General features: G+C 33.0%; 10 protein-coding genes and 1 long non-coding RNA gene across 24 annotated transcripts; 4 read left to right on the top strand and 7 right to left on the bottom strand.

Annotated features, from left to right (window-relative positions):
• Positions 1-12243: 12243 nt before the first annotated feature.
• Positions 12244-14838, bottom strand: LOC138936609 (cytochrome P450 9e2-like). 2 transcript variants are annotated; one of them, XM_070302156.1, is made up of 2 exons: positions 14542-14621; positions 12244-14368 (listed from the first exon to the last, which is right to left on the bottom strand). In XM_070302156.1, exon 2 carries the CDS (start codon positions 14330-14332, stop codon positions 13148-13150), a length of 1185 nt encoding a protein of 394 aa, XP_070158257.1. In that variant the 5' UTR covers positions 14333-14368; positions 14542-14621; the 3' UTR covers positions 12244-13147. The 2 variants fall into 2 exon arrangements, with proteins under 2 accessions (XP_070158257.1, XP_070158256.1); XM_070302155.1 differs by having other exon boundaries at positions 12244-14838.
• A 3299-nt stretch (positions 14839-18137) lies between these two features.
• Positions 18138-30048, bottom strand: LOC138936454 (uncharacterized). Its single transcript, XM_070301874.1, has 3 exons — positions 30008-30048; positions 19589-19740; positions 18138-18486 (listed from the first exon to the last, which is right to left on the bottom strand). Exons 1-3 carry the CDS (start codon positions 30046-30048, stop codon positions 18365-18367), a joined length of 315 nt encoding a protein of 104 aa, XP_070157975.1. The 3' UTR covers positions 18138-18364.
• Positions 28141-42689, bottom strand: Rfx (regulatory transcription factor Rfx). Of its 4 annotated transcripts, none has more exons than XM_070302146.1 (17): positions 42233-42689; positions 37282-37601; positions 36578-36770; positions 36160-36204; positions 35643-35748; positions 35463-35562; positions 35220-35375; positions 34612-34743; positions 34114-34295; positions 32644-33117; positions 32302-32423; positions 32125-32222; positions 31815-31970; positions 30944-31146; positions 30719-30872; positions 30456-30507; positions 28141-30339 (listed from the first exon to the last, which is right to left on the bottom strand). In XM_070302146.1, the coding sequence occupies exons 2-17, from the start codon at positions 37519-37521 to the stop codon at positions 30299-30301; spliced, it is 2454 nt and encodes an 817-aa protein (XP_070158247.1). In that variant the 5' UTR covers positions 37522-37601; positions 42233-42689; the 3' UTR covers positions 28141-30298. The 4 variants fall into 4 exon arrangements, with proteins under 4 accessions (XP_070158247.1, XP_070158246.1, XP_070158244.1 ...); XM_070302145.1 differs by lacking the exon at positions 42233-42689 and adding an exon at positions 42038-42221 and having other exon boundaries at positions 30715-30872; XM_070302143.1 differs by lacking the exon at positions 42233-42689 and adding an exon at positions 42038-42220.
• Positions 42690-48972: 6283 nt separating this feature from the next.
• On the top strand, positions 48973-53065 carry LOC138936611 (sorting nexin-30). 3 transcript variants are annotated; one of them, XM_070302157.1, is made up of 7 exons: positions 48973-49233; positions 49841-49996; positions 50086-50196; positions 50358-50522; positions 50591-50786; positions 50894-51168; positions 51257-53065. In XM_070302157.1, exons 1-7 carry the CDS (start codon positions 49063-49065, stop codon positions 51614-51616), a joined length of 1434 nt encoding a protein of 477 aa, XP_070158258.1. In that variant the 5' UTR covers positions 48973-49062; the 3' UTR covers positions 51617-53065. The 3 variants fall into 3 exon arrangements, with proteins under 3 accessions (XP_070158258.1, XP_070158259.1, XP_070158260.1); XM_070302158.1 differs by having other exon boundaries at positions 49010-49105; XM_070302159.1 differs by having other exon boundaries at positions 49146-49226.
• Positions 51740-58967, bottom strand: LOC138936601 (uncharacterized). 2 transcript variants are annotated; one of them, XM_070302142.1, is made up of 10 exons: positions 58643-58967; positions 58144-58262; positions 57432-57677; positions 57205-57326; positions 55561-57042; positions 55262-55474; positions 55038-55147; positions 54322-54536; positions 53268-53490; positions 51740-53193 (listed from the first exon to the last, which is right to left on the bottom strand). In XM_070302142.1, the coding sequence occupies exons 1-10, from the start codon at positions 58802-58804 to the stop codon at positions 53140-53142; spliced, it is 2946 nt and encodes a 981-aa protein (XP_070158243.1). In that variant the 5' UTR covers positions 58805-58967; the 3' UTR covers positions 51740-53139. The 2 variants fall into 2 exon arrangements, with proteins under 2 accessions (XP_070158243.1, XP_070158242.1); XM_070302141.1 differs by having other exon boundaries at positions 51743-53164; positions 53234-53490; positions 58643-58964.
• On the top strand, positions 58653-62515 carry Vps33b (vacuolar protein sorting 33B). Of its 2 annotated transcripts, XM_070302154.1 has the most exons (8): positions 58653-59034; positions 59123-59355; positions 59446-59669; positions 59751-60257; positions 60342-60572; positions 61254-61579; positions 61650-61878; positions 61982-62515. In XM_070302154.1, the coding sequence occupies exons 2-8, from the start codon at positions 59195-59197 to the stop codon at positions 61993-61995; spliced, it is 1692 nt and encodes a 563-aa protein (XP_070158255.1). In that variant the 5' UTR covers positions 58653-59034; positions 59123-59194; the 3' UTR covers positions 61996-62515. The 2 variants fall into 2 exon arrangements, with proteins under 2 accessions (XP_070158255.1, XP_070158254.1); XM_070302153.1 differs by having other exon boundaries at positions 61650-62515.
• Eif3c (eukaryotic translation initiation factor 3 subunit C) lies at positions 61085-66889 on the bottom strand. Its single transcript, XM_070302148.1, has 15 exons — positions 66818-66889; positions 66318-66423; positions 66062-66194; positions 65595-65879; positions 65406-65503; positions 65194-65321; positions 64684-65097; positions 64340-64549; positions 64105-64258; positions 63814-64029; positions 63455-63734; positions 63132-63325; positions 62793-62996; positions 62556-62694; positions 61085-62385 (listed from the first exon to the last, which is right to left on the bottom strand). The coding sequence occupies exons 2-15, from the start codon at positions 66408-66410 to the stop codon at positions 62255-62257; spliced, it is 2679 nt and encodes an 892-aa protein (XP_070158249.1). The 5' UTR covers positions 66411-66423; positions 66818-66889; the 3' UTR covers positions 61085-62254.
• Positions 66890-68934: 2045 nt separating this feature from the next.
• LOC138936607 (leukotriene A-4 hydrolase-like) lies at positions 68935-72368 on the top strand. Its single transcript, XM_070302152.1, has 10 exons — positions 68935-69272; positions 69604-69719; positions 69797-69942; positions 70014-70125; positions 70201-70269; positions 70463-70736; positions 70851-71146; positions 71328-71582; positions 71671-71966; positions 72043-72368. Exons 1-10 carry the CDS (start codon positions 69230-69232, stop codon positions 72272-72274), a joined length of 1839 nt encoding a protein of 612 aa, XP_070158253.1. The 5' UTR covers positions 68935-69229; the 3' UTR covers positions 72275-72368.
• LOC138936616 (uncharacterized) lies at positions 69828-72683 on the bottom strand. Of its 3 annotated transcripts, XR_011447403.1 has the most exons (5): positions 72543-72683; positions 72030-72262; positions 71659-71956; positions 70486-71496; positions 69828-70403 (listed from the first exon to the last, which is right to left on the bottom strand). It is a non-coding gene; the product is annotated as an uncharacterized lncRNA (long non-coding RNA). The 3 variants fall into 3 exon arrangements; XR_011447401.1 differs by having other exon boundaries at positions 69829-70403; positions 70486-71956; XR_011447402.1 differs by lacking the exon at positions 72543-72683 and adding an exon at positions 72412-72527 and having other exon boundaries at positions 69829-70403; positions 70486-71956.
• A 372-nt stretch (positions 72684-73055) lies between these two features.
• LOC138936615 (terpene synthase-like) lies at positions 73056-106707 on the top strand. Its single transcript, XM_070302167.1, has 4 exons — positions 73056-73091; positions 75960-76055; positions 76263-76417; positions 106141-106707. Exons 2-4 carry the CDS (start codon positions 75990-75992, stop codon positions 106235-106237), a joined length of 318 nt encoding a protein of 105 aa, XP_070158268.1. The 5' UTR covers positions 73056-73091; positions 75960-75989; the 3' UTR covers positions 106238-106707.
• Positions 80174-103603, bottom strand: LOC138936612 (terpene synthase-like). 4 transcript variants are annotated; one of them, XM_070302162.1, is made up of 9 exons: positions 103523-103601; positions 91024-91123; positions 84073-84168; positions 83781-83935; positions 83236-83377; positions 82636-82756; positions 82409-82548; positions 82228-82330; positions 80174-82032 (listed from the first exon to the last, which is right to left on the bottom strand). In XM_070302162.1, exons 3-9 carry the CDS (start codon positions 84136-84138, stop codon positions 81830-81832), a joined length of 930 nt encoding a protein of 309 aa, XP_070158263.1. In that variant the 5' UTR covers positions 84139-84168; positions 91024-91123; positions 103523-103601; the 3' UTR covers positions 80174-81829. The 4 variants fall into 4 exon arrangements, with proteins under 4 accessions (XP_070158263.1, XP_070158264.1, XP_070158265.1 ...); XM_070302163.1 differs by lacking the exons at positions 91024-91123; positions 103523-103601 and adding exons at positions 101342-101412; positions 101491-102834; XM_070302164.1 differs by lacking the exons at positions 91024-91123; positions 103523-103601 and adding an exon at positions 101342-102834.
• Positions 106708-107190: the final 483 nt, after the last annotated feature.

Genomic DNA, 107190 nt, shown 5'->3' with positions numbered 1-107190 from the left:
CTTTAGATCAACGCTAATTTACAACAGTTACGAAGATATGTCAGTAATAAAGGTGATATTATTATAGATTATGAATAAATTTTAGCTACATTTAAATTGAAAATTGTTATTTATTATAGTGACTAGTACAATTTACCTATGAGATGCTAATATGATCCTTACATATAAAAATAATATCCCAGACAGCACAAGGATGTCCTTAGGACGTCCAAAGGGCATCCAGGACATACATGTAGGATATCCTCAGGATATCCCATTGTAATCCTCAGATCTCCTCTGGATGTCCTGAGGAAGAGTAAGTGATAGCCGTATATTAACCTCTGGAGAATCCAGGGAGATCCTGTGGAACATCCTAAGGATTTTTATAGGATATGTTAGGGATATTTTTCGTATGTTTCAAGGAGCAAATTTTAAAATTTAAATATAAATTAAAATTATGTTTTGTTATTTACTGCCAATATTAAAAATCTAATATTAAAAATAGTTCACCGTTCTTTAATATTTGAGGCTTTCGTGCTGTATATGAATATTTTAGGTTTGGCTCCCGGGTTTGAGTTGTGTAATATTGTCTAAACAATCCAATATCTGAATTCCCTATGTTGAGATTGCATCAGAAATTGAACTGATAGAAAATAATTACATTTGTAATTTCCTGTCAATTGCTCTTTGCAAGCTTTATATAATTCTCATGACCAAATCTCAAATACGAGTTCGCGTGTCGCATAGCGGTAAACAAACGAACTAGCGGTTGAATACTATTGTTTGTAAAGTTTTTGGAATGTTGCGAACAATAACATTTCTCATGAAATATTAAATAAATAATAATTTTGGATATATGAAAATGTGCGCATCAAATTCAATTATTAATATTAAACGAAATTAACGTTAACAATTAATTGCACATGTATATGTCCTCTGGAAATCCAAAAGACATCCAATATAATAGACAAGGCAGATATAACCTACAGACATCCAGGGGTTATCCAGTGGACATTTATAGGACATTAATACTTATTATAATACTTAAGATTTCTAAATTATATTAAATAGCCGACACAACTAAAAATAATTATGTATGCATATTAAATTTTTATAAATACATTTATAATAATATCTTAAAACATCCTACAAATGTCCTGAACCGCCCTGGACATATTCAGGATGATCCTGAGGATGTTTTGTGCTGTCTGGGATATAATAAAAGTAATATTAAAATTTGATTTTTAATACTTTTCTTATATTTATTTTTCTTATTTTATATTATATTTACTCAGGTAATTGCCATATTGCACACAAGTAAAAAATATTTTTTCTAAATGTTTCATTTCTTCTTTTCATGTCGCTTTGAATGTTAATTTATTCGATCTCCAGCATGCTATAGCTAACTTTTTATTACAGTTTGGATCGAATGAAAAGAAACATTTTTCCCGCTTATACTGGTGATCACTTCTGAAAAAAATTTTAATAATTAATTTGGTAATAAAAAATTAAAATTATAAAGTTATTCTAAAATTATTAAAAATGTAAATTCTTTAACATATATTTACTATTTTCTAAAATAATATCAGGATATGTTATATTTAGAAATTATTAATTAAAAAGTGTAAAAATATAAATATTTCCAAAAGAAATTAATTCTTGGAAGCAAGTCTTGAACGTAAAAAATATGGAATGAACAATTAATGAAAAAAATTTAACTAAAAGTAATAATCTCCATAATAACACATTAATTAAAATATTATGGAAAAAATGCAACAAAAATGTTATAACTATTTTTTTTACATTTTGTAAGATTACAGACAACATTTTATTAGATTACATAATATTTATATATAATTATAATATTTTTATTTATTTAATAATAGTATATATATATAATTTTTATTGATTTAATAATATTTAAACATCTTTTTCAACAACATTTAAACATAACGATAATATAATATAACAATATTTAAACAACATTTTTCTTTTTTTAGTTATATTTTATTATTATTTTATCATTTTGTTTTTTGTCAATATATTTTTATAATAATGAAAATTGCACTGAGCACAAATAGCAAGAACCCAGTAAACACTAGCGAACAGTAATAACTTCATGCAATATAATATGCTTTTGTACGTATTAAAAATTGTTTTGTACGTTTTAAAAATTGGATAGAAAATTATCTATTCAAAGTAAAAATAAAATTAATTTATTAAATTATGTTATTAATTAATTAAATTATTTTATTTTAATTATTTAAATATTAGTTATATATTTTCAATCTTAGAATATTAATGAAAAAATGCATAAGATTCCAAAAATGACGCAATCGGCGTATAAATATTAAGTACAATGTAATCAATCTGCACCATTCTTTAAGCAAACGTTTTACGTCCATGAGCCATGCATTGTAATGTGCCTAATCCTTTGCTTATGTATATATATATATATTTTAATTAATTTACGTGAGTGTCGGTTGTGTCACGCGGATTCGAGTTATATCAATTTCGATCCGCGGACGCAACAATATATATATATATATATATATATATATATATATATATATATATATACATATAATTAGCATTTTCAACAGAAACACGATCAGTGCAGAACCGGTAGCATTAGCGTAAAATTTACATATATTGTGACGCTATATGCGTTACACCAATGCAAAACATCAACAGTTAGAATAAATAGTAATTATTTTATGAATAACAATGATTAGAGTCTATCAGGAACGATTAATGTACATAATTACACTATTAGTTGATTTACGAAATAGACGAATTCCACGCCAATGCTCCACACTGGTTCTATATTGAGTGTTTCTGTCGAAAATGTTAAATATATGGCGAATTTATCTTACTAGATATCATCAGTAACTTCTAGGGCGTTACTGAAAAATCAAATGTCAGTCACTATATCAGTGATGTCGTTCTATGTATGTATATATATTTATACGTATATATATATAATTCTAACATATTTAAAAATAATAAATAAAATATAAGAAAACAAACATACCGATAATGACGTCGACAAATTTCATACATCTCGTTTCAATAATTTCTTTCTGTCCTGTCCATGAAAGTACGCCAAATGATCAGTTAAAGCAAGTTTCAGTGCGTTTCTTACATGTTGTTTTGCATCTTTTCCTCCTGCAGTTTCAATTAATTTTTTCTGTAAAAAAATGTAATTTTATTATTATATATATTTAAAAATACTTTTTCTTTAGAAATGTACATTGATAAAAACTTTTTTAATATCTTTTTAGATTTACATACACATTTCATGTATTGTTTTTTCTCTGCTAATAATAAATCAACTTCTTTATTATTTTCAGTATATTATATACTGTACAAAAAATTAATAGAAAATTACAATCATATAATATAGCACCCATATAGCAAATAATTATAGGATTATAGCTATAAATATAAATTTTTACAAATATGTAATTACAATTGTAGCTTGAACTTTTCTAAAGCTGAGTACTCACTATGACCTGCAACATGCAATGCAACAGTAGTTGTAGCCTAATGAGTACGTCTTGATCTGGATATTTAAACGTACTCATTAGATAGCTATACTGTTGCGTTGCATGTTGCATGCCATAGTGAGTACCCAGCTTAAGAGTAACTTACTTTGAAATTTAAGCGCTTATACTTTTGTGATACATATCGCAAATGTATAAAACACTCATAATGTACTTACCAAGGATGAAGTGGTACAATGTGTATTTCAATAAGAAAAGTAAAATAATTTTGGCATTTTATTATATTTATTATATGTTGCAGTTTCTATATTGCTCTGCTTACCAGAGAAGTTGGGTTATATCTGCAAGAAACACATATTGCAATCAAAAAAATTCTTTTTTATTGTAGACTATACCCAGATAGCACAAAACATCCTCAGGATCATCCTGAATATGTCCAGGACGGTTCAGGACATTTGTAGGATGTTTTAAGATATTATTATAAATATATTTATAAAAATTTAATATGCATACATAATTATTTTTAGTTGTGTCGGCTATTTAATATAATTTAGAAATCTTAAGTATTATAATAAGTATTAATGTCCTATAAATGTCCACTGGATAACCCCTGGATGTCTGTAGGATATATCTGCCCTGTCTATTATATTGGATATCTTTTGGATTTCCAGAGGACATATATATGTGCAATTAATTGTTAACATTAATTTCGTTTAATATTAATAATTGAATTTGATGCGCACATTTTCATATATCCAAAATTATTATTTATTTAATATTTCATGAGAAATGTTACTGTTCGCAACATTCCAAAAACTTTACAAACAATAGTATTCAACCGCTAGTTCGTTGGTTTACCGCTATGCGACACGCGAATTCGTATTTAGATTTGGTCATGAGAATTATATAAAGCTTGCAAAGAGCAACTGACAGGAAATTACAAATGTAATTATTTTCTATCAGTTCAATTTCTGATGCAATCCCAACATAGGGAATTCAGATATTGGATTGTTTAGAAAATATTACACTACTCAAATCCGGGAGCTAAACCTAAAATATTCATGTATAGCACGAAAGCCTCAAATATTAAAGAACGGTGAACTATTTTTAATATTAGATTTTTAATATTGGCAGTAAATAACAAAACATAATTTTAATTCATATTTAAATTTTAAAATTTGCTCCTTGAAATATACGAAAAATATTCCTAACATATCCTATAAAAATCCTTAGGATGTTCCACAGGATCTCCCTGGATTATCCGGAGGTTAATTTAGGTCATTTACTCTTCCTCAGGACATTCAGAGGAGATCTGAGGATTACAATGAGATATCCTCAGGGAGTGGCCTTCACTTGGACACAGTACAATTGGACACGGTGCAAATGGACACGTTACAAATGGACACGAGATTGTGCACACGGTTCAATTGGACACAGTGCATTTGGACACAGTAATTTTGGATACAGTAGCTTTTGGACACATAAGAAAATACGCATCGTTTACTTGGACACCGCTCAATTGGACACTGTTCATTTGGACACCGTTCGTTTGGACACAGAAAGATGCGCACCGTTCATTTGGACACCGTTCGTTTGGACACCGTTATTTGCCCACCGTTCGTTTGGACACCGTTCATTTGCCCACCGTTCGTTTGGACACCGTTCATTTGGCCACTGTTCGTTTGGACACCGTTCATTTGCCCACCGTTCGTTTGGAGACCGTTCATTTGCCCACCGTTCGTTTGGACACCGTTCATTTGTACACAGAAACATGCGCACTGTTTGTTTGAGTATGTAACAGATGGAGAGAAATAAAAATCATTTTGGGAAAATATAATCAGTATTCTTATAACACTTTATACTGGTAAATCTATGTAAAATATGAAATCGTGAAAAGGAGATACATTTGAAGATTATAATATCTGTCAAAATAAAATATATTCATACTTATATATCTCTGATACTGATGTCATTAATTTTACATTGCTTTTAGCACTTTGTTTAGCCTTTCGCATATTTGGATGTCATGCATGGATACAGTGGGTTCCGCCCCCCCTGCGGGGGGGCTCCACTTCCGGAAGATATAACCTAACCCAAACCTATTTCTTATTTAAAACAAAAATTTGGTGTGGATTACGTCGTATAACTTAAATCAAATTTTGGTGTCCAAACGAACGGTGTCCAAACGAACGGTGTCCAAACGAACGGTGGGCAAATGAACGGTGTCCAAACGAACGGTGGGCAAATGAACGGTGTCCAAACGAACAGTGGGCAAATGAACGGTGTCCAAACGAACGGTGGGCAAATAACGGTGTCCAAACGAACGGTGTCCAAATGAACGGTGCGCATCTTTCTGTGTCCAAACGAACGGTGTCCAATTGAGCGGTGTCCAAGTAAACGATGCGTATTTTCTTATGTGTCCAAAAGCTACTGTATCCAAAATTACTGTGTCCAAATGCACTGTGTCCAATTGAACCGTGTGCAAAATCTCGTGTCCATTTGTAACGTGTCCATTTGCACCGTGTCCAATTATACTGTATCCAAGTGCACCACTCCCATCCTCAGGATATCCTACATGTATATCCTGGATGCCCTTTGGACGTCCTAAGGACATCCTTGTGCTGTCTGGGTATATATATATATTAGACATTCTAAATCCTATTCGATTCTGAGGTTAAAACAGGCTTTAAGATGCCCAGACTATGAATAAAAAAAAATTTATAATTTTGCAACATGTGCTGTTTGAAGATATAACCCAACTTCTTAGGTTGGATATAGAAATAACAAAAATATATATGAAAATATTAATCTATTTTATGCTCAAATACATATTTAATAATATTTATAATTTAAGAAAGAAAGATTACCTTAAAAACGTTAATATTAAAGAAATGCTATCTTTTTGAAATCCAGAGCACGCAGTGGCACACAGTTCACACTAGAACACGGGGTCTCTAATTCACACGTACGTTGCTTGCGCAAGTGTGCGGCGTTTGTAAAATATCTTAAATGGCACGCTTGCTAGAGACTTTAGAGATATCTATGAAGAGATATCATAAAGAGCTCTTCTGAAAGATATCTTACAAAAAGATAACTTACTAATATCATTTCTAAGAAAACTTAATTAAGTCTTTAAAAAGTTCTCTTAAAGAGCTCATCCTCTCAATAATGCTCACTGCATGGGTAGAGACTAATTTAGAATTTTTAATTGTAACTTAGATTATTACATTTAATATCGATTATTAAATAATTTTATAATCTAATAGCTTATTTTAGCATTACAAAAAAAAAACATAACGAAAAAGTAACGAATCGTTACTTTCTGTGTAACGGTAACGGTAACGCATTATACTTTCTAAAATCAGTAACGATGAGTTACTTTTTACAAAAAATAACGGTAACGATAACGCGTTACTTTTATAGAGTAACGTTCCCAACCCTGGAAATCATCTAGATAAAGATAAGATAAGATATATAGAATTTTATCTTAGATAAAGATGATTTATTTCAAGTTTATCTAGATAACATCCCGTACAGCACCGCAAGATTGCAACAACATTGCAACAACATTTTTCTGCAAGATTGCAACATTGCAGAAACATTGCGAAATGTTGCTACAACATTGTTATGATATTGCAGCAACAACAAAATGTCCGTCTACAGAAATATTGCAATATAATATTGCTGCAACATAGCAATATAATATATATGCAATTAATAATGTTTTATGTATATTTATCGACATAATATTCTTAACATATGAAAAAAATAATAAGAAATTAGGCATATAAGAGTCAGGATCTAGTGTGTATATAGATTTTCTAATAACGAAATTATAAAATGTAAATTTTTTGGTACACATTCAACTTCCTTCAATGACAGAGAATATCCACAAAAAAAGAATATCTAAAAAAACTCAATTTGCAATTGTGTAAATTCACAATCTCTTTATATCCGAAATATGCGAGATATCCGGATGCAGAAAGATTGTGGGGGATTTACGCATACAACGAGTTTTTTCACATTTCTCTTGTCTTTATATAATCTCAAAATTTATTTATTAAAATCTGAAGCATCTTGCAAATTAGAAAATTATTATCAAATTTTTGATTTTATATAAGAATGGAAACTATTAAAAGAATTCTTAGTCCGATGTCTGAGTCCCTTGTGTTGGGATTATATCATACAACTTAAACTAATAAAAGTAGTTATTATATCTTTTATCTTATTAGCCGCTCTTTGTAAACTTTATATAATCATCGTGACTAAAAATTAAATGCGGAATAGGTAGCGCAACATGCGCCGCAGAGCGGTAAAGAAATGAACTAGCGATTATCAAATACTTTTTTTGGAATATTTTCGGAATATTGCTGTAACATTGCTGAAGTTATATTGTAAAATAATGTCTTTGCAATATTTCTACAACATTAAACTGCAATATGCAATATTGCAATGTTGCAGCAATGTTGTTGCAAGCTTTAGTGCTGTATGGGAAATGAAATTATAAAGCATCTAGATAATATTAAGATAACATTGCTCTAAAAAAATAATTAAGATAAAAATGTAATCACTAAAATAATATACATATTTACCTATAGATTTTTTCATTAAATACTTTTTCATATATTCTGTTATGATATTTTACTCTAATAGAGAAATTGCACGAAACTGGAAAAATCACGTTTGGCAGTGAAAATAATAAAAAATATCACAATTGCCGCAAGGCAATATAACGCAACATACACACACACGCGCGTGCGCGCACGCACGCACGCACATTCTTTAAGTCTATTCTTTATATAGTTTCACATCATGCGAATACAGTGCTTAGTAATTCTTTAATATAATTGAATCTTTGGTTCTAAAAAAGTATTACAGTAAGATTATCGAAAGTAAATATTTTACGAGATATTTTATATTTTATATCAAAATATGTCACAATAAGATATAAAATAACTTAAAAAATATTTAATGAAAAAATACTTGATTATACTGTTTTAAAAAAATCTCAAGAAGAACTATAAGAATATACAATAAAAAATAGGGGGTTCCATTAAAAAAAATAAATTTGACTTTAAAATGCTCAACGCCTCTATTCATAAAATAATCATTTCCACTATATAATATCCCCTTTTGTACTGAACATATCGGCATAAATTTTTTTCATATCTCGTTCAGTTTCAGCAATATTAGCCTGTAACACCTTTAGTGGTCCACCCTGTATATACAAATAAGTGTCTCAAATCAAGTCAATGAAACTTCAGGGTCTTATAGGAAATTGAATTTGGAACCAAAAAGTTCCGATAAACATAAGTCCGGAAATGCTTCGTTAAAAAGTTATATACAGCTAATAAAAATTTGAAAAATCACGTTTTTTTGATGATTTTTAAAAATTATTTCAAAACCCTTCATTCATTCGAAAAAAGTAACAAAATAAATCTGAAGGGTAATTAAATAACAAATTAAATTACATCAATTTCATTTAATTCTGATAAAGCGTTTAAAAGAAAATAAGCTCAAATTAAAACAGCAGAAACTTGAAAAAACCATTTTCCGATCGTCTTTGTGTAAACACTACATTTATAATATATATTGCAAACATAAAAATGTTTTTATTAAATTTTAATCATAACTAATTACTTACAGAGAGTTTATTAGCTATAACATTTTTACCAAGCGTTTCCGCACCATGTTTATGAACATTTTTGCTCCAAATTCAATTTCCTATAAGACCCTAAAGTTTCATTGACTTGATCTAGAATATCCAGTATATTAAAGCTCATTTTAGACAATTGATTGATTGACAATCTGCTGATGTTTTGACGCATTTTAAGGATGCGTCACATCCTATACAACACAGAACATTGCAGCAACATTTGCAACATTGCCGCAATGTTGCTACGATGTTGCAATGTTGCTACAATGTTGTTACAACGTTCTATGGGATATGTCAAAATATTGACAAAAACATGAAAACTTTGTAGACTGTTCTACTATTTCTTCTGAGTATCTGTGCAAAATCTGAGCACAATTCTCTTAATAGTTTGGAAATTATTTAAGTTTACAGTTTGTATTCATTCTTATGGAAAATCGTATGATAACATTTATCGACAAATTTGACAAAAAAAGAAAACATTGCCAGCGAAATAAAATTTTTTATATGTATTAACAACTCTAAACGTATAACTTTAAAAATATACATTAATAAACATTCGTGCGAAACTTGATTTAGATCCACTTACTCGTAAATTATTAGTTTCTTTTTTGTTTCTTGCAGTTTATTTTAGGAAGTATTCATCAAAAGTTTTTGTCATAAATTAGAAAAAATATTAATTACTATATTTTCTTTTATGAAGACATCAAAAACTATATTATTTTGATACTTTTTTAAATTCCTTTTATAATTCAAATTTAACTTTTTAATTGCTATTATTGTACAACTAAAACATCCTTAAATTACTTAATATTTTTTTTCATTATTTGCTGCTCTTCCTCTCTCTCTTTTCCCTCCCTCCCTCCCTTTTCCCCCTCTTATCAATTCACGCAGGTGAATAGTGTATAAAATAATGCAAAAAAATTCTACGATGATGTGCAAGAAAAAAACGCATTTCATTTCCATTGCTTATATAATTCAATATATGCTGCAATGAAAAAATGCGCAAGAATCTTATAAATCTTTCATCAGTTTTTTATATGCAAAATGTTAATTTCCTTTTTATATTTCCTTATAATTTTCCTTACCTGCCTCTCCTTTTTCTAACAACCTGAATATTTAGCTGTTTTAATTTATAATAAATGTAAATTGCAAGGGAAAGGACAAATAGAAATAGATAAGTTTTTTTGCTTTTTCACGCAAGTTAAAAATACACAAAAATATGCAAGTATTTAACTTTTGAACAACAACAGGATGAGAGACAGCGATATGAGGAAATTTATACACTTGTTTATAGAATAATACAATAAATTATCTAAAATAAATTAAAATACAAAATCATTATATAGCATTCTCTTTCGATAAGAAGCTTCATAAAAAAAAAGCAAATTATGCTAACAATGAGTGTATGCAAAACATAAAAAACGCTAAGATGGTTAAATTATAATGTGATTTTGCTTATACAGTGACTGACAAAAAGAAGAAACCATGCATCTTCTTGTACGTTTTTGTCTGTAAAAACTATAAAAAAATAAGAAAATTTTGAATGTTTTTGGCTCAAATAATTCTTTATTAACTTGATTCTAATATTCATAGAACAAAAGAACAACATTTTTTCAGATAATTTTTTTCGTTTTTTTTTTCAAAAAATGTTCCGTTTAACATTAGTATAAGAATAAGAAAATGAAATCGCATTTAATTTTCAAAAAGTTAAGTTTGTCAAGTTCTTCTAAATGCCGCAAAATAATTTTTCTTGTTGGTTACCCAAGTTTTCTCGATCTTCTCATTTAAAATCGACCATAGATTTTCTATGGGATATAAGTCGGGTGGAGGCCAATCAAGAAGTTTTATTCCATTCGATTTGAAGAATGTCTGAGTACTTTTTGCCGTATGTTTCGAATCGTTGTCTTGCTGGAAAAGCAATGATGTCTCCAGATTTTCGCAGATGTCAATATACGTATTTGCCATCACTATATCATTGAGTTTGATTAAATTCCCTACTCCTGACCAAGCAAAGTAATATCATAATGCTGCCTCCTCTGTACTTTACAGTCTGCTGCAAGTGACGCTCTTGATATTCTTTCCCGCCTTTTTTCCACATTCTGAGCCTTGTTTTCCGGTTAAATAGTTCAAATTTACTCTCGTCAGACCATAGAATCTTTTTTCAAAAGTCAATCGGCATTTCTGCATATTTTTTTGCAAACTCCAGACGCTTAATTTTATTTCGCTTGTTGATATTAAAGAGCCGGTTTCTTGCAAATCGGTTGTGCAAGTTTGCTTCCCGGAGTCTGCGCCAAATTGTTTTATGCGATACCTTTGGACGTTCTCTTGAATGGCCTGTACCGTTATAAAAATATGAATTTTTTAATTTTTTGTATAATACGCGAGTCGTTCCGATTGATAATTAATAGTCGCTCAATTTCTTCCTCTTACTACTCTGTCCACAACAGAACTAGATTCTCGATCTTGATCTCGACCTCGATCCCGGTCTCGGGAGTGCAGCGAAGAAGAAAAAATACGCGCGGCTCTGCGCGTGATAAAAAAGGAAAGGCGACTCGGCGGCACCGATGGACACGTGCTACATGCATGGATCTGAATTATATTCTAATGAGGTTACACAATTTTAAGATTAATTGACAATTGTGTTTGAAATAATTACGGCTTACGAAATCTCCTTCTAAAAAAAATATTTGTATAAAAAGGAATATATAATTTTATATCTTTCGAAAATAATGAAAAAATAGGGTAGAAATATATATTTTTATTTCTCTATAACACAGCTTCGCGAGAATTAAATCATGCTTTGTGTAAAAAAAGAACACATGATATCTTAACCAGTTCACTGAATCCGAAATCAACGTTTTGTGCCAAAACTGGTAAGAGTAAATAATTTCGTATTAGTCAACGATCTAAAAAACATAGGTGTATCAAGTTTAATGCAAATCCGTTGAAAATTGACAGAGTTATTCATGTTGTCCATATATGAGTCATTACCAGTGAACTGGTTAAAGAATTGATTTACCGAATAAGTTCTTATGAGTCTAAAACACCAAAAAACCATATAAAAAATTATATATATAATATGTACTATAACATTACCGAAAATAAATATATAATTACCGATTAAATAATTACCGAAAATAAATATATTGTATTCTAGAAAAAAACAAGCATGTATTTGATAAATATAAAAATCTAATATAAATGTATAAATAATGTAATACGTGTTGTTTCAGTTTTCATCTTTTTGCATAGAGTTCTCAGATTCTAGATTTCCATTTCTTGTCACCTTTGAGAGCTCATTATACGATACGCATTATTTCTTTTTTGTATTTAACTATTGTACTTCTGATTTAAATTTTTATTGATTTTTCAAAGGAACTTGATTGAAATCTTATTCAATTCCAGAATTCTTTTCTATATGGATGTAGGATATGTATATAATAATAAGTCTTTATTTAACTTCAGCTTAACGCCAAGAAGTGGACTTGGTTTACACAATACCTATAACTCACATCTACTCACAACTACTTATAACTACCTTATATTCCTATTTTTCTTATAACCTTCTCCTTCTCCTTCCAAATTTTCCTTAATAACCTTCCTTTCGCATCATCTAACACATCGTTCCACAATTTTTCCTCTACTTCATTCTCTTCCTTACCTATTTCTATAAACTATCTTTTAGTTACATCACAATCTTTCATCACAATCTTTAAAATAAAATAATGACTTATACAATCCTCGCCTACACCGCAGAATACACAGGCATACGCTTCCTCCCCTAACCAATATTTATTTCTATCCTCCATGTTTCCGCACCTTAATCTTAATAAAGCCCTTACGCTGTCACCTAAATTTCCTAAATCCTCATTTCCTTCCCTTAAATACATTGGCCCTTCCAACCTTATTTCCAAATCCTTGTATTTCTTATTATATCTAGCTTCCGTAATTTTATTATCCTCTAATTGTCTCTGCACTTCCCTGTCCCTATTTCTCACCTCCTCACTTATGTCAATTCCTTCCTCTCTTGAACAGTAGCGGACTCATCACACGACCTTGCCTTGGATGTAGGATATGTATTATTGTCTCTACGCTGAACATTCAACCAGAATCCACCTTCCGGCTTCATTAACAGGTCTTTCTTGCTAAATCTCAACGGTATTATGGTTTTCGCGCACGGTTTCAGTTCGCATCGCGCTAACAGATAAAACAGCAAGAGCTTGATTTTCAGTATAGCGAACCTATTGCCTAGGCACATCCTTGGTCCTAATCCAAAAGACATGTAGCGAAACGAGTTATGATACGTCTTATTGTTCAAAAATCTTTCTGGATAAAATCTATCCGGATCTTCGTAGTACTTCTCATCACGATGGATCGCGAAAACTGGGATCCAACAAATCGTGCCCTTCTTCATGACAAAGGGCTTCTCGCCCGGTAATGCAGGTGGTAATTCATAACTCTTGTCGCATACTCTTTCCAAGAAAGTCGGTGGATAAAATCTGAGAACTTCGTTTACGACTGCGTCTAGATATTCGAGACGATTAATAGTTTCATAGGTCACTTCTCCGGAATTCGATTCTTCCAGAATTTTGTCAATCTCTTGTCGCAGTCTAGTCTGAACTTTCGGATTAGTTGCAATTTCATAAGCTGCGAAAGATAACGTAGTTGAGCTGGTCTCAAAACCGCCAAGGAAAAAGAAGAATATTTGCGCGGCTATTTCGTCGATATTCAACTTTCTTCGACCCTCTTTGTCCCTGATGTTCATCATCAATTGTATCATATCCGAATGTACAACATGTTCGACATCACGTGCGGCGAGCGTGACTCTTATAATGTTTTCGAAAAAGTTCGATATACGTTTGTTTATTAACTTTAAATTGAGAATTCGCCAGAGTCTGGGAAAGGTTCGAAAAAAAACAAGCTTTGTGATGTTAGTCTCTGAGATGTCTTTGCCGTAAGCATAGAACTTGTTTGTCGAATCCTTCATAGAATCGACTTTGATTCCGTAAACGCATATGGCGATAACATCGTTCGTATATTTCGTGAAGTGGTCTTTCATATCAACACTACCGTTATTATTCGTTAGCAAAGTTGATAGAGAGTTAGTAAAATTCACAGCACATTCTGACATCAATGCGAACATGGTCTTTATCTTACCGGACGTAAAGCAGGAACTCAACAGATTTCTCATGTTCCGCCATTTTTCTCCGTGAAGAGAAAATAAATTCTGCGTAACCAAAAATTCATTCGAATCGATAAAACTGGGACGATCGGGAAACGCCTCAAAATTTTTAACAAGAACGGCTTTAATAAGTTCCAAATCGCGAAGCAAAATGACCGGATTTGTTGTAGCGTAAAATCCATAGTATTTTGCATCCGGATTGAAATTATATAACTTACGGATAAAATCGGCAAATGATATTCGACGAAATATGACTGGCATCATAGCGCCCAATATTGGAACAGGCGGGATGTAGATGACACCGCGTCTTTGAAAGAAATTGTAATTTCTGCAGAGATAATGGATAGCTCCAAGAGTTCCGACAATCGTCGTCGACAATAGTATCCACCAGTATTCCATATTCACTCCAATATTATTTGAAGATTTCATCTTATTTGGAATTTATTCACGAACCAGTAAACGAACGTAAAACTTGATACGATTTACCTACGTAGTCTTCAACTCGAGATGCTATAGATTACTGCATCGACATCGATAATATTTCAAGGAGAAACGTGAGATCGGATATATATATGAATTAGATGCCATATAATTTTGTGTCATTAAATTTTTTAGACACTATTAAAATTTAGTATTCACATAATAGGAGTGCATTGTTTATGAAACACTCTTTGGGCTCTAAATCACTTTTTGACATCTGATAAACAACTAATAAACTTTTAAGTAAATGTTAACGCAATATGTATATGTAACATCATAATAAAGACAGAAAAAATCTTATAAAACGTATTTGTGGTCATATATTAATATTCACTTCATATCGTCAAAGTAAAATTTTTGTCAATATATCATATGAGTCTGCAGATTGACGATGTTTATGGCTATATCTGATGAGAGAAAAAGATAGTATATCGTATGTCTGTTCTGTTTTGCCACCTGCTGAGCGTATACTCAAGCAGAACAAAAAATCACAATAATATCAGAATGATCATAATGACTATCAAAAGTCATCCCAGACAGCACAAAACATCCTCAGGATCATCCTGAATATGTCCAGGACGGTTCAGGATATTTGTAGGATATTTTAAGATATTATTATAAATATATTTATAAAAATTTAATATGCATACATAATTATTTTTAGTTGTGTCGGCTATTTAATATAATTTAGAAATCTTAAGTATTATAATAAGTATTAATGTCCTATAAATGTCCACTGGATAACCCCTGGATGTCTGTAGGATATATCTGCCCTGTCTATTATATTGGATATCTTTTGGATTTCCAGAGGACATATATATGTGCAATTAATTGTTAACATTAATTTCGTTTAATATTAATAATTAAATTTGATGCGCACATTTTCATATATCCAAAATTATTATTTATTTAATATTTCATGAGAAATGTTACTGTTCGCAACATTCCAAAAACTTTACAAACAATAGTATTCAACCGCTAGTTCGTTGGTTTACCGCTATGCGACACGCGAATTCGTATTTAGATTTGGTCATGAGAATTATATAAAGCTTGCAAAGAGCAACTGACAGGAAATTACAAATGTAATTATTTTCTATCAGTTCAATTTCTGATGCAATCCCAACATAGGGAATTCAGATATTGGATTGTTTAGAAAATATTACACTACTCAAATCCGGGAGCTAAACCTAAAATATTCATGTATAGCACGAAAGCCTCAAATATTAAAGAACGGTGAACTATTTTTAATATTAGATTTTTAATATTGGCAGTAAATAACAGAACATAATTTTAATTTATATTTAAATTTTAAAATTTGCTCCTTGAAACATACGAAATATATCTCTAACATATCCTATAAAAATCCTTAGGATGTTCCACAGGATCTCCCTGGATTCTCCAGAGGTTAATATACGGCTATCATTTACTCTTCCTCAGGACATCCAGAGGAGATCTGAGGATTACAATGGGATATCCTCAGGATATCCTACATGTATGTCCTGGATGCCCTTTGGACGTCCTAAGGACATCCTTGTGCTGTCTGGGGCATATTTTAATCATGACAAAAATTGATCAAATTATAATTTTGAAATTTAGAGATGCTGTTTGGATTGGTTCGCAATAATTCGAACGTAGATTATTTTCGATACTCATAATTGTATATTAGGACTTAAATACGGTGGTATATATATATAAAATGTTCTTCTTAACAAAAATGATACTATATTATGATAAGAATGATCCTCATAATGAAGTGCGCATGCGCAGCAGCGCAGCGTCTTTCGCGCAGTTCATCGTTATATCCGCGTCCAAGTGCATTGTTTCAATGTGCGTAGTTTTAATAAGGCATTTTGAACAACTGGTGAAATACTTCAAGAAAATGAGAAAAGTGCGAAAAGTCTTCACATCTCGTACATGTGATTATAATCTCTCTGAGTGAAGCTATTATCATGAAACCAGTAAGTTCATTTAATATTTATGATGTTTTCAAGATTAGATTTATGATTATCTTACAGTATATATTCTTATAGCAGCTAAAACAATTAATTTTGTGTGTATCTTATATGTTCTTCTGAATGTTTTGTCCAATGACAATCATACTCATGTTTCATGTATCCTTGCAGTCATCTTTTTCAAAAAAGAAAGTTCCTCGCAAGTATAAAATCAGAGCGCAAAATAGAATTCACGAAGCTTTTATCCGTTCAAAGGCAAAGGATATTGTACATCAGGAACTTGAGTTTGATGCATATCAGAAGCTTAAATTTAATGAAGCTGAAACGACCTTTTCAATGCCTGATTCTTCCAATGATGGCATTCATGTCGGTCCACAACAGTATTCTATGAATATTAATGATGAAATATCCATTAATGATAACATTCAGTATGATAGCAGTGTTGACAATAATGACGCATGGATCAGTGATGACAACCATAAAAACATTTATTGCAATGAATTTGAAAATGAGACTGTAACTCATATTTTTCAAAATGAAAAAGAGATAAAGACATATATTTTGACAGGACTCAGAAATTGGGGACTCTATAACATATCTAAAAGAAAAGTAGATGATATTTTGAAATTATTTAGACCCATTTTACATTTTCTTCCCAAATCATATAAAACCCTTCTCAGAACTCCACGCAAAGTTCCTCTGCAAGTTGTCGGGATAGAACAGATGTGGTACAAAGGTATCAGACATAACATTGAACAGAGAATAAATTACCAGTATCCCAGTAAACACTGTTATATAATTGTTATATAATTGTAATGTAATTGTATGTTACTGGTAATATTACAAAAATGTTACCGGTAAGATACCAGTTTCTTGTAATTTCCCATTCATTAATATAACATTATAATGTAACATTGTTATATTATGGTTATATATTTAAAAATCATTTTTGTTATATTGCTAGAAGATAAATATGTAATATTGATTTAGCACTTACATAAAAGACAATGGAAAAATACAAAATGCAAAGATTTATTGTAATTTATTATTTATTGCTTTCTTCACAATATGTTTCATCACAATAGTTCATCACAATAGTTCTTCACAATAGTTTTTTCACAATATTAGCGCAATGTAATATTAAATTAAAAATTTTTTTTTGTACAATAGTAAACATTTTTTTTGTACAATAGTAGATATAAACAAAATGTTATATTTCCTCTAGCAAACAAAAATTAAATTTATTATATCATATATTAGAGTATTGCAATACATGTTTCTTTAGACTTGTATAAAAACATTCAAATTAAAATAATATAAACATAAATTATTTTTCTAACTACATAGCAGTTATTACAAAATCAATCATTATTTAACGTGCTATAGAGCCAATATCTCTTCTAGAAAATATGCGCACATTAATTAATATTTTATTCGCTACTGCGCACACCGCGGCGAGATGACGCAGATTACCCGAGGCGGCAGTGATATCCGAAGTGATTACCGGCTTCTGTCTAGGCTGATTAACGTTTCTCTGAACTTGCATTGATCTAGTCTCTTTTTCTGTTATATTAGTTTTATTAGTTTTCTTTTCTTCATCCGTCATCCATCATAGTCTTGCATTTTTTTGTAATTCTCTATTGTGCCGCTGCTTCCCAAAACGAAACCATTCAGCAGCGATATCGTCAAGCTCTTTCTCAGTTAAAGTCGCATGCAATTCTAAAATAACTTCTAAAACAAACAAAATTATTTTATTATTATCCCAGACAGCACAAAACATCCTCAGGATCATTCTGAATATGTCCAGGACGGTTCAGGACATTTGTAGGATGTTTTAAGATATTATTATAAATATATTTATAAAAATTTAATATGCATACATAATTATTTTTAGTTGTGTCGGCTATTTAATATAATTTAGAAATCTCAAGTATTATAATAAGTATTAATGTCCTATAAATGTCCAGTGGATAACCCCTGGATGTTCGTAGGATATATCTGCCCTGTCCATTATATTGGATATCTTGTGGATTTCCAGAGGATATATACATGTGCAATTAATTGTTAACATTAATTTCGTTTAATATTAATAATTGAATTTGATGCGCACATTTTCATATATCCAAAATTATTATTTATTTAATATTTCATGAGAAATGTTACTGTTCGCAACATTCCAAAAACTTTACAAACAATAGTATTCAACCGCTAGTTCGTTTGTTTACCGCTATGCGACACGCGAACTCGTATTTGAGATTTGGTCATGAGAATTATATAAAGCTTGCAAAGAGCAACTGACAGGAAATTACAAATGTAATTATTTTCTATCAGTTCAATTTCTGATGCAATCCCGACATAGGGAATTCAGATATTGGATCGTTTAGAAAATATTACACAACTCAAACCCGGGAGCCAAACCTAAAATATTCATGTACAGCACGAAAGCCTCAAATATTAAAGAACGGTGAACTATTTTTAATAGATTTTTAATATTGGCAGTAAATAACAAAACATAATTTTAATTTATATTTAAATTTTAAAATTTGCTCCTTGAAACATACGAAAAATATCCCTAACATATCCTATAAAAATCCTTAGGATGTTCCACAGGATCTCCCTGGATTCTCCAGAGGTTAATATACGGCTATCATTTACTCTTCCTCAGGACATCCAGAGGAGATCTGAGGATTACAATGGGATATCCTGAGGATATCCTACATATATGTCCTGGATGCCCTTTGGACGTCCTAAGGACATCCTTGTGCTGTCTGGGATTATAGATATTTTTTATAGGATTTAAATGAAGATATATATGTATTTTATGTTTACAGACCTTTTATAACAGCGATCATATGTAATTTGAATAGAGCAAAGTTTTGCCGCTGTCCTTTCCATGAACATTGCAGACTGCATTCATTAGAAAATATTCGTGCTAAAACGTTGTGAATATTTCCTTTAGGTGTGTGACCGCCTATCTTATGGCTCCTGAGTAGTCACCGTGAAACTCCGAGTTGACAGTGGCGACATAGGAATAAAGATGCTGCGGTAGAAATAAGAACCCTGTTCAACGACCTATCATATATGTCATATATGATATAAGTGAACTGGGATTTATATGTAACTTTCGGCTGGATTTTTTAGCTCACGCCTACTGCTCGCTTAACAACGCATCACCGCATCGTAAATTGTAACTAAGGAGCGCATCACTTAGTCTCAAGAACGTGCGTATCACGAATGTGATAGCACAATACTTTGATAACCATAAAACATAAATATTTTGAATTGTTATAGAACGTACATATACGTAATTAATAATAGAATAATAATTATTTTTGTTATTAATACAAAATAAAATATTGAATAGAAAATTTTAATGAGAGCCTCTACTACTAGAGTATTGTGCTATTATATTTATGATGTGCACATTCCTGTGACTAGCAGGGGAGGACGCGATTTTAGGATTACCGAATTGAAAAAGGCTTTTATAGTGTAGTACTCTATTAGAAAAATACTTGAGCAAAGGGATAGAGCGCAATGCTCAGCCATTTCCAAGAAAATGATTTAAACAATATGGCTTTCTATATATCTGGCTCCGTTATATCAATTGGCGAAGAGGCGGTGTAACTCTGGCATTAAGCGCGTGACTATCACGCATCCAACCCGGGTTCAATTCTTGTCCCTGCCACTCTTTTTCTCATTCTTTTTTCATACAATTTAACAACGAATATTTATTCATGTAAAATAAAGTTAATTAAATCAAATTTTTTTTAATTTGCACTTTCGGAAGGCAATTTTCTTTTAATTTATTCACGAAACTGGACATAATTTTTGTTAAACTTATAACCTTATTATTTTATGCATTCTACTCGATATAAAATGAAGCAAATAAAACGCCACTATTTGAACATAATTATAATTTAATACAAAATTACAAACAAATCGACTTCGACTAGCGAGAACTTTTTTATTTTGCATCGTAGCGCTTCGAATGCTAATAGTTATCGTTAGAACTCTTCGGGGGGTTTCCAGAACTGTCGACAGAACTGCCCGTTATCGAGAAAAAATTTTACCCCTATGGGACTTAGAAATTTATCGGATTTGCGACTTCGACCAGCGAGAACTTTTTTATTTTGCATCGTAGCGCTTCGAGTGCTAATAGTTATCGTTAGAACTCTTCGAGGGGCTGACAGAACTGCCCGTTATCGAGAAAAAATTTTACCCCTATGGGACTTAGAAATTTATCAGATTTGCGACTTCGACCAGCGAGAACTTTTTTATTTTGCATCGTAGCGCTTCGAGTGCTAATAGTTATCGTTAGAATTCTTCGAGGGGCTGCCAGAACTGCCGACAGAACTGCCCGTTACCGAGAAAAAAAATTACTTCTATAGATCTTGAACTATAGGGGTGAAAATTTTTATCGATAACCGGCTGTTTTATTGAGAGTTCTGGTAGCCCCCCAAAGAGTTCTATCAATTATCCTTAACAATCAAAGTGCTAAAGTTGATAACAAAAAAGTTATACCGTCTTAAAGTTGCGAAAAATGTGAAGTTGGCCCCCCCCCCCCCCATATCTTCAAGTGCTATTTTCGGTGCTTTAAACGACGGAACTCTTTCTAAAATCGATAGAGAACTTTAGAACTCTTCGGGGGGCACTCAGAACTCTAACAATTTTTTTAAAATTTTAAAAATGGTGGCCCAACTTCACAGAGGTCAAGAATTGAACCCGGGTCTGATGCGTGGTAGTCACCCGCTTATGCCCGAGCTACGTCGCCTTCTCGATAATCGACCTAACGGAGCTGTATATAAGAAAATATATTATTTAAATATTATCAAAATCAAATTTTTTTGGAAATGGCTGAGCATTGCGCCCTTCTTTTGCTCAAGTATTTTTCTCTACTACACTATATAATAGATATATAAAAGATATATACTATATATATGTTACGTGTTAGCTACAAGTTACCAGCATGTTACCCATATATCAGAATTTTTATACAGCGCCTCACGTTGCAAATCGATGAACTATGAGGCGTGAAAAGTGATATTTACCTTGTATCATTTTCCATACATTGTTCTAGAGGAATTTTTGCAGAGTTTGTCAATCAATTAGAGAGTGTGGTTAATAACCGTTTCTTTTTGTAATTTGTCATAAAGATAAGAGCAAGATAATTTTCTATAAACTTTAATGTATAATTTAATTATATCTTTTTTTATTACATAACTTCATTATATAAACTTTAATATATGTTTTATAAGTGTCCTATAAACAATCTGTTTTATTAAATTCTATTTTATTAAACTTAGTTCTTAAAATCATACTTATTTATTTTACTCGTATCTGTTTATACAGAATAAAACAGAATATAAAGTTTTAAAGTGCACTCGGCAACAGAGGAATGTCCTAACAAATGAATTTACACATATCAGAACATATATGCATTTTCCATATATGTATATATCAATATGTATGTAAATTCATTTCTTAAAATATTCCTTTGTTGCCAAGTGTACTTTAAAATTTTATATTCTATTTTATCGCAAAATAAACGTCTAATAAGTACTAATAGACATCTTTTAAACGTTTTTTTGAACGTCTTATAAACGGCTAATAGACATTTAAATAAATGTCTTATAAAGGTCTAATTCGAAGGACACAAAAACGTCTAATCGACCAAATTTTAGACGTCTATATCAACTAATCTCTTTAGTTGAAAAGTCGTTGATTCGACGTCTTTTCAACTGATGATTTCTCACTGGGCTACAAGAACGTCAGTGCCAAAACTGGTTCAAGAAATTCCGTGCTGGTGATTTTGATCTCAAAGATGCTCCTCGATCAGAAAGGCCCACCGAGGTTGATGACGACAAAATAAAGGCGTTGATCAAGTCAAACCCACGTTACACGACACGAGAGATTGCAGAAACATTGAAGAGCAGTCAAAAAAGTGTTCACGTCCACCTAAAGAAGCTGGGATACGTAAGCAAGCTCGATATTTGGATTCCTCATGAACTCAAAGAAGTTCATTTGACGGCGCGTATAAACATCTGCGATATGCTCATGAAACGTGAAGAAAACGATTCTTTTTTGAAACGAATGATAACTGCCCAGTCAGCCAGGTCTGTTCTAACAGATATTGCCAAGTGCTTGCTACAAATTATTGTCAGCAAAAAGGCTACAAATTTGGTACAAGAGTTGTTATTACCGATTAAGCTGGCAGATTGCCGGCAAGAATCAAGCAAAGCTTGCTAACATAACTACACAGCAAATTGGCGGCAGAAACCGAGCAAAGCTTGCTGACATGACTGACATCAGATTGTCGGCAAAAACTGAGCAGGATCTAGAGTGCGCAATCTGATGGCAAATTGGCAGCAAAAACCGAACAAAATCTGCAGCTTATTACAAAGTATTATAAAATAGTTCAGTCGCTTATCGCTATGCGGCGCGTTATTCATTATCTATACCCGTATTCAAATTCTTGTCATGAGTGTATATAAAGCCTACAAAATGCTAATAATATTATAATATATATATTTCTATCAGTTCAATTTTTGACACAATTCTTATACAGGAAATTCAGATATTGAATTGATTTTTTGCAAATCGAACAGATAGTTGTTCGATTTTCACTTATTCAAACAATTTATGTCCAAAAAGATCTTTAATTTTATAAATTAAGTTATTTGAATTTACCTATATGTTTTAACATATTAATATATGATTTTATATAATGTCTAATTATCTAATGGTCATTTTATGACCATAACTTATCATCATTTTGTTACTTAGGGTTAAGGCTTTAAATCTATTTAAATATATACTTTTATATGAATGGCCGAAAGCTGCAGAATATGTTCGGTTTTTGCTGACAATCTGCTATCAGATTGTCTTGCGCAGATCTTGCTCGATTTTTGCCATCATTTTGACGTCAAATCATGTCAAGCTTTGTTCGGTTTTTGCCGTCAATTTGCTGTCAGGTTATGTCAACAAGCTTTGTCACCAAAACACAAGCTTAATGCGGACACAGATGGCACTGGATTTGTTACCAAGTTTCGAGCGAATTTGATGCCAATTTGGCAACAATTTGTTATCAAATTGCTTACTGGGAGGCTTTAAATCTATTTAAATATATATTTTTATATGCATGGCCAAAAGCTGCAGAATTTGTTCGGTTTTTGCTGACAATCTGCTATCAGATTGTCTTGCGCAGATCTTGCTCGATTTTTGCCATCAATTTGACGTCAAATCATGTCAAGCTTTGCTCGGTTTTTGCCGTCAATTTGCTGTCAGGTTATGTCAACAAGCTTTGTCACCAAAACACAAGCTTAATGCGGACACAGATGGCACTGGATTTGTTACCAAGTTTTGAGCGAATTTGATGCCAATTTGGCAACAATTTGTTATCAAATTGCTTACTGGGTGGTGATGGGAAGTGGATTATTTACAACAATGTGGAACGCAAACGGTCTTAGTCCCGACGTGATGATTCGCCTCAAACGACTTCAAAAGCAGAACTTCACCAGAGGAAGGTTATGCTCTCAGTGTGGTGGGATTGGAAGGGTGTGGTGTTTTTTGAGCTCCTACCAAGGAACCGAACAATCAATTCGGATGTGTACCGTCGGCAATTGGACAGTTTGAACGAATCTGTCATCCAGAAACGTCCGGAGCTCGTCAATCGTAAAGGAGTTGTGTTCCATCACGATAACGCGAGACCACACACATCTTTGGCGACCCGTCAAAAATTATTGGAGCTTGGATGGGATGTGTTGCCCCACCCAGCATACTCGCCTGACCTTGCGCCGTCAGACTTCCACTTGTTTCGCTCTCTTCAAAACTCCTTGCGTGGAATAACGTTAAATTCAGATGAGGCGATAAATCAGCACCTTGTTCAGTTTTTCGCCAATAAGGACAGGTCCTTCTACGAACGGGGAATTATGAAGCTCACCGAAAGATGGCAAAAGGTCATCGAACAAAACGGAAAATATATCATTGATTGATCTTTGTTCTTTATATAAATAAATGATTTTGAAAAACATACAAAAAATACGCAATGACTTTTTATTCAACCCAATATGTTATCATATTGTGTACAATAAGGTTTGCTCTGTTCTTGTCGTAAATTTGCTATTATAGCGTGTATAACAAAATTTGCTACTAATTGATGTAAAGTTTGTGTTACACCGTGAATAGCATCATACGTGTTCTTCTTTGCGTAAAATTTACGAGCAAGCCTTTTCGTGAGACAAAAAATTTTGCCGTCAATTTGCTTCAAACTTTTTGACAAACCAAAACAAGACAAATGTTTGCTAGACAATTGTTGTCAAAATTAAAGCACACCTTGTCGCAAAGCTTTGGCAAAACGTGATTTTAACATTCTTGGCTATCTGGGTACATATACGTACAACTTAAATTGATAGTGCTACCACCGTTCAGAGAGCTCACAAACGCTAACGCTATCGTTACACCATCTCGGAAGGAATTGCTTTGATAGTGCGCAGTTATGACGTAGCACACTACCATTAATGACGTCATGATTGCGTTTGATAGCGCTACCAGCTAGCTCCGCGAACAGCCGATAGCGCTAAATAGCACGAATAGCGTCTTCCCGAACGCACCCTAGGCTTACTTTGACACTCATTTTACAGTTATTTATTAATTGTCAAAGGAAAAGCTTAGTTTTCGGACAATTTGACGAGTATACTAAAGCGATCTGTAGTCTTGTTTCTTTAAAATATCTTTTTATTTAAAAATGGCACGCAAGAATTCTCAGCGTGTCATTTCTCGCTTCTGACATCATTTCAATATGGCCGCGGCGACTACTCAGGAGCCTTAATTTAATTTGCCCGTTTCCTCATCTAGTATCGTTAGTACTCTGAATCTATTACTGTTATTATTAAATAACATTGAATTAATTTCAATTAGAAACAAAATCCAGAAATGTTTTTTAATTGCATAATCTTTCTATTACGTATCCTTGAACTACGATACGTCAAATGCAAATTGATACTTTTTTTTTACATGTATATATGTTTATACAAAATTTCGTTAGAGATGACGGGATAAAAGCGGTTATTAAAAGTCTCGAGATCGTGCAATTACAAGTTTTAAACATAGATTTATTATTTATTTCTCGTGATCCGCACAATTCACACAGACTCTTTTAGAGATTCTTATGTTTCGCGCGATTCATATATTATAAGTTTACTATGCTATTTCTTTTTCTCTCTTTTTTGTTTTGTTTTTGAGCGGCGTTCAGTAAAAATAATCTTATTCAAGCAGTAATGAATGACACTTGATTTATGCAAATCTGGAGGTATCAAAATATCTTCTATACGTCACAAGGAAAAACGATGACCTTTCTACTTTTCCGGTTTTCTCTCGTGGGCAGCATCACAAATTACTTCTCTCAAATCTGTCTTCCCTTGTCCTTCATCGGAATATATTTTAAGGCCGTGTTTATATATACTTATCTCGCAACATAGGAAACCACAATGTGTGTGTTTGATCTTGCATACAGTTATTATCGGACTACTTTTATCCGCCGGTCTTTACGGCGATTGTAAAACTTACAATTGGAGCGATAAGTATAATTTGCACAGGGAAGGATGCACAGAAGGAAAACGCGAATGTTCCATAACAACACACATGTCGAAAAAACGTCCAGAGGATATCTAGAAGATGTTTTACATGGATGTTCTCTGGAGAATATTTTATACGGACGTCCTCCTCTGGATGTCTTCCTGACGTCTCCCGAACATGTGTGTTATTAGAGTTCTTTCCCGCTCATGTGCATCTTTCTCAACATCCTAGTCGCTTTGCTTGTCGAATTTTCATACACCAGCGGCAAAAGAACGCTGCGACAATCGCTCCATATAAAGCTGTATCCTTACACTCTAAGTACACATAGATATCGACGATAGATTTTGTTTTATATCTTTACACGTATAAGCTCATTACAGTACGGAACGTCCTAAATCCTGCTCGATATACTGTGCTCGATGTACTCTCTCCCTCTCTCTTTTCTCCTCAATCCCTGTTTTTCTCACTACTTAACGCTATCTTCTTGTTGACTAGAATACGCAATAATCTTATACAATAAATTAAAGATATATTATATACTTCTTTATCGACAACGGCGCTACTCCGATTTATGTCGTGTATGTGTTCGCTATAATTAGAATGCAATGTGGAAAAAAATGCTTATGTTCCTTTATTTTTATAAAATAAAAGGCACCAAGTTTCTCTTTTGCCAAACGTTCAGTCTATTTCGAGAAGGTCGATGTAGCTTCATCAGAAATTCAATAAAGAGTGCGAGTTTATTTTGAGTAACATGTTATGTAATATAGAAATCGATCACTAACTGCATTATCATTGTGCTTATAAAATAATATTCATTCTGATTCAGCTAAATCACTTTTGAATGTGTCAACATGATTATCATTTCTATGGTTTTATATGTTAAACCATAATTTTTATTTAAGAAATAATGTTGCGAGATGTAGACATATACATATATAAATATATATGTATATCATTTGCAGTGAAGACTGTGTGATATTAATTCAACATTTATTCTGTGTCTGAAAGTACTTGCACACAATTTTGCATTGTTAAAAATATGATGTCAAAGGATAAAATTCTTGATTTTCATAAGCAAACTCACATTACTTTCTTATACATTTTCCTATACTTTTCAGTGAGACTTAATAGAAATTTAAAAAGTAACTTGTGCAAAAATATAAAATTCACCGATACATCTTATGGTACAGAAACAAATTAATAAGCGAGTTAAATTATGCAATGGTGCACTTTGGTTTCGTTGAAACTGCGCATTTTCACGCATCTCTATATCGTAATGATTATTAAAAATATTTTTCACATAAATATACACATCAATTAGACTTTTGGGCCATGACACGCAGGCCTCTGGCGACTTATGTAAATATACAATTTATCTAAGATATACATAATAAATCAACAATATTATACTCAAAGTAAAAAAAAGTAACTTGTGGAAAAAGGGACGTGTTATTCTACTAGCTTTGGTGCTATGATATAAATAATTAGTTCAATTAATACATGTCGATTTGATTAATCTCTTCCTTACATGTTCGATGTTGAAGAAGCAATTTCGCAGAAGTTTATATATATAGGATATAGTTCATTATAAATACACATTTGACAATGTAAAATAATTTCAATTCCTGCTTCAAACAAATAAAACTTCGTGTAATGCATGCATGACATTCGCAACGCGCATATACATATATTTTATATATATATATTATTTAAAACAAATTTATATATATATATATATATATATATATATATATATATATATATATATAAATTTATCTTAAATAGTATATATAAACAAACCAAATTCAACATATACTGAAATTGTAGCGATATTGACTTAGATCTAATATATCTTTACAATACAAAAAACGCTATTGGAGTGCTTATGAATACAAAACATATATCGACACATATTTTTATTATAGATATTCCCAACCAATTTTTTTTAAATGACCGTAATCGATTATAATCGACAACACTCACGCTTATCATATACTTTGCAGTTTCTCCTTCAACTTCAACAATCGCGCGTATTTATTCATCTATTTATTATTAATGTATATACATTCAAGACACACTGTATATTCTGTCAGTAAATTAAAATGATTTCTGGAAACTTGTGTCTCTCTTTCTCTCTTTTCAATAGAATTTTGTACTATCCATTTAATTATACTGAGAGAATAGCAATGGACTGCAATAGAGACTGTTCTCAAATAAAATCATCATTATCATTACCATCATTACCATCACACAGAGCTCGATGTTCAATCAATAAATTACATTAAAAAATATGAATGTTGGATATATGCATGTGTAAATCTTAAAAGTTTATATATATCATTACAGCAATCTGATCTTTCTCTAGGAAAAATATTCCTATTGAAATAGGAATACTTTTGACATATTACCGTCAGTAGGGCGGATTTTTTAAATTGGTTGCGCGTAATTTGTGCAAATCAGAATTCGCGAGTGAAAGATTAGACATTTAATTTTGCATATTTTTCTACTCTCGCGTCTTCCTATGCACAAACTGATGTTCACTTTAAGCCCACCCAATATAGTTTTCTTTAAGCATATACATCAAATAATTCCAAAAGTTTATTCATTGTTACAACAAATACGAATATATAAATATATTGCACTTTTAGTATAATAATCATTTCAAGTGTTTTAGATATAAAAACAAATAAAATTTGAAATTTAAATCAAATATAATAAATTAAATATATATATATACACAGGATGTCTCACAATCTCCGTACAATATTTTAATAGCGTATTCTAAAGGTAAAATAAAATAAAAAATCTTAATACAAATATATCAAGACTGCAATAATTTTTGAGTTATAAGTGATCAAAGTTTGCCAATAATATTATGTAAAATTTGCGCTCTCAGGTTCGTAACAACATTTACACTGATCTGTCATCTGTTATCGCTGACAGATAAAATAAATAAATTGATTTCCACAAAACCTCTGCGCAATCAAGACAAAAATAAACTTCGTTTTTTAAATGTGTGAAAATATTAAATTTATATTTCTATTTAAGTATTACATTTAAATATTGTTATTCAAGAAAAAATTTAAAATTTTACGTACAATATTTATAGTTCGTTAATATCAGCTGATCGTCATACATAGTATTCATACACATAAGAAACAATAAAATCAGCTGTGTAGTAAAAATCAATATTATCTGATTTATAAAATCAATAACAAATGACAGATCGGTACGTGTATGTATAGTTACGGATCTGAACGCGCGAGCTCTACGCGATATCATTGGCAAACTTTGATTGTTTATAACTCAAAAACTTACAGCCTCAAAATTTTTGTATAAGAATTTTTGATTATTTTATCTCTAGAATACACTATATTAAAGTACTGTACGAAGGATGTAAGACATCCTGTATATATATCCTATATAATAATTAATATGTATAATTATCATGCAAATTATTACAGACTTATACATTAATTAATATTTAATCTATATATTAATATATAGAAACGTTAAAAAAAATCATATTTTTAATAAATGCGTTGAATGAATCACGGAAAACAAGATCAAGTGGGCTTTTCATACATATTCTAATGAGGACATGACAAATTCATGGTCCCGTATACTCTTCCATTTTTTTTCCAAAGATGTTTCGACTAGATTCGCGATATTTACTAACATATTAAACATCATGCCAGCAATAGCTTGAACCTGCGCCATACCTGTATATGAGACAAGGCTTCATGAAGTATGATACAATACCTCTCTATATCACACAGACTTATCTAAATTGTATACATCGTGAGTGTTATGCAAAAATCTTCTTATGTAGTCATATAATTTGACATTATACAAAATAATAATTTACGAGACTAGCATGTTCTTGTAAGTAGGCCTGCATGCTTTCGTGCTAATATCTTCGCATTTTTGTGTGTGCTATACCGGTTTACTCACAAAACTAAAGGCACAGTTAGCTTAGCTTATGTTTAGGTTGGCTCACATTAGACGCATCTGAAATGCAATTTTGTGGCTTGGATCAAATCAATTTCTCCAAAACATAAAACAAAAAGATAAAATTCTAATGAAACTATTAACTATACATATTATACAATATGATGTGATCTCACCTCCATTAGATGTTGCCCCAAAGCTACTAACTAAAGAACAATTTTGACTTTTCTGAAACAAAAACAGTTTTTATTTATTTACGTGATTAAAATCAATTTTGCAAGATGACAAATCAGTCTTTTGAGAAAGTAACTAGATTAATCCAAGGATATAGTGTTCAATTGCGTCATGACACAAGTATTATAATAATCAATATATATATAAATATATATATATATATATATATATATATATATATATATATGCATTAAAATATACCAACATCTCCCATTACAGCTATTGGCGTAGTTCCGGTTGCAATAGCGACTTGATGTTCTATTAAATAAAACATGTACTCATCATAAAGTAATCTGATAAGATGGAAAGATCCGAAACTCGCAGCACTTCTTAAAGTTAGATCGCGGATAACCATCGAGCTATAAAGAAAAATAACAAATTCAATTACAAATTAATAAATTATTAATGTAATAAAAAATAAGATACATACCTATAAAATGACCACTTGAGCAAAAATTGCTGTGCAGCTTTAGCAAATGTCGGCTTCTCCTCAAATGGTTTAAGAACTTGAGTCACGACTCCTTTCAACCAGATCGCCCAATCTTCCAAAGAATTTTGTTGTCGTAACGTTGATTTAAAATCCTCCTCCAAACGTTGTACCATCCCATAATCACATTGGCATACCCAAGATGCCTAAAAAAACAGTCATAAATGTATAATTTTTATGTAATAATATATATATATATATATATCTTCTTCTCTTTATGCCATTTAAATTCAATATACATAATATATTTTTCGTCTCTCTTGGTAAAGATATATATGGTATATTTAAATATATATATATATATATGTATATTTAACTTTTTCTCTTTATGCCATTTAAATATACCCTATATATATATAGTAAGTGACCAAACGAAAGGTGGAAGTAGATTGGGTCAAACTTAGTCGAAAAGTCCTGAACCATTTTTTTTTCTAACGCTTAATAAAGAAATTATTATTGAGTAAAGTCTGTCCAATCAGCGCCAATCTTTAGCCGGACGCACGTCGGCGAGCCGCGCATCGTGAAGTGTGCCCTTCTGCATACTATCAGGCGCGCGGTTCACCGACGTGCGCCGGGCTAAAGGTTGGCGCTGATTGACCAGACTTTATTCAATAATAATTTCTTTATTAAGCGTTAGAAAAAAAAATGGTTCAGGACTTTTCGACTCAGTTTGACCCAATCTACCTCCACCTTTCGTTTGGTCACTTATTTGTCGGACACCCTGTATAGAGAGAGAGAGGGGGGGGGGAGGGTGAGAGGGAGGGAAGAGGAGAGAGAGAGAATTCTGTGATAATATTTCAAAATACTGACTTACTTGCTCTTGTACATTGTGAAAGTCGACACGATTCAAATCGGTTAACATTTGATTGATTTGACTAGGATTTTGGAGCACCGCGCGCGCGGCCTGCGCAAGATGATTTAATGACGTATAGCGCCTTAAAGTTTGTGCAAAAGCTGACACTGCAGTTAACTGTAACCAACATTTTTATATTATACATGACACACATATTTAATTACTCTCTGAAAGAGAGAATCTTTTTTCAAATATCATATTTTTTGCTAATATTTTTTATCAAAATTATCTAATGATATCGTTGTACAATAAATTTGATTTAAAAAAATACCTTAATTTGCATCATTCCTTCAGGACAGCCGACCATTGCTGATTGTAACCAAGATTCCAACCCTTTTGCAAAATTTCGAATAGATTGTGTCAACGAACCTTATCAAGACAAAAAGAATAACATTAAAATACAAAACAGAATAGTAACACAATAAGATCTTACAATAATCTTACATACTTGGTATTGGTCGCAATACATTAGGCATTAATACTTCGACTAGATTCTGATAGAATGTATAATCCACTTTTTTGATAAAGTCTTGTACTCCTATACATTTGCACATCTGATATAGTTTGGTTCTAAAAAATAAAAATTATTGTTCATTACATATATTGTATCTACACACATGTCAAGTTTCATAAATAATATAAATTTATATGCAAGCGCACATAAATAATGATTTTGCCGAAAACATTAATAAAATTTTAAGTTTTTTAACTCATATTTAAAAAATAGATATAAAATAAATCATATTTACATGCATTTCTCATACAATATCGATAAAAGTATATGTCTCACTTTGATAAATATTTCTCCTCTTCGCACTCGTCACCATTATTGTTGTCTTGGCTACGCCAGAATTCTCGCCAGAGGCTCTCCACTGTAGCAAATTCAAAGTTCAGCACCGCATCCAAAAACGCTTCGCAGTGCTCTCTGTATATACTGCGAAACGTATCGATGTCCTCGAGAGTGCAGTCTTCGGGCAGGGAAGAATCGTGACCGATAAAGATCTCCGGAAAATCAGGAATGGCGCCGCTAGCTTCGCCGAGATACTGATGATATTGCGGCGGTGAAGAATTTGAGGAGATATTCGTATTGGCATGCGCGTTATTTTCGTTATAGGATGACTCTTGTTTTTGATTGACAAATTTAAATCGTTTGGCTTGAGAGTTCGCGCTCTGCTGTTGTCTTGACGTGCCATCTTCGTTCAATGTAAGTAAAGACGAGCTTGGTTTCACGCGAATTCCATAATAATGATATTTGGAGTTTCCCCTATAATTAAAGTAACAAACCATATAAACCATATAACCATATGAAAGATATATCAATACATATCGCACAATAACGTTGTCGACTAATTTGCACGGATTCTACTCGGGTTTTGGTGAATTGTTCTTTTTGATTATCGATTTCAATTTGATTTCCAATTGTAACAACTAATATTGCGCATGTTAAGTTTTAAATGCGAATTCAATTTTTATATATTTTTATCTGTTAAAAAGATGGACTAAAATACGGTCCAGAACGAGGGTGTCTATCTAATGCTTGTAAAAAATTTCCTGAGAATTCTCTGATTTTTCAGGTAATTTGTTCAAAATTCCAAATAAAATTAGAGAATTTTTAGATGGAACTTTTCAAAATAAGTTTTTTTATGTGCATTTTCTAATATTTTTCACTCATATAAAGGAAAAATAAATTATTTCAATTTTAGATATTAAATTTAAAAATGTACTGAAAAGAACTGAATGACTTTTGTAAGATAAGCATTTTTCATTTGCATATTTTCATTTCCTATCATTAATTATAAGAATTATAATAAAAAATGTGTACTCAATATTGTGTATTCAGTATTTTTTGCTATTACAATGAACATATAATAAAAGAGGAAAAGATATATATTTATAATATATATTTGTGAAACATATAATTCATAATTATTGGCCAATCAGATTGCTGATGCTTGCAATATAAAAACAAAATGATCAAAGAGATAATTTTTGAAAAAATTTCCCGAGTTCAAATAAAATTCCATGAGAATTCCCTGATTTTTCAAGATAAAAATGAAATTCCTGATAATTTCAGGTTTTTTAGGTTTTCCCAGAGAGTAGACACCCTGAGAAAGTACATATTTAATACATGTTTGTTAATAAAAGTAAACAATAAAAAAGTTTGCGCACTAATTATCGTACCCCGATTTTTATTTGCCAGTTTCTTCACTTAATAACCTTATATCGTAATGTCCTTAGAATTACTACAAAAACCCTTTACCTAGTTCCTAAACGCCTAGTTCTCAGTCCTAAGAATACAGAACGTATCAATTTCCCGAAACTGGCTGCGTTCACGGGATCTAATTTGTTGTCGGAGCAATGGCGTAGATAGTGATTGTAGAGAGTCGATCTTGGAAGGGATACTCCATCAGCAGTTTCATAATTTTCCAGCAACCAATGCACCTATTTAAAAATGTATAATTAATATTCATATTTTATAAAAATAGTTCTAATAAATTTATATTAGCAACACATAAAAATAGATTCGTTGCAACATATTGTTTGAAAAATCTATCAAATCGCATAATCATATGTCATTTCTCGTTGTTTTTAGAGATTTCACACAAAAAAGTTTTTTAAGTAGTTGGATTACGCACAACAATACTAGAGCAATATCTTCAAAGCAATTTGATTAATAATAGGCATGCCGAAAGAAATACTGATTAGTACGCTAAAAAAGCTAAGAAAAAAAAAACTAGGAGATCGGTTTCTGTCTTACTGTGGCCTGGGAAACTCTAGTGGCATGCGTCATATTTGCAGCCGCAGCCGCTGCTTCCTCCACGGTGACAGTGGTACCTCCAGAATTACCGCTGATCAAGTACGCCCCGCCACTCCCGCTAACCACAGCCTCCTATCAAACAACCCAACATACCAATGCATTGTTAACCCCCGTATTGATAGAATAGTAAGAGTATTTCTTTTCGAGTACTAATATCCACAATTTTTTTTAATTGTAAAATCTACAACGAGAAAATTAGAATATATTTAATTATATAAAATGTCCAAAAAACTATGCAGTTGATCAAAATAATTTATTGTATAATTTTTTTCTTTTTTTGCTTTCATTACCCTCTTACATTTGCAGCATACAAATGCGGAGATTTTTTAGCAAATATTAAAAATGAATTATATCACTTAAAACTCTTGAAAAAACAGAGAATTAAGTTTCAATAGCCCCTACGATCATACAGATCCCCATGCTTGCAGAGATGAGATATAAATACATACTTTGTATCGCGATTAATCGTTCAATGTAATCGAAGCTGGTTTACTCAATTTCTAAAAAGTGAAAGCAGTCTAAGGAAATCGTAAGACATGCAATCTTACCGCCGTTTCCGTTTGCGGGCTAGCGCGCGCGGCGGCCGCAGATATAAGGGCGTGAGTAGTCGGATCTCCATCTACTACACTCTGTTGGATCAAATATGTACCATTGCCCTGTGATAATAATTGTCCAGTAGCTGAATTCGAGCCTTGTCCTGTGACCTAATCCACGATACAACATTAATTAACATTAATATTATTGTGGCATTATATAATTATGATGGTTCTTATCATATTAAAATTATATACTTGTGCATATGTTACTGGCGTGGTTGCTGGAGTGTAGTATTGATTCGAAGCTGGAGTGTACATCGCTCCTGCCTCACCAACAGCATAAACAGGATATGTCCTGCGAAATATTACGTGATTATTGTAGGATATTTTATAAGTTACAAATAATTATTGAATCGAATATGCAAGATCACTTACATCTGCCCATTCGCCGGTATATACGTGGAGCCATCCCCCTCAACATATTGAACATAGGTTGGATGAGAAACTGACTCGGACCCCACCGCCTCTGCGTCACCGGACACTGAAACAAAAAAAAAAAAAACAGATATGGCTAAATGTATCTGAATACGTCACTTGTATCGACATACAAAGCTCACATGTAAATGCAATCAATTTTATTAAAACACTGCTATAATTGTTAAAACTTCCTTAATGAAGAAAATCACTAATGTATCTTTGATGCATTGCACTCGGATAAAGCGAGAGAAGAGAGCAGTTCTGTAAATTATTAAAAACTCTAGATTAGTTGTATCTATATTTGTTGACAACAATGCATAAAAATGCAATAGATAGATGAAATAGATTGGAAAATACTAAATAATCGATAAATATTTGTAAGAGTGGAATTCTTTCATTCTTTAATATTCTATAAAACTAAAATGTATAGGTAATAAAGGATATATAAGGCATGCTGTTTATATTCTGCCCTCACCTACAGCCGTTGTGAGGGATGCGTAGGATGGTGAATCACTTGTGCCTAGTGTAGTCAGAGTGGAAGTACAGAGATGCATATTTTTCAGCAGCATGGAAAGGGCCAAATCTCTACTCAAACACTATAATTTTTCAAACTGATCCTCATACTCACCGCAAATAGTAAATTTATTCGTAATCGAGTTTCAAATACTTGACATTAATGTCAAGAAGTTGAAGAATGTTAAGAAGTTAACTTCTATCTATATGTTCACACAACTAGATCTATAGTTATATAAATATCTATGGTTTAGCACGTGATTGTTTGCAATTTGATGCTGTTTGTAATTAGAATTGTGCAGATTATGCAATAAGATAAAATAAGATCCAATTCTTAATGCTTTATATATTAGAGAGTTACGTTTACACTTGGCCATTACCTGTAACTGTTATGTAATGCGGAGAACCACTGACAATAGTACCAGCTGATGTAGAAGCAGCGTCAGAATCCACTAGGGTATGCTGACCCGAATGGGTAGTATTTACCACTACTTGCGCTGTAACATGTGCTGGTGTACCTGTCGAGCCGTTGGAAGAATCTGCAGCTGTTTCAAGTGGATCCTGAACCAATAACTAAATTATTATTTATAGTATGCATGTTCTCTTGGCCCACGATTTATTTTTTTAATAAAAATTAAAAAAAATTTTATATGCCTCTTACATATATTTATAAATATCGATATGTACGCTATAGAGAAAGAAAGTACTGATTTATGAATTTTACTTCAACATTTGTGTGTATCATTGTTATCAGACACTAAGAACAGATGGCTCAGACAGAGTTATCAGATTGGGTGCACAGCACCTATAAAGGTGTATCATAAGCAGATACTATAATATCTATCGCATACATATTAAATAATTTAAAATATATTTTTTACATTAAATTCTTACATCTCGGGGTTACAATAATATATAATAATAGAGTAACAAATCTTTAAGAGAGTAGAAAGTGATTCGACAAAATGAGATTTTTCACAATTCTGAAAAATAATGAATAATATTTCAGAAAAATAATTTTCTCTTCTTACACATTGACAGAAGGCATATAAATCATAATTAATGCAGAATAATTGCTACTAACCTGGATAGGCTGTAGATTATTTGGACTGGAAGGATCAGGACTTGTTACAACGGTGATAAGTTGCTGGCCTCTGGCAGACTGAGTCTGTGCTCCGCTACCACCGCCACTGGAGCTGGAAGTAGTAGTCACGACAACCACACTTGGCTTAGATTCCACCCCTACCGCTCCGGAGCTACCCCCACTGTTATTAGCTCCGGTGGATGTTGCTGCGAGGGCATACTGGGCTCCTGTCGTAGTCATGGCAATCACTCCTTCACCTCTCTCTGCACCCACTGAATCACCACCACCGATACTACCTCCCCGCTGCTGGAGAGACGAGTCTATAACAAAGATATATATATATATATATATATATATATATATGTGTGTATGTATATATTCTCTCGCTAAATATCAATAACATCTTTCACCAGACTCAGCAATGAGATCTTTAAGAACACAAATGTGCCTCTGCAACACCCTATTGTATCTCGAATATTTTTCAATAATTATATGAGAACAAGATACATATGAGATTTATCATTAAATGTAACAATGTTTATGCTATGTAAATATTTCTAAAATAAATTATTACTTCTATATCTTTTAAAATTCTGTGATATAAATTATTATATCTCGCAGAGTATTTTATTCTAACATTATAAAATCCATATTCTTAAAAAGAAAGATTTATTACATACTAACACTCATCATTTAGATCTTATTTTCTCCTTTGAACGCAAAATTATACAAAGTTCTCTCTCTCTATAATATACACAAGATTATAAATAAATTCTATCCATTCTGAAGCGCTTCAGTACAGTCGATAAATCAATTTGTCGCTAAAAAAAAGAGCGAAGAAGAAGAGAAGAGAATCTCGAGTAGTTTTTGAAAACAAGATATCCGTTTTTTTTTTTTTTTTTTTTTTTTTACGTGAGGAAATCTTTCAAAGACACCCTTGGCTCGTGGGATAGTGTTGTATTTTCACCGACTGAAACAAAAAAAAGTGAAGAGTATACTTCGCCGAGGGATACACTCTCAGATGTTCTCGGAAGAGTCGAGAGAGGAGGGAGAGCGTCGTTTATAAAGCAATACATAAAATATATCTCCCACCTCTCCCTCCTCCCCTCCCCCCCGCCGCCCTATTCCTTAACCTAACCTACATCTCGCGAGATCGCAATAACGTACTTTCTCGCAGGTGTGGCATCCAATAATCCGCAGATCAAAGGGAAGCCCCGAGCTCGCGATGCGACCAACGATACACGTCACCGCCATTATTAATGCCCGTGTGTATCATGGTGTATCGGAACCAATGGCGTGTGTACCTGCTGGGGCGGCAGGTACAACCGAACACAATTGTATCGAGGGGGAAGAAATCGGCTAGGGTGGAGATCGGGTAGGGGGAGGATACCCCGAAACTTCCAACGGGCTACCCATGCGTGACTGGACGCTCGCACACTGACATAACTGACGTACACGCACACGTGGCTCGTTTTAAGGGGGTTGAAACGTATGAATGAGGGCAGTTGGATCACGAAAGCAATTAGAGAGCATTATCCTGAGTAACTGCATAAACCCCTCGCTCTCTTCCAAGATGACCAGGGGAGCTAATAAGCGACGCATGCTACTTCTGCGTTGATATACCTTGCCATAGGGAGAAAGAGAGAGAGAGAGAGAGGTGGTCCATTCTTCTGTATATCTTTTTTCTCCCTCACTGAAAACTGCTTGCTGTAAAATATATAATGAAAGATGATTGTGTTTTATACATATGTGTATACAGGGTGATTCAGAAGTGATGGGACAAAATGTAATGATGAAATGTATACACTAGTAGAAGCAAAAAAAAGTCTTAGTAAACATGGGAATCCGCGAATGAATCGTTTACGAGATACGTGCGAATGTTATGTTAAGATCCGTCACTGATTGTATGTTTATACCCATGCTCATTGTGTCTTTTTCTCCTTGCACACTTGTATACTAGATCCCGTTGTACTAATGTAGCAACAAATAACAAAAACAAAACGTACACTTCGCTTCGAATATTTTTATTAAATTTTATCATAAGATTTACAGCTATCCCGTTGACACAGTCGCAGAATTGCAATACCGAAGATACCTGTGTACCGGAATTATTCGAAAGAATTCGAAACTCAATGCTGAGAAGATTACATTGTTGCGTGCAGATGAGAGGACAGAATTTTGAACATCTTCTTTAACACACCATGTAACATCTTGCTTGTTAAAGTCAATACAACTGACATATCTTATGTTTAATAAAAATATTCGTAGCGAGGTGTACGTTTTGTTTTTGTTACTTGTTGCTACACTAGTACAATGGCATCTAGTATACAGTTATCTAGTATATACTTCATTTGCGGACCCATTTTCACTGAGACTTTTTTGCTTCTACTAGTGTATACATTTCATATTTTGTACCACTTCTGAATCACCTTGTATGAGAGAGGGAGAGGCAAGAATCTCTGTCATATTTTGATAAGAGAATCATAACATTGCTACTTGATATTATTGATTAGGAGAATTGTGTAACTGGATATATCTAAGGGCCACTTGTTTTGATATATATATATATATATATATATATATATATATATATATCAGTTAATTAATACAGGACTTGCTAGAGAAAAGAGAAATGCGCTGTAATATTACATCATCTAATCAACTGAAGAGAAGACTAGCATCGCAATGTGAATAGAGAAGAAATACTTCACTGATGAATATATTTCTATCTATCATCATCATTTTCTAATCTGATAATATTATATATACATTATAAATAGATTTCTAAATTAAAACTTGTGTGACTAGTGTGACTAGCATCGCTATGTGAATAGAGAAGAAATACTTCACTGATGAATATATTTCTATCTATCATCATCATTTTCTAATCTGATAATATTATATATACATTATAAATAGATTTCTAAATTAAAACTTGTGTGGAGAACATTCGTATTGTTCATATTTTTTAATACAATTAGAATATCTTTTCATGATATATTTTTATATGCAAAATTTTGGATTACATATATGATGTAAGTAGATTTCTAAATTAAAACTTGGAGAAAATTTGCATTGTTCATATTTTTTTAATACAATTAGGATATCTTTACTTTAATCGACTGAAAAGAAGACTAGAATCGCTGTGCAAATAAAGAAGAAATATTTCACTGATGAATATATTTCTATCTATCATCATCATTTTCTAATCTGATAATATTATATATACATTATAAATAGATTTCTAAATTAAAACTTGGAGAACATTTGCATTGTCCATATTTTTTAATAAAATTAGAATATCTTTTCATGATATATTTTTATATGCAAAATTTTGGAGAGCATCTGTTATATTCTATATATTTTATTTCTTTAGATATATTTAATATTATATTTAGACTTGGGGTGATGTTTTATATAACATTTGTGCTGACAAATGTTACTGGCAGGCTGATATGATAGTCTGCGTTTGTTACCTATCTACCTACCTGCACCCATAATGTTATAAGCGCACCTGGCCTCTGTTATGCATGACTGATTGGGAGAAACTTGTACTCTTTTTAGTCCTTCCTATCTATACAATGCACTTATATTCAATTTTCCTATATATAATTTGATCACAAGAAAGAATTTATTATTTAAATTTATACATATGTATTACACAAAATTTACCTTTCCGTATATTAATATTTTTTTTTTTCTTAGCCCCTATGAAAATAATGCACCTGGAGTCAGATAAACTCGCAGGGTGAGAACTTATGCAGATGTTGTAAAGTAAAACGGCGGAGATAAGAAATAGATAGCGCGAAATCAAATGATAAATATTAGCGACAGAAAATGCAAAGTATGAATCATAAAGAAAAATAAAATACAGTTCTTAATATAACTTACGCAATTTGTTTAAAGAAATTAATTTTTTCAGGCAAGCTGACAAGATAAATATATTCATCAGCTTAGAGATACCAGTTGCGGGGAAGATCTTACAGCTGAAAGATTGCATTCGTGTAATAGATAAACCCATTTTAATTGGAAAATCTTGTCGCTTCTCCATATCGGAAAGGCTCTATACTCTATAGAGAGTACAATATAATAGGATCACCAATGCGTTACAAATTAGGGGAATCTATGAAGCCAGAGATCTACCAAAGATCTCACCCTGTTGTAGTCCGTTCCAGTACGATACTCAGATTCAATCAATATCTGTACTATGTGTACAGAATTGATGACAGTAACACGGAGAAAGGATTGAAAAATTGTAGGAAACAGATACGTATACTATCCAAGAAGATCCTCCGCAAGATAAATATCTCCTTGCGACTTGACAATCCATATTACTGTAATGAGGGCGGTAATCCACGCTCTGTAAAATTCCAAAAATTCAAATTTTGATAGAGGGATAGTTCCTCCCCTCTCCCCTCCCCCCCGTCCATCCCATCCCACTTCTCCCTCCTAGATACTTGTATACCATCATTGTAAGAGCCTACATATAATCCTTAACAACACACATATTCAAAAGACGTCCAGAAGACATTTTTTTCCCTTAAAAGGTCTTCTGGAGGATATCAAAATCCTCTAGATGTTCTCTGGACATCTTTTGAATATATGCGTTGTTAGAGATACCGCATTAACTGTCATGAACTTTATCATCTGACATCGACATTTGAAATTCCACAACGACCGGGGTGATTTGGACGACTTATCGTGTCCGGCCTGACCTGTCGTGCTCACTCCCTCTCTCCTTCTCTTTTCTACTCACCTGTCTTCATGAATGGCGTGTGCTCGAACGCAACGGCGCCCGGGCACACTCGTGTGACCGAACGACGTGTACCCCTGTCCTCGTAGTAGTCGTCGTCGTCGTCGTCCGGGCGCTCTCTCTCTCTCTCTCTCTTCTTTTTCCCTCTGTCACATGCGCGCACGCATACAGATACACACACACACATACGCAACGTACACTCTTTTTCTCGCTCGCCCTCGTCGCTCGGTCCCTCAGTCCTGAAGGCGGCCCGTCGTCACCCAGGAAACCGCGGTCGCCTCGTGGGGCTCGTATAACTCGCCGGTAGAAAGCGCGAGAAGAGTCGGAGCGACACACTCCGACGAACCTCTATACTTTGTTGTGGACGGCTGGCCGGAGTGATGTTGCTTGTCTGCTGCTACGGTCGCCTTGGCTACGGCATCACTGAACGCCTCACCATCAGGAGCGTATCTTTGACAGGTACGTAGCGCCCGCGAAGATGCCTTTTTCTTCCGATCGCAATCGATATTCTATTATTCACGCTGCTCGTTTCCGGTTTTTCGATTCGTTCCGATCTCGCAATCGAAGGTAACGCGATAATGCGACCGAACCTCTCCTTGTCGATGGAAACGTTTACGTGCCGATGACAAGCGCTTGTCATAATGCGGCTTTTCGGCGCCATCTTTGGCGCACGCAGCGCACGTGCGCGCGCACGCGGATACCCCAATGACGTAACTAGAGGCCTGATATCTGTCTTCGTATTTGTTTTATCTCCCTTTTAAATTTTTCGTTCTCTTGTTTTTTTTTGTTTTTTTTTAATCGAAATATAATTGTAATTTAAGAAGAAGAAAAGAGACTATGATTAGAGAAAGAACGAATTTTATATAAATAAATCCGGTTAATATACTTTGCAAATAGATCTTATACGACAATGACGTAATTAAGAGTCTATAATATGTGTTTTCGTATTTTTGTTTTATCTTTCTTCTAAACTTCTTATTCTTTTATTGGTATCAAAATAAAATTGCAATTTAAGAAAAGCAAAAGAAAATATGGTTAAAAGAATGGATTATAAATAAATAAACTTGATTTATATATTTTGCAGACAGATCCCTTACGCCACTGACATAATTAAGGGCCTAATCTATTCTCATATTTATTATCTCTCTTCTAAACTTCTTATTTTCTTATTCATATTAAAATAAAATTATAATTTAAGAAGAAAAAAAAACTATGTAAAAGAATAAAAAAAGAATGGATTTTAAATAAATGAAACTAATTAATATACTTTGTAAACGGATCCTATACAACAATGATATAACCACAGGGATCTGATCTGTATTCATATTATTTGTTATCTTTCTTCTAAACTTCTTATTCCCTTATTTTTATCGAAATAAAATTGCAATTAAGGAGAAAGAAAAAAATATGTACAAGAAAAATTAATTGATTTTAAATAAATCAACCCGATTCTAAAACACTTTTGCAAACAGATATTTCATAAAAGTAAGATCGCCGTTGGCGAACCCACAAGGGTCACGAGAGCGCTAATTATTATTACGTTGAGGGTAAAATTACTTACACAACAACGATCGGTTTCTGAGAAAATAGTAAGGCATGTCCGACCAATATTCGTCCACCATCTTGCTGCCGACGAAATTTTTCTGCGGAAAAACGGCGGCGGGGTCGTTTTTTCGAATCAGTTTCGGCGCCCAGCTGTTCCCTTTTCCTTTTCTTGGCGCTTTCGAATCGTCGAATCCGCGGGAAATTCTCGAATCGCCGGTTTCCAGAGATACCGTTTCCACGGGATATCCGCAAGACTCGACGCTCTCGAGGCGCGATCCTCGATGCTCTCTCCTCGGCAATGACAATTGCGAATCGCCGGTCGATTTTTTTCTTACGCGTAACGTTGTCCGCCATTGTCGCAATTGTTGCTTTTGGCGAATCATATCGGCGTGAAGTCTGAAATTCACGTAAATCTGTCAAAGTCATAGTTTTATCGTTATCAGAGCAATCGCGTATCTCAGGAAAATGCCATACAACATATTATATCCTTAACAATATAAAACATCCTCTGGATGGTCTTCATTTCTCTTAAATTGCAATTTTATTTTGATAAAAATAAGGAAATAAGAAGAAAAACCGATCAGATCCTAATTATATGTTATTGGTATATATGGAATCTGTTCGCACAAAATATGTTAATCGGGTTTATTTACTTAAAATCCATTCTTTTTAAATATAGTTTTTTTTTCTTCTTAAATTGCAATTTTATTTTGATACAAATAAAAGAATATGAACTCACAGATAGCCAAGTTTGCCAGATCATGTATTGCAAATTATGTATTACATATTGTATCAGTAGAACTCCGGCAGTAGTCGCGCATGATTTGCCGTTTCAATTAGTGCCGGCAAAAATGCAGCAGAAAACAAGCAATCTCTGCATCATTATATGCTATAAAAATACTGCAAAATTTAAGCAGGAAGTTCTTAGCATAAAAACAGTATATTTAAAGCATTGCGTATTGGCACAATATGTCAACAGAAACTAAATAAAAACTGCAATATTTCTAAAAACACACTAATAAAGAGCTCGTTTAATTTAAATTTTATGGTTTTTTTTTGCGAAATTCCATATTAAAGAAAAATAAATTTGAACTATTCAATTATTGGTAAAAAAACGATTGAAAGCTATTGAAAACTAATAATGTTTAATCGATTTTTGCCAATATAATATTTTTTTGCAAGGGTTCCTTATTAAGAATAATATTAGAAGGTTTCTGACATGTTGTGTGAATATTAATACAATAGGTTACGTCCCATACAACACTAAAGCTTGCAACAACATTGCTGCAATATTGCAATATTGCATATTGTAGTTTAATGTTGAAGAAATATTACAAAGACATTATTTTACAATATAACTTTAATAATGTTACAGCAACATTCCAAAAATATTCCAAAGAAAGTATTCGATAATCGCTAGTTCATTCGTTTACCGCTATGCGGCGCATATTACGCTATCTATTCCGCATTTAATTTTTAGTCACGATGATTATATAAAGTTTACAAAGAGCGACTAATAAGATTAAAAATATAATAACTATTTTCATTAGCTTAAATTGTATGATATAACTCCAACACAGGGGACTCAGACATTGGACTAAGAATTCTTTTAATAGTTTCCATTCTTATATAAAATCAAAAATTTGATAATAATTTTTTAACATGCAAAAAAAAGATACTTCAGATTTTAATAAATAAATTTTGAGATTATATGAAGACAAGAGAGATGTGAAAAAACTTGTATGCGTAAATCCACCACAATCTTTTTGCATATCTGAATATTTCGGATACAAAGAGATTGTGAATTTACAAAATTGCAAATTGAGTTTTTTCTTATTTCTCTTAGATATTTTTCGTCACTGAAGGAAGTCGAATGTGTACCGAAAAATTTGCAATTTATAATTTCGTTATTATTATAATACAGAAAATCTATATACATACTAAATTCTGATTCTTATATGCCTAATTTCTTATTATTTTTTTTTATATGTTAAAGATATTATGTCGATAAATATACATAAAGCATTATTGCATATATATTATATTGCTATATTGCTGCAATATTATATTGCAATATTTTTGTAGGCGGACATTTTACTGTTGCTGCAATATCATAACAACGTTGCAGCAACATTTCGTAATGTTTCTGCAATGTTGCAATCTTGCAGAAAAATGTTGCTGCAATGTTGTTGCAATCTTGCGGTGCTGTATGGAGTGCAAGGTCTCTGGGATGTTAATGGAATGAGTTTAGATATTTTCATGTCGCTGGAAGATTAATGACAGATTTATTAATTTCCGTAGAATGTTACCATCTTACAATTTAAAATATAACTTTATTGGGATGTTGATGTGCTGTGAGAGCTATTATTCATTCATCAAAGCTCCATGAAATATCTATAATTGCATCATATGATGTCCATGTGACATATATGAATGTAAGTCTAACGAATGTCGAATGGAAATAAAAATGCGGAACTATGGATGTCTAATAGATGTCTATAGGAGATTACATGGGCATCTAATAGAGGTTTCGAATCTCTATGATGGACTTCTATTGGACATCCATTAAAGGGATCCTGGACTACCGAATTTTTTTAATTTACCAGTTTTTGTAATAGCTATATACAGAATTACAAATGCTTTTGTATATAATATATAATTATATTTGTACATACAAGTATATAATACACAAGTAAACAATAAAAAGCATTTGTAATTCTGTATAGCTATTACAAAAACTGGTAAATTCTAAAACTGGTATCAGACAAAAATTAATCTGATAGAAATAGTTATTATAACTTTAATATTACTCAACAATATTTCATCGCAACTTGCAAGATTGTAACATTGCTGCAATGTAATTGCAATGTTCTGTGCTGTATGGGTATATATATACCTATATACAGCACAGAACATTGCAGCAACATTTGCAATATTGCCGCAATGTTGCTACAATGTTGCAATGTTGTTACAACGTTCTGTGCTGTACGGGTAGGTTATGCTCGATTTCTATCGCATTTTTGCCGTCAGATTTGAGAGACTTCGCTCGATATTTGCTACATATCTGGCGGGATCATGACGTAATAGCAAATAATACTCAATTTTTGCTTTCTGTTTTATTATATCGGCAAGTCGTGCTGCTAGAAATCAATAAGCTTAATGAGGATGCAGGAGAGCGAAATCTACTGCAAAATCATGATTAAATTTGCTGGCATACTGTTAGCATTTTACTATCTGGGAAGTTAAAAGAGAAATAACAAATATGAAGACGAATCAGAGGCCCCCGCCTAGTTATAATATATCATTGGCATATATGGGATTTCTTTGCGATATTAATTGAATTTATTTATTTAAAATCCATTCTTTTTAACCATAGTTTCTTTTTCTTTTCTTAAATTGCAATTTTATTTTGATACAAATAATATATAACCGTAGTTTTATGTAACGCATCCTCTGAATGTCCTCTTGGCATATGTTGTTAGAGATTGTACATATATATATGTTACATTTTATTCAGGAAAAATGCGGATCGATTAGACCTAACGGTCCGATAATAACTACAAAGTTGACGAAGCATTTAGCGGATTAACCGAGTCCCGGATCCATGAAAACTCCTTGTCTAAAATAATACGAAAAATCAATATTCAAGTCCCATCGAATTCAGTCTTGGAAAAACTAGAAATGCATAAAAATATTGCCTCATACATGTTTATCCGTCATAATAAATTGAAGTAAAGTCTTCTTGGCTAGCATAAAAAAACAATTTCCGCTCACACCTAAAGACCTAAAGCCTTAAAGTATTGCAAATCAGGGTTGGGAAGTAACGCGTTACTTGTAACGCCGTTACCGTTACAGTTACTTTTTTTCGGTAACTGTAACGGTAATGGCGTTACAAATTTTATTTGTAACGAAAAAAGTAACTTCGTTACATTTTTCGGTAACGAGTAACGAATTTAACAGTTACTTTTATCGTTACTTTTTTCAAATTTTTTGATTTATTTAAGATATTATTCTTGCTATTGTGCGTGATAAAATTTTATCTTAACCGTAAAGCCGTAAGCAAATCGACCAATTAGCATTCTTATTATGTTGTAAAAATGCTTGAATGTGATTGATCAACTTATGGCTCTTGCAGACCAGTGCGATGACGCGACGCGCGATATCCAATGAGAGCTTTATCTTTTCGGAAAAGCAGAGCTCTCATTTACTACCAGTTCTAAGTACCTTGCAACGAAAATTAGAAAATCTCAATAAATCTGACCTTATAGATTGCCATTCATTAGTTGAAGCTATTCAGCAAGGTTTAAATAAAAGGTAACTTATTAATTTGATTAATACATATGTTATTTAATTTTAAATAAGGATTTAATTGAAAAATATTATTTTATTTTAAACTATTGATTCAAAAGTATTAATTTCAATAAAACAAACAATGTCGCTTAATTTACTATATTTGATTTTAGATTTCTTACAATATTTGAAACAAAAGAATTAATAATAGCAGCATGTTTACATCCAAAATTTAAGTTAAACTGGTTAACCGGAGAAAAAAGAAAACGTGCTGAAAATTACTTGGAGGATTTATTGGGAATCCGATCAACTGAAAATTCTCCAAAAGCTGGAAAATCTGACGATCACGATGATTTTTTCATTTTTGAGCAAAAAACGGTGCAAAATGAATCTGAACAAGAAGAATTGCAACGGTTTTTAAAATCAAATAATTGTAATATAGAATTGTTAAACGACTATCCAAAACTTAAAAAACTTTTTATTAAATATAATACAGCTCTACCAAGCAGTGCATCTGTAGAAAGAATGTTTAGCATCGGTGGCTCTGTATTAACACCACAAAGAGGGCATTTAAATGATAATACTATGGTGCAACAAATTTTATTAAAAATTAATAAAGAATTTCGATAAAATTTAATCATTTATTTTGTAATAAACCTTGAATGAAATCTTGCTTACAATTTTTTAAAAGTTTTTCTTATGCAAAATAATTTACTAGTTTGTATTGTAAAAAAGTAACGAAAATTGTAACGACTCGTTACTTTTTAGTAACTATAACGGTAACGAGTTACTTTTTAAAATTAGTAACGAGTAACGGTAACGAGTTACTTTTTAGAAAAAATAACGGTAACGGTAACGAGTTACTTTTATAAAGTAACTTTCCCAACCCTGTTGCAAATAAAAAAAAATGGAATTCGATTTATCTCGCGTAAGGAAAAATATATCTTAATATTAATACAATAAATTAATAATGTCATCAATAATATGTATACATGATTAATAAAAATTTGGGTCACAATTATATTTTCAAGCGCATTCCCCTTCGTGCAACCCCCTTATCGGCTGTTGTTCGCGCATGATGTGTGCGGCGTGCGCGCATATGTTTGACTGCGAGCTGCGAGGCGGCTGGCGGTTGTTGCTTGTCATAGCGGACGGTGTACGGTGTGTTGTCTATTGTCCAACTGTCGCGAAAGATGATGACCTCGTCGGAAACGCCGGAGATGGAGAATCTGGGAGGTGAGAAAGGTCCCGAAGACTCAGCGATCCTGGAAGTGAGCTCCATGGCGGTGGGCGGAATCGTGAAGCAGGAGAGCCGCGACATCGATTTCCTGTCCAACTGTAGCACCTCAATCGAGGGGTCCGTGGTATGAGGGAATCTAACATAACTTGGGACTCACTTTGACAATTCACTTTGCGCCTTGTTTCGATGCTGTACAAAATGACAGATATCCCAATTAAAATTCTAGTAGATAAAACATCTTTTAATATCTCGATTTTCGAGATAAAAAGTAAAAAGCCGCTTCTTATATGAGAGATAATTTTCCAATTAGAGAGAAATTCACCAATCACAATCAAGTATGAGAAGAATACTCGACTGTGATTGGTCAATTTCTTAAAGCGTTGGGCTTAAAATTTCTATTGTAGACGCCGCATTAGAATTGTTTTTGGGCAGCAACTGGAAATTTCTAAATTCATTTATTTACCCCCCCCCCCTCCCCCTCATACATGTATGTAAAGTTTCGTCAAAATCGGAACTTTCGGATTTGCGAGGTTCCCTCGTTAGTCTTTGATTTATTGGTAAAATTGGCTCGTCTTGGTTATAACTACCTGAAATTTGTTGGTCTAATTCTGAATGAACTTTGATAGTGATAACTTTATTAGCGGGGATAAGTTAGGGATAAGTTAGGGAGAAAAGGGGAGAAGTGAGGAGTTCCATCTGATCGATTGTTGATTAATAAATAATTTGTGCAGATTGCATCTCCTTCTATCGATAGCTTCTCCACTCTGGCGGATCAGGAGATATCAGACTTTCAGATGGATTCGCGAGATCTGCAGGTGAAAGTAGACAATCCGCAAAAACATCTAGAAACCTTGGAGACATATATTACATTCCGTATAACGACTAGAGTAAGTATAGCCGTAACAAAATATGATTCGGGTCATGTAAGAATAATATTAATATATGTTACGCTCGCATATCAAATAATGTATTTTAGACTACGCGTCCAGAATTTGAGGAAGGGGAATACATAGTACGCAGACGCTACAATGATTTTATATGGCTGCGTCAAAAGTTAGTAGACAGTTATCCGACACATATTATACCAGTAAGTTTTTATTATTGTTTTTGATATTAATATAAAATATGTATATATATATATATATATATATATATATATATATATATAAGATGACACATCTTATTAAATTATTTATATATTAAGGGATCAGACAAAAGATTTTTTAAAAATCCTGGTTTTTATTACAGCCAATGCCAGGCAAGCATACACTTCTCGCTCAACTGGATCGTTACTCCAAGGAGTTTATTATAGCTCGCATGAAGCTTTTGCATATATTCCTGAACAGAGTGGTGAATCATCCTATTCTCAGTTGTGACAAGAATTTTCACATTTTTCTCACTACTAAACCTGCAGTAAGTATAAACTTAATGTAGCAATGTGTGCTCTACTATAGTCCATAAATTATGATTATTGTACGCAGGAATTTCTCATTTATCGTAAAAATCGTGGGAATGTGCTCGGAAAAATGACCGATTCTTTGCAAAACATAGCAAGTACATATACAATAAAACAGCATCATTTGGAGTTTGAGCAGATTCGGGATTATTGTATAGCGTTGAGCGAAAAACTGTCGGCCATAGATAAAATCAATCATCGCATACACAAGGAAAGGCAAGGTGTGTAAACTGAAACTGTTTTATATAATAATAAATAAATTAATGTCATTTTAATAAAATCTAGCTTTTAGTGGTTTCTTTTCATGTTTTACATTGTAATGTGATAGATTATTTATTGGAGCTTCATCAGTTACATCCTATATTCACACTGTGGGCAACCTCGGAACCGGAACTCGCGGCTATTCTTTTGGCAATCGCTAAGACAGTAGAAACGAACGCGATAGCTCATCAGAAACTTCTGGAAAATGTTCCAAACGACGAACGCGAATACGTCTCGTATATAGAAGCGGTCAAGAACGCATTGTCTCGACGTGATTCGATGCAGATAGAATATGAGATAACTGTTGATGTATTAGCGAAGAAGAGATTAGAAAAGGATCAGGTACTAACCTTGTGTATACATTTCATTTTTCAATCTCTTTAATTTTTTTTTTTTTTTTAATCAAGGCAATTGCATTTCATTCATGCAGTTGGTAGGAAATACAAACTATACAATACCTACCCAAGGCTGGGGTGGATCTTTATGGAAAGCAGAATCTCGTGATGAAAAATTGGAGAGACTTGGCCAAAGCATTCCGCGATTAGCCAAGCAAGCGGAGATACTGCAGGATCGCGTGGAATGTGCAAACGAGAATCTGCGAAGCGATTTGCAAAGATGGAACGTAGAGAAACAACAGGATCTAAAGAATATGCTAATCGCGATGGCGGATCGACATATCAAACACTATCAACAATGTACGAACGCGTGGGAAGAAATTCTCGCCGGCCTTAAATTGGACGGAATTGGATCTGATGCTAATGTAGGTCAACCTGTTAAGATACCTATTTAAATTGCTAGCCTTTCTTTGCTAACCACCCCAAAAAAAAAAAATATATATATATATATACATATATAGAATAAATATTCGTTACACATACAAAGATAATAACACACCAATTCAAGAGAATCTCTATTATTAAATAATGATAAAAAGTTTATTGCAAATCCAAAGAACAATCTATCGTCAGCTCCAATATCATTACCTTTAAAAACGAATCATTTCTTCGGAATCTCAAGAAGATTACCATACAGTTATTGTAATTATTTAATAAAGGCGGAATTTTTTGCAATGAACGCGTTTGATGATAATAAAAATCGCGTATTTATGTATGTACATATAATACGCTAATATCAAAACTCTATTTGGAAAACTCGCCTTTATGATACAATAATCTTGTGATAATATGAAAAATTAAGTATATAACGCGTTTGGTCCTATATACATATATGTAAGGGAGCAAGTTCTTTCAGTATATGTATATCATGTCACAGAAAGATTTTCCAATGTTTCCTCTTTTTTTTAAAGATTTAGATCATGAATTATAATTTTGAGGACCAAGGATCGCGCGAGCCGATATTATCGCCATTACAGTTTCTTTCTCTTTCCTACTTTGAATCACATTACAATATATTTATTGACAATCAGTTTAGCCTATATCTACTACTTACCAAAGTACAGTTACCATGATAGCGTAGAAATAGCATTAATGTCAGACTGTATGTATAGATACACACACGCACGCGCGCGCGCGCGCGCGCACACACACACACACACACACACACAGATATATACATACATATCACTCTACAGAGCTGATGAATTTTACAAATTGTGAAACAAAATACTTGCATCAACTTCGTTGTATGATTAATTAGTACAATTACTCTAAGGAAGGTATCTTTAACAAGGGGAACACTAGACGTGGTTCAGATTTTAGTGTAACATATATTACAATCCTATCTTACTACTAATTTATGATAAAATAATACGACCCAACTTTCAAGCATTTGCAAGAAAAAGGCATCTAAAAATTTACGTGGTCTTTATGGACCAAGTTATAAGAACGTTTTTCTCGCGAATGCTTGAGTGTTGGGTCGTATTATTTTTACTATGGGTTAATAAGATTAGGAGAGCAAGATTATAATATATGTCAGACTCTGTAAAATTGGAGGGGGCATTGTCTGATGTTCTTCTTATAAGTTATGAACAAGTCACTTAATCGTCACGCTCTTGACATTACGGAAAAGAAACGAAGTGAGAATTTTATATATGGCGCTTATATATTCTTCTCCCTGTGTCTGTTATTTATGCTTGAAAAGAAGGTACTCTTCGTTATTTGTCATAAGTAAAACGCGAAATACATTCCTATTTACATTATATGCCGTGGATAGGCGCAAATCGGCAAAAACGGCGAAATTTGTATCAATAAATAAATTATTGTTTGCAATGAAGTGCGATGGCTTCTTTATCTTCCTCACTCTATTAAGGCGTCATTCGTCGGCGTTAGGTAGAACTGCACCAGGTTGTCCAGATCAGTGAGCTTCGTGATAGATTCGCCTACAATTGATTCTATGTGAGAAGTGTCTCTAGAAATGAATAAGTTTTTCTAATAACAAAGATGCTAACCCGCTAAACTGATCTCGTTGTGCAGAAAACGTACGGTATGCGCGTACGGTTGTTGAATTTTTTCACGTAACTGCGTAGCCAAACGACGCGTTGGATTCCACAACTGGCTACGAAAATTCGGTACATTTGTAAGGGTAGGCTTCCAGGATTCCGGCTTCACCTCTTCCATCGGCAACACATCTGTTATTCTGTACTGGCTTGTCTCGATATTCCACGTGAACTTACATCCAACTTCGTATTGCTTTCTCTCTTGCGTACTGTTGAAAGCGTTACATCAATTTATCAAGATTGTACAATATTATAATTTTATAACGATACTTTAGAACATTATAATGTGCGACAGTTCACATAAAGTATTACATGATTAATATACAGGATGTCCCTAACCATCCGATACAGGCCCTTTAAAGAAAAAGGGAATTGGATTTTATTAAAAATTGGAAAAATTTCGATGACTAAATCGGGTGCGCTCTATTGTATGATGATATTTCCAATTTCCGATGCCGACCGGAAATGGACTATCCAGACTGAAAGTCGAATTTTTTAAATGGAACATGTCAAACATTTTTTTCTGAAATGCCTCCATCAACTTTGAAATCATAGACGCTAACCTCGCCTAGAAATGCAGTTAAAGTTTATTTTTTCATTACACTTTCAAGATTATTTTCAGATTATTAATAAATGTTTAATCCCTTATGTTAATAAAGTTTATTAGCCATGTTATTACAATTTATCATTTTATACTTGTTATTAAAATAACAAATTTATTAAAATTGTTTATTCATTTATGTAAATAAAATTGTTTATGTTCATGTGTAATCAAAATTTGCAATAAAAAAAATGCCATGATCCATTTAAAAAATTCAACTTTCGATCTGGATATCCCATTTCCGGTCGACATCGAAAGTTAAAAATATCATTATTAATAAAGCGTATCTGTGTGTGTGTGTGTGTGTGTGTGTGTGTGTGATTTAGTCATCGACATTTTTGTGATTTTTGATAAAATCCACTTTCCTTTTTCTCAAAAAGCCTATATGGGTGGTTCCTGTATAATATTCATAGAGTAGAAGAATAACATGTGTGCTTACCACTGCGTTTGGCTGCATAATTCACTTGCCTGGATCTTCATTATATGCAAACATATAATGTCGCCAGTAAGCGCACATACATCGATCATTTCGATATCATAGTCGCTGCAATGCCAATACTTTTTCTTGAATCTCGTGCAAATCCAATCCGCTATATGGTGAGAGAAAGTCTCGATATCGAAACTCAATTGAGTTATAGAGACACACGGCACTATCTGAAAGTATTATTATATCAAATATATAGGGTGTCCCATAATTCGCGCATCACCCGTCATGTGCAAGTGGAGCAGATGAAACCGAGAAGAAAAGTCCTTTACCATTTTGCGATTTTCGTAATAATTATTGAAAAATTAATTTAAAAAGATGGGCCAATCTATGCCTTGCACAAGCGCGCGGCGAGAAGAGACATTCTACTTAGGCGTTGCTAGGCACGCGCTTGTGCAAGGCATGGATTGGCCCATCTTTTTAAATTAATTTCTCAATAATTATTACAAAAATCGCAAAGTGGTGAAGGACTTTTCTTCTACCCTGTTTCATCTGCTCTACCTGCATATGACGGGTGATCCGCGAATTATGGGACACCCTGTATATATATTTGCACATATTTCATTTGTGTAATTATTCCTTTATTAGAATTATCTTAATCTTTTCTCAAGTACTTATAAAGAGCAACAAATATTAGAAAGTTTAAATATATATTTCAAAATAATAAATACCAGTTTTTCCGCTTTACTATTGCTTATCATTTGCATTTGAACATATCCGGAACCGTGCACAAGCATCGGAAGTACGGATTGGTAACTTACGTACCCTCCTGTCTCTTCATCTGTATAGACATTATATTGATACAATATTAATCTTTATTAATTTTTCATAGTTTATAAACTAATTTGTAAACAAAGTTCCGAGAGTGAACTCATATAAAGAGAGATTTGAATACCTTCCACATCCGTAATGACTGATATCATCTCGTCGTCAAGCTCTATGTAGCTCCGTTTGAAGCGCGCGGTACACTTTATCGAAGGATATTGCAAGTTATTCTTAGGAACCAAAGGTGAGAAATTCGGGCAACATTTGCCGACGCGATCTCTATCGCGCACGCTTCCGTTGGACAATTGGTTCTGATTCAACGGTCGAAGTACATTTTTCTCAGCTGGTAAAAATACACGAATTCATTACAAATTATTGATACAGAGTCTTCCCTTTTTTCTTTCTTTTAATAATAATCGGGGGCTTTACCTGATTCGGGATTCGATAAGTCGTTGGCTATATCTTGAGCAAGATTCAATTCATCTGATTCGCTCTGATCCGAATCGAGCCAATGCCTTCGGCCATTCGGCAGCACCGCCGGCGACATTGCCGGTGAGGACGATATTAGATGTATGGAGCAGGCGCCACGATGCCTGAATTGATCGCGTATGTGCTTGAAAGGAACTATATTCTCCGCATCCTCCGTCTCGTCGCAAAACTCGTACTTCTTGTCAGCAAGTCGGCGTTTTCTGAACGAACTGAGTTTCTCGCAGGTTGTCTCCTGCGTCTCATCGGTAAACTCGTACGCCTTCTCCGCTTCGAGGATGAGCTTGTGCGTCGCTCTCGTTGTTCTCGTTGACTGACTCGGGTTGACGACAGGCGGAGGCGAGTGCAGATTCGATCTCTTGCGCGGGCTCGGATGACGAAAAGATCTGGTCGCGATGGGTGGCGACATTAAGCGGGACGAATACGAGGAAGATGGACTACCGATCGAAACGGACTGCAACGGCGAGTTTATGGAAGCCACGGAATTGTCCGGAGCACTTGTGGATTGCGACGAACTAGAACTGGATTGTTGGCTGTTGTTATTAATTCGTTGGATCTGGGTTCTGTGACTAGATTCTGAATTGCGAGTGCGCAGAATATCCGACGGCGGAGTGAATATCGGCAACGACCATGCCGCTGTCGTCGTCGTCCTGAGATCGGCGGGCAGCCTCTGCGGCGTCGAGCGCGGTGAACACGACGGATGTTTCACTAGCGTGATCAGATCGCTGCCAATATTGAGTTCCTGCGACATGTCCTCGCAAAAATCTTGCAGGATCTTGTCCCGAACCGAGATGGCTGTCTGTTCGATGCCACCTTGCGAGCGCTGGGAGACTGGACTGCTGTTGCTATTTCGACATTTGCATTGCTCGGTCGTATCCGAGCATTCACATAACTTAATATCTAAAGCATCGGCAGCGGTAGACTTACTATTATTTATATCACAGACACAGTCGCTTTGATTGCTGCTTGAGGTATTTAACGGTAAATCGCGTCCTAATCTCGCTTCTAACTTAATTGCCTCGTCTAGAAAGTCGTGCTCCAGGCTGGATTCGCATTTCGGTGATCGATCGAGCGGGCACTCTGGCGTACCTATCTTATCGTCGGAGCTTTCGTATCGCTCTGCCCTCGTTGAATAATCCGCCTCTTCGATGTCACTCATATCCAACGGGATTGTATCCGGAACCATAGAATCAGAGGTAATCGGTTTATCGCACGTCCTCTGATTCTTCGACTTGGGTATATTCAAGTCTACTCTGAGAACGTGCAGGAAGTTTCCTGTGTTGACCACCACATGATTCCAATAATTTAAACACACTTTAGCACGAAATTTCGGATACGGTGAGATGACTTCGTATGTTGTATGAACCGTGAGACCGTGTTGCAAGCAGTTACATCGCACGCAGCAATCCCAATTCGCAGCTAATTCTACATGATTGTGAAAAGATTCTAATTAATATTAAAATATATAAATATACGCGCCATTTATGCACACATGCACACATATATATATATATATATATATATATATTTATTTATTTAAAGATATTTTATTTCCTTCTTATAAAAAAATTGTAAATTATTCATTACCTTCACCTTCTTCCTCATATGATGCAGCGACCTTTAGACAATCTTTGCAGTTCTCTAGAGACGGTACCGTCGTTATAGTTAAATATGCTCTATCAGTCGATTGTAAATGTAAGAAATTTGTACTGTAATAAAACAGAACATATAAAAGAGAAGATTATCAAATTTTTAAAATATCTTATATTTGGTAGATATTTATCTCTTAATTCTACATGCAATTTAAAACTTACCAGAGGCCATGTATTACAAGCTTATTTCGTTCCATTGGCCATTGTGATATAACTATGCTTAACTCCCTATAAATTGAATAATTGCCAAACAACGTAACTTCGGCAACTTTGCGAGCGACATGATTCGGTGTAAAGGCCCACCAGTGTAATAGATACTTAAACAAGGACGTATTACTGCTGACCTCCACCATATATGTATATGTGAGCAGAAATTGACCGCATTGAGTCAATCCCATAACAATGTGCCTTATGAAACAAAAAATTTAATTACAATCGTGTTATTTATATTTAAATTAGGAGCTAAATATCTCATTGAAACATTTCTTTGTTAAAAATTTGACAATTTAAGATATACGCTCGAAGATTTATTATGTCAATACATTTCTTGCCTAGCCTTGTTTGTCTAGCCCTAATTGTTTCTCAATTTCTATTAAACATTTGATAATACATTTATCATCTTGTCTAGATCAAGCTCAAAACAGAGAGAGAGAGAGAGAGAGAAATGGATTGAATAAATCTAACACACATGTCCAGAGGATGTTTTACATCCTCAGGAGAAATGGATTGAATAAATCCCCTAACAACACACATGTCCAGAGAACATTTAGAGAATGTTAGGATATCCTCAGGTTAGATTAGGACATCCAGAGGATATTAAAACATGTGTGTTGTGAAGGATCTATATAAATAAATCGCTATTTTCAATATATACCCAGCTTCGAGCGCCGATTTCGGGATTATATGTAAGAGAGACAAATGTCGCCACTTAGGTACAGTTGTAAACAGTCTTTCCTCCGTCGCATAATTGTGCGCCGATAGACATCCCCTCATCTGCAAACAAAAAGAAAAACTTTATCTATACGAATCGGAACATCCAATATATCCCTAATAACACACATGTTCCAAGAGACATCCAAAGGACATTCAGAATATGTTAAATATCCTCTGGACGTCTTTTAAATACGTGTGTTGTTAGGGATACATGTCTCTTTCTCTTTCTCTCCCTTTCTCGAGGGAAAAAATTCTGCATCTGAGAAAGAGAGCAGCATCTTTCTAAGGAAAAAAATTTCTCGCTTCTCGTCGAATTCTCGTAGAGATAAAAGACCATCGTCTTCCGTGACAGCTCGAAAATAGAATTCCCGTCAGTCACGATATGATGCGGGCTCGCGTTCGGCGGAGGTGCTCGGAGGGGCCCCTGTACGGCTTCTTACCTCCCTTATCAGCATCCTCTGCAAAAAATTCCTCTTGCTGCGTCGATGCGACGGACACGGCTTGCGTCCCACGACGACGAACTCGGATTTTTCCGACGTAATGTCGGAGAGACACTCATTGCAGCAGTCTGAGGTAGTGTCGGAAGACGACGTGTCCGCCATTTTTAAATAATCTCGCTCGTGGCGTCACACGACGACGACTCGTGGAGCGATGGGGGGCAGATCGCGCAGGAGTCAGCTCTGATCCTTCCCTCCTTTTCGTTTTTTTTGCGCGATAAGTGATATACGCGCGCGCACGCACACACGGGTCGCGTCAGCCAGCCGGACACGTGGCTCTTGTCAACTGTCAACTGTCAACTGTCAACTGTCAACTGTCAACTACATCATATTGTGTATATCTTATTATACATATACAGATGAGGAGTATCTATCTTGTCGCATAAAGTATCATTACATGTAATAGTTTATAATTAATTACAGTAACTTAAAGGCTCTAATCGTAAAAATAAAATTGAAAAAAGGGCAAATAAGAGATAATTTATTATAAATAAAATGGACATTACACTGGATGATAAACTAAATACGCTGCGACAAATAAGCCAGCGGAAGCTCGTAGATATACTGGAGGGCATTCCAGGATCGATGAAGGATCTGATAATAGAGCAGAAATTGATGAAAATACTGGACAGTTTTGTAGGAGTGACTGTATTAAAGTATAAATATTTTCTTTCATACTCTACGTATTGGTATATATTAATTCTGTTATTAAAGATTCTAAAAAAAGATTGTATAATCTTGTTTAGGCGATGCGGAGTAGACAAGATTTATAAGCTGGATGAAGGATTAAAACCGTCAAACAGTCAACGTATATTTTTAGTATCTAACGATTTGATCGCGTGCAAGAGAGTACTGGATCAAATACAATCCGAAATATCTCATGTTACCAAGCCTCATGTCCAAGCGTGCCATCATTTATTGGTCGTGCCATTTGTTCCAGCTGTTTTACATAATCTAGTTGAAGAGGAAGGTCTTGGCAAATTATTATTATTATTGATTATAATATCCGTTCTATCTATCTAGATAATTGTGTTGAATCGCTGTCATTTAGGTTTGGCTGAGCTAGTTACACTGCAGACGCTGTCTGTAGAATTTATAAAACTAGATGGAAACGTTTTATCCTTGGAAAATCCAATGTTCATTGATCTCTACTATCACAAGGATATCAGTCCTCTGCGAGCATTAGCACGCAACTTGTGGTCATTACAGTTGATACTTGGTTCACCCAGGCTCTCACTTCTCGTCGGCAAGCACAGTCAACAAGTGGGCAAACTGATGGAATCCATGGTACAATGTCTGGGTTCGTCCAGCTTAGAGAATGAAGTCGGCGCCCTAATCGTGATGGATAGAGGTTTCGATCTGGCGACGATTCTCTTGACACCTGTTACATATTCGAGCCTGTTAAACGAAGTTGTTGAGGTAAATGTCGGCACAGCGGTGCTGGGAAAATCGCAAATCAAATTGGACCCAGATAAAGATCAGATCTATGGAGAAGTAAGAGATACACCTTGCAGCGAGGTTTTCCCGATTATACATGGAAAGGCTAAGTCACTAAAATGTATTTTATCTTTATCCCACAAGTCATTGTACCAATTGCATTGATTTCTCGATAACGATATTTCAATATTGGCTAACATATTAGCTGAACAGGAAGCCATACAAACGATGAAATTGGCCGAAATGGAAAGATATGTGTCGACGAGATTGCAAAAGACCAAGAATATGACGCAACAATTGGCGTTTCATATATCCGCGTGCCAGACTATCGCAGATACTTTGGGCTCTGAATTTCAAGCTTTGCAGATGATCGAGAAATTGATGCTCGACTGCAAGAACAGAAAAGAATGTTTCAGTTATATAGAAAGAAATATAGGTACATTTGTTTACTCTCAAGATTAATAATATTTATAATCTAATTATAATTTAACAGGGTGTCTACTCAAATCTTGTAAAAAATTTTTTTGAAAATTCTCTGGTCTTACAGGTATTTTTGTTCAAAATTCCGAGTAAAGAGAATATTTTAAATATTTTTTGGTGTAATTTTCTAAAATAAAGTTTTTTTATTTTTTAATGCTTTTCATTCATACAAAGGAAAAATACAAAGCTATTTAAATTTCAAGTGCTAGATTTACAAATGTATCAAAAATAAAATTGAATAGCTTTCGTTAAGATAAAATTTTTTAACTTATATAACATTTTTATTTTTTATCACTACAAATTAAAATAAAGAATATGTATTGCATATTTAATATTTTGTTAAGACATTGAACATATAAACAGAGATAGATATATATTTATAATATATTTTAAATTCATAATTCACATGGCTTATTCGCAGATTGTCTATTCCTTACACTTACAGTATAAGATCAAAATTATCAAAAAGAGAATTTTTTTAAAAATTCCACGAGTCTCAACAAAATTCCATGAATATTTCTTGATTTTTCCAAGTATAAAAAAATTTATTCAGAATTCCAGATTTTCCATGTTTTTCCGGGGAGTAGACACCTTGTTTAATTATGACCAAAATATACGAAATATCTGTATCTTGCAGATGAGCATGTGTTGCGATGTTTGCGTCTTCTGTGCCTGCTGTCCATCACTACCGACGGTGTTACACAGAGCGAGCTTCAAAATATCCAAAAACTGCATCTCCATACTCACGGTTATCAACATATCCCTTTATTTTACAAATTACACACCGTTGGTTTGTTGAAGTATAGAACCGAAAATATTTTACACAAATTGCCAAATCGGAACAGCGAATGGAGCAACAATGCGCAGAAATTAAAGATGTTACCCAATTATTCTAAACGATCCGATCAAAACAATCGTATCTGTCCTAGTTATGTGTTCAACAACGCTTATATACCCGCCATAGTTCGTACTTTTATAATTTCTATATTATACTATATTGTAATATTACTTAATTTCACGATATTAATTGTAGGCACAAATATTAAACATCGTATCGAATCAAGAGAAGGACCCTCGTAGCTTCGAAGACTTAATGAATTTATCGGGTTGCGTTGTGAACGGTCAACGGGGTGCGTTATCGCCAAAGATGGTCGTGATCTGTGTGGTAGGAGGCATTACATGCGCAGAAATAGCAGCCTGTCGACTCATCGAGAAGTCTATAGGGATACGTCTCATTCTTGCGTCCGACGCTATTTTAACGGGTAACAAACTTATTCAGAGAATACAAGAAATATGAAAACTCTCTGATAGCATTCATCAGGAATGTAAAAGATATTGTACCTATCCTTTTTTTTGTTTAAATAGACAAGAGATTATAATAGTTTTTTGTGTACGAACGATGAAAGAGAGTACACGTGAATGATTCCGCAATATAAGAAAAAAACAAAAAATATAGAACAAAGCGAATACGATCAAATATATCATTGAACGATTTGTTAATAATTTCTACTCCAAATCAATCAAAACAAGCGAATAAAACAATTGTCGAATATGATTACGAGAATATCAACACGAGATGATTGTTATATGTATATAATATTCTTATCGATATATTTATAATATGACAATATTTAAACGCTACACGTTATTACGTTTAAACGCCCGATCGCGGTCACGATCACGTCTCTGCTGGCCCCAATCCTGCCCTTGGCGATTATAATTTTGACGATCGCGGAAATTGCCTTGATTTCCTCTTGAGAAAAAATTGCCTGCAAGCATTTATTATAAAAAATCAATCGTGATTAATTTTTAATTGTAAAGCTACGCATTTTGTGCATGTGTGTATGGATATTATAAAACGAGAAAATATATATATTATAACATAAATGGGACGAAAAAATATATGGTTTCTTAAAAAAACTATATATTTTGTGTTTACCTTGTTTCATTTCAAAAATGCGTTCATTCGAATCGACAAAGTTGTTTACTTTGTCCGTAAGTTGCAGGGCCAAAGATTGCAGGCGGCTTGGTTCGCTGCGATGCATGACGACAGTACCTGTCGGATCGTCCAAGGATGCCTAAATTTGTGAAAGGAAGAAATGTCATATACATTCTATAAAATATTATCTAATTCATTAATATGTATTAAAATGATATATATATTTGCACAATATACCATAAGCTCTTCATTAATAATCATTTTGCTAATAATTGAGTGGACCACAGGTCGTTTCAACTGAAACATGTCAGCAAGTTTTGGCATCGAGATCGAATCGTAAACATGCGAATACGTAAATAGGTAAGTCCTTAACGCTTCTTCCTTGATTAATCGCGTCAGCATAGCTCGTACTTTCTCCGCTTGATGAAAGAGATCCCAGACCTGTCGTATTTTAATAAAAATAATTTTATTATCAGTCTTGCGCGCGCGAGAAAATATATTATATATAATATATATTAATTGCCCGATTTTTCAAATTTGAGAGAAACAATAAATGTGTGTACATATTGCTAATACCTTTGCATTCATCTTTTCATTTATAATGTAATTGTTGCAAGCAGACCAATTTCCATTGCGCATTGCCTTTGCAGCAGCAACGACATGTTCTCTCATAGATTCCGGTGGTCCCACTAACGATTGACGTTCGCTGGATCTTAATTGCTGATAAAACGTCTTCGAAATCATTCTTCGCCTCGCATCAAATTCATGCGCTAGAATTAAATGATTTGTTACATTTATTATATTGTACTGAAATTGTATAATTGTTAAATGACAAATATTGACTGTATTTTATACATAAAAATTAAACATGGAATTAAACATGGAAAATATATATTTACCAGCCATATACGGAATCTCGATAAGCATTGCTGAAACAAGGTATACACACTCGAGGAGTTCTAGATTTATGTGCATATGGAAAGGCATTTGCCTTTGCTTCTCGATTTTCTCCTGCTCCTTGCTACGTTCATGCTGTCGTTGCGGAAGCAGACCTTGCGCCAAAAGTTCCTTTACCTTACCCGTCACCATTAAATCAACCAAGCAGTTGTGGGCATCTTTAATATTCGCATGACGAAATGCACATAATCCTAAATGAGCTATCGTACGATTGTATAAAATCTGAAAAAGTGATAAAACAAATAAATATTCTACATCTTTTTTAATAACAAAAATAAAAGTGTGTATACAAATTTACAACCTGTGTAGCTGGGTCAGAATGTTGAATGGTTTCCTGGAGATGCGACATCAGAATTAAGTCGCGAGCTTGGAACCAGTTATCGTGAAGTGCGTGGTGATAAATGTGCGAAAGAATCGCGCGAGTTCTTAATCGATCAGTATTATCGTGGGCATAAACGTATTTGCATAATTTCTCCATAACTTGTACAGATGTAACTATATCTGATCCCAGTTCGTTCTAGCGCATCGAATAATTTTGTCAGTATATTAGACAAGAGAATTATTGCACCTACAAATACTTTACACAACTTACTTCCTTTTGCTTAAGAACATTTGAATCAAATTTGTAATATAAATGTTCGATTTTACGCAGGTAGACGCGACAAAGTTCGGACACAGTTCCTTGCCTTTCTAAATATTCCTGCACTTTATCGATTATGGCAGCAACTTGCTTTTCATCTTTCAATCTGAGATAAGCGAATATTTTGTTGTATACAAAAATAACAGTTACAAATCTCACATAATATTAATTCTTTAAAAGATATTACCTCTCTACATATTCGTTACTATGTGGATCACATTCTTTCAGCAATTTAGTGAACTCTTCGTCGAGACGCTCTACCAACGTCAATACACAGCCGTGCATTTTATAAGGTGGCGTTTCAAACTCTTCCATTTCTTCTACAATTGTTTCTGCTATTACCATATCTATGTTGTTTAACAACATATCCAACATTTCGTTAATGCGTTCCAATATTCTGCAAAAAAATATTTAATATTAACTGTTATTTCATGTGTAAACATGTATAAATGTTTTTTTTTTCATTTTGTGTGTTTTAAAAGATTAATTTAAATTTATATATTTTTTTTCCATTTTCGCAGAAATACATACTTGGACCAATATTCCGGCTTCATAGCATCAGAAACTTTTGGATTATAATCAAATATGGAAGACACAATAGAGAATTTAATCTTCACAGCCACAGCTGGACCAAGATTATGTGAATCAGCTATCGATTGTAACTCGTGCAAGAGTTCTATTTGTTCCCGTCTGTCTGTACGCTTTTTACCGCGAGCTGCAATTATCTCAGATAATTTCTTCAACACCGCGCTGGTATTAATTTCCGCATCTTTGGCGAACATTTTTGGCTTCTCGGAGGGGATAGCCACACCGCCCTTGACAGTTTCCCACTCTCCCTCACCATCATCTTCGTCGCGTTTCTTCTTTCGCTCCTTCTCTTTACGTTCTTTACGTTGCTCCTTTCTCTTCGCTTTATCCTCATCTTCTTCTGTGGCTAATAAAGCCCTATGTACAAAAATGTCCATTGTATCACATAACATTGTTAAGTTTAGTTTTTTATATCATTTTTCATTAGATTTATTATGAATAAAGAGAACGTACTTTTTAATGAAGCGTTCACGAATATTTTGATACTGGCCTTCGTCATCACTGCTCGTGCTCTCACTGTCTGAATCACTGCCCCAATCAGATTCACTTTCACTACCCTCTTCGCCATCAGTTGCAGCCTTCTGTAATGTATGTAACAAGTTTATAAAGGATTATTTGAAACAATCAATATTATATCAATAACAAAATCTTGATGTTATAAAAACCTTAAATTTAGTCAAATCCGGTTCACTAGCTTCTGATCCCGTTTTCTTGAAAGCTATGGCACTATCCTCTTCTTCTTCAGATTCCATAATCTCTTCAGCTAAAATAATAGAAAACATTTTTTAATATTAAAAAAGTTTCAATTTTTTAAATAAACATTTATAAGAAATATATATCCCATAATTTTAAACCTCTCTCTTCCTCCTCATCATCATCTTGATCGGGATTCTCTCTGAATTTGACTATATCTTCTTCAAAGTCCTTGTTATATTTACGTAGCTTTTGACGTAATGTCGAAAGTGATTTAGAATTATTCTTGGACATATTCTTTCGTCCGTCACGATCTTCCCATACATCATTAATAAAGTCTTCCATTTCTACTAAACATCTAACATAAAATCGTGGAGTTTGTCCAAGTTCCTCCTTTGTAATTACTGGTAAAGCTTTCTGATAAGCTCGCATCAAATCCTCAAAACCTAAAATTACAAATAAATATTTGAAAAAAAAAAATCTTTTTATCATAATTTTATAAAGATGTAATTAATGATTCAATGTATATTTGTGTGTGTGTGTGTGTGTGTATATGTGCATTTACTAATTTAATGTACAAGATTCTATTATATATAATCATAAGTTTATAAGATGTAAAATTACTTACTGGTTAACATACTGCTCATATCTTTAATTTTTTTATAATTCCTGATAAGTTTTATAAGATTAGCAATTTCCTCATATCTCTTCTCCTTTGTAGAACGCACAACCCGCTTTGTTTCTTCCTCATCATCGCTAAACTGTAAAAATATCTCATGTTACTTTGCTAATAAGATTGTGCAAAGAAAAAAAATTTTAAATAAAAGAAAGATATATAAAAATGTATTTAAAAGAATTTACTGCAATTTTACGACGGTACGTACGGTAAAAGCTGTCGCTGGCGCCCTTTGCACCTGTTCCTCCTCAGATGCGCTATCAGACTCAGAATCTGAGCCAGTCGCGAAGAAACGGCTCATGATGGCAAATTCTCTGCAATAATCAAGCGACAGTAAAAATAAACGCGATATAGCACACTTAACAATTATATTATAAAACTGTAACTTTTTTGTATAGCACAAGGAAAATTTAATAGGTCATTAAGAAATCCAAATATGCGAAACAGAAATTTAAGACAAATATCATAATTTTGACAAGTATTAATATCGCGCATAGAAATCTCGATTTAACAATCACTCGAGAAATCACAGAAACCATCTATAAGAAATGATATACGTCCACTGTGTCTTGTTAATTCAACACATGGCGCGATATATTTTTAATAAAAGGGATCATGTATATAAATCTTTCACGTCCGTCAAAGTAGGCAAAATAAATTCGATAAAGTGTGTGATCTTCAAATATATATTTTAAATTATAATATTACCGATATTCTCCTTCTTGCAAAAGCAGTGCTTTGCGTACAGCCGCGAAGATTAAAGAGAGGTTAGGAGAGAGAAGAGAGAGAGAGAGAGAGAGAGAGAGAGAGATCACGACATACGAAAAGCGGATTCGCAAACGCTCGTTAAGGCGCGTTTCTCATTGCGCGATTTTAATGGCCGCCATGGCCATTGCATTTGCAATATTTCTGAAATCTTTCAGAAAGTCCTTTTGTAACTAGTATTAAGATTATAGTTTATTTGCTTACCGCAATGCGGCGCGCTATTCACTGTCTATACCAGAGAGAATGGAAACATCAGACGGTTAGAAAGAGATAGAATCAAGTGAGCTGACTGTCATTGTCTATTCGCGCATGCGCAATTTTTGATATTAGCAGTTTTATAGCAATAAATTTGTTGTAATAACAATTTAACTGAAATATATTTTTCGTATTACTTTATTATTTGAATCATATGCAAATCGTTTATTGAATTTAATTATATATTTTACTTGTACAATAATATAAACAAAATTTTTGTGATTTCTTTAAAGATTAAAATATATCGAAATTGATAATTTGATCATTAAGAAATTAATTTATTTTTAAAATAATTTGTGAATGTAAATTAAAATTTACCTTTATTAACACTTAAAATTATAACTATTCCCAGACAGCACAAGGATGTCCTTAGGACGTCCAAAGGGCATCCAGGACATACATGTAGGATATCCTCAAAATATCCCATTGTAATCCTCAGATCTCCTCTGGATGTCCTGAGGAAGAGTAAACGATAGCCGTATATTAACCTCTGGAGAATCCAGGGAGATCCTGTGGAACATTCTAAGGATTTTTATAGGATATGTTAGGGATATTTTTCGTAGGTTTCAAGGAGCAAATTTTAAAATTTAAATATAAATTAAAATTATGTTTTGTTATTTACTGCCAATATTAAAAATCTAATATTACAAATAGTTCACCGTTCTTTAATATTTGAGGCTTTCGTGCTGTACATGAATATTTTAGGTTTGGCTCCCGGGTTTGAGTTGTGTAATATTTTCTAAACGATTCAATATCTGCATTCCCTATGTTGGGATTGCATCAGAAATTGAACTGATAGAAAATAATTACATTTGTAATTTCCTGTCAGTTGCTCTTTGCAAGCTTTATATAATTCTCATGACCAAATCTCAAATACGAGTTCGCGTGTCGCATAGCGGTAAACAAACGAACTAGCGGTTGAATACTATTGTTTGTAAAGTTTTTGGAATGTTGCGAACAGTAACATTTCTCATGAAATATTAAATAAATAATAATTTTGGATATATGAAAATGTGCGCATCAAATTCAATTATTAATATTAAACGAAATTAACGTTAATAATTAATTGCACATGTATATGTCCTCTGGAAATCCAAAAGACATCCAATATAATAGACAGGGCAGATATATCCTACAGACATCCAGGGGTTATCCAGTGGACATTTATAGGACATTAATACTTATTATAATACTTAAGATTTCTAAATTATATAAAATAGCCGACACAACTAAAAATAATTATGTATGCATATTAAACTTTTATAAATATATTTATAATAATATCTTAAAACATCCTACAAATGTCCTGAACCGTCCTGGACATATTCAGGATGATCCTGAGGATGTTTTGTGCTGTCTGGGTAATAATTCGCCAAGTAAATTATTGCTAACTATAAAAAACTAATAATTATTTAAAAATAGAATAATACGTGTTCAATATAATTATTTATTCTACACTTAAGCTCTGTTTTTCTTTTCTGGAATATGCGGTCTCTAACAAAGTACACACATATCCAGAGGATATCCAGAGGACATCCAGAGAATGTTTAACATCCTCTGGATGTACTCTGAACATATGTATTGTTAGGGATCATTTTATTTTAAGTAACTTGAAATATTAGAGGCATCTAATCCATTTAATCGATTTTTTAAAAAATATTTAAATTTCTGAATTTTTTTAATTAAGATTTCTTGGTAAAGAAAGAAAAAAAGAAAGAAGTCTACCTAGATGTATGTATAGGTACATAACTGAAACGAATGAGCCGAATGAATCCATTGTATTGAGTCATCCATGCGTTGCGTATAATAGTTTGATTTGCTATGATTTGCTGAACGCATAAAATGATTATTCGACACTCGTGATTCGTGATTCGCGATCCGATACTTTGTACCGGTAAACAAGTTGATATAATATCAAACAAGGAAAAAAAAAGATAGGAAGAGAAGAGCGGTATTGCGGTATATTGCAAAAAAAAAAGGAAAAAACAAATATCTATAGAAAAAAAAACAAGATACGATATCAAGTTTATCTCGTTAAGAGAGACTTCAATTTAACCCCAGTTACCGAAAGGTATTTGTCAAAGTTAAAACACTTTTGAAATGGCTCTAAGTCCTGGAGATCCAAGTTCTTATGCAAGACCAGGTATTTTTTTAAAGCTGCTATCAATATAATATTAAACATTTAAAAGTAAAATCTGTTTTTTCTTTTTTGTTAAAAAAGAAAAATAAGGGAAGTCCATCATTCTTTAATATGTTAACATATTTGAAAGATGAAATCTCGATATCTTTGATAATTTTTAAGATCTCACACATATTGTTCCATAATTCTCTTTTAGTATTATAATTTATTATATTTTATAATGTCTTTAAATGTATAAAATTTGTTAAGAATACACATGTATAAAATTTTGAAATTTACGTGTTATAAAATTGTGTGTGTTTGTACATAACTCATAAGCTTTTAATTATTACAGATCTTGCAGTTGTAACTCATACGCATCTGGAATTAATTGTTGATTTTGATCGAAAAGTCCTTGAAGGCAAAGCAATATTGCATATAGAAAAAAAGACATTGTCGGCTAATGAAATAGTGAGTAAAAATTTTGTTTTATGTTGAAAAAGAATATGTTTTATATAAATACATATAAATATATATCCAAAAGTTAGATTTTAGATAACCGCAAACTTGTTATATCAAATACCTCAAATGCTGTCGACGGATCTGGTTTAGAACATTCCATAGAAGCTGATGTTGAATTTGAAAGTAAATTGATCGTTCAGTTACCACAGACTGTTGGAGATGATAATACTAAGTAAATATAGAATGCTTTTAAGAAAAACAGATATTAAAAATTATCGATTTATTTGATATATTTCTTTTCAGATGTAAAATTGAGATTACGTATAAAACCTCTCCAGATGCTACTTCATTGCAGTGGCTAACAGCTGAGCAAACTGCTGGTGGTATACACCCTTATCTATTTTCACAATGTCAGGTAAAAATAAATAAACAAATATAATTTTTATAATTTACATTAACGTGTGTAATATATAAATTTATATATTTCTAGGCTATACATGCTAGATCCATGTTTCCTTGCCAGGATACACCATCTGTTAAATCTACATACTCTGCTAAGGTAAGTATTTAAACATAATTAACAGTTATACATTTAATTTGTATTCATTTATTTATATAAGCACAAAAAACATGATATTGAAGTATTGATAAATATATTAGTAAATAAACCAATCAAATATTGTTTTAATTGAACTGAAACAGAGAAATCTAATTTCAATTTCGCACATTGTTATGTAATTTATATATTTTAGATCTCTGTACCAAAAGAACTTACAGTCGTAATGTCGGCACTTTTGGATAGAATATCAGAAAATTCAGACAAAAAAATATATGAATTCCATCAGCCAGTACCGATACCATCCTATTTGGTGGCTATTGCTGTGGGTGCACTAGTGTCAAAACAGATTGGTCCTAGAAGTAAAGTATGGGCTGAAAAAGAATTCATTAATCAAAGTGCATATGAGTTTGGAGAAACTGAAACAATGCTGCAATTTGCTGAACAATTGTGTGGTCCTTATGTTTGGGGTAAAGTATAAAAACTTATTTTAATATATGTATAATAATTTTTTTTATAAATTATAATTCAAGAGATTTTTTCCTTTGTCTAGTTTTATTATATTCTGGATAATATTTACACAGGCATGTATGACATATTAGTATTACCACCGAGTTTCCCATTTGGTGGAATGGAGAATCCTTGTCTGACATTTGTGACGCCGACCATCCTTGCTGGAGATCGTTCTTTAGCCAATGTTATTGCTCATGAAATTTCACACAGTTGGACAGGAAATTTGGTTACAAATGCAAACTTTGAACACTTTTGGTTGAATGAAGGTTTCACTATGTTTGTGGAGAGGAAGATTAAAGCAAAAATGTTTGATGAAAAAATGAGACAATTTGAAGCATTGCATGGTATTGAATGTTTGAGAGAAGAGGTATGTCCTTAATATCAATTAAATAACCAATAAATATAAGCAATAAAACATTACTCGAGAACAATATATTTTAAATATGTGTTGCTGCATTTCCACTGTTATCTTTTCTAAAAGATTATTATTATTATTATTATTATTATTATTATTATTATTATTATTATTATTATTATTATTATTATAGATTAAAAATCTCGGCGAAACCAATCAACTAACGAACTTGATACCAAATTTAATCGGTGTCGATCCTGATGACGCGTTTTCGATTGTGCCTTATGAAAAAGGACATACATTTCTGTTTTATCTGGAACAGCTTTTAGGTGGACCAGAAGTGTTCGAACCATTTCTAAAATCTTATTTGAATACATACAAGTACAAAAGTATAAAGACTGATATATGGAAGGATTATTTGTATCAGTATTTTTCAGAGAAAGTCGAGGTAATTTGCTTTTTCACAAAAAAAAAATATTTAGCATGGCAATATTAATATTTCTAATATTGTAGATAATTTCTACCTTGATTTTTAGTTGCTAAATTCTGTCGAGTGGGATACATGGCTCCATAAGCCAGGTATGCCACTTGTGATACCCGATTACGATAAAACTTTGACAGCCGCGTGTACCGAGTTAGCGAAACGATGGATCCAATGGGACGACAGTACTGCTTCACCTTTCGTCAAGTCGGATATAGAGAACTTGTCTCCTGGTCAAAAAGTAACATTTTTAACCAATCTACATAAATCATCTGCTGTTTTATCACTTGATAAAGTACAATTGATGACATCTACTTATCAATTGGACTTGGTGAAGAATTCTGAAATACGGTATTATATAAGTGTCTCTATTTATGAATACAATTCATTACAATTAGATAATAAAATGCGCACATATCTTTCACAGGTTTATTTGGTTGCGTTTGTGTATCAAAAGTCGATGGGAGCCGAAAGTTTCCGACGCTTTGGACTTTGCCACTGAACAAGGACGCATGAAATTTGTTCGCCCCATATTTCGAGATTTGTACGAGTGGCAAGAGATGCGTCAGCGAGCAATCAATGTATACTTGGAGAAGAAAAATAAGATGATGTATGTGACTGCACACATGTTGAAAAAGGATCTGCATCTAAATGATTGAAACAAATTAAATGGGATGTTTTATAAAATAACACACGATATTAATTTCTTATGTATATGATTATCAGAATGCATCAGAATGTTTCTTTTTATTATGTAAATATAAAAATTGAAATAGAATGTAATTTCCTTGAATACTTTTATTCTTCATTATTAGTGGCACCAAAGCGTTCTTTATTGCATATAAATATTAAAGTAATCTATTAAATATTAAAATCTATTTAATATTAAAGTAATTAGTAATTCTCTTAAAATTAAGGGGATTATACCTATGGCTCTTGCAGATCGACGCGATGATTCGACGCACCATATCCAATGAGAGCTCTGCTTTTTCGAAAAAATAAGACCGGTATTCATAGTCAGTTCTTATTTCAAGACCGTCTTAAATAATGTCTTAAGATGCTAATACGCCTCTGTGATTGGTTTAGGATATCTTAAATGCCGATCCACAATAGGTGATTTAAGCTCTAAGCCTTAAGAAATTAACTAATCACAGTCGAGTATTCTCTTCATACTCAATCATGATTGATCAATTTCTTAAGGCTTAGGGCTTAAATCACCTATTGTGGACCGGCACTAAGATTGTGCTTAAGACGGTCTTAAATATAAGAACTGAATACCGGCCTTAAGCTCTCATTGGATATCGCGCGTCGCGTCATCGCGTTGGTCTGCAAGAGCTATTAGTCATAAATGTAAAAAAATCGATTTTTCAGAAATTTCCTGAAAGTCTATCTTATAAATAATCCCTGAAAGTTGTAATAGCGAGGCCGCTTTCACGAGGTCGGATATACTCGGTCGGGATCAGGGCTCGTGAAAGGGTGAGACACAACGATAGACGCGGGATCAGGCGGCGGGATGTAATGTAGTCTGTTTATTTGCCTCCTTCGGTAATGGTCAATGTACAGAGATGTTAACGAGAGTTTATATCTCCCGAAGCGGGCGCGCGGCGGTTGACAAGGCGCGAGTTATAATAATTGCGCGGTGGTTATTCGGCGCGTTATAATTAGGGTGCGATATAGTTATACCGTGCGCTGTGTATAAATATGTATAAATCGTATTGTACGTATCGACGTACGGTCGTGGTTGTTACGGCGAGCGAAACGTCCAAAAAACAGGGCGTCGGCACATGTACGGCAAGGCCGTGTTTATTTTGACGGCGCGGAATATAATATTCATTATATAGCGCGACAGGTATTTCGGCGCGGCGACTAATTTAGACGTATGGCAAAGCCGCATTTGAATAATGCACCGATATTGGATGCGTTTAGTCGCGTCCCATACAGCACCGAAAGATTGCAGAAACGTTGCATAGACCTTGCATTGAAACATTGTAATATTGCATGGAAATTGCGAAATGTTTCTGCAATGTTACTGCAAGTCTGCGGCAACGTTGAAATGTCCGTCCTTAGAAATATTACAATGTAATATTACAGTAATGTTACGGTGCAATGTATTTGTAATATTGAAATGCGTTGCTACAAATATGCAGAACGCTTTAAATTTGATAGATAAACTTTGAAAATATATAAAGACATCCAAGAGAAATAAGAAAAAAAGATTGTGAATTTACGCAATTACGAGTTTTTTCTCTCTTGGATGTCTTTATATATTCTCGAAGTTTATTTATTAAAATCTGAAATATCGTGTGCATATTAAAAAATTATTATTAAATTTTTGGTTTTATATAGGAATGGAAACTATTTAACAATTCCCTGTTATCTAGTTAACATCGCTATTTTATAAATAATTTACAAGTTTCAGAAAATAGTAATGATTAAATAATTTCATTCATAAAAGTTAAAATTTTACTTATATAGATATTAGACTCTATTTTACATCTTAAGTAGACAATTAACGAATAATTTTAACTTTTTTGGATATTTATGTATCCGATTACTGAACAATCAGTTCAATATCTGAATTCCCTGTGTTGGGATTGTATCGGATAAATTAAACTGATAAAAATAATTATATCTTTAATCTTATTAGCCGCTCTTTGCAAGCTTTATGTAATCATCGTGACTGAAACTTAAATGCGGAATAGATAACGCAACGCGCGCCGAATAGCGGTAAACAAACGAACTAGCGATTACCGAAAACTGTTTTTTGTAATGTTTTTGAAATGTTGCTGTAACATTCTCATAAAATATTACAATTATATGTTCCAATAATGTCTCAACAATATTACATTGCAACTTGCAAGATTGTAATATTACTGCAATATAATTGCAATGTTCTGTGCTGTATGGGGTATTCCCAGATGTTCGGAGAGGCAGTCGGAAATCGAGTACTCCCGATCGGGTGGAGAACTCTCCGTCCCTATTCCGCACGCGGACTTTAGGACAGCCGGTCGGAGTCGAGAAAGCTCGACGAAGTAGCGAACTCGCAAACTCACGATCCGTCTGGCTGGAGCGGTCGGATGTTAAACCGGCGATCTAAAAGAGCGGCGAACACTCCGCTCTCGTTGAGTCGATCGGAAGTTGTCGAGGATTCGCAGACGGCGAGGAAATCGAGAATGCTGGGCGGAGGCTATGAACTCGTCAACCCACGTTCCGTCGTGTTCTGAGAAGTAAAGGATCGGATATACATACCATATATCGGTATATCTCGAGCGTGCAGCTGGAGAGGCTTCAAGTATCGGTCTGATACCGAGTACCGAAATGGATTTCGGCGGCCTTTTTATACCGGAAATCTAATGGTAACCGCGTCGTTTCTTTCTGGTGGGGGTAACGCATATATGTAATACTACTATATTGCTAGTCAAAGTTCAACGCTGGCAAAAACATCATGGTGCAGACGTACAATATATCAACCTCTCGTTCTCACAATTCGTGTACTTTTAATACAATGCGCATGCGCTGGCATATGTAGAGACTAATTTAAAAAGCTATGTTTAGTACTGTTAAAAATGTTTATTTTTATTCTTTGGTACAAAATAATTAGAATCTTTGATAAAAATACAAAACATAAAATAAAGACAATAAACTATATAACGAAAATATATATTAGACTATACATATAGAAAATAATACTAAAAATAAATTTTTATAAAGTTTTGTCTAAACAAAATAAATACTATTGGTGATAAAATAAAATAAATTTTGTATATCTTTGGCGAATATAATTATTTTTGTTAGACATTTTTTGGCTTCGTGAAACAATCTTACGTTTATGTATAATGATATTATACGTTTACATAGTTGATTATCTAGTTAATACATATAAAACAATAATAAAGACGTTTTCTTTATATAATTAAGATCCGAGCTCGGTTCAACCATTATTGAGATCCGATAATTTAAGATATCCGATAATTTAGGATAATTTAAGATAATTTAAGATAATCAACCAGCCGATTCGCGTATAAATACATGGGATGCCTCACTGCTGCGCATAAACTTAACGAAATATTATCGTGTCTCTTGATACTAAGAAAGATAAAATAAAGTAATCGAATTTAGTATATTTTTTCTTTGTATCGTTTTCATTTTCATTTATAGCGTATTAAAGGTCCTCTGTGATATCGACAATTTACAAAGCTATTAGTTAACTATAAGATTTGACGGTTGAAGAAAATTAGAAGAGGCTGAGAATATATGTTTAATAGAAGTCTGTAAAATTTGATAAAAGTCTGTGTCTCTAACGAATTGCAAGATTATTCTCTTTGAAATCTTATAATTTTTCAGAAGAGAGAAATATCGTTTCGAATTGGAAATATGACGAATACACATGAAAATAAGCCATTTTATTACTCTCTGAGCAACGACAGGCAGAAGGATGAGGTTAGTGTTTCTATTGGATTTTTTTCTTTCTTTTTAAATCATTGATTTGTTTGCGATTCTTCTTCTTCTTTCTTAAATGGCACCTGGCCTAAAGATAAGGTCAATATGGCCAAATTTGTTTGTGATAAGTAAACAAATTTTAGTGACTTACAATTATTCAAAGACTAAAATTACATGAAGACTAACAAATTACATGATTTCTCGTAGAAACTGTTGGAACCGATCAAATACTATCTTCAAGTTCCTGGAAAACAAATAACTGTGAAATTAGCTCATGCTTTTAATTATTGGCTAAAAATATCGCCCGACAAAATACAAGCGATCAATGAAATAGTAACCATGCTCTGCAACTCATGCATTATGTAAGTTTGCATTCTGCTCTATTAGTATATGATCTTTTATGTATTTTATAAATTTTCCAATTGCACACTTTTAATTCTCGTAATATATATACTATATGTTTAGATTGTTATATTTTGTTATATTTTTCAGTATCATTTTCTAGCATTAAGAAGTACTACTTTTGTGATGTGACTTTGTTCTTTTTATAATTTATTGAACGACAATTTTTGTTATTTTGTGTTTTACTTATCAAACTATATAACACTATCAGATTTTGTCCGAATTAACGAGAAACTAATTATCTTGCATATTAATTGTAGATTTCAAATATTATATATATAAATTGTTGTTTTTCAAATATATTGTGGCTTTAGACTACATACACACGTTACGTGACACGTTATTACGCGACGCAGTTCACGCTTGTGTGCGTTATTTCTTTCGCTGCTGAATCCGTAACGCTTGTTCTGGCATTATTGCTTCAACCTGCAGTCAGTCATATGGCGAAAATCGAGAAGTTTGAGATTCTGTATATCGGTATATTTCGAAAAATTCTACGTTTATTATAATTAGTTATTATAACACAAGTGTGTCGGAATAATTGTATTTATATCAGTGAATGTACCAAATCCCAGCAAGCAAAATGATGCAAACTTTGCACAAAGTTTGCAGCAAACCCGAGCATGTCTTTACAGCAAAATTGTAACAAGGTGTGTCCGGATAAAGCTTAGCTTTTGCTGGCAAGGCTTGTCGCAATACTGTGATGCACATTTTACGCAAATAATAGAGCAAACCTTGCCGTGCACGGCATGACAGCAAATTTGTGGCAAGAACAGGACAAACCTTGCTGTGCACGGGATGATAGCAAATTTGTGGCAAGAATAGAGCAAACCTTGCCGTGCACGGGATGACAGCAAATTTGTGACAAGAATAGGACAAACCTTGCCGTGTACGGCATGATAGCAAATTTGTGATAATTCTCTGTATAGGATGATTCAGAAACTCTGCGACAAACTCTGAGGAACGATAAATCTCGCAGAGAGGAATATTTTTTGTGAAGCAATCCATCATGTTTTCTGACGCGTCGTTTAAGAATATGCGACCGAGCAGACAAGAGTCTTAGGTGGCATTTATTATAATTATGAGATGATGATAATATATGAATAATTGAAAATGAATTCATAATATAATGAATATATCAATTATATATATATTTACATTTTAAATAAACAATAAACGGATGATTTAAACTTTTTTAGACATTTATCTGCCCGATCTAAGAGAGACAATCAGTCCAATATCTTAATTCCCTATGTTTGGGATTGTATCAGTAATTGAACTGATAGAAATAATTATATTTTTAATCTTCTGTCAGTTGCTTTTTGCAAGCTTTATATACTTCTCATGACTAAAAATCAAATACGAGATGGATGCATATAGCGCGTCGCATAATGATGAACAAACGAACTATAACTAACCGTTTCCTGTTTTCATTATTTAAATAGAATTTAGAAAATTTATATTATTCTTTTGTTCCGACATATCATAAAGACTCTATTTCGTTCACATTGTCAACAATTTTGCTGTTATATAATTTAACTTAATAATGTGCGTATAAATACGGAAAATAATAATAATAACAAAAATATTATTATTAGCCAACAATTTCGTATAATTCAATTGAATATGATAATATCACGATATTATACATGTTTTACCAAATTTTTGATTAAAATATCTAATATATATATTTTATATTAGATTGATGCAAAAATTTATCCCATTTTTACTATTAAATGGTGTTTAGTATCATGTATCGCAAACTCAATTTGCAATCAACATATAACATTTATATGCCATTTCAATGATTATATTTCTGAGTATTTAAAAAAAAAGTTGCCACGATTAGTTGTATTGTATATATTTTGCAAAATTTTGGAAATGGCAGAAAATAAGGAATATTTTTGGCGTATTGTATTTCTTTATTTCCGAAAAGACAAAAACACGTCGCAGACTCAAAAAAAGTTATGTGGTATTTAAAACTTTGCAAAGTTCAACCGGTTCAAGTTTTGAATCCAATGAGCTTATTGGTTTAAATATTCTTAAATTTTATAAACATATATATATATATATATATATATATATATATATATACTTTTAAAAATTATATAGGTATACTCTAATTAACAATAATTGCAATGAGATATTAATTTTTTTTATTTGGATATACACATATACGTATGACATATAAATACATGTATGCGTATATTACATGTTTATGTATATACATAAGTATTTACGTTATTTAATTTTATATTGAAATATTTTGTATATTCTACATAAATTTTGATTATTTCTATAATAATGTTTATAATTAATTAAGAAAATATTTCTATAACAATTGAAGATAAGTAAAATATAACACAACAATATTTTTTTTTAATGTTGGTTACGTCATTACTAAAATTTTTGATCATACTATACTTTATTTATTTTGAATTATTATAAAAATATAATAATAGATTGAAACAAATAATAAATTACATAAAAAATAAGAAAGAATACTCACTAATGCGTTTTGTGGTATTTAAAACTTCACAAATTTCAACCGATTCAGGTTTTAAATCTAATGAGCTTATCGGTTTAAATATTTCCAAATTTGAAACGAGTATAGACATAGTATTAGATTTGATTAATAGCTCGTAGGGCATATTGCCATTATTAAATTAACAAGCCATTTTTGATGGGCGAATTTGAACACCATCTAAATGTATGATCTGTTATATAAAGAAGCCTTTATTAATATTAAAAATATAATCAAACTATACATATATTTACATACATGTATTATTTAAAAAAAGTAAAATATTTGCAATTTATAAATTAAATATAGATTTGACATTTTAATGTAATAAGAAAATAACAATAATATTAATAAAGAAATAATGACGTAATAATATGTGATTATATATAAATATTAATGAATATAAATGACAAAATTAAACAATTATATAAAAGAGTGATAAGTGAAATAAAAGCAATATTTATATCTAAATATATAATTTTATGCTTCTTGAGTCTTTAAATATTGTTATAGCCCGAACAGGCTATACACGAATTATTAAATATACTATTCTAAATACATATTATTTTATATGATTGCTCAACGTGTAACGCGAATACAGATCACGTTACGAGCGTTGACCGAACAAAGCGCTGACAACGCGAGCCACGCGCTAAGCCCGAGCGACCGTGCAATCATTTCATTGTGAAAACGCGGAAATTAGGGCAAACGGAAGAAGGACATTGCGAAAATGCAACGTAGAAGTCCTACTTAAAAGCGAAATAAAAAGGAATAAAGAAATTGCGAAAGTGCAAGCAAAGAAGTCCTACTTAGAACTTCTTAGCTTTCATCCGGATATTGCCAAAATCAAGCGACACGACACACAGCCTTGTCGCTAAACGACCCCCTCCCGGGTAGCCAAAGGGAGTTAATAAAAAGGCCCACCGCTAACGAACGGCGGGCAGTCTTGATCATTAATTAATATTACGCGGGTAGTCACAATAACTACCAAACGGGCAATCTTTATTCCTTTACGCAAGCAATATCTCTAACAACCGCGAGTGTCAAAACGAGTATCAATAATTATTATAATATTGAATAGCCACGCAGTCGGCAGAAATATATACGAAGAAGCGAGAGGCGAGTCTCGAGACCGAAACTCGACTCTAGACACGCGCACGTTAAGATATCCGTTATCGTGATACGCGACGCGAGCGAAAGTGCGGGAACATTGTAATCAAGTCACAAATAAAATAGATATTAATATATTTATTTAACTGAAAAGGTCCCAGACAGCACAAAACATCCTCAGGATCATCCTGAATATGTCCAGGACGGTTCAGGACATTTGTAGGATGTTTTAAGATATTATTATAAATATATTTATAAAAGTTTAATATGCATACATAATTATTTTTAGTTGTGTCGGCTATTTTATATAATTTAGAAATCTTAAGTATTATAATAAGTATCAATGTCCTATAAATGTTCACTGGATAACCCCTGGATGTCTGTAGGATATATCTGGCCTGTCTATTATATTGGATGTCTTTTGGATTTCCAGAGGACATATACATGTGCAATTAATTGTTAACGTTAATTTCGTTTAATATTAATAATTGAATTTGATGCGCACATTTTCATATATCCAAAATTATTATTTATTTAATATTTCATGAGAAATGTTACTGTTCGCAACATTCCAAAAACTTTACAAACAATAGTATTCAACCGCTAGTTCATTTGTTTACCGCTATGCAACACGCGAACTCGTATTTGAGATTTGGTCATGAGAATTATATAAAGCTTGCAAAGAGCAACTGACATGAAATTACAAATGTAATTATTTTCTATCAGTTCAATTTCTGATGCAATCCCAACATAGGGAATTCAGATATTGTGGATTGTTTAGAAAATATTACACAACTCAAACCCGGGAGCCAAACCTAAAATATTCATGTACAGCACGAAAGCCTCAAATATTAAAGAACGGTGAACTATTTTTAATATTAGATTTTTAATATTAGCAGTAAATAACAAAACATAATTTTAATTTATATTTAAATTTTAAAATTTGCTCCTTGAAACATACGAAAAATATCCCTAACATATCCTATAAAAATCCTTAAGATGTTCCACAGGATCTCCCTGGATTCTCCAGAGGTTAATATACGGCTATCATTTACTCTTCCTCAGGACATCCAGAGGAGATCTGAGGATTTCAATGGGATATCCTGAGGATATCCTACATGTAAGTCCTGGATGCCCTTTGGACGTCCTAAGGACATCCTTGTGCTATCTGGGGTGTCATTTTAAACAAACAATAACAAGTGAAGTTCTCAGGCGGAGCCCGAATTCCCAAATTCCTTCCGGCAAACGATCCCAACTACCGTGCCTCTCAAGAGGCACAACAATATGTAACAATTTTATTTGTCTAAAGTTTCAAAAAAATGATTAACATTTGTTTGAAGAAGTTGAAATACATCTTTTTCATTAATATTATGATGAATTACAATCTTATTTTAATTTAAAAAAAAAAATTATTTCTATTATAATTTCTATTATTATTAATTGTAAGAAAAATATTTTTGACTTAAATTATGAATCATTCTATAGATGCGCGAAAGTAATTTGAATAACAAACAATTATTAATAAACAAGATTATATAAGTAATAAGCATTTAATTGAAGTGTATTAATCTGTAAATTAATAAACTTATTCAAATCAATAAAAATATTTGATAAGTTATATAGGCAATAATAACTACTATGTGCGTATATTGTTGTAACTTGTTGTAACATGTCTTAGCGGGCTGTGTGATGCCAGTCAACTTTAAAATGTTTCGGTTAAAAGATCTTTGATGCTTCTTTAGTCCCAATAATCTAAATTCTTAAGCTCGTCTAAAAGTTTTATCAAAAGCGGGTTACCTCCTAAACGTTCAATCTCAGCTCTCGCTTTCAGGTCCAACTCTTCAAGTACACTTTTCGTGTACTCGAAAGAGCCAAATTTCTCTAGCAATTTAATGCAATGATGTTTCACTTCGATTTCTTTGGTTCGTTGTTTCAGAATATCTTTATCAGACATTATTAAGGAAATCTATATATAATAAAGTTCATAAATTATAAAGTTTCTGAAAATGTTTTTTGTATGTGTATGATGTGTAAAATCGTTTACATTTCTTTAGTAAATAAAGTGTATTAATTAAGACAATGATTTCTATTGTAAACAAAAAAAAGTATTATATAAAAGTATTGCATAAAGGATACATATTATTTGCTTATCATCAGGATTCGTTGTAAGCGCATGAACAATGGGAAAGCTGAATTTTCCTTCACTCAAGTCATCGCAATAACTCTTACTTTCGGTATACTATAACAAAAAATTACTTTAATTCTTTTCAGTTTATTTATGTATTATGTATAATGTCGCAGATATATTATTACTCACCTTATTACTGTTCAAATTGCCATAATCATCGCGTATTTGGAAGTGCAAACTCAAAATGGCATTTAGCGATGATAAGTCTTCTTCGTAAGTTGAGAACAACTTCATTAATTTTACTATCAAGTTAAAGATACCACCAATCTCTGCGAAATTAGATGATATTTTAATTTTTTTCATATATAATTTTTTGAATTTCACAAAAAAATATGTATATAAGTATTAATATTGACTTTTCTTTGCCATAGTATTGTAGTCTGCCTCACTTGGACAAATGAAATTGTCCCGCCAAAAAATTTCCATTCCTTGACCTCTAAAAATTTCCAACATTTCTTCCATATATACTTTTGTCGCCTGAAAAAAAACGCAGTTAATACAATAATACAGCACAAGTTATATTTTATTTAACAAGCAAATATATGATGCTAATCTTTTACAATTTTAATGAGTTTTAATGAGTTTTATGTTGTATATATGTATACATATATTAGATCGTAAAACATGTATTTTTAAGGTCATATAAAACATGTATTTTTTAAAATGTTTTCTTCTTCAGTCAAGTTTTAGTAGTAACTCTTACTTTTCCTCTACTATAACAAATAATTAAATAAATTTTATTCAGTTTATTTAAGTATGTATGATGTCATGGACATAATTGAAGGAGCGCATTTGAATTTTGTATCTTTTAAAAATGTTATTTGAGCACTTGGAAAAGAGAATAAGAGATCTCTTATTTTCAACTTTTTTTGTGACTAAAATAATACATAATATAACTAAAGTATAATATATTGCTTACTTACTTTTTTTTTCATAAGTATAATGTGATTACTTACTGCAGGATGCAAATTAACAATTCTTTCCAATGCGATAAAAAATATAGAAATTGCAGCGTTTAGTGAGCTAGCAATTCCATAAACAGAATGAGCGACAGGAATACCTTTTCGCAAAATGGAATTATCTTGAATATCATCAATCCTATAAAAAAAAAAATTAGGATCTTATAAAAATATATATACAGAATTGCTTTTTTGATATAAATTCAATTTTATACATCTAATATAAAAATAGTAACATGGAAATAAATATAATGGAAACATAAGGATTACATACTGAAATAGAACATTAGTTATAACACATCAATGTTTTGTTTCAATTTTGTGGAAAAACTATATATAAAATATATATATATATATATATATATATATATACAATAATAATATGAAAATATAATAAAATATAACAATCTAAACACACACACACACGCACGCACGCACGCACGCACATGCACACACACATATCGAAAATTAGAAGTGTGCAATTGAAAAATATACAAAATACATAAAAGATCATATACTAATAGAGCAAAATGCAAACTTACATAATGTATGAGGTGCAAAGCATGGTTACTATTTCGTTGATTACTTGTATTTTGTCGGGCGATATATTTAGCCAATAATTAAAAGCATGCGTTACTTTCACACTCATCTGTTTTCCAGAAACTTGAAGATAGTATCTGATCGGTTCCAACAGTTTCTACGGGAAACCATGTAATTTGTTAGTCTTCATGTAATTTTAATCTTTGATTAATTGTAAATCACCAAAATTTGTTTACTTATTGCAAACAAATCAAAGATTAAAAAAAAAATAGAAAATCTAATAGAAACACTAACCTCATCTTCCTGCCTGTCGTTGCTCAGAGAGTAATAAAACGGCTTATTTTCATTTGTATCTGTCATGTTTCCAATTCGGAACGATATTTCTCTCTCCTGAAAAATTATAAGATCTCAAAGAGAATAATATCTTGTATATACAATCTTGCAATCAGTTAGAGACACAGACTTTTATCAGGCTTTACAAATTTCTATTAAACATATATTCTCAGCCTCTTCTAATTTTCTTCAACCGTCAAATCTTATAGTTAATTAATAGCTTTGTAAATTCTCGATATCACAAAGGACCTTTAATACGCTATAAATGAAAATGAAAAAGATACAAAGAAAAAATATACTAAATTCTATTACTTTATTTTATCTTTCTTAGTATCAAGAGACACGGTAGTATTTCGTTAAGTTTATGCGCAGCAGTGAGGCAACCCATGTATTTATACGCGAATCGGCTGGTTGACCTTAAATTATCGGATCTCAATAATGGTTGAACCGAGCTCGGATCTTAATTATATAAAGAAAACGTCTTTATTATTGTTTTATATGTAAATATGTATCATGAACGACGTTATTATATTCCAAAGCCTCAATGTACAAATTTTCGTTATTATTATTATATTATATTATAATTACTGACCGTCGTCGGTAATTTTCCAGACAGCACAAAACATTCTCAGGATCATCCTGAATATGTCCAGGACGGTTCAGGACATTTGTAGGATGTTTTAAGATATTATTATAAATATATTTATAAAAATTTAATATGCATACATAATTATTTTTAGTTGTGTCGGCTATTTAATATAATTTAGAAATCTTAAGTATTATAATAAGTATTAATGTCCTATAAATGTCCAGTGGATAACCCCTGGATGTCCGTAGGATATATCTGCCCTGTCTATTATATTGGATGTCTTTTGGATTTCCAGAGGATATATACATGTGCAATTAATTGTTAACATTAATTTCGTTTAATATTAATAATTGAATTTGATGCGCACATTTTCATGTATCCAAAATTATTATTTATTTAATATTTCATGAGAAATGTTACTGTTCGCAACATTCCAAAAACTTTACAAACAATAGTATTCAACCGCTAGTTCGTTTGTTTACCGCTATGCGACATGCGAACTCGTATTTGAGAATTAGTCATGAGAATTATATAAAGCGTGCAAAGAGCAACTGACAGGAAATTACAAATGTAATTATTTTCTATCAGTTCAATTTCTGATGCAATCCCAACATAGGGAATTCAGATATTCCTAATTCAGCCAAACATAAAATATTCATGTACAGCACGAAAGCTTCAAATATTAAAGAACGGTGAACTATTTTTAATAGATTTTTAATATTGGCAGTAAATAACAAAACATAATTTTAATTTATATTGAAATTTTAAAATTTGCTCCTTGAAACATACGAAAAATATCCCTAACATATCCTATAAAAATCCTTAGGATGTTCCACAGGATCTCCCTGGATTCTCCAGAGGTTAATATACGGCTATCATTTACTTTTCCTCAGGACATCCAGAGGAGATCTGAGGATTACAATGGGATATCCTGAGGATATCCTACATATATGTCCTGGATGCCCTTTGGACGTCCTAAGGACATCCTTGTGTTGTCTGGGTTAATACGTCAAAGTATAATATATGTTTATTAATCAATTCGATGTTATTAATTCGGTGTCATTAATTATTGTTATCATTAAGGGGGGAGCCTGGTGTAATTTACCAAAAGTAAGGTGATTTTTGGGAATTTTTTGGGGGAGAAACGGTTCAATAGATTTAGTTAAAAGTTTCAGAGCATTTTAATTTACATTTCAAAAAGTAGAAAATTGTTTTTTTGTTATAAAAGAATGGTTATAATAGGAGTTATAAAAATATTTCGCCCTGCGGCCTCGGCGTTAGGATCGTCCATCGGCGTGTAGGGTAGCGCCTGTTGTATTTGCCTGAAACAAAACTTGGAAAGATTTTATTGTTTTTAATAAGATTACGCTATGGATGAATCACATTATAAACAAAAGTGCAAAATTGTGGAAATGACAGCACTTTGAGAAAAAAAGTTGCGATTTTGACTAAAAGTTTTTGTTTTAATTATGCAAAAAAAATAATTAAATTTAACAATATCACTAAAAGTACTGGTTCATCGAGAGGGGAATTATCTACATGCTTGCACAGGGATAAGTCGATGGATCGAATATTTTTTAAGTTATACTGCATGCTAATCTGAAAAAAGTCGTTTCGACAAAAACGCATTTAAAGTTTGGGTATTGAAAAGTAACAATTTTTGGAAACTTACAGCTGTTTTGCGCTAGTCTGTTATTCCAGACTCATACAACAATCCTTCTGCTTCCTCATAAAAATGTCGTAACTCAATTTGTTGCTCTAGACTGCGGCACTCTTGTCTCTTCAACCGCTTCGCATCGCGAATATCAACAAAAAATTTGCACTGTGGTACAATAGTCATGTCTAGTGTTTCTATGATTCTTAATATGGCATAATAGCCTTCATTGAAAACACCAGCAGCTATAAAAGCGGCGATCTCAATAATCTTTATGCCGAAATTCAAGTGTTTTGGAGTTGAGTACCTATTCTTTTTTTCACGTAACCAATACACTCACTTTTCACTACTTGAAAATAAACTTACACAAACATACACAAATTACACAGACGCTCCGATTCATAAATACCGGCTCATATTCGGAATCTATTCATATTCAATTTGTTGTGAAAAATTCTTATACAAAATAGTGTTATTTTAATACAAAAACCTTCATATTCAAAGTAAAAAACTATTTTACAAAATAGTTGCTTTAATATTCTACAAAAATAATGATATAAAAATATTGCACCATTTAATAAAAATTTATTTTACAAAATTCATTTATTATTATTTCTAATATTAAAAATTGTAATGTGATCAAAATAGTGGAATATATTTAAGTGAAAAAAATTTTTTATTCAAAAGACAAATTTAAGTATAAAATAACTTTTCAATTATAAAAACTTGACTGCTAAATTGAATATATGTTAATCTAATTAACGTGTTATTTATATTTTGAATTTAACAACGCCAAGGTTTTCTCTAATTGAAAAGTTATTTTATACTTAAATTTGTCTTTTGAATTAAAATTTTTTTTTACTTAAATATATTTCACTATTTTGAAAAAAGCAAAAATTGCTTTAATTTCGAAAGCAAAAAATGTAAAAAGGAATACAGTGTATTCAAATGTATTTGTTAAATAATTGTCATCATATAGTTATAGTGTATTTATCATGCAGCTGTAGATATAAGTATTATTAGTAAAACATAGTCTGTAAGATTAATATGTATAAATCCTATAAATTTCTATTTGTATTTTATTTCCATTTCTATTTATTCTATTTTAATAATTTATAAATCTTTATAATAAATTTATAAATACATTTATTTTTCAATGGAACTAGAAACATTTTTCAAGCTGTTAAGATATTGACAAAGTCTGTGACAACACGTCTATTGCAAACCAACATACTGTAACCAATCTTTGTCTCAATGCTAAACATAACAAAATTATCGATAATGTCAGTTTTAATACTAAATTTTATTTGCCAAATATATATACCAAATAGCATTCTGACAAATGGAAAAATACCATGTAACAGATATATTACATTTATTAACGATATTAAAACATGCTTTATTTATTTCAAGTGTTGCATTAACATCGCAACAAGAATTGATTACAATATGTTGGTTTGCAATAAACATCTTGCCATAGGCTTTGTCAAAATCTTATCAACAGCTTGGAAAATTCTTCTAGTTCCACTAAATAATAAATATATATTTATAAATTATTTAAAAAATAAATAGAAATTTAACCTTACAGACTGCGTTTCACCAATGTTATTTATATTTATCTGTAGCTGCATATGATGCATGACAAATAACAATATGACAAACTATATGACACTCGTTTGACAAATGTACTCAAATATGTATTCTTGATGTGTATATCTATATTAACTGATATAAATGTCTATATCGATAATTGCTCGCAGTTATCCATAGTGGCTTTTGACAAGTATAAGTTAAATTTTCCAAACTGCAACATTATATAGTGTAGCACTATTTCATTTATAAAAAGGTGAAACTGCAAAATTTTTTGTGATACTTGTGGATAGTTGAATCAGATATAGAATACAAACACACATATATCTTATAATAAACATACTATAAAATACATATATCTTTTTCTTATCATAAATATAGAATATTTTTATATGTAATGTGATGTTTTGTATTGCTTTTACACATAGCATAAATCACTTTCGCAATATTTTATTTTTTTTTATAAATAAGATATGAAAATATTCTATACATTTATGACAGGATGTTTATATTCTATTCTATATATATTTACTATTAGATATGTGTGTGTGTGTGTGTGTGTGTGTGTGCGCGCGCGCGCGCGCGTGTGTGTGTGTGTATTCAACACCTGATCCAACTAACCACGAGTATTACGAAGAATTTGCTTCACTTTGCTATTTTTCTTCTTCTTCTTCTTCGTATAGGAATTGGCACCGACGAATACTCGTCACACGGCCATCAGTTGGTAACTAGGTATAGGTATTAGATAGATTAATATATATATGATAAACAAATATAGGTATTAGATAGGATAATATATGATAAACCAATATATATAAAGGAATTATATAGGATAATGTGTGAAAACCTCTTTTTGAGGCAAATGGGAGCATGGGACTCGAGCGGAATCGAACCTGGAATCTCTCGATTACCAGTCTGTGACTCTACGCCCGGCAGCACACATCGCCCCTCACTTTACTATAAATGAAAGCGTGCTACGCTCATAGACATAATATATCTAAACCGAGTGTTGAAAAGTGGGAGTCGAGGTGCACATAGAAAAGGACATACTCTGTTTCGTGCCCCTTGCGTTCTCTCTCGCTCGCACATAGCATGACAAAACAGAGTACTATGCTCTGTCCTTTTCTACGTGCATCTTTACCCCCACTCCTTAAATAAAGGCAAACGCTCGGTCTAGATATACTATGTCTATGGCGATAGTGCAATGTTATATAGCGTAGCCATATGTCTATGACTATTGCATTGCAAATCTATTAATGCACAATGGTGTATGGGCGACTTTCCTAATGCCCAAACAGCCATAGAAGAAGAAGAAGAAGAAGAAGCAATAAATCTATTAATCTATATCTGTTAAAAGCTGGTATGGATGCAAGCAATAGAAGCGCCGCTAACGCAATCTTATGTCGAATGCTCGGACCGTACAACTTCTTGTACACATGCGTATTGGGGGCTTGGGCGGCGATGACGACGGAGACGTTTCTTAGTAAAAATTTTATACATTGAGATTTTGGATTATAATGTCTTCATTTATAGGATACGTAGAGGAAAAATAAAAATATTTTCATGATATAAAACAAACTCAAGCTTTTGATTAAGCTTATTAAAATATCAATCGGTTCAGCCATTATTGAGGTTCGATGATCTAACCCATGCAGCACCGTAAGATTGCAACAACATTGCAGCAACATTTTTCTGCAAGATTGCAACATTGCAGAAACATTGCGGAATATTGCTGCAACGTTGTTATGATATTACAGCAACAGTAAAATGTCCGCCTACAGAAATATAGCAATATAATATTGCAGCAACATAGCAATATAATATATATGCAATAATACTTTATGTATATTTATCGACATAATATCCTTAACATATGAAAAAAATAATAAGAAATTAGGCATATAAGAGTCAGGCTCTAGCGTATATTTTCTGTATTATAATAATAACGAAATTATAAAATGTAAATTTTTCGGTACACATTCGACTTTCTTCAGTGACAGAGAATATCTAAGAGAAATAAGAAAAAACTCAATTTGCAATTGTGTAAATTCACAATCTCTCCGAAATATTCAGATATCCGGATGCAAAAAGATTATGGTGGATTTACGCATACAACGAGTTTTTTCACATTTCTCTTGTCTTTATATAATCTCAAAATTTGTTTATTAAAATCCGAAGTATCTTACATATTAGAAAATTATTATCAAATTTTTGATTTTATATAAAAATGGAAACTGTTAAAAGAATTCTTAGTCCAATGTCTGAGTCCTCTGTGTTGGGATCATATCATACAACTTAAACTAATAAAAATAGTTATTATATGTTTAATCTTATTAGCCTCTCTTTGTAAACTTTATATAATCATCGTGACTAAAAATTAAATGCGGAATAGATAGCGCAACATGCGTCGCATAGCGGTACAAATGAAATAGCGATTATCGAATATTTTTTTTGGAATATTTTCGGAATGTTGCTGTAACATTGATAAAGTTATATTGTAAAATAATGTTTTTGCAATATTTTTGCAACATTAAACTGCAATATGCAATATTGCAATGTTGTAGCAATGTTGCAAGCTTTAATGTCCCATACAGCACCGAAAGATTGCAGAAACGTTGCATAGACCTTGCATTGAGACATTGTAATATTGCATGGAAATTGCGAAATGTTTCTGCAATGTTACTGCAAGTCTGCGGCAACGTTGGAATGTCCGCCCTTAGAAATATTACAATGTAATATTACAGTAATGTTACGGTGCAATATATTTGTAATATTAAAATGCGTTGCTACAAATATGCAAAACGCTTTAAATTTGATAGATAAACTTTGAAAATATTGGATGATTGCATAAGTTCGTGCCCGATTTTCATAGATGGCATTAAGTATTAAGTTACTGCATGGCGGAGTTCTATTGTTTTCGTGTGGTAATTGTTGCTTACACCGAATAGATGACGTTGTCTTATGTCAATTTAGCGTCAGATATTGTTCAGATAAATCCATTAAAATATCAATTAATTTCGCAGAGATTGGTGGTATCTTTAACTTGATAGTAAATTTAATGAAGTTGTTCTCAACTTACGAAGAAGATTTATCATCGCTAAGTGCCATTTTGGGTTTGCACTTCCAAATACGAGATGATTATTGCAATTTGAACAGCAATAAGGTGAGTAATAATATATCTGCGACATAATACATAAATAAACTAAAAAGAATTAAAGTAATTTTTTGTTATAGTATACCGAAAGTAAGAGTTATTGCGATGACTTGAGTGAAGGAAAATTCAGCTTTCCCATTGTTCACGCGCTTACAACGAATCCTGATGGTAGGCAAATAAGATGTATCCTTTATATTGTACAATACTTTTATATAATACTTTCTTTTCGTTTACAACAGAAATATTTTTGTTAATTAATACATTTTATTTACTAAAGAAATGTAAACGATCTCACATATCATACACATACAAAAGACATTTTCAGAAACTTTATAATTTCCCATACAGCACCGAAAGATTGCAGAAACGTTGCATAGACCTTGCATTGAAACATTGTGATATTGCATAGAAATTGCGAAATGTTTCTGCAATGTTACTGCAAGTCTGCGGCAACGTTGAAATGTCCGCCCTTAGAAATATTACAATGTAATATTGAAATGCGTTGCTACAAATATGCAGAACGCTTTAAATTTGATAAATAAATTTTGAAAATATATAAAGACATCCAAGAGAAATAAGAAAAAAAGATTGTGAATTTACGCAATTACGAGTTTTTTCTCTCTTGGATGTCTTTATATATTCTCAAAGTTTATTTATTAAAATCTGAAATATCATGTGCATATTAAAAAATTATCAAATTTTTGGTTTTATATAGGAATAGAAACTATTTAACAATTCCCTGTTATCTAGTTAACACATCGCTATTTTATAAATAATTTACAAGTTTAAGAAAATAATAATGATTAAATAATTTCATTCATAAAAATTGAAATTTTGTAATCATCGTGACTGAAACTTAAATGCGGGATAGATAACGCAACGCGCCCCGCATAGCGGTAAACAAACGAACTAGCGATTACCAAAAACTGTTTTTTGAAATATTGTTGTAACATTCTCATAAAATATTACAATTATATGTTCCAATAATGTCTCAACAATATTACATTGCAACTTGCAAGATTGTAATATTACTGCAATGTAATTGCAATGTTCTGTGCTGTATGGGTTATGAACTTTATTATATTGTATATAGATTTCCTTAATAATGCCTGATAAAGATATTTTGAGACAACGAACCAAAAATATCGAAGTGAAACAACATTGCGTTAAATTGTTAGAGAAATTTGGTTCTTTCAAGTACATGAAAAGTGTACTTGAAGACTTGGACGTGAAAGCGAGAGCTTTCGGAGAGCGTTAGGAGGCAACCCATTTTTGATAAATGTTTTAGACGAGCTTAAGAAATGGGATTATTAGGACTAAAAAAGCACCCAAAGATCTTTTAACTGGAATATTTTCAGGGGGGAAATCTGTGTAATGGCTGAGAAAACACTACTTTTAAGGATTTTTTTCTAGTAAGTAATTTTTTTTTTTTTTTAAATCGTGTTATTACCATCTCACAAAGTATATAATTTGAACTACCTATTGCGAAATTTTTGTTAAAAAATGTTAATATTTGTAACTACAATAGCCAATAGTGTGAGCCACGCAAGAAGAACGGGCATTTGCGTAGCGGGCCAACGAAAGCTTAAAAAAAAAAAAAAAAAAATGGTTTGTTACAAAATGGCGGACTTTTGAAGAAAAAAATTTCTAAATCGGTGAGACATTGACTTCTGGTTTTTAATTACAAAAAAACAAATTATTCTCAATCAAACATTCCATACGTGCAACTGAAGCTATTGTCTTATATTTTAAGAAAATCCTTGTTTTTTTTTTGTTTTGGAGCTTTTGTTGCTCCGCTACACGGGCGTTCGTTTTTTTTTAAACCGACTCACACTCTTGGCGATTGTAGCTATAAATATTAATATTTTTTAACGAAAATTTCACAAAAGTTAGTTCAAATTATGTACTTTGTGAGAAATGTTAATAACGCGATTTAGAAAAAAAAAACACTTATTTACCAGAAAAAAAAATTCTTAAAAATAGCCTTTTTTTAGCCGTTACACTAGTTTCCCCCCATAAAGTTGAATGGTATCACACAGTCCGCTAAGACATGTTACAACATCATACGAATATTATTATATATGTACAATATATATATAACTTATTAAATATTTTTATTGATTGGGATAGGTTTATTAATTTACAGACTAATACACTTCAATTAAATGCTTATTACTTATATAATTTTGTTTACTAATAATTGTTTGTTATATAAATTAACTTTTGCGCATCTATAGAATGATTCATGTTATTCAAGTCAAAAATATTTTTCTTGCAATTAATAGAAAAAAATAGTAGAAAAATAATAGAAAAAAATAATAATGGAAGGTTGGACACTTTTTCTTAAACAAACATTTTTGCATAAAACAATTTTTCTATATTTTTCAATTATTATTATTATTTTATGCGTATAAAAGTAATGTTACTTTAATACGTATAAGGCCAGCGGCACACGATGCTATTTTATCTGCTGGATTGCTAGCTGGATGCTTGCTACCGTATAGGCAGCTATGCTGGCAGCTACTGATCGTGTTACTAGCTTGGCTTCAGACGATGCGACTTTTGTGCTGGTTTTTTTTTGCAGCTTGTGGTAGATGTCATATTTTTTTCCATTCAAGACGTGTCAGCATAGACATATTATATCTAGACCGAGCATTGGTTTTCATTTAAGGAGGGAGGTAAAGATGCACATAGAAAAGGACATACTCGATTTCGTATCCCTTGCATTCTCTCTCGCTCGCACAGAGCATAGCGCTCTTTTTCGTCATGCTACGTGCGAGCGAGAGAGAACGCAAGGAGCACGAAACAGAGTATGTCCTTTTCTATGTGCACCTCGGCTCCCACTTCTCAACACTCGGTCTAGATATTCTATATCCATGCATGTCAGAGAAGAACCTAACTTGAAGCTATGTCTTGACTCTTCTCGTGAGCCAGTAGAGAAACATGTTAGAAAAATAGCACGGGTTCAATTACCAAATTTCAACAGACTAGCCAGCGGCCCTTAGTGACGTCACTTTCTATCATCCTTCCCAACATAACTGCCATTACAGTTCCAAGCAAGCGATCCAACAGATAAAATAGCATCGTGTGCCGCTGGCTTAAAACTATTGTAGTAAGGTAAATTCATCGAAAAACGAATGCTGTATGAAATATTTTATGCTTTAATGTTAGAAAGAATATATAAAATATAAAATATTTGAAAAAATATATACTTTTCAATAGCTTTATTTAAGGAGTGTTTATATTGGATGATTGCATAAGTTCGTGCGCGATTTTCATAGATGGCATTAAGTTACTGCATGGCGGAGTTCTATTGTTTTCGTGTGGTAATTGTTGCTTACTCCGAATAGATGACGTTGTCTTATGTCAATTTAGCGTCAGATATTGTTCAGATAAGTCCATTTGTGCATAAGAGAAATCATTAAAAATGGAGAACGAAAAGGTGCATTTGCGGCATGTAATGCTATATGAATTTCGGAAAGGCGTGAGTGTTGGGATTGCATAAAAAAATATTCAAAGCATTTATTTGGACCGCGCTCCTGCTCTCCGAACAGTCAAAAAGTGGTTTGGCAGATTTCGAAATGGTGATTTCAACATGGAGGATCAACCCCGCTCTGGACGGCCTTCTGGCATTGATGATGACATTGTGCATGCTTTAGTGGAAAGAAACCCAAGGATTACAACTGAGGATATTGCTGAGAGGCTGAACATCGATAATTCAACCGCTTTTCGTCATTTAAAAAAGCTTGGATACATTTCCAAGCTTAATACGTGGATGCCGCATCTCCTGACTGAAAGGAATAAGCTAAACCGCATGACTGTGGCTCTTTCTCTTCTCGAGCGTAACAAAAAAGAGCCTTTTTTAGATCGAATGGTAACAGGCGATGAAAAGTGGATTCTCTACAAAAACGTACAGCAAAAGAGGACATGGAAAACAGCAGCTGAAGGAGCAGAACCCGTAGCAAAGGCTGGCTTGCATCCGATGAAGGTGTTGCTGTGTGTTTGGTGGGATCGCAAGGGAATTATTTACTTTGAGCTGCTCCGACGCGGCGAAACAATCACGGCGGTCAAGTACTGTGAGCAACTAACTAGACTCGCTGCAGCTATTCGAGAAAAACGTCCGATTTTGGACAATCGAAAAGACGTCATCTTCCACCACGACAATGCTAGGCCATACGTCGCTCAACAGACGCTGCGAAAACTGCAGGAGTTGCAATGGGAAATTCTGCAGCACCCGCCATATTCTCCAGATATTGCGCCTTCAGATTTTTATCTATTCCGGTCTTTGCAGAATAGTTTAAATGGCAAGAATCTCAATTCCGAGGAAGCTGTCGAAAACCACCTTACAAACTTTTTTCAAGAAAAACCAAGTTCTTTCTTCAAAAATGGAATCGACAAGCTTATAGATCGATGGAAAACCATTGTAGAAAAAAATGGAGACTATATAATTGATTAATAAAAGTGTTATCTCTAAAATATAATCTATTGAAGTTTATATTTAAATCGGGCACGAACTTATATGCAATCACCCAATATATAAAGACATCCAAGAGAAATAAAAAAAAAGATTGTGAATTTACGCAATTACGGGTTTATATTTGACTGCCCCTTGTATTATATTGTAAACCACTGACAGATATACCATATGTGTGGCGATAGCGTTTAGACATCGTCCACTAATTTGTACATATTCTACGCGGTGTTTAGTGAGCCTTCTTTTTTTATTATTAATTTTCCCTCTCTAAAAAAGGCATGTTAACTGAGTGAATTCAATTTGTATCGAAGTATTGAGGCCTCTTTTCCACGATGCTGATTGGCTGTCTCGCTTGTGCGCTGCGATTTGCTTCATTCGTGTTATTTGCAACTGTCAAATCATGCAAATTTTGACAGTTTGACAATTTGTGAAAGAAAAAGTTAAAGTTAAGAAAGAAAAGTTCAAAAAATTGGTAAACGGCCATAAATAAAAGCGCGCGCCTGTATTGTTCTAGTAATTTTAAATTTGACTGCAACAATAAATATTGTGTATGTCAAGTTTTAAAATACCGATGTAATTTGTATATTCTATGCTGAAGATGAACCAAAAACGGTCCGAAATGTATATTTTCAATACACATTTATTACTAAAACTTAACAATAATAAGTTTGCGCACTAATACCCGTACCTTATTTGTCAGTTTTGACACTTAATTGTTATTACTCTGCCTATTGTTGTTATTATTCAATATATAGTTTTTGATAGTTCAACGTTACATCAACTACATATATATATATATATATATGTAAAGAAAGTATACTTTCTTTAATTCGAATTTGCCGCGCTTCTCATGCTCCGCGCGCCTTCTGATTAACTACCGTTGGATGGAGCGATATGTACGATCACCAGGACAATTGAAGATAGACACCGATACACAGTTAGAGAGAGACAGACAATCATTACGTAATGGAGCACACGTGCGAATTATAGAGAATTAAAACAAATTAAATAGTGTGGATAGAGAAGCGGTAATTGTAAACTTTAATTGTCGTTTCTTTGTTTACAGGTAAGATTGTGAAGATTGTAGATAATGTAAATAACGGTTGTTAAGTAGTGAATAAAATTTCTCCCTTTGTTTACAGAGAAACACATTTTGGTTTAAATTTCTACCCTTTACAAATAATTGTCTTATATATATATATATATATATATATATATATATATATATATATATATATATATTGTTGCGTCCCTGCGGGTTGTCTGTGACCGTTATTCCTGAATCTGCTGTACCCGTCTCCGGGAGAACGTTGCTAAGGGTTGTTGTTAAACAACGGCGTTCATCTGAAGAGAGATCGGCCATCTTGGAGTCTCGCGACGGATGCCATTCCGGGCGGACGTATTCGAGATTACGATAACCGTTATTGTTCTGTGTTCCTTGTATAATAGTGTTCTGTGTTGTTATATTAAAGTTCCTTTCGTTCTTTCAAAGGAGTGTTAATTATTTACTTGCGGTACGCGAGTGTCGGTTGTGTCACGCGGATTCGAGTTATATCGATTTCGATCCGCGGACGCAACATTTTGGGGGCTCGTCCGGGATACAACGGAGTGGATGATTTTCTGGAGAATTGTGTGTTTTTTTCGTCTATAAAAATGGAGATGGAACAGGAAAATTCGCCGACGGCAGGAGTCACGACGAGAAAGAGGAGTCGTCTGACTTCAACGGCGGCTACAACATCGGGACCATCATTGGAAACGGTTACGCTTCAGTCAGCGATGCGTGAGATCCGTGAGCTACGCGAGGAGCGATTACAGCAGCGAACCGATTTTGAGACGCAATTGCGCCAACACGATGAGCAGCGAGCTATATTTGAGGCACAACTGCGCCAACGCGACGAAGCATTACGTGGAATGGAGCAGAGAATTCGTCTGCTGGATGATAACAACCAGCTAAGTCGCTCTATGAACAGAAATTTTATGCCTAATGTTATGCCTAATTTTGAGAGAGACGCGCGTAATTCAATTCATATTAATACGGAATTAGGTTTTAAATTAAAGCCGGATATTTTTGACGGGACTGTTCCGCTAAGGGAGTTCTTCTCACAGTTCGAGTTAATCGCGCGAGCAAATAGGTGGAGTGACGCTGCGAAAAGCGTCGCTCTCGTATCATGTCTTAGAGGAAAGGCGCGTGCGGTATTAGAGTGTGTCATCAATATTGAGAATCTCGATTACGCGGAATTGAAATCCAAATTAGAATTGCGGTTTGGGGAAGGATTTTTGTCACAGTCATATTATTCCCAATTTACAAACAGAAAGCAAAAGTTGGGGGAAGATGAGGCTACCTTGGGCTCTGAAATTGAACGGCTTTCACAGTTAGCATATCCCGAATGTACGCACGAAGTTCGAGATAAAATTGCTTGCGCGCAGTTTGTTACCGCGTTGTCTAATAGATTTGTGAGAAGGACTCTACAGTTGGAGGGAATCACCTCCTTGAAAATGGCCATACAAAGGGCCATGGCGGTGAAAGTTATACAGGAAAGTGATTTTGAAAGGCGGAATAATAATTTCAATTTTGGCAATAACAATAGTAATAATAAAAATAATTTCGCTAGAAGAAGGAATTTTGATTTCGGGAATAGAAATAATTTTAACAAATTTGACAATAAAAGAAGTTCTGGAAATTTTGGCGATAAAGCTAAAGAAAAAAAACAGGAACAATATAAAAATTTTTACAAAAGTTCTGGCACAAATAATAATAAAACATTTGTAAAAGAATGTTGGCAATGTGGAGGCTCAGGCCATTTTCGAGCGGAGTGTCCATTCTTAAAGAAAGGGGGAAACTGAATTTTGTCGAGCTGTTCGGGGCAGGTTCGACGCGAGAACAAGGAGCCCCAATAGAATTACAGAGTTATTTATGTAATTGTAAAAATGTTAGCAATAATATTGGCACTAATAATAAGAAATTGTTTAATTTTAAAGGGTTTATTGATGAACAATTGTGTAATTTTAAAATTGATACGGGTTCGGATGTGTCTCTTATCAGGAGTAATTTTGTTAGAATGCCTAAGCGGCGAATCCCTCTTGATAATTCTTTTCATTTAAAATATCCCACGGGGGAAGAAGTCCCCGTAAAATTCAAGGTAATCGTGATGATTAGCTTGGGAAAATGTTCTGTAGAACTTCCGGTTTTTGTTGCTAATATAGTTGAAGATTGTTTATTGGGAAATGATTTTCTGTCCATGGTTAATTTGGAAAACATTTTTGAGCCAATCTTTGGCAATCCTAGTGTGGAAAAAAAAGAAAAGTTTTTATGTTCACGCATTGAAGATTGTACAAATGAAGTTCCTCTATTTTTGAAAGAACTCTTTCAAAAGGAATCTCAAGATTTTTCAAGTAAACAGAAGGATATTTTTGCTCGATTTTTGGTAGATTTTCAGGATATATTTTCGGAGGAAATAGTGGCTGGAAACTGTAATGGGGAGGCGCATGAAATTAATGTGAACAATTCTAATCCAATTAAACAGGCTCCCCGACGAATTCCGTTACAAATGCGAGAAAAGGTAGATACGATTATTGAGGATATGAGACGTCAAGGAGTAATTGAGGAATCACAAAGTCCATGGGCGTCTCCTGCGGTTTTGGTGAAAAAGAAAGATGGGACGATTAGATTCTGTGTCGACTACAGGAAATTAAACGCCGTGACTAAAAAAGATTCCTATCCAATGCCTCGGATTGATGATATACTTGACCAGTTATCCGGAAACTCTTGGTTTTCTTCGTTAGATTTGAAGAGCGGATATTGGCAAGTGAAAATTCGTTCAGAAGATAAAGAGAAGACAGCATTTTCAATTGGAAATGGCTTGTGGCAGTTTACATGTATGCCATTTGGACTCTGCAATGCCCCTGCCACTTTTGAGCGATTAATGGAAAAGGTTTTACGAAAATTATCCAAGATTTGTCTGGTGTATTTAGATGACGTAATTATCTTCGGTAAAAATTTCGAGGAGATGTTGGACCATTTGAGGCAAGTCTTCTTGCGTTTGCGCTCTGCCAATTTAAAATTGAATCCGAAGAAGTGTTCTTTCTTCAAAAGGGAAATTAAATATCTCGGTCATGTTGTCTCTGAAGGAGGAGTGACAACGGATCCTGAGAAAATTTCTGCTGTTAGGGATTGGCCAGTTCCTTGCACCAAGAAGCAGGTACGTAGTTTTTTGGGTTTTTGTTCTTATTATAGAAAATTTGTGAAGGGATTTTCTTTAATAGCTAAGCCATTATTTTCTTTGACCGAGAATTTGACAAAGTTTGTGTGGACGAAACAGTGCGAATCAGCTTTTCAGGAATTAAAGAAACATTTAATGTCCTCTCCTATTTTATCTTTTCCCAGGAATGAAGGTCAATTTTTTCTTGATACTGACGCCTCAAACCATGGTATTGGCGCAGTGTTATCTCAAATTCAAGACGGCTCAGAAAAAGTTATTGCTTATTATAGTCGTGTGTTGGGGAAATCAGAAAGGAATTATTGTGTAACTCGACGAGAGTTACTTGCTATTATAGATTCATTGAAGTCATTTCATCACTATTTATACGGACGTAAATTTGTGATTAGAACTGATCACATTTCTTTACGGTGGTTGATGTCATTCAAAAATCTAGAAGGACAAATGGCGCGATGGTTAGAGCGAATCCAGCAATATGATTTTGAAATTTTTCACCGAAAAGGGAAACTTCATGGGAACGCTGATGGATTATCGAGACGCCCTTGTGCAGAAATCAATTGCAACTATTGCAACAAAATTGATTTGAAAAAGGAGGAATTCGTTGGAAGAATTGTCTTTGGGTTGGAAAATTTAGGAAATTGGAGGAAGGATCAATTAGAAGATCCGGCGATAGCGAAGATCTTACTTGGAAAAGAAAAAGATCAGCGTCCTTCTTGGCAGGAAATTGTTTCAGAAAATTTGTTTGCCAAAATTTATTGGTCGCAGTGGGATTCTCTCGTTTTAAAAAATGGTGTTTTATTTAGGAAGTGGGAATCTCCTAATTTACAGACTTCTGTTTTTCAAATTGTAGTTCCACAAAGGAGAATTCGGCAGATCTTGGAAGAAGCTCATGATTCTTCTTCTGGTGGACATTTCGGAGTGAACAAGACCTTGGGAAAGATCCGAAAACGATTTTATTGGGGCACCTGTAAGCAGGACGTTGAAAATTGGTGCAGGTCTTGTCACGTTTGTATTGCTAAAAAAGGACCTTTTGATAAAGGAAAATCTGAATTACGAATTTACAACGCTGGAGTTCCATTTGAGAGAATGCAAATGGATATTTTGGGTCCATTTCCGACATCTTCTACAGGGAATAAATACTTATTAGTTGTTTCTGATTGTTTCACCAAATGGGTCGAAGCTTTTCCGTTGAAGAATTTCAGGGCGAATACTGTTGCGGAAATCTTCGTAAATCAAGTAATTTCAAGATACGGTGTACCTTCAGAATTACACACCGATCAAGGGAGGAATTTTGATTCTCGTATTTTCCACGAATTGTCAAGTTTATTGGGAATTAAAAAGACCAGAACTACTCCATTTCATCCTCAGTCCAATGGTTTGGTCGAACGACAGCATCAAACAATTATAAATTATTTGGCGAAGTTTGTTGCGGAAAATCAACGAGATTGGGATCGTTGGATAGGAATGTGTTTATTAGCTTATAGGTCAGCCAAACACGAGACTACAGGAATTTCTCCAGCCGAATCATGTTTTGGTCGAGATTTGAAACTACCTTTAGATCTTCTTCGTGGTAGTCCTCCAGAAGTTGGAGTGGATGTTTCGGAAGAAAGTTATGTGACGGAACTAAAAGAAAAATTGAATAGAATTCATGATAGGGTTAGGCAACGCTTAAATATGAAGTCTTCAAGAGCAAAAGCTTACTATGATCGAAAGGCTCGTCAAATTCATTTTGAGTGTGGACAGAAAGTCTGGTTGTTTAATCCTCGTAGGATGGTTGGTAGGTCTCCCAAGTTACAAAGCAATTGGGAAGGTCCTTATGAAATAATTAAGAAGCTTAATGATGTTGTTTATTGTATCCGGAAGTCTAGAAGGCATAGAAATAAAATAGTTCATTTAGATCGATTAGCTTCGTATCATGAAAGGCAGATTTAAATCACATCCGAAACCCGATTTATGGTTTATGTTACTTGATATTTGTTAATTTTCTTTCTGTTTCTTTTTCTTAAGGAATTGAAGAAGATGTTTTATAGAATCTTCATTCGAAATTTATTCTTCAAAGACCATCATTGAAGACTCTGTCTCTCCCCGGTTTTTGACCGTGGTTTTCCCGTGGGACGAAGGGCGAATGCCGAGACAGGGACTTGAGGTGTCCTCTTAGAAGGATGGTGGGTCCACGGGTGTTACCCCCCTCTTGTCCGAAGATTCGCTCCCTTATGTTGAGATGCGGAGATGCGGCAGCATTGGATATTTCCGGAAATCAGGCGAAGAACGGGGGACAGCTACTGCAATTTCAAGATTTATCGAAGTCGATTGGGTTCTGGATTTTGACGGTGCTCGGTAACCTGCAGCAGCAGCTCAGGGTAGGGCAGGAAACCGTTTTTGTACCCTGGAGTCGACATTGGATATTCTTGTCAAGCGGGTTCGATGGCAGTATCCTGTATATTCCTGGAGGGTGTGTGATTGGGGCCGATAAATAATGGCGCTCGGTAACCTGTAGCAGCAGCTCAGGGTAGAGCAGGAAGTCATTAAGGCACCCTGGAGTCAACGCCTTGGAAGAAGAGGACAACGATCAACCCATTTAATTTGGAAGAGCCCTACTACCATTGATTGTCGGGACGACAATCTTGAAGAGGGGGAGTAGTGTTGCGTCCCTGCGGGTTGTCTGTGACCGTTATTCCTGAATCTGCTGTACCTGTCTCCGGGAGAACGTTGCTAAGGGTTGTTGTTAAACAACGGCGTTCATCTGAAGAGAGATCGGCCATCTTGGAGTCTCGCGACGGATGCCATTCCGGGCGGACGTATTCGAGATTACGATAACCGTTATAGTTCTGTTTCTGTGTTCCTTGTATAATAGTGTTCTGTGTTATTATATTAAAGTTCCTTTCGTTCTTTCAAAGGAGTGTTAATTATTTACTTGCGGTACGCGAGTGTCGGTTGTGTCACGCGGATTCGAGTTATATCGATTTCGATCCGCGGACGCAACAATATATATATATATACACAGGGTGTCCCATTTTAATCTCCTCAGGCAAATATCTCAAAAACCAAGCCCGGAAGAGAAAAATGTTTCCAACAAAAGTTGTTTGGTTTCGAGGGGGCCATAAGATGGTACCATTGGTTTGACCTTGGAAAATCATTTGAAGGTCATGTGAAGGTCAACTTTAAAATCTTAAATGGAAACCCCCATTTTTTATTTAGTATTCTTGAAGCTGACATCGAGAGCTTTCCAAAACACTATAATAAAGTATTTTTTCATTAAGTACTTTTTGAATTATTTTATATTTTAATCTAACATATTTTGATATAAAAAATAAAATATTTCGTAAAATATTCAGTTTTCGATTATCTTACCGTAATACTTTTATGTACAGAATAATGAGACAAATTAATTAGTGCCAAAAAAATAAATAATTGTTTAAAAAAATACATTGTAAATAATTTTCTTAAATACAATTTTTTTTTTTATACTAATTGATTTGTCTCATTATTCTGTACATAGAAGTATTACGGTAAGATTATCAAAAACTAAATATTTTACGAAATATTTAATTTTTTATATCAAAATATGTCAGAATAAAATATAAAATAACCCTGTATATATTATATATACTATATATATAAATATTTCTGATTGCATAGTCTTTAACATGAAATACTAATGCAGGGCGCATTGCGCATTTATATACATATATACATATATTTAATTACATTATTTATTTATTTATTTACATACCTTTCACTATTCGTATTTCAATAATTTGTCAGAATTCGTATGAGAGTTTGAACAGAATCGTACACACCAGATTATTAAACATGTACTGTTCTTGATCGTGATTCTATACTCTTTATATATCTTTGATTTTACCCCTTCCCATTAATGATTTTATTAATGATATTATGCGCACGCGAGCACGCACACACACAACATGTACATATATATCAACATGTACACAGGAGGAATGTTTTAACAAATAAATTTATGCACATATCGGAGCGTATACGTATTATCTATATGTACATGTTTTTTTTTTTTCTTACATGCATTTAAATTCATGTGTTAAGTAATTTCTGTGTGTATGTACGCACGAGAACAGAAATAGTAGATCATATCTAATGTATACATATATGTATGAAGAATCTATATACATGGTATGTACATGTATGTATGTACATGTTATGTACATATGAAGTATGTATATATGAAGAATGTATATACAGAATGTATATACATTGAATGTACTAATCATATACATATATATATATGTAACATAGATCTTCTATATATATTTTTCCGGTTACATATGCACATACATTTCACATTCTATGTATGTACATTGCATCAAGGATGTATATACATGAAATATGCAATATACATGAATGTACATACATTGTCTATACTAAACATATTTTAATGTTTTGAATACTATTGATATGGATAATAATGATATTTATGTAGAAAAAATGGAAACGCGCGCAAAACAATTAATGCGATAGTTCGTGGACAATTTTAAGTCAAGTCATGCGAATTTATGGAAACTATCCTAGATAAGTGAGGTTTTATGTGTATATTTTGACATAAAAACAAAATTTGCACGTTCGGTTTTTTTTCTTGTACAAAATCAGTTGTTTACAAAATAAATAAGATGTAAAATTTTCGATAATTTATATATGTATTTGGTTTATTTTGATACTCTTTCGATAACTTATATATATATATACCGAATTGTTGTCGCACAAAGAAATTTGATTTTCCTCGTTTGTAACGCATGCGTGAACAGCATGCAGTTTGACAGTACTTGTCTATATGTTAAAGAAATTTGTTAAAGAAATATAAAATGTATATAAAATATATTTTTAACAGCTTTAGAATGTCAATGCATGCGTTACAAACGAGGAAAATGAACCGCGAAAAGTGATCTGCGCACCACGCGTTACGTGACACGTTATTACGCGACGCAGTTCACGCTTGTGTGCGTTATTTCTTTCGCTGCTGAATCCGTAAACACGCTTGTTCTGGCATTATTGCTTCAACCTGCAGTCAGTCATACGGTGAAAATCGAGAAGTTTGAGATTCTGTATATCGGTATATTTCGAAAAATTCTACGTTTATTATAATTAGTTATTATAACACAAGTGTATCGGAATAATTGTATTTATATCAGTGAATGTACCAAATCCCAGCAAGCAAAATGATACAAACTTTGCACAAAGTTTGCAGCAAACTCGAGCATGTCTTTACAGCAAAATTGTAACAAGGTGTGTCCGGATAAAGCTTAGCTTTTGCTGGCAAGGCTTGTCGCAATAGTGTGATGCACATTTTACGCAAATAATAGAGCAAACCTTGCCGTGCCCGGCATGACAGCAAATTTGTGGCAAGAACAGGACAAACTTTTCTGTGCACGGGATGATAGCAAATTTGTGGCAAGAATAGAGCAAACCTTGCCGTGCACGGGATGACAGCAAATTTGTGACAAGAATAGGACAAACCTTGCCGTGTACGGCATGATAGCAAATTTGTGATAATTCTCTGTATAGGATGATTCAGAAACTCTGCGACAAACTCTGAGGAACGATAAATCTCGCAGAGAGGAATATTTTTTGTGAAGCAATCCATCATGTTTTCTGACGCGTCGTTTAAGAATATGCGACCGAGCAGACAAGAGTCTTAGGTGGCATTTATTATAATTATGAGATGATGATAATATATGAATAATTGAAAATGAATTCATAATATAATGAATATATCAATTATATATATATTTACATTTTAAATAAACAATAAACGGATGATTTAAACTTTTTTAGACATTTATCTGCCCGATCTAAGAGAGACAATCAGTCCAATATCTTAATTCCCTATGTTTGGGATTGTATCAGTAATTGAACTGATAGAAATAATTATATTTTTAATCTTCTGTCAGTTGCTTTTTGCAAGCTTTATATACTTCTCATGACTAAAAATCAAATACGAGATGGATGCATATAGCGCGTCGCATAATGATGAACAAACGAACTATCGGCTGAATACTATATTTTTGTAAAGTTTGTAATAAAGTAAAGTTGTAAATTTGCTGTCATGCCATGCATGGCAAGGCTTGCTCTGTTATTTGCGTGAATTTTGCATCTCGTTGTGCCAGAGTATACTTTGTTCTGTTCTTTTCGTAAATATGTTATCATATTGTGTGCAATAAGGTTTGCTCTGTTCTTGTCGTAAATTTGCTATTATAGCGTGTATAATAAAATTTGCTACTAATTGATGTAAAGTTTGTGTTACACCGTGAATAGCATCATACATGTTCTTCTTTGCGTAAAATTTACGAGCAAACCTTTTTCTATTATTTACATTTACAGCATCGCGAGACAAAAAATGTTGCCGTCAATTTGCTTCAAACTTTTTGACAAACCAAAACAAGACAAACGTTTGCTAGACAATTGTTGTCAAAATTAAAGCAAACCTTGTCGCAAAGCTTTGGCAAAACGTGATTTTAACATTCTTGGCTATCTGGGTATATGAGTGTCGTAATTATATGCAAGGAAGAAGCAGGAAAACATAAAAAATAAAGTGAAAAAAAGATGCAGAAAAACATCGAGCGATTGCAGAGCAACCTTGAAGTGAGCAATTAATATTAATAATATCTATTTTATTATTCATAATATGCGAATAATTGCCCGTTTTTTCCTATTCTTCCAAGAAAAACATATTAAGTTGATGGTAATGATAGTATGACGATATTATTATTGCGGTTTTAATACAAGTTTAATATATCATTTTTAAAGAATAAAGAAAATCATAAGATATTCTTTTCGTGATTATAAAATGTTAAACAACGGTCATTGGTCCATTGGATCGAATTCTAGGAAAATACATATTTTTATAAAATAAAATACATATTTTTATAAAAACTCTACTATTTTTAAATAAAGAATGTTTATTTTACCTAAATTATTAATAATTAAATATTTCTCCTCTTTCTCTTTCTTAGTATTAATTTTTTAATTTTACAAAGTATAGTATAATGTAATATAAATAAAATTTGTTATGAAATATATATATCCTATTTTGAAATTAATTTTCAATTCTGTTTTTAATCTTATGCGGACTGTAAATCAAGTTGTGCTCCCATCTTCGTCTTGTGTTTATCTAATTCTCGGATCGATCCTGGGATTATCGATGCAACAAAGATCAATATCGGATCATCTCGGCAACAGAGCTCGTTGTCATGGTATAGCGTATAATCGCGTATAACTAACCGTTTCCTGTTTTCATTATTTAAATAGAATTTAGAAAATTTATATTATTCTTTTGTTCCGACATATCATAAAAACTCTATTTCGTTCACATTGTCAACAATTTGCTGTTATATAATTTAACTTAATAATGTGCGTATAAATACGGAAAAT

This window comes from Polyergus mexicanus, unplaced genomic scaffold, assembly GCF_030449975.1.
Source record: "Polyergus mexicanus isolate NDT 795.1 unplaced genomic scaffold, iyPolMexi1.0 SCAF_9, whole genome shotgun sequence".
In the NCBI taxonomy this organism is placed as follows: Eukaryota; Metazoa; Arthropoda; class Insecta; order Hymenoptera; family Formicidae; genus Polyergus; species Polyergus mexicanus.
Note: the sequence above shows the minus strand (reverse complement) of the source record. Positions and strands in the feature narration are given on the sequence as shown.

Excerpts from the sequence above, each read along its gene's own strand:
- Eif3c (XM_070302148.1), bottom strand. The coding sequence starts at position 66,410 with ATGAGCCGTTTCTTCGCGACTGGCTCAGATTCTGAGTCTGATAGCGCA. Across the intron at positions 65,880-66,061 it reads TATGAGCAGTATGTTAACCA|GTTTTGAGGATTTGATGCGA; the intron begins GTAAGTAATTTT and ends TTGTAATTTTAG. Across the intron at positions 64,550-64,683 it reads AAGCCGGAATATTGGTCCAA|AATATTGGAACGCATTAACG; the intron begins GTATGTATTTCT and ends ATTTTTTTGCAG.
- Rfx (XM_070302145.1), bottom strand. The coding sequence starts at position 42,221 with ATGTGTGTGTGTGTATCTGTATGCGTGCGCGCATGTGACAGAGGGAAA. Across the intron at positions 32,424-32,643 it reads GAGGAGAAATATTTATCAAA|AACCAAACTATATCAGATGT; the intron begins GTGAGACATATA and ends TTTATTTTTTAG. Across the intron at positions 30,508-30,714 it reads AGCTGTAATGGGAGATGTTG|AAAAGTCAAAATTGTTCTTT; the intron begins GTATATTTTAAT and ends TTTTTGTTTCAG.
- LOC138936601 (XM_070302141.1), bottom strand. The coding sequence starts at position 58,804 with ATGGCGGACACGTCGTCTTCCGACACTACCTCAGACTGCTGCAATGAG. Across the intron at positions 55,148-55,261 it reads AGTCATTACGGATGTGGAAG|ATGAAGAGACAGGAGGGTAC; the intron begins GTATTCAAATCT and ends ATGTCTATACAG. Across the intron at positions 53,491-54,321 it reads TTATGCAGCCAAACGCAGTG|TACGCAAGAGAGAAAGCAAT; the intron begins GTAAGCACACAT and ends CGCTTTCAACAG.
- LOC138936607 (XM_070302152.1), top strand. The coding sequence starts at position 69,230 with ATGGCTCTAAGTCCTGGAGATCCAAGTTCTTATGCAAGACCAG. Across the intron at positions 69,943-70,013 it reads GTTGGAGATGATAATACTAA|ATGTAAAATTGAGATTACGT; the intron begins GTAAATATAGAA and ends ATTTCTTTTCAG. Across the intron at positions 70,126-70,200 it reads ATCTATTTTCACAATGTCAG|GCTATACATGCTAGATCCAT; the intron begins GTAAAAATAAAT and ends ATATATTTCTAG.
- Vps33b (XM_070302153.1), top strand. The coding sequence starts at position 59,195 with ATGGACATTACACTGGATGATAAACTAAATACGCTGCGACAAATAAGC. Across the intron at positions 59,356-59,445 it reads GTAGGAGTGACTGTATTAAA|GCGATGCGGAGTAGACAAGA; the intron begins GTATAAATATTT and ends AATCTTGTTTAG. Across the intron at positions 60,573-61,253 it reads TTATATAGAAAGAAATATAG|ATGAGCATGTGTTGCGATGT; the intron begins GTACATTTGTTT and ends TGTATCTTGCAG.
- LOC138936615 (XM_070302167.1), top strand. The coding sequence starts at position 75,990 with ATGACGAATACACATGAAAATAAGCCATTTTATTACTCTCTGAGCAAC. Across the intron at positions 76,056-76,262 it reads ACGACAGGCAGAAGGATGAG|AAACTGTTGGAACCGATCAA; the intron begins GTTAGTGTTTCT and ends GATTTCTCGTAG. Across the intron at positions 76,418-106,140 it reads CTCTGCAACTCATGCATTAT|CATCGCGAGACAAAAAATGT; the intron begins GTAAGTTTGCAT and ends TTACATTTACAG.
- LOC138936611 (XM_070302157.1), top strand. The coding sequence starts at position 49,063 with ATGATGACCTCGTCGGAAACGCCGGAGATGGAGAATCTGGGAGGTGAG. Across the intron at positions 49,997-50,085 it reads CATTCCGTATAACGACTAGA|ACTACGCGTCCAGAATTTGA; the intron begins GTAAGTATAGCC and ends AATGTATTTTAG. Across the intron at positions 50,523-50,590 it reads TTCTCACTACTAAACCTGCA|GAATTTCTCATTTATCGTAA; the intron begins GTAAGTATAAAC and ends TATTGTACGCAG.
- LOC138936612 (XM_070302161.1), bottom strand. The coding sequence starts at position 84,138 with ATGACAGATACAAATGAAAATAAGCCGTTTTATTACTCTCTGAGCAAC. Across the intron at positions 83,936-84,072 it reads ACGACAGGCAGGAAGATGAG|AAACTGTTGGAACCGATCAG; the intron begins GTTAGTGTTTCT and ends GGTTTCCCGTAG. Across the intron at positions 82,033-82,227 it reads TGATGATAAGCAAATAATAT|ATATTCTGAAACAACGAACC; the intron begins GTATCCTTTATG and ends TGTCTGATAAAG.
- LOC138936454 (XM_070301874.1), bottom strand. The coding sequence starts at position 30,048 with ATGGCGCAGGTTCAAGCTATTGCTGGCATGATGTTTAATAT. Across the intron at positions 19,741-30,007 it reads GCTGGCATGATGTTTAATAT|GAGCCATAAGATAGGCGGTC; the intron begins GTTAGTAAATAT and ends GTGACTACTCAG. Across the intron at positions 18,487-19,588 it reads TATGATCGCTGTTATAAAAG|AAGTTATTTTAGAATTGCAT; the intron begins GTCTGTAAACAT and ends TGTTTGTTTTAG.
- LOC138936609 (XM_070302155.1), bottom strand. The coding sequence starts at position 14,752 with ATGAAATCTTCAAATAATATTGGAGTGAATATGGAATACTGGTGGATA.